This window comes from Brassica napus, chromosome C5, assembly GCF_020379485.1.
Source record: "Brassica napus cultivar Da-Ae chromosome C5, Da-Ae, whole genome shotgun sequence".
Taxonomy (NCBI): domain Eukaryota; kingdom Viridiplantae; phylum Streptophyta; class Magnoliopsida; order Brassicales; family Brassicaceae; genus Brassica; species Brassica napus.
This window is the reverse complement of record NC_063448.1, coordinates 11941367-12060846: the sequence shown is the minus strand read 5'-3', so window position 1 is coordinate 12060846 and position 119480 is coordinate 11941367. Positions and strand designations below refer to the sequence as shown.

The window sequence follows — 119480 nt, the reverse complement described above, 5'->3', positions numbered from 1 at the left end:
AAAGCGTTATGTCGTGGAGACAACGTGGAACGTATGAACATGGTGGCAGATCAAGCGTGAACCGGTGTCGGTAACTTGATTGCGTGAAGGCGTGAGACAGCGTGATGTCGTGGAGACAACGCAACATGAAAGTTCTCGCGCGACAACATGAGGAACGCGGGTATCGATTTAGGTGGTGTGGTCTCATTGTTGGCACCGCCGGGGTTTATCCTCGTTTCTTGTTGATTGCTTTTGCCTTACTGGATGTTTAAGTTAGATACTTATGCTATGTTGTGTGATGATTATTGGTGATTGATTTCGGGGCTCCTAGAGCCTCCCTCACTGAGCTTTTGTCGAAATGCTCACCCCTCCTTCTTCCCTTTTCATTTCAGGTTCGGCTCATATTGGTGGGTTTTTGTCAAAGACATCCTGGGATCCTAAAGACACATTGTTTCGGCCTTGTGGCTAGAGACAAGTGTCATGATATCGCCGACCATTTCAGCTATGCTAGGTCGGGGTGTCACATCCGTCGTCTTCAGAATCAACCTTCACCGTGACCAAGCTTCTTACATGGCGTCAAGTCTCCATCTCCGTCTCATTGCTACTCCGTTGCGGTGCTCATCTCTCCCGTCGTGGTGGCCGCCGGAATCGGCCTCCAGACCCGGCGAAGAGAGCCTCGATCCTCCCCAGTGGTGGACTATTTAGTATTTGCACAACCAATCCTTAGACCTTTGATTTCTTTTGAATTTGCCCAAACATTTCTGATTGCACATGCACCTTTTCAAATTGACCTCAGACTGTTTAAATCGCAGACTAAACCTTCCATAGTTGCACGGTCGGTCCTTGAACTTTAGGATATTTTTATAATGGTCACAAACTTTATAAAATGCAAGCATAGCCTCATTATTTCGCCCAAAACTTCTCAAATTTTCACTTTAGCCCATGTCAAGTGCAAATGAACACACAAATACAATATATACATCTAAATGCATTCTAATGGTTAAAATGAACTTATAACAAATGCTAAAACTCATCAAAATAGAAAGATATCAATTTCACAAATTCACAATGTATGCTTGTAGAAAAAAGAAAACTCTAAGGACACACAAATAGACATTGCTTTGGAAAAAAAAAACATGTCCAAAACTTGAAAGATGTTCGACACAAATTATTCAAACTTTAGCAGAGAATCAGACCAATATGACGCTTTTCTTCTTTTCCGTTTATGTAGATAATTACTGAAGCTAAATAGAAAACAATATTAATTCACTACAAGAAAACATCAACTTTACAACTGCAACAACAGTTACAAATTAGTTGCAAATATCAAAAATGTAACTATTTTGCAACTACTAAATGTAGTTAAAAATACTTCGTCGCAAAAAAAATTAGTTGTAAATTAGTTGCAAAAGAGCAACTACGGTGAAACTATTTAATCAGTGGTAAATTAGCAACTAATTTATAACTAACAGTTGTAGTTGCATAAAACTTAACACCAACTTTTTCGTTACACATTAGTCCCAAAAAGATAGTTACTAATTAGTCTCGATTCAAATTTGGTTATAAGTTAGTTGCTAATATTAGTGACTACAATATTTATATATAGTTACAAATTAGTCACAAGTATTTATGATTATATAGCAACAATATTATTTATATTTTAACAAATTAATGGTTAATAAATTATTAATTGGAATCCGTTAAATTATAAAAATTAATTATTAATTAAAAAAGTTTTAGAATCAAAATTTCATATTGATATTAAATTTAATTAAAAATTTAAATTACAACAATAAATACACAAAAACACCATCATCATCTCGTGTGCTCGGACTCCGCCACCCGCTTCTCCACCGGCTCTGGTTTCACGGCTCCACGACGACTCGGAGTGCCCCTTGAAGCGACGACTCGGAGTGCCCCCTGAAGCGACGACTTGGAGTGGTTCCATCTGAAGCAACGACTCGATCTGGTAGTGGAGCCACCGGTGTTGGTCTGATACATACAGACTCTACCGTTCCTCCGATTCGTTAGACCACCTCCATCTCCGGCGTGTCTGCTCTATTATAGCTGCTCGTTTTTCTCAGATCTGTAAACAAAACAAAAATCAATTAGATTAGCATAAGGAGATGAAGAGAAAGAAAAAAACTAAAAAAAATGAAACGGTAAAGGAAAAAGAAAGTGAAAAGGAGAGAGCAGAGAACGAGAAGAAGATGAAGAGAAAAGATAAAAGGTTTTCTGTGTGTGAAACTGACAAAGAAGAAAACAGAGAAGAGGGATAAAAATCTGATTAAATCGTGGCCGTTAGAGTTATTAATATCTACTGTGGATGAGCTACAAAAGCCAATCCTTCCCTTTGCGAACTGACCAATAGGAAGCAAGCTTTTTAATTTTATTAGACAAATTATGCTACTAAAGTGCAACTACCTTAATGCAAATGGTTGCAAAATAGTGGTTAACAATACCCTAAAACTTAATCGTTTCATTGTTTTTAAAAACTATTATATTTGAAAAATACATATGATGATTATATATTAAGTAAAGGGAGTATACAATCATTAATGTATAAAAATGTAATTGAAAAAAAATCAACCCAAATCCAAATCATTACACATGAATGTACTACATTTGGATAACATAAGTTTTGTGAATATGTGCGTATATCCAAATTATATCAATTATTCTATTTATACATGATATAACCATTTGGGTGTCTTATGTTATTTACTAATGGTTTATAGTAGTAAACTTATTTAAATAAGATCAAATCTTCAAAATAGCAACTTTCTAAGTTTATATCATAAAAATAGCACTCCAAAACTAAAATGACCAAAATAGCACATTTCTAAGTTTATCTTTTGAAAATTTTAATTTTTTTATTTTTCAAATTTTGAAATCTTATCCCCAAAACCTCATTTCTCAACTCTAAACCCTAAACCTTAAACTCTAAACCCTAAACCCTAAACCATAAACCCTAAACTATAAGCCCTAAACCCTAAACTCTAAACCCTAAACCCTAAACTCTAAACCCTAAACCCTAAACCCTAAACTCTAAACCCTAAACCCTAAACTCTAAACCCTAAACCCTAAATTCTAAACCCCACCCTTTAACTCTAAACCCTAAGTTTGTGACTTTTGATAAAACATTAAGTGCTATTTTTGTGACTTTTGACCTTGAGTGCTAGTTTGGGAACAAAAACTTGATTTAATGATATTTTTGTCTTTTTCTCTTTAAATAATGTTATATTTGGCTAATTATTAAAACAAATTTGATTGCAGTGGCAAACCAGTAACAATAATTGCTATTACTTGTGACTCATTTGCAACTTTATTTTCTTTTACAGTTTCAAATTAGTAGCTAATGATTCCCTAAACTCTACATATCATTTTTATTTTCAAAAGATATATGTAAAGGACATATGACTGTATACTAAATAAATACTACTTGGAAAATATTTAATACTCTAGTGTAACTATGATTGAAAAAATAACGGTAGTCACAAATTAGTTACAAATGTTTATAAGTAGTAAATAGTGATATTATTTGCTACTACATTGCAACTACAATACATTTAGGAGTTGCAAATAAGTTACAAAATAATTGTATATGTAAAAATGTTGACACTTTTTACTATTTATTTTTACAATTTCAAATTAGTGGCTAACAATACCTATAACCCTACATATCATTTATTTGCCTTTTAAAACTTGTTTATAAAAGAAGACATATGATTATATATCAATTTGAGAACTTTTCAGATTGTTAATGTAGAATAATCTAATTGATTTTTTAAAATTCAAATCTAAATCATTGCACATGAATGTATTACAAATGGGTAGCATGGGTCTTGCGAAGATGTGCATATGTCCAAATTTTATCCATGATACAAATTATTCAAGATATAATCATTTTTGGGTTTCTTCTGTTATCTACCTAAGATATATAGTAAAAATGTTTTTAAAAAATAAGGTATTTTAAATAACTATTTAAACAAATATGATTGCAGTGGCAAAGTAATAATAACTATTTGCGACTACTTCGTAACTTCTATCGGTTCTGCTGTCACAAATTAGTAGCTAAAGATACGCTCGACCCCTAAATGTTATTTCTTTGATTTTAAAACTTATATGTAAAAAGACATGATTGCATATTAAACAAAAATAACTTGAATCATTAGTGTAAAACAATAAAAATAAATTTAAGCCAAATAAATTTAAGCGAGTTTTAAATAGCAAAGCACTTACAAAATCAGTACACAGACAAACTTTGTGTGATATGTTTATTCATACCACTAATTAGCTACTGAATTGTTACATTTTTTATTACGGTCAAAAGTGTTAGAAAATTATTGCAACTAACTTGTCACTCCTACTGATTAGTAGTTGCAAAATAGTTACTAATTACTACACATACTACTAAAATGATATTCTTTTGATTAGAGTCACAAACGTATAAAAAATCATGGCTACTATTTTGCAACTTACGATATTTAAATTATATAAGTGACTAATTTATAACTATTCATTTAACACTAAAAATTTTAGTTAGACTAACGTTGCTCTTTTTATTACGATTTTGTGACTACATAATTTAGTTGTAAGAGAGTTACAAATGCATCCCAAATGTGCAACCGTATTACTACTGCATTTTTTACTCGCAGAATTGCAACCAACTTACAACTCATTACATATAGTCGTATAATAGTTGCAAATCCGTTAGAAGTTAGTATCACATATTTGCAACTACCAACCATAGTTGCAACTGTAGTCACAAAATTAATGTTTTCTTGTAGTGATTGAAACATCTAGTTATAAAACCACTAATTCATAGTTATATAAATTTTTGTTCATAAAAATAGTAGCATTCATAATTCTTGCCCTCAAATTAGGACTAATAAAGATATAACTTTTAAAATATTGTTGGGCGTTAAGTGCTGAATTGTTCAATCTACAATCAAAGTTACATGCGAGAGGAATAGCGATTTAGCAACTATAACATGTGAAAATCAAGATACTTAGCAATTCATTTTCATTTGCAGAGTATGCCCAAAATACTCACTAATATGAAGTTAATGGGAGAAAAAAGTGGGATAGTTCTAAAATTGTGTATAATAGTTAGTGTTATCATTAACAAGATCTTATTTGACAGTACAAACATCATCATTGACATTGTGCAAATATGATCAAATTAAATATCATTAGATTTCAGTATTGTTTTGTATAGGCTAAACACAAAACAATATTGAAATCTAATGATATTTAATTTGATCATATTTGCACAGTGTCAATGATGATGTTTGTACTATATTGAATAAGATCTTGTTAATGATAACACTAACTATTATGTACATTGTGCAAATATGATCAAATTAAATATCATTAGATTTCAAGGCAGTATACTTATTATATAATCATTTTAATTTATCTTTGTTCTTTTTGAAAAAAAAATCATTTTGTTTTAAAAGTTAGACTTGAAAGAGAAATCTCTAAACGAATTTGATACTAACATTAGCTCTTACCAGTAGAAGTAGAGGCAGAGTTAAGTAAAACAAGCCATCCTTGTTGATTCAGGACTCTCACTGAGATTCGGCCAAAAAGAAATAGAAACTAGTAGATAAATCTGCTGAAGAAATAAAACCTTGACAGAGAACTTACCACTGGAATCATCTGGTAGTTGCAAATTCAAAGGAATTCTACGGTAGGCGACCTTATTCTTCTTCATATGTTGTTTATTCGCGTGGTGTCCTATGGGAGCCACTTCAAAGAAAGTTTGGGGAAATTTTGAAACTTCGGGGAAATGATTTGATTGAGAAGAAACCTCATATTTAATTTTGTCGACAAGCTTAACGAGAGTATTTAAATCATAGTAACTGAACATCTTTATTGAGTATTTTATCCAGCTAAAATGGTTCAAGAACCATCCTCACTATCTATGTGTCCAATTTTTGAATCCCGCCAAGGAGGGAGCTGGTGTTTAACACTGTTTTTCCCCTCATTTTACTAGATATGAAATAGTTTTGTTTCTTTGAGTGGTGAACATGAGACAATTTCGGGGCCTAAGCAATTCCTTTTATAGTACAAGATATGTATTTCTTTCTTTGAGTTCCAGATATTGTTTGCCATGCTGGGTTCAGATGATATATAGTAGAATATTTGAGAGAGATATTGAGTTCCAGACTAGACAGCTTTTTTGTTTTATTATCTCCATAAATAGATAAGTAAAACGGTTCAAGGTACTAATTTCAGAAAATTACCAAACAACCAATTAAGCGAATTGTAACCCTTAATGAAAGATAAACAATGAAATGTTTAAAATAATTCGTTAATTCAAAACTTTTTTTATTCTCAAACGAATAGAATTTTTTTTTTAAATGAGAGCATGAAGGAAACATCTCGTTTTTGATACAATTGTATTCTAAAATAGTGGTCAAGTTTCAAGTAGATGACGCTACTCTCATTCATCAACCTCAAGTCAAAGTAGCATTCTTTGTCAAACCAATTGGGTGGTATTCCTTCTGTTTCAAGTTTCAACCTTGATCAAGTCATTGCTATGCAAATCATAACACAAAATGTAAAATCTAGAATGCAACTCCAATGGTGCCAAGATAATTTTGTGGTCTTGAGTCGTGCCTTTTACAATCAACTCAGTGTCGTGTACTAAATGCATATGAAAAGTTAGGCTGCAAAAAAAGACTCCTTGTCGACCATTCCTTTTTCTCAGCATCTTCCAATGCCTATAATTTTTATATTAAAATATTGTTATTAAAATTAAAAAAAATTAAATACTAAAACAAATATTTTAAATATAACTTAAATGGAAAAATTAATCGATGCACATTGCGAAGGAAAACAAGTTGTACACAGAGGCAGACCCATGACAGAGTGGGGTGTGGCACGTGCCACACCCTAATAATATATATTTCTTGTACACATATTAAACATGTTGATGTTATTAGCTCTTCTGGTTATGATACTCTCCTCAACGCCCCACGCTTCACGGGTTCAAACGTTGGTCCAAATTTTCAGTTTTTCTTTGTAATTGATCAGGACATTAATAGGCCACAGTCATGAATGTGGGCCGTAACGAACTAGAGCCCACAACCAGCACACGAGCTCGAGACGGAAACCTCGAGGTCCCGGAAATCGTGGAACGACCACGGAGATCGTGGAACGGTTATGAAGATCACAGCGTCGACCCACTATAAAGAATGAGGAACACACATGAAGAAAGACACACTGAAAACCCTAGAGAGAGCTACACCCACACTTCGACCTTGTTTTCATCGATCTTTAGATCTTTTCCCTAAACGATCTCATTGTAACGTTCAATCTTGTTTTACTCATTGTATTCGATCTCATTCATCAATAAAAGTCCATTTTTGCCTACCGGAAACTGATTACATCGTTGTGTTCTAAAGATATCGTTGCCTACATCATTTATCTTCTCCTGATTAAACTCCCGGTCACTATCAAATTTTTGGTGTAGATTTTAAGATCTACAATTAGGTTAAAAATAAATGATTGATAAATAATGTATTGTATTGCTAACTTTATTTACGAGTGATTTTCTTTTCTTTAGTATATAGTTTTTTAAAAAATAAAAAATTTGCACTTTGTTTTGTTATTTTTTGTATTAATCTAGCAATTATTAATTATAATACTTTGATAAAAATAACAATTATATTGAATAAGTGTTTATAATGAAACTATATGCGTAATATATATATTTATCTTAATAGTACTCTAAGTAAATACTTAATATTATAAAATTCTTATTTTTTAATTTATTTGAAGTACTTCATTAAATAAAATGTAAAAATTAATGAGTAATGTCATTTATTTTAAAATTATTATATATTTTATTCGTTAAATTATATTTAACATTTTGTAAATAATATAATATATATTGTGCCCCATCCTAATTTATTTTCTGGGTCCGCCCCTGGTTGTACAGTAAAAAGCAATGGAAAATACCACCTCTTATATTGGAATCATTTAAAAAAAAAATAATTTACTACACATTTTTACAAAGAAAATCAAAATGTTTGAAATGAAAATAAAATAGAAAATATTTGAAAATCAATGTTTTAAAAACTTTTTATATCTATATATTTTATAAAACGAGAAAATATCAAATTATAATAATTAAAAAAAATATTATTTAAAGAAAAACTCTGAAAATCCTTAAATCCTTGAAATTTATAAAACGAGAAAGGATAAATAATTTTAAATCTATACAATTAAATTTACATGTTTCTATCTATTAGTATATCATATCTATAAAAATAAATAACACAAATCATATGTGTTAACAAGCATATTTTAGACTAACTATAGAAAATTCATGAAAGAATATTAAGTTAGATATTTTGGTCACACCCTTTTGTCAATATATAAAAAATAACACAATGTAAATTTAAAATCTAATTAAGCCTGCGCTAGCATTCAAAATTGAAAACCCTTTCTTTTAAAAAGGTTGAGGTAGGGTTCAACCTAGGTTTTCTAGAACAAAAATTCATGCAGTACTCAACCACTGTGCCAAATCCATTTCATAGATATTTCATTTTTTTTGTCTTTTTGTCTTTCTTTCTTCCCGTGTACGTATGTCTTTATCATTCAATCAAAACCAAATAAAGTTAGCATCTCTCAAATAATTCGTTAATTCCAAACTTTTACACACTCATATGTATCCAATCCTCGTAACTCTTGCACCAGAGCACTGTAACAAGAGACTGAACGAAAGTAAAAAATTAGCATGAATTTTTTAAAAAGGAAAAAACAAGGCATAAGAGTTATTATTCATCTCTACAACAGAAACATGATGTCATCTCACCTCATCCGTAGATGTTATTAGCAATTTCACAGGGAATAATTACCCCTAAAAAGCGGTAGACAACACTGGAGAACAAAGCGAAGCAAAATCAAGTGAATAAAAAAAACAAGTGCTAAGTTTCCAAGTCGATGACACTACTCTCATTCACCAACCTCAAGTCAAAGTAGCATTCTTTGTCAAACCAACGTTGTGGTATTCCTTTGATTTCAACCTTACTCAAGCCATTGCTTTGCAAATCATAACGCAAAATGTAGAATCCAGAATGCATCTCCAAAGGTGCCAAAATAACTTTGCCGTCCTGAGTTGTGCCCTTTACAATCAAATCAATATCTTGGACTAAATGCATCTGACAAGGCTGCAAAACAAGGCTCCTCGTCGACCATTCCTTTTTCTCAGCATCTTCCAATATCCATAATACCGTCGTACCCTCAGATTTTAAGTAGGTATATTCGAAAATGGCTATTTTCCCACCATACTCTATAAGTTCTGCCCACATCTGAAGTGCGGGAATATGATATCTGACATCCACAGGTGCTATGATGGTAGTAAACTCTTCAGACCTAACGTCAAAACTCACAATCGCGTAAGTGTACATATTATGCCACGCCAAATAATATACTACTGATCCACTGATAGATATGCCTGGTACGAAAGGGGAATGAGGACGACAAATCTCATGTGGAACAACCTTTTTCCACGAACCTCCAGCTTCTAGTACGAACACCCAGTGCTCTGTCTTCAGATTAAAAAAATTTTCCGAATATATAACAACTGAACATAAGAGTTTGTGTTGATTATCAACAGGGTCGTATCCGATATGGTACCTCTTAATACACTGAATTTGACCTGGTTCGGCTATGATGTCGGGCTTAATCTTGGGTAAGGTCAAGCGTTGTCCGGTGGTGGGGTTGTATATACAAGCACTTTTACGCATTGAGAAACACATCAAGCCGTGGAGGCCGCTCAAGAGGAAGCCCCCCATCCCTGGGATGCTCAAATCTTGGTCGACCACGAAACAAGTGTTGTCTGGAGACGTTGATGACATGGACAGAAGTTCACGTTGCCCGTCTTTATCCACCAAACACATGTATAGATGTGGTTGTTGTTTCCGTTGTGTGATCGTAAGTAAACGTTCGCAAAAATACCGAGAAGAGATGAGGGATGACCACTGCTTTGAGACGCACTTGGACCTCGCCAAGTACTTTCCCGTCAGTCTGATGAGAATTTCGACCAAAAGATCGAGAGGAATCTCGGACATATATCTTCTTCTTTTTTTTGTTCTGAGAGGCAGACCCAAATAACAGCGCATGACCAACAGGTTATACGCGCGATTAGCTCTTCTTTTCTTCCGTTTAAACAATGTTGATGAGTTGTTGTCTGCTTTTGCATCCCTTATCTTCAAAGAAAACACCAGTTAAGAACAAAATCAATTGCAAACTCTATGAATTGGCTTCAAACTTTAATCATTAAATACATATACACACACAAAAAAAGTAGGGTTTTTTTTATCACCTGGGAAATACTCTGACATTGCTTAACCGTGAAATCCTGCTCGGAAGCTGCTGCTTGTTTCAGATTCCTTGTTCCTCTGTTCATCTCTTTGACCCTTAAGTTCATAGTTCTGCAGCGGCGCTGTCCGACAGAAAAAACCTGATCTGTCCGACAGAAAAGACCTAATTTTAAAAGAAAAAAGTAATATTGTCCCGAGATATTATGATGATATCAACTTACCCAATTTTTTTTATAAAAATCTATTTAAAATATAAATCTTACCAAATATATTATCGAATCGACATAATTAGTAATTATCAATTATTCTGGAAAATTGTATATTCCTTTTTACCTAAATATATTTAAAAATATCCTTATACATAAAATTAATGATTTTTTTCAAAATTATGCCTATTTTCAGAAGCCCATTTACGTTTAGGAAATTTTTAAAAAATACACTTATATGAGATTTTATTTTGAAAACTGCATCTATCATTTAAGTTTTTTTGAAAAATACACTTTTGTATACATGAATTTACGAAATTATCCAATATAAATATTAAATATTTATCATCAGAGTTTATTAAATATTTAAAAACAGTTTGAACAAGAATACAAGATTGTTTTACGAAATAAATCTTTATAATTATACACAATATCTTAAAATTATAAATCGTTTGATAAAAAGAAAACGAGCGAGATTTGTTAGTCTCCTTCCGGTCATTTTTATTCTCTCTTTTTTTGCAAATTATTCCTTTCTAGTTTCATAATTAATTTTTTCTCACATTCAACAATTTGTCAATTCTTCACACATGTTCTTAAGTGTAATTCAATTTAGCAAATTCTCAATTCTCAATCAATAATTTTTTTTCAAATTGTTTTTTGTTTTGTTTTTGTTCTTCCTCTATCTTTCTTTTTCTGTTATTTTGAATCACATATTCATTTTGGTGCAGCTTGTTATATTATATTAAAAAATATAATAATTGTTCATAAAAATATGATAAATTCAAAACAAATCATAATTTGTTTTTTTATAAATCTTTGTTAATCGAAAAAATCAGATGGTAAAATAATATATTTATCTTAAGGAAGATTTATCTTAAACATATATAATTATAATAATATTATAATTATTCTTTAATTTCGAATTTATATTTTAATTATTGAAATATTTAATTTGGATAAAATATATTTTAATATTTAATAAAGTGTAGTTTTCAAAAAATGAAAAAAAGAAGAAGAAGTCTTTCTCAAATTTTAAACTAATAATTGAGTATTTTTCAAATTATCCCTTTATTTTTTTTCACTTTAAACTGGGTTAATATAATATAAATACTGCTATTAAGTCTAACTAGAGCTTAATGCGGGTATTAATTTTTGCTTCTATATATAGATATTTGTTCGGCACAATCAGTGATTTATATTTAAATGAATATACTTTCATACTTATGAAAAATATAGCAGTTTACCCATTTATTTTATAAATTTGATGGAACGACCCGTAAAATCATGTTATAGTTATATATATGGTTTTCAAAAAATTATTTTATGAATTTTAATTATACATGATGAATATTAAATTAAAGATTATTAAAAAAGTGAGAGACATTATTAATTGTAATTAAGTTAGTTATTTCAAAAAAGAATTGTGTAAGATTTATTAAGAGGTATATATTTAAAATAGATGGTCCAACTTAAAAAACCACACATGAAAAAGGTTGTGACTTTTGTTTTAGATATAACTAAAATTAGTTACTTTATAATAAAAATTCAAACAATACAAGTAGTAACAATTAGGTACAAATTTTGAAATTACTTTAATTATATTATACCTAATTTAATTATTACTAATATATACTCTAGCCTTACATTAAGAAACTTAATAACTAATCTATCGTTTAAAAAATAATTAATTCAATTTATATTAACAATAAATTAAATAAGAAATCAATTATATTTTATTTATTAACATAAAAATAATTATATATGCCTATTAATTCGTATATACAACTGTATTTTAATCCAAATCCAAGAAACAGATTTTTCAAAATCCTCACCAAATTGATAATAATATAATTTTTTATAGATAGAGTATTAAAATTAGATATATATATATATATATATATATATATATTTGATGAAATAAATAGTAATTATTAGCTACTATTAATATTTAATAATATATGATGGAACATGTAATTATTGAACTTTTATGAATATAGTTTTACGGGTTATTCCAACAAACGTGTAAATTATTTATCAAAACATAGTTTATGTTAGGCTTGAGCGTTCATGTACCCGTTGAAATACATGTTGGGTATTTGAAATTTGGTTCTAATTTATATTTCATCATAGGTCTCATTCTGATAAATTTGTAAGTAGAGATCGGGTTCGGATATAACACATCAGTTTTGGTTCTAATTTGTATCACATCCTAAAACTCATGTAGTAATCATATATCATTTCGATTCAGGTTATATTAGTTCAGTTTTGGTATATCCAAAGTTAAATCCAAAATTTAAAAGCAAAACAGAAGAAATAAATATTTCTTTATATAAAATTTGATATTTAAGATACCTATTTAAAATTTAAACACTTATTTTTAGATATAATTTCAAAATAGATATAGACTTAAATATTTGAAGTACATATTTTTTTTGTCATCAACATAACAGACTCATGAAAACATTGCAAACCAAACTGGAAACTCCGAATTCATGCGGACGACAAACGACAGTTGTCTGTCCGCCCTTGAATTCAAGTACATATTTATGTTTAAAATATTATATTTGTGATTAATTTGGACATTTAGATCGGTTTTTGGATTTTTTTTTGTTTTCATGATTGGTTTATAACACTTCGGATTCGGATATGTATTGTACCATCCTACAAAATTTATTTTGGTATTTCTTACATTTATGACCGAGTACGGATCGGGTCTTTTGGTTTGGGTTTGGTTCAGATTTTGGGTTACAAATTTTAAGGCCTAATTTAAATAAAGAAGTAATGCGATTACATAATTTTTTTACCAAAAATTTATCCCGAGCTAGTATGTCTTTGTTATTCAATCAAAACCAAAAATATTTACAAAAAAAAAGTTAGATTTTTTTTTTAAACTCGCATGAATGATGCATTCTAATTGTTTTTAAAAGAAAAAAAAACAACGCATAAGAGTTATTATTCATCTCTACAACAGAAACATGATGTCATCTCACCTCATCCGTAGATGTTATTAGCAATTTCACAGGAATTACCCCTAAAAGGCGGGTAGAAGACACTAAAAAACAAATCGAAGCAAAATCAAGTGAGTAAAATAACAAGTGCTCAAGTTTCCAAGTAGATGACACTACTCTCATTCACCAACCTCAAGTCAAAGTAGCATTCTTTGTCAAACCAACATTCTTTGTCAAACCATCGGTGTGGTATTCCTTTGATTTCAACATTCTTGAGTCAAGTCATTGCTTTGCAAATCATAACGCAAAATGTAGAATCCAGAATGCACATCCATAGGTGCTAAGATAACTTTGCCGTCTTTTGTTGTGCCCTTTACAATCAAATCAATATCTTGGACTAAATGCATCTGACAAGGCTGCAAAACTAGGTTCCTCGTCGACCATTCCTTTTTCTCAGCATCTTCCAATACCCATAATACCGTCGTACCATCAGTTTTTAAGTAGTTATATTCGAAAATAGTTATTTTTCGACTATATTCTTTAAGTTCTGCCCTCATCTCAAATGCAGGAATAAGATATCTAACATCCACCAGAGGTGCTATGATGGTAGTAAACTCTTCAGACCTAACGTCAAAACTCACAATTGCAAGAGTGTGCATATCAAGCCACGCCAAATAATATACTACTGATCCACTGATAGATTGTCCTGGTACGAAAGGGGCATGAGGACGATAATTCTCATGCGGAACAACTTTTTTCCAAGAAGCTCCAGGTTCTAGCACGAACACCCAGTGCTCTGTCTTCAGATTAACCAAATTGTCCGAATGTATAACAATTGTGGATAATAGTTTGTGCTGATTATCAACAGGGTCGTATGGTTCTGCTTAAGACACCTAATTTGACCTGGTTCGGCTATGATGTCGGGCATAATCTTGGGTAACGTCAAGCGTTGTCCGGTGGTGGGGTTGTATATACAAGCCCTTTTTCGCATTGAGAAACACATCAAGCCGTGGAGGCCGTTCAAGAAGTAGCCTCCCATCCCTTGAATGCTCAAACCTTGGTCGACCACGAAACAAGTGTTGTCTGGAGACGTTGATGACATGGACAGAAGTTCACGACTTCACGTTGCCCGTCTTTATCTACCAAACACATGTATAGATGTGGTTGTTGTTTCCGTTGTGTGATCGTAAGTAAACGTTCGCAAAAATATCGAGAAGAGATGAGTGATGACCACTGCTTTGAGACGCACTTGAACCTCGCCAAGTACTTTCCCGGCAGTCTGATGAGAATTTCGACCAAAAGATCGAGAGGAATCTCGGACATATATGTTCTTCTTCTTTTTGTTCTTAGAGGTAGACCCAAATAACAGCCCATGACCAACAAGTTATAAGCGCGATTAGCTCTTCTTTTCTTCCGTTTAAACAATGTTGATGAGTTGTTGTCTGCTTTTGCATCCCTTAGAGCATGATTATCCCTGGATATAAGTGGGTTTTTTAAGTTGGGGATCCCACCTTTTGGGTTAAAAACGGTGACAGAAGAAACTAAATAAAAATCGACTTTGGTGCAATTCTTGCACTGTTCACGGATCCCAGTGGCGGCCCGCGATTGAATCGATTTTTTTTTTAATTATTTTTTTAAATCATCAAAAAAAAAAATTAAAAATCGACCTATGAAACCGTGCAGCGATAATCATGGTCTTATATTCAAAGAAAACAGTAGTTGACAACAAATCAAACTTTAATCATTAAATACATATACACACACACACAAGAATTTTTTATTTTTTTTATCACCTGGGAAATACTCTGACATTGCCTAAGCGTGAAATACTGCTCGGACGCTGGTTGTTTCAGATTGCTTGCTCCTATGTTCATCTCTTTGACCCGTAAGTTCATAGTTCTGCAGCGGAGCTGTCCGACAGAAAAGACCTAATCTGTGGCTATGAATGTTTTGAGCGGAACCCAAAGAACGCACCGCGGGACATACAAGCTGTTACCATTCAATTAAGTTCTTTTGCTTTTATTTTGTTTTAAAATTAAATAAACAAAAAACAGAAAGTACTGGTGCGGGAAGAGTGCGGGAAGTAATTGGTCTTGGACCACACCTTCATCTGAAAAGAAAGCAATTAGGTGTGGTTAGACATAAAAAGCTACAGATAAATTTATTTTTATAATAGAAAGAACACTATACATTCATTGATACTGTATTTATATAATATACAAAAACTGATGTTTAATGTGTATTGGTTGGGTGATTAATTAATTTTGTTAGAAAAAAATTTATTCATCAAATAAATTATAATATTTAGGAACTATAATAAAATATTATAAAAATTATTTAATTATGTTTTTAAAAAATGTATATTATTTAATTAATAAAATAAGTTATGTTAAAAAATTTCCATTATGTATTAGTTTTAAAATTTTGTTGGTAAAATATAATAAATATTTTAATTTATTTAATTTTGTTTAAACAACAACTAACACAATTATAATTTTTAAAATAAAATAAGAAATTGACTATAAAATCTCAACAATAGTATATTAAATTTAATTTCATATATATATATATATATAATTTAAAAATAAATAAATATATTAAATTAAATTAAATTAATATCACTGATTTATTAATTTTTAAAATATAAATATATTAAATATATTCCGCAGTTGTCCCGCGGTAATCCCGCAGTCACCATTCATATTTTATTTTGAACTGTTAATTTTATACAAACCGCAGTTGTTCCGCAGTACATAAAAATCGCAGTTAAACCGTACCGCTGTATCCAATCCCCTTGTCCCGCACCGCTTAATCCGCTGTTACCGACCCTGTATCTATGCAAAGGTGCGGTTTTAAATTTGGAGTAAAAGTACTATTTTATTGTCTAAAATACAATTTTTTTTTCTGACACATCAAAACTTATTTTAATGTGGGCCACGCCTTATAACCAAAATTCAAAACTTTGTTGAATTATTTGATTAATAAGAGTTAATCACCTATATAAGCATTATAACATTTTTTGTAGCCACGTGTCATCACCACAATCATTCATTTTTAGAATCTTTACAAAAATATGTTAATCTATCAAAATATATAATAAGCTTTTTAATAAACTAATCTTAAATTGATTATTAATGTTCTTCATTTGTTTCCTTAAATAAAAATAACGGAATTACTAAATGTTGCTAAAAATATATACGACAATTAATGATTTTGAATAATAAGATTTGATAAAAATTAGTCTATTCTCTATCATTTTTTTAAAGTTTAACATATTAAAATAAATTAAACAACCACATTAAATATATAGTAAAAATTTAGATTTTTCTGTATAGGTTATATTTAAAATTCTTAAAAACGAATATAAATGACTAAAGTTGTCAAAAATCTCACATTGAATTTTTTTTGATTCATGGTTTAAATTTATTGTTATAACAAGATATAAATACTTACAAAATTATATAATAAGAAGTCTCATTTAATAAATATTAATATTGTTTAAAATAAATTTTGTACCATATAAAAATACATATGTATTTTAATTTTGAAATTTGCTTTGATTTTTGAACAAATGTTGACAACTTAATATATAGTTTTAAAACTTTTCATAATGTTTTTACAATTATAAATGACTTTAAATATTAAAAATCCCACAGAAAAAAATTATTATCGGTGATTCAAATTTTGTTACAAAAAAATACAAATTATCAAAAAACAATATGCGTATAAAATATTATTTAACAGATATCAATATTAAAAATGTACTATATATCTATGTTAATATCATTAAAACTTAATTTTATATCATATAAAATAGAAAAAATGTTTGTTTGAATTAATAAAATTTATTTATGTGTTTGCACCAATTTAATCATATACGTAATATTTACTGAGTTTTTAATTATCAGTATATATATATGTATTATTTAATAATATGTAAAAGAACATATAATACGTAAAACTAATTTATATATAATATTTATTCCGTGTAAAGGTTGAATTTTAACCTAGTTAGTCATGTAAACTCGACATGCCGTAGCTTACAGCATCGGAAACTATTCCAAAAATAAAGGCATCTCTTTTGTGTTCTTTGATTGATTTCAATCTGTTGTTTACTCACATTTGGTTAACAAAATAATTTGAGTATTAAAATTTCTTTTACTCAGATTGGTCCTTTATGCAATCCTTATGAACCCTATATATCTTACGTTAAGCTTATGCAAAAGATGATGAAATCAGCTCACACGGTTCTGATGGGATACAAATCCATCAAATAAAAAATTGTTGGATCGCTTGAAGAAACTCACCAACTCGGAAAAATTTAGAGGGTTAGGATTGAGAGATAATCATATGTCATTGACATTAGTCTTCAACACACACAAGTTAAAAAATAATAATCAAACACACTGAGAATCGATGGAGACAATATATGAAGTAAAAAAGTTATGATGGTTAGCACTGAGAGATATTCATATGTCATTGACTCATTGACATTATAGTCTTCAACACACATAATCAATCTCTTTCTTTATACGAGCCATGACGTTCAAGAACTCAGGGAAATTTATCCAAAACATGGAGACAGAGATAAAGAAAAATGGACTGGTGAGATTAAAATCAAAATTTTTGATTTTATTTTAATATAATTTCGGGTTCAGATTCAAAAACAAATCAGGCTTTCGTATTTTTGTATATCCATTTGGGTTCAGAATTAATTCAAATAATATTCAATATTTGAACTACCATAAAACAAGATATGTTCAGATATTATGTCGGGTTCAGTTCGGATGGGTTAAGTTCGGATTCGGTATTGTTTTTTTGGTATGTTTGATTTGAGTTTTTTGATTTAATATGATCTTTTTTGGATGCGTTCGGTTATGATTTTTTTCCGGGTTCAGGTTACTTGCCGACTTTTACAACTGAGAATCGATGGAGATAAAGAAAGATATATTGAAGAAATGTAGTGAAAATCTTAATTTATTCTCCTTTCAGTAAGTTCAAGCCTACACACGTAGATTATTGAATTAAATTAATCTTGCTAATGGTTTTATTGACATAGTAGTTACATTTATTCTAATGCAAAAAATTAAATCAAAACAAAAATACATTGTAAAAAACCTAGTGCTCAAGTTTCCAAGTAGATGACCCTCTCACTTTCATTCATCAACCTCAAGTCAAAATAGCAATCTTTGTCAAACCAACGGTGTGGTATGCCTTGGATTCCAACCTTACTCAAGTCATTGCTTTGCAAATCATAATACAAAATGTAGAATCCAGAATGCATCTCCAAAGGTGCCAAAATAACTTTGCCGTCCTGAGTTGTGCCTTTTACAATCAACTCAATATCTTGGACTAAATGCCTCTGACAAGGCTGCAAAACAAGGCTCCTTGTCGACCATTCCTTTTTCTCAGCATCTTCCAATACCCATAGTACCGCAGTACCCTCAGTTCTTAGGTTGCTATGTTCAAAAATAGCTATTTTTCCACCATACTCTATAAGTTCTGCCCTCATCTCAAGTGCAGGAATGGACATATCATCCCTGACATCCTCAGGTACTATGATGGTAGTTAACTCTTCAGACCTAACGTCAAATCTCACAATCGCGCAAGTGTACATATCATGCCACGCCAGATAATGTACTACTGATCCGCTGATAGACTGTCCTCGTGCGAAAGCGGTATGAGGACGATAATTCTCATGCGAAACAACCTTTTTCCAGGAACCTCCAGTTTCTAGGACGAACACCCAGTGCTCTGTCTTCAGATTAAACAAACGGTCCGAGTACATAACAATTGTGCATAGTAGTTTGTGTTGACTATCAATAGGGTCGTATCCGATATAGTGCCGCTTAACATACATAGTTTGACCTTGTTCGGCTATGATGTCGGGCTTTATCTTGGGTAAGGTCAAACGCTGTCCGGTGCTGGGGTTGTATATACAAGCTTTTTTCCCCATTGAGAAACACATCAAGCCGTGGAGATCATTCAAGTAGTAGCCTCCCATTCCTGGGATGCTCAAATCTTGGTCGACCACAAAACTAGTGTTGTCTGGAGACGTTGATGCCATAGACAGCAGTGCACGATGCCCGCCTTCATCCACCAAACACATGTATAGACGTGGTTCTTGTTGTTGTTGTTTTGATCGTGTGAGACTGTCACAAAAATATCGAGAAGAGATGAGTGATGACCACTGCTTTGAGACGCACTTGAACCTTGCCAAGTACTTTCCCGGCAGTCTGATGAGAATTTCGACCAAAAGATCGAGAGGAATCTCGGACATATATCTTCTTCTTCTTTTTGTTCTTAGAGGTAGACCCAGATAACAGCCCATGACCAACAAGTTATAAGCGCGATTAGCTCTTCTTTTCTTCCGTTTAAACAATGTTGATGAGTTATCTCTTTTTGTATCCATTATCTTCAAAGAAAATAAATCAATTGTAAACTCTGTGAATTGGCTTAAAACTATAACGATGTAAAAATTCAAACATTAATAATTAAATACATACACACGAAAAAGGTTTGTTTTTAATCAAATCACCTTGGCAATATTCTGACATTGCTTAAGCCTAAAATCCTGCTCCGAAGCTGCTTGTTTCAGATTCCTTCTTCCTCTGTTCATCTCTTTTACCCTTAACTTCATAGTTTTGCAGCGACGAGGTCCGAGAAAAAAAAAACCTAATTTGTGTATGTATGAATGTATCTATGCAAAGATGCGGTTTTAATTTTAAAGTAAAAATACTATTTTATTGTCTAAAATACAATTTTTTTTGTAAAACTTGTCTTGACAAAAAGAAAATGTCACATCAACCTTATTTTAATGTGGGCCGCACCTCATATCTTCTTCCCTTTTTGTAACACTGCCGCACCCTTAGAGCATGATTATTGCAAAGACCCGTATTAGAAGTTCTTATTATTTTTTAATGCTTTTAAGTACAAAAAGTGACATAAGAGACAAATTTAAGAAACCCCAACATTTAATTGCTCCATTGCAAGGTTCTTACAACATTACTTTCACTCTTCTTGACCTGCAAATTACGAGAGCAACTTTCTTACTTGATCTTCTTTAGCCAATGTTGTTCCAATGTCAAAGACGATGAAACAGAAACAAGAAAACCTCAATAAAATGAATCAATAACCAGAACTTCAAACATGAAACAGAACAACAAAGCATATCATTCTCATTACTCAAACAGAACAAGAACATTAACATGAAACAAAGACAGAACAAGCACAACAACTTGTAGTTCCCCGTACGTCTTGTGCAGCATTGTAATTCTTCACGGAACCAGTAGTAAAAGTTATTTATTAAACCGTTCTAACAGTGGTAAACAAATATCCAGGTGCTGTGAAAAAAATCTATCAATTGAAACAACAATCTTCCTAACAGAGAGCAAGCCATCATTAGATTCGTGAAGCTAACACACACACATATATAAACAGAGCAATACTCAACTAAAACAACGCAAGCTGTTAAGGGAAACATATGAATCGTTCTAATAGAATCAGTAGTAACCATGAGAATGCAATTTGTAACCCAATCTGTAGTGTCAATTGAAAAAAAAAACATTTCCGCTGCGGTATGGAGCACTGAGTTCTCTGGAGGAACAATCTCCACATCCAAAGTAACAGTGATGAAACCAGTGCCCTCGAAATTAGGATTTCATTCAACATGAAGCAACAGACGGTGTCCTGACAAGTGATTGCGCTTTTATTCAATCTCTTTGCTTTGATTCGGTATGAAACAGAGGAAGAGAAGCTTACGCTTTGAGATGAAGCCGTAGGAGGATTGCTGCAGAAGCGAGATTGGTCGAAGAGGAGGAGAATGGTGGAAGAAGAAGACTCAGCTTTGTTGTTGTTGCAGAGATAACCGCGGCTCAGAGGCAAGGACGAAGAAGAATGCGACAGCTGTCTCATAAGAGATGTCCCTTGCGTAGCCAAATTAAGAGACGTCTTCTCCGTGTTTTGTATTTTTCATTTTTTTTAATTCACAATAACCTAAGAGACATGCTTAGGCGACTGCGATAATGGTGCTCTTATATCCAAAACTCAAAAATTCTTTGAGCTATTTGATTAATAAAATGACTTTTTGTAATAAAACTCTTCAACTAAATATGGATTATAAAACAACTCATCGACTAAAAGTTCGATGAAAGAAATCACCAGCTTTAATTTCATTAACGTATATCACAGTCCGTCTAAAATATCGTGACGAGTGATAAAAATGATTGATAACGATTTTTAAGTTGAGAGTTTATAATGTTAAAAACTTAATTGAAATTTTTTCTTTTAGTTCAAAAATATTTGAAGGGTTTTATCAATAAAAATCATTAAATAATTTTAAACTTTTACTATCACTTATGCATTGTTTAAAACTCTCATATTTATATGCCTTTAAAACTTATCCTTATGCTTTACTATATTAATTTTATAACCGATTTATAAATAATTTAAATTTCTATGTTATATTAAGTTTTAGTTAGTGTCAAGGATACTTAATTCACGAACTCAATCAAACTACTTCGAGTAGGACGTTGGCCTTCTTCTCATGTTTACACGATTTCCGGAACTCAGATTAAACTTTTCTCCTTAGTATCACGAATTAACATGCATTATACTACCCTAACAAATAGTATAAATTGTAAAAGCTTATAAAATCACTATTAAGTCTTATTAATCATTTTAAAAACTATTAAAATATTTATAAAACTTTATAAATCGGTTATAAGATTGATAAAGTAATGCACAAGGATTTATAAATAGTTTTAAAAGCGTATAAATCGATTTAAGAGTTTTAAACAATGCATAAGTGATAATAAAAGTTTGAAAGCATTTAACTATTTTTAGTAATAAAAGCCTTCAATTATTTTTAAATTGAAATAAAATCAGTTAATTAAGTTTTCAACATTATCAACCTTCAACACACAACCTATTAAGGTCTGTCACCTTCCATCACGATATTTTAGACGAAAGATAACATACATTAACATAACTAAAATTGAAGGTTACTTTTGTTGAATTTTTAGTGGAAGAGTTGTTTTATGGTCCACCTTGAGTTAAGAGTTTTTATTACTTAAAATTCTTAATAAAATTTAATATAAACTTGACAGGCTGTAGCCCATAGGCCCGGCCCAGAAACTATTCCAGATTTCATATTCGGTTAACAAAATTTCTCAAATTAAGAAATTTGAGAATTAATTTTTTTTTTTTACTCCAATTGGTCCTTTCTGCAATCCTTGTGTACCCTATGTCTTGTTTAATTTCAGCTCCTGCTAAGCTTATGAAAAATATGATACAATCAGCTCACAAGGTTATGATGGGATAAAAATCCATCGAAAAATGGACTGGTGAGATCAAAACCCGCCTGAATCAAGCAGAAATAAAATCAAATCTTTTGGATACTTTTGGATATCAATTTGGGTTCAGACTGAGTTCAAGTTATAATATTCGATATTTGAACTACCATAAAACAAGATATGTTCAAATAGTATGTTGGATTCAATTCGGATTCGGTACTGTTTTTTGGTATGTTTGATTCGAGTTTTTGAGTTCAATACCATCTTTTCTAGATGAGTTCAGTTATGATTTTCCTTTGGGTTCAGTTTCTTGCCCACTTTTACAACTGAGAATCCATAGAGATAATGGTATCAGAAGAGAAATATGGTGAAGAAATGTAGTGGAAATCTTAATTTATTCTCCTTTTAGTAAGTTCATGCGTACAAAGATATCAAGGATTATTGAATTATGTTAAACTTTCTAAAAGAGATTAAAGAGGGAAAATCACACCATTTTCTTGTATCACTGAACATCACCATCAACATCTGCTCAGCCAAAAGTGCGGAGCCATCACTCATCAGCCTATGGAGCTTTGTCAACCCCCTGAATCAGCGCATGTTTCAACTCAGGAACCAAAACTTTAGCTTTCTGGTCTTTGTCTAAGTCTTTCACTGAATCTGTGGGTCCTGACCCAGAATAGGCGCCCTTCATCATCCTAGCCATTAGGTACAAGAACCCGGTGAAGTCAATAGTACCGTTATCATCTGCACCTGCACCCACTTCGTTGATCATGACCTGAAGCTCGGCTTCGGTCTTGTCCAGGCCGTAGGCACTCATCACGGCACCAAGCTCCTTTGTAGTTATACGACCTGCAAAAATAATCAAAATGTTATTGAACAGAAACCTAAAAGAGGAAAGGGATTAAACATAACATACCATCACCATACTTGTCATATACTTTAAAGAGGTCCTTGAACTTGGGGATATGATCTTCGATGAGCTGGTCCACCATAGCTTCTCTTTTCTCTTCTCCTTTCTGAAACTTTGTTGTGTTATGAACATGGGACTTGATGCGTTTTTATATTACCCGAATTGTTTTTGAATCTCGGTTAAGCCCTTGATTGTGGACTTTAATAACATAAATACAATCAAATTGAGGTTTAAAAATTTTAAGCGCCAGCAACAGGTTGGCAACAAGAGAATTAGACATAATGGATCACACGTTTATCAATAAGCTATGTTAGTGTGCAAGAGTAGTTTGCATGGTCAAGTTTGCCCTGGCCTACTATCTCGAGATGCAACTGCTAAAACTTCTAACCATTACATCCTAATTATATAATGGCCAAAGTGGTCCAGAGGTGAATCATCAAGCTTCAAGCACACTTGGTTCGCAAGAACTGCAATCTGATGCATTTTGGGGATTAATACATTTAAGATACATCCAACAAAAGGGGGGGGGGAGGAATTACCCATTTGACTTTTGCATAAAGAGTAAGGCATGTATGTAACTCATACGACACAAGCAAGATCCACTGTAATCCACAATAACAAGTAACAAGTAATTATCCACGATCGTCGAGTATTCACTAAGTTGTATTTAGAATTGCTTTTAGATTTTATTCACATTGCAGAAGCTATATATTGCTCAAAATTTAATCAAAAGTAACTTCGATTTGCTAGTTTGATTGGTTCTGGATTTTATGTATAGATTAATCAAAACATATATATGAAAATAATGATGTTGTGTTTTTCAAGTAGATACCAAAATATTTGATTTAAATTATTTTATTTTGGACTTTAACTGGTACTTATTTAAAATTGGAATTTTTTACTCTGTGAGACACTTTATCACTTTGGAATTACATCCCAAGACACTTTCAACATGTGACAACTTTTCAAGATAGTGAATGTCATATATGCCCTCTTCTAATAGAAACCCAGAAACCAAACCAATCCATCAAACCGATCAAATACTTTTTTCGATTTTCTTTTTGAACCAAAGTCATTTTGAATCAGTTTTCCAACCCTAATTTTCATGAAAAGTAGCAGCCTCTCTCTGAACGGCGATTCTTAAAATCCCTAGATCTTTCTCACTAATTCTCAAAATCCTAGATCCTCTCTCACTAATCGTTCTTCACACTTTCCTCCTTTCGATTTTGCCTCTGTAACACACCTCCGTTCTCAGCCTTTCGAATCACATCGTCGCTGTCATACCCTAATCTAGCATAAAAGAACAAAAGACCCATTTTTCTCCTCTTCTAGCCAACCCCTCAAACAACGATGTCTAAGAACCCTAGATTTTCTGAAATCGTCCAATCTTCTAAATCCTTCGAATCTCTGAAGCACACCGACTTCATCTTCCTCCATAAATAAACCGATTTTCTCATTTCGTCTAATCCCCAAATTTTAATCCCACTCTGGTTTGTTTGATTTCAAGACATGCGAGGTTAGTTTCTTCACAACCCATACATATTCTGATTCTGGGTTTTAATTGGTTTATCCAAGTTTAGATTCTATAAGATTCGTCTTTGTTTTGTTGGTTTTTTAGTGTCGTTCTGAATTTCAAAACCCATATCTGCGAAGCTTTGATTTTAATTTTGATGGGTAAAGTGTGGACTCGGAAGGGGTGGACAGGTGGTGTGTGGATGGGCGGTGCGTGGATACTGGAGCGTGGATGGGTTGTGTGTGGACGGTTAATAAAGGGACGAATGATGTGGATGGACGAGGCTGTCGTAGTAATGGTCCGTGTGGATGCAATCTCCAGGGTCTAGTGGGGTGGTTTCTGATGATGTCTTGCTTGGTGAAGTGAGTGCAGGTGAGCCGTCCACAATTAGTAACATTGCAGTTGTTGTTGGAGTAATGAGAGCTATCTCATGGTTCTAATATAAGCTTCTCTTATCTATAAATCTGCATACGAAGACCTCTTTTGTTATCCTCCATGTAACATATTTTTGTTCCCCTTTTCTGTTGTAGAGTATGGATTATCATTTTGTAGTTGTATATCAACATAACCCAAACCTCAGTTTAATCTATTATGCAACTTGTGTTCTCATTTACTGAATTTTCTATAATATGGATATAGCTATGACCACGTCCACATTTCTCATGTCATCCACAAGTTCCATTCCAAACTACAGTCTCTCCAAATTGGCAGCTTATATCAATAAACTTAACACATTAATGCATCTTAGGAAACGAGGACCAAACCGAACCGGTTTCCCATATTGGAACACCAAACCAGCGAAATTTTCAATAGGGACATTGTTGTTCAACCATATAGAAAATGACAAAGAAAAGTGTCTCAAATGTTGAATGTGTCTCTGAGTGTAAGAAAAACTCAAAATGTGATTCTTGATGTAAACAACTCTTAAAACTGACAACAACATGCATTAGCACATACGCCATATATAGTAATAACCATGATCTCTACAAAAAACAATGCAGCTGCCTCCTCCACCACGACATATACTTAAATTACGGAAACGTTGACGATCCATCTGCTTTACTCCATAACCTATTTTATTAAATAAATATTACTAATCCAATATGTATATAATTTTCATTAAAAAGGACAAAATATATTTTGTAATTATAAAATGAAGAATAAACCAATACCTGGAATATTTGAAGTAGTCGGTCGACCATAGACGGAAGATACCATGAAGAGGACACTAAAAACAAATGCGACTACAAATTTTATGGTGAGAATTTTAAAAGGAACAAAATCTTTTATTGAAATTAAAACTCTGACAGATTGGTCAACATATTATCTTTTGTTCCTTTTACGAGGAGCAATATAAAGTAAAAACTCTATAAATTAATAATATTGAGATTTTAATATTTTCTTAATTTATAAAGTTATTAATTTATAAAAAAAATTCTTTTTTAGATTTTTCTATTTTAAGATATATATTTTATAAAATAAGAAAAAATATTTGATTGTAGTACATATACATTGATTAATTTTTTTGAAATTTGACATTTATATTAGTTTAATTATATTATTTGGTGTGTATAAAATATGATTCATATAATTTAGATATGATTTTTATATATAATTTTACTAAATCCTATCAAAATATATTACATGTTAAGAAAATATAAAGATAATTTCATTGTTAATATAAAATAAACGATATAATGTTGATTTGAACTTATATAAAATGTCTAAATTTTAATGGGACTATATATTTACATAGAATTTTTAAAAAAATATTATTTTATTATTTTATCAATTTGTGTCATATTTTGAATCAGTCTAACTTTAGACCGGAAAAATTTATTAATTTATAGAGTTTTTCCCGTATGTTAATCGAATCATATATAGGTTAAAGCCGAATGTATATATGTTAAAAGTTCAGAGTTTTAAAAGGATAATATCTTATCACTGGTCAGAGTCTAGGGCTGGGCAAAAAATCCGGATCCAAAAAACCGAACCGAACCCGATCCGAAAAAGTAGTATCGAACCCGAACCGAAATTGATTAAATATCCGAATGGGTTCAAAATTTTGGTATTTAGAGAACCGAAACCGAAACCGATCCGAACCGAAGTATTTCGGGTACCCGATTATATCCGAAATTGATTTATATATCTATATATATTAATTATTTTTAGATTTAATATATATTAAGAACATCAAAATATATAAGATACTTTTCACTTATCCAAAATACTTATAAATATATACAAATAGTCAAAAGTAACATGTCTAAAATAGCTAAAGTATACTCAAAACACCAACAATACTTATTGATTCTCAATCCAAATATTTAAACCAAACCAATTTATATGTTAATTTTAGGTACTTTGACATATGCTATTCAAATTTATATGTAATATATTGTTTTGTTTATAGATTTTGAAAAATTTAAAGTATATAATGAATTTTAAAAAATTTAAAATAATTTAAATGGGTTATCCTAAACCCGAACCGAACCCGCAAAGATCCGAACCGAACCCGAACCGAAATTTAGAAATACCCGAATGGGGCTGAAATCTTCGAACCCGAAAACCCGAAACCCGAACCGAACCCGAACGGGTACCCGAACGCCCACCCCTAGTCAGAGTTTTACAAGGAACAATATATGTCAAGTCGAATCAAGATATTTTTAAAGCCGAATCAATATATACAAAAAAATATGTTGACCAGGCTACCATTACATTCGGCTCAAGAAAGCATACCAAAAATACAAGGAATGAATTTTTGCCTGATTACGGTTGAACATTGATGATATAATCGCTAAAAACCGTTGAGGTTATAGTTACCACCACTGGGTTATGTCCTTCACTCATAAGTATACACTATATATCATAAACAACGCACGCCGAAACAGAATCATGGTTGGATTTAGGTTAAGAAAGCACAAAATGGGAACAAAAGCTCTCATCTTTACAATACTCAATTACAATAATAATAGAGAACCACTCTTGGAGATAATAATAATAATGACGAAAAGGAACAGAACAAGGTAAACACAGAATCTACTCCATTTAGAAGATCATGTACAAAAAGAACAGAACAAGGTCCAAACTACCCAAACTTGGCAAAACCCAAGGATACGTCTCATCGTGAAGCTTTCCAGTCTCGGACAGGTTAAAGCAGAGAGCACCTGAAAGAATGTTCAAAAGGAATCGAAAGTTTATACATCCCCATTAGCCTGAAGTTTCAATTTCTTTTCCGTGATCTTCTGAAAGATTCCTCTTCAATCTTCTCAACCATATCCCATAATCTAAAGGATACGGTGTCCCACATAGACTATCAACGTAGTCAGAAAACGCTTTCAAAATGGTTGAGACATCGCCTAGCTTCTGCTGAATCAATCTTTTCGACCAAGAGGTCTCTCTCCATTGAAGAGCTCCTTCAACTGAATCCAAATCAGGCAAGTCTCCAAAACAGAAATAAAGCATGTATATCAAGCTCTCTGCGTCTGATGCAGCGCAAAGCTTCCCTTCCTGGAGTGCGTAGGTCGAGGAGAAGTGAAGATTCATTGCAGGTCTATCTCTATCCTCAAGCACCGCGTGACCCCAACCTATTAGTACAAAGTAAGGTTGTCTCACACCAGAAGTGACATAGACTACGTTCTCTGGACGGATGTCTCCGTGGCGAATACCAGCTGAAGAGGAGGAAGAGAGTGCAGATAAGCAATCATGGCAACATCTAATAGCTTCTTCTGGACCAAACCTCCCTTCGTTTACCATATCAGATACTGTCTCGCCAACGGGAGTGGTCACGAGAATGGGAGTTCCGCACCAGGGATGATCACACCGTCCGCCTGAGCTTGGTTTTTGACATTGCCCTGGGTGAATAATCCGACCAGAACCGTGGAGCTGCGGCAAGTACTTGCTAGAAAGTCCTCTCTGTCTCATAATACTTAGCATTTTAGTTTGTCTTTGCACCTGATACCACAAGTTCATGTCTTCCAAAGCTGGCTCTAGCTGCGAAGGAGGAGAACCAACGTAGAGAAACACAGACTTCCCTGCTTCATCCACCGGTGATGCGATATGATAAGGAAGTGTACCGTTGGTCAACACTTGGTTAATCTGATACCCTTTTTGATAGTTTGAATCCTCCAACCACAAAACCGATCCTACTTCAAGTTTCATCAACGGTTCAGGCTCAATTTTACTTGACTCTTCTTCATGAACTTCCACGATTTCAGGAGACATGGTTCTCTGCTGGAGCCTAAACATACCGTTCTCATTAAGACCAGTGTCCCCCAACTGCCTCTCTTGTCTTCTAGAGTGAACGCGAGAGCTATGGTCAGCAGCTAGGTCTTCAATAGAGTGCCTAGGCGGCCCAAAATACTGCACTATACTATGGTAAGTGGCGAAAACCACTTGCAAAGCACCAATGTCTCTCCAGTTAGCATTCCCAAGCTTGTTCCATATCCTATCAATAGGAGACACAGAGATCTTCGAATGGTTCTTTATCCAATCCGCAGCGCAGTCATAAACATTATTAACATCAAAATCAAGCTTACTCACATCCCCTTCCACTTTCACAACTCCCCCATATTGCAAATCAACCAAAAGAACGAACACACAGTTTGCGCTCTGAGAAAAATCCAACCGGCTCACACTTCTTGAGATAAGCACACGGAGAGCATAGAAAAGAGCTTCTCCTAGTACAGGCAACGAAGGCTGACGACTTCCAACTTCAGGCCTTAGCAGAGCGAGTTCAAGAACGTGATCCCACTTCCCATGAGGATGCCTCGGATTCTTCAGCAACACACCTGTCGCAGAGAGACCATCAAGCCTCCCAAGAGCTAAAGCCTTCTCAGCCTGATAAAACTTAAGATTCTCACTAAACAAACACCCAACGGAGAAAGGAACAGGCTCCTCCTCCTGACTACTCCAAAACGCCTCCCAGAGGCTCTTAACCGCGGCGTGCAAGAAATCCTCTACCGCTAGATAAGCGTTTGCTTCCACTGAAGTGGATGTTGATGCGTAGACAGCGTTTGGCATACGAGTCAGCTGCTGGAAAGAGACTCCTTCTAGTGCGTAGTCGAACTTTTGCAGCTCAACGAGCTCGAAAGGAGGTTCAAAGACCGGTTTAATTTTATCGTTCTCTGATACTGAACCGAACCAATCTTGGAGATTCTCAGTGAAACGCTCACTGTCAGTGAACCTGGTGAGGAAGTCTCGTCGTATACGAGATCTGCTTCCCGATGATCGCTTCGTAGTTGTACCAGACCCGATTGATTCTAGGTCTGGAGATGATTTAGCTGTATTAAAGTAGGAAACTTTTTTTAAAATCGAATCAAATTGAATTGAATTCGATTCGTATTGAGTCTTATCACTAAGCTATCGATTCAATCGAGATCAGATTTAGGGATTGATTGAATCTAGGGTTTTCGAAACGGAATCTGAGAAGGGGTATGAAGAAGAAAGTAACGAACCTTCCATTGAAGAAGAGTGAGAATCACAATCTTCTTCTTCTTCTTCGTCTTTAGTCTCTGCGCTCTTTCTCTGTCTTTTCGTCGTCTTCGCGTTTTCTCTGAAGATTCTCTCTAATGAGACCTGAGTTCGATTCCTCGCTGACATGTGTTCTCTTACCTTTTTTTATTATTTTTATATTCTTTTGGGTAGTTTTGTTTGGTATATGTTTAATTATCCCCTAGACTATATTTGCGAAGTGATTTATACACATGTCGTCACTACAATCATTCTCGCTGAAAAAAAGATGACATGGCACTTATAATTGATGACATGGTTTTAAAAAATAGTGACATGGCATCATATTAATTGTGAGATGTAAAATTTCCTTATAAAAATTTAAATTTTTTTGCAGAGATTTTAAATATGGTAACAAAAATAACTCATATATCATCATTAATGTCAATTTTCCATATAAATATTTATTTATGGTAAACTATTAAATATATTAGTAATTCATATATCCCAATTAAAATAATAATCCCCTAGACTATATTTGCGAAGTGATTTATACACATGTCGTCACTACAATCATTCTCGCTGAAAAAAAGATGACATGGCACTTATAATTGATGACATGGTTTTAAAAAATAGTGACATGGCATCATATTAATTGTGAGATGTAAAATTTCCTTATAAAAATTTAAATTTTTTTGCAGAGATTTTAAATATGGTAACAAAAATAACTCATATATCATCATTAATGTCAATTTTCCATATAAATATTTATTTATGGTAAACTATTAAATATATTAGTAATTCATATATCCCAATTAAAATAATAATATATACGTATATATGTATCTCACATTAATAAAAATAAACTAAATAAAGTAACACTAATCCAAAAAAAATTGATAGTTAAATATTTAAACATTATTTAAATTTATTTGTTCATCTTCATTATTTAAATTAACAAAAAGATTTATCAGTTTAACTAAAACAAACAGAATTTAAAATTTATTAGAATTTATATTTATATGTAAATATATATATGTATATATTTAAAATTAGATGGGAATATATATATATATATATATTTAAAATAAATAATCATTAAACACACTAATATAATTAAAACTATTTTTATAAAATCTAATTTTATCTTTATTAAAATTTAAATAAAATAAAATTTAAATATTTATACCAAATCAAAAGAAATAAGATTACAAAAATATGTTTATAATTTTTTATAACTATTGAAGTTGAAATATAAATTAATAAAGTTGAAATATAAATCAAAATTTTTTTTTGAAATAAAAAATGTTATGTTAAAATTACTATTTCTGCGCATGGCGTAGGAAAACTCCTAGTTTTTAATTATAATACAGGTCAAAAGTACCAAACACTAACAATTACTAACCAATTAAATTAATAAAAATTTAGTAGGGGCCGCAGAAAGACTGCGGTCTTACTGTATATTCAAAATAAATTCTCTAAATTTAACTGTAGGGCCATTTTTAAAAACAAGATTTTAGATGAAACAAAAAAATGAAGGGACAAGCAGGGACGTTGCAGCGCCAGAGGCTTGATGCATGCATTATCAAGTGCTTGTTCCTTGAAGCAAAGTGAAGAGCTGAAACGTGAAGAGGTTAGTAGCCTCAAGTGCTCTTTGAAGTATGATTCTCAGTGTATTGGCTTTTCCTTTTAGTTAAGTTTAATATGTTTCGTGGCTAGTCTATTTCAATACACAGTGTTGTTTTGTGTGTGAAGGTTCTGTCCACAATGGAATGAGGCTTCCTGAATTGTTGGTGATACATCTAAAGAGAGTCGCGACGGCCCAAGCAAGTAAAGGGCCCTACTCCGATTTTTAAAAAATGTGCCCCTTTTCTATAGTACAAAAAATATATCTAAATTTTTTTGTTTTTTCTAAGCCTAAAATTTCACAAAACAATTTGGGCCCTAGGCCATTGTTTATTCAGCTTGTGCCATGGGCCGGGAAGAGACTCTAGTAGTCTCATACATCAGATTCATGAAACACAAGTTGGAAACACTCGTGAACTTCCCAATTCAGGACTTAGATTTGACAAGGTATGTAGCCAAACAAAATTCTCTCTGGGCCACAACTCTATAAGCTATATGCTTTGACCAACATTACGGTCGTATGGGAAGTGAACACTACACCGCATATATCAAGGTCAGTTACAAGCAGCTTTAGTTCTCCAAATGGTTGTTCGATTCTGTTTCTCTACTTCTGAATTTCTTACTTTGTTTTTTATTTTGATTTTGTCTGCAGCCTTTAGACATAGTTTGCAAAAATGCATAACTTCTATTTAGGACCGGCTCAACATTTATTTGGACCCCTAGACAAAAAAAAAAAATTTAAGATCTTAACATGATTTATGTTTGTCTAAAATTTTGATATATTTAAAAAATTTATCATTCAGTTTGTTTATAAAATTTGTGATGAAAACAAATTATGTACATGTAAAATATTTTTGGTACTTTTTCTAACCAAATTTAGTGAATATTTAAATTTTTCTATATATAAATATGCATATATATAAGAAAAATAGTTGACCCTTACATATGAAAATACCGTGGGGACCGGTTGCACCGTTTGTCCCCCACGGCTCTGTTCTAGTTTCACTAAAGACATTGTGGTAGATAGAGTAGTTGTATATATTTCTGATATATTATATATGTTGATGGCATTTTTGAAGATAGGTACATGAAGGGATCAAATGTTACGGAAGCCTTGTTGCAGATTGGACATACCAATGATGACTCATGTTGCCCCTGTGAAATGAGACATGTTAGGAGACTGAAATTCCCGCATTATTACTAAAAGTTGAAACCAAATAAAAATAACAATATGACATGGCTCTGAATCACAAGCTCAATACCAGTTTAAAGCTGATAATATATGATGGGTACACAAATAAATAAAAAGGAAAAGTGCACACAAATTGTTGGGAATAAACTTTCAGCCAAATAGTTTTGGACCATCCCAGCTCCTCTCTCATATCAAACTTATATACTCAATCTCTGGTTATAGGTATCTTTAATTTTGTTCACTAATATATGATCCTTTTCTTTAATCAGGTCTCTCGGTTATAACACAAATTGTTAGAATGTACCTAAATGTCTGTTACAGGTGTGAGGCTTAGACCTTCATGTAGGGTTTGCAATAAAGATCCTAGTGCAACTTGAGTTTCTTTGAACGTAACAGAAATAGAGATCCTACACGAACTTCAATAATCAGGTTAAATGAATAAGAATCAAAATAAAATGATCATTGGAAAACAAAATTGCTTTTCGATAAATATGTCATGTGCTGTACTTGTAATCATTTCTAGTGTCTCAATTGATCCAGAAGAGATACCCAAAACCTCAAAATTCTTATATATAAATGTGTCATGTACGTAATCAATATATGAGAATAAGTAACTGTAGGAACATCATACGAAATATTGTTTGTACATATATCTAAAATTAGAGCAATAATTTAACATATTGATACGCATGAATTGTTATCGCTTAACTACATACCGAAAAGTAATCCGACGATGAAAATGCTGGAGTTGCAAGACCAAATAAAGTTGCCCTAAGAAAAAAAAACAAGACTTGGACTACACACGTCACTGCAGTTTATAACTTATAAGAGACTCCAAGTCCAATGAGATTGCCATATTGCTCAAACGCCATTTTCATCAAGAAAAAAAAGATGCCTATAAACAAAAAACAAGAACTTTGTGTAGGCCCAAAAGTTGTGTGTGGAAATGAAGTTGCGGGAGGGTGATTAGATGACCATTTGGATTTGTTGCCCTCTCTTTTTCACATTTGTTTTTCTTTACTACCCAAAAATGCACCCACACTTTTGACCCATCCACTTTCTTTATTTTTCTTTCTCAAATTTCTAATCAAAATGCGTCTTTTCTTAAAACCCACCCCTAAAACATTTAGTATCTTGAGTATAATATTTATGTCTATACATATATAGACACACATTCTACGTAGATTTTATAGTCCAAACATTTTGATGTTTAGATAATTAACTAGATCTCTTGTATTGAAATTCTCGAATCTCCAATTTCTCTATGTTTCTAATTTGCAATGCGCACTGAGTGATCAACACCAAGCTTTGCTTCCAAGATCCAATTAAATAATTATAATAAATATGTTAACCATTACTGTTTTGAAGATTAATGATTACAGAAGTTTATGGTATAAAGTTATGAAAACAATAGTTATGCCATCACGACTTCGAGCCCCGGCCACAGCGGATTTAACATCCCTTCCGCTGGGGCGCTGGACCCCCTACGGAGGGATAGTTGGGACTGTGGCTGCCCAGATACCAGAGTTATCAAAAAAAAAAAAAAAAAAAAAAAAAAAAACAATAGAAATTAGAAGCCCTTTATCAAAAAAAAAAAAAAAAAATTGAAATTAGAAAATGAAAGTTCTCAGAAAAAAGATAGAAATTAGAAAATGATGTGGATATAGACGCCCGACATTATGCATGGTTCAGCTCGAATTTGGTAGAAGTATGTGATTCATACATAAAGCTGAAAACTATTTAAAAGCTTAAAGTTATTTAGTTATATTTACGAATTATTTTCTACGTAAAAAAAGGTGTGATACATACGCCAGCCTTTGTCAGAAGGATTTTGTGTAAGCATATAATTCCCCCAATCGCTGAGACGTAAAATATTCGATTTGGTAACTATCACGAAGACTCGAGTACGTGGAATCCACACATCCACACTCACATGACACCAAGTACACCGTTTCATTTCCAACTCATTTTCTTATAACTTGAAAGTGTTTTTTGTAGCCACATAACTTGTTGTGAACAGTAGGGGAAATCGTGTGTTTTATTACTCAACCAAAGTGTTCCCTTATATAGGGGTTATAAAAATCAGATAAAAGAAAAGTGTACAAATCATTATCCTAAAAAGAAAAGAAAAACCTCTTAAAGATAAACATGAAGAGATAAATGGAAACTATCCTAAGTCTAAGGTCGGCCACTCTCTCTCCCTTTGGGCCGCCGACTCTCTCTCTCTCTATGGGCCACGGTTTGGCCATTTGGTTACTAGCAATCCACATTGTTCATAACACTCCCCCTTGGATGCTAGAACCATATGGGCTCGTATCATGCACGATGTTGCCTCGTTAAAACCTCTCTAGGAAAACCAAAAACCCAAGGTGGGAAAAAATAGAAACCATAGACAGGAAAAAGAGTACAACGCATGACACTACTCCTGATGAAGGCATCACTGAAGATCCTTCAGCCGGCGCATACCTATCTGATGAACCAGCTTCTTGAATGTTGAGGTTGGCAGAGACTTGGTGAAAAGGTCGGCTGAGTTGTCGCTGGATCGGACTTGAACTACTTGAACCTCCTTTGCCTTCTGCAAGTCGTGGGTGAAAAAGAACTTGGGCAGGATGTGCTTTGTCCTGTCTCCTTTGATGTATCCTTCCTTGAGTTGAGCAATGCACGCTGCATTGTCCTCGTAGATGATCATTGGCTCCTCCTTCTCTTGTCTCACGGCCAGACCACTCTCTTTTAAGACATGGCTGGTCATGTTCCTCAACCAAACAAGCTCACGGCTTGCCTCATACATGGCTATGATCTCGGCGTGGTTAGATGATGTAGCAACTAAGGATTGCTTTGTAGAACGCCAGCATATTGCGGCTCCACTGTGTGTAAACACGTATCCTGTTTGAGATCTAGCCTGGTGTGGGTCAGATAAGTACCCAGCATCTGCATATCCGACCAAGTTCTCTCCTGGCCGGTTGGTGTAGAACAAATCGAGATCCTTTGTTCCTTGCAGATACCTGAACAGATGTTTCACTCCGTTCCAATGTCTTAAGGTCGGACATGAACCAAATCTAGATAGTAAGCTCACGGCAAAGCTTATGTCCGGTCTAGTATGACTAGCTAAGTACATTAAGGCCCCAATGGCACTTAAGTAAGGCACTTCCGATCCGAGTGCTTCCTCGTCCGGTTTCTTAGGTCCGAATGGATCCTTTTCTAGGTCTAAGGACCTCACGACCATAGGACACGGCAAGGGGTGTGCCTGGTCCATATTGAATTGCTTGAGTATCTTTTCTGTATAAGTTTCTTGATACACAAGGATGCCATTTGCTTTATATTCAAACTGTAATCCCAAACAGAACTTAGTTTTCCCTAAGTCTTTCATTTCGAATTCTTTCTTTAGACATTCGACGGTTTGGGAAATCTCTCCAGAGGTTCCTATTATATTCAGGTCGTCCACATAAACAGACATTATAACATAGCCCTTGCTGTCGAATTTCTTTATGAATATACATGGACTTATTGGATCATTCTTATAACCCTCTTTGGTTAGGTACTCGGACAATCGGTTGTACCACATTCCACCTGATTGCTTTAAGCCATATAAGGCTTTATTCAGCTTAATGCAATGTTGTTCTCGAGAACCTTTCTTATCTTTGAGCTCAATACCCTCTGGAACTCTCATATGTATTTCATTATCCAGTGGTCCGTATAGGTATGCAGTTACTACATCCATTAGGCGCAAATCAATATTTTCTTTCACGGCCAGACTGATTAGGTATCTCAATGTAGTTGCATCCACCACAGGGGAATAAGTTTCCTCATAGTCTATTCCTGGTCTTTGTGAGAATCCTTGTGCTACAAGCTGTGCTTTGTATCTCACTATTTCTCCTTTCTCGTTTCTCTTCCTTACAAAGACCCATTTGTATCCCACTGGTTTGACATCTCTAGGTGTCAGGATTATAGGGCCAAAAACGCCTCTCTTTCTCAATGATTCTAACTCCACGTTTATAGCTTGTTTCCATTTGATCCAATCTGATCTTAGCATGCATTCTTGTATGAACGTGGGTTCTAGATCCTCATCTTTATCCATGATCTCAAGTGCTACCTTGTATGCAAATAAATCATCAACGTTGATATCTTTTCTGTTCCATTGTTTTCCAGACATTACATGGTCTATAGAGATCTCTTGGTTGTCCGGCTCTTGTGTCCCATGAAGTCCAGCGTCCCGGACCTCACTTTGAGGAACGGCCGGATCATCGGGTGTGGTCAGTACGCTTGGCTTGACCATTCTGGTCGGCTCGACCGATCCATCTATGTCCTGGACGGTTTCTTTGATGCTCTCGGATCCAGCACCTTTCTTGGATTTTCGAGGCTGTTTGTCTTTGGAACCAATTGGTCTGCCACGTTTTAGACGTTGCTTAGACTCTGTAGCCACTTGACATTGTCCATCTTGGACGTCTAATCTTATAGGTGCATTACAAGCCGGGATGTGTGATATTGTCACTCTATTTGGGTCAGCAAATGTATCTGGCAGTCTATTAGCTAGCTCTTGAAGATGTATTATCTTTTGGACTTCTAAATCACAGTCTTTAGTCCAAGGATCTTGCCAAGATGTTGATGGTCTAAACCATTCTAACTCTTTTGTTATCAACCGGCTGTTATCTCCCCCTAAGGACGGATATGTGGATTCATCAAACTGTGAGTCTTCGTATCTGGCCTTAAACAAATCACCGGTTGTTGGCTCAAGATACTTTATAATGCTTGGGGATTCATATCCAACGTATATTCTCATCCTCCTCTGCGGTCCCATCTTTGTTCTCTGTGGTGGAGCAATTGGAACGTAGACGGCACATCCAAAAGTTTTGATGTGGGACACGTCTGGCTCATGACCCGTAAGTAATTGGGATGGTGAATATCTATGCTCACTAGATGGCCTGATGCGAATCAGTTCCGTTGCATGTAAAACTGCATGTCCCCATGCTGATACCGGAAGTTGAGACTTCATTAGCAATGGACGGGCTATCAGCTGGATACGTTTAATGAAGGATTCGGCCAAGTCGTTCTGTGTATGGACATGTGCCACAGAGTGTTCTACTTTTACCCCCATGGACATACAATATTCATTAAACGCCTGGGACGTGAATTCACCAGCATTGTCTAGACGTATAGTCTTAAGAGGAAAGTCTGGAAAGTGTGCTCTCAGTCTTATCATCTGAGCAAGCAGCCGTGCAAAGGCTAGATTCCGAGTGGATAATAGACATACATGCGACCATCTGGTCGATGCATCAATGAGGACCATGAAGTATCTAAACGTCCCACAAGGTGAGTGTATTGGTCCACATATATCTCCTTGGATCCTTTCCAGAAAGTTTAAGGTTTCTTTATTAACCTTGGCTGGTGATGGCTTAGTTATGAGTTTCCCTTGTGCACATGTGAGATTTCGTGGGATCACTCCTTTAAACGTGTGCCCTTGTGAATTCATCATCAATTTTTGCATCATTCCTGTTCCGGGATGGCCAAGCCGGTTATGCCATAAAGTGAATAGCTCGGAGGCATTTGCCTCGACCATACTGATCCTTGCATAGTATAGACCAGTAGACATTGCGGGCATGGTCTCTAGGATATTTTTATTGCCTTTGGTGATCAAAGTTATGTTAAGGAATTCTTTGTTTCCTTCTTCCCATGTTTCAAGGTGGAAACCATTCAATCTTATATCCTTGAAACTCAATAAGCTTCTTCTAGAGCTTGGGGAATACAAGGCGGTTTTGATCTCTAGGTGAGTGCCCTTGGGCATCATCACATAGGCCTGGCCGTGACCTTCAATCAGGCTGGCGTCACCAGCAATTGTTTGTACCTTTGCACTTTGCATTGTGAGATTCATAAAGTACCTTTTGTCTCTAAGGATCGTATGACTTGTGCCACTATCCACCACAAGTATACTCATCTCATCATTCATTTCTATAAATAAAATTTTCTAAACTTTAGAGACTTCATAAGGTCTTTAAAACTTTTATTATTATAAATGTCATTTCATAAAATAAAAACACCAAATCAAAGACATAAAGCAATAAGACAATGTGATTCGAAAAAATAGTCCTTTAGACAGTCGGATGTCTCAAAATCCATTTGGTCATCTTTGTTGTCCCTGTCGGATTCACTGTCAGCATCATATCCATATCCTTTGTTATCCTGACCGTTTTCTTGGATCATGTTTGCCTCCGGGTTCTTGTTCTTGAGACTCTCTTGATAGAGTTCGCACAAGTGTTTCGGAGTTCTGCAGTTCTTGGCCCAATGGTTGTCCATCCCGCATCTGTGACACAATGACTTGGACGTGTAAGATGGTTTGGATATGCCACCTCGTCCACGGCCATAACTCCCTCGGCCCCGACCGTAATTGGAACCACGACCACGGTTATTGTGGTTTCCTCTTCGGCCGGTTGAGTAGTTATCTCGACCGTTATGATTGTCACGCCTACGCCCCCTGTACCCACCACGGCCATTGCCGTATGGTTTCCTGTTGTCTTGGGTGTAGTAGGTTTCTTTGGGATCTTTCTTTTCAACCTCATGGGCTTCGGGTAATGGTGCTGTCCCGGCCGGTCTAGCTCCACTATTCTTCATAAGAAGCTCATTGTTTGCCTCGGCCAAGAGTAGACATGAGATCAGATCAGTATATGTGGCAAAACCTTTTGTTCTATATTGCTGTTGCAACACAGAATTCGACTGATTAAAAGTCGTGTAGGTCTTTTCAAGCATCATCACATCGGACACTTCTTCCCCACAAAGCCTTAGTATGGATACTATCTTGAACAAGGCTGAATTATACTCATCCACCGACTTATAGTCCATGAATCTGAGATGCATCCAGTCGTGCATTGCCTTTGGAAGCAATACCATCTTTTGGTGATCATATCTGTGCTTTAAAGCATTCCAAAGATCCAATGGATTCTCAATCGTCATGTACTGATCCTTAAGACCTTCAATGAGATGATGGCGCATAAAGCTTATGGCCCTGTATCTATTCTTTTCATTCTCATTGTTGTCCTCGATGATAGTATCACCGAGTCCCTTGGACTTTAGACTAATCCTTGTATCTAGCGCCCACTGCAAGTAATTATCTCCGGAGAGATTAAGGGCTGCGTAGTCTCTGTTTGCTATTTTCGACATCTGATTCAAATTATCATACAAGATTTCAGATTCATAATGTGATCACGTGGCCGCAGGATATAAGCAAGCTCGGCCACAACACGTCTTATGCATTTATGATGTTCAAACAATACTAATCGACCATGGTGCTATCAATCAAGAGCCACACGGCTCTATAGGTTTTCTTAATGCAATCAACCTAAGCTTGTGTGATCTATATGCTGGCCGATCTTGTTTTAACCAATTGTGAATGCAATATCATGTTCGGATTCATGTAAAACGATTTAAACATTCTTATGGTCCCTAGGGTTTTCAATCTTTAAATTCTATCAACTTATGTTTAAGGTTTCAAGGCCTTAAGTATTTGTATGTTCAACTAGATTGATTCAAGCAATCTAAACAATCCTAAACCTCAATTCAAATCAAAACAATCAAGATCAATCTAAAAAATCGGACACTAGTTTCTTTTAGGGTTTAGGGTTTTCGATTCGTTGATTAGGGTTTGCCATGTTTCAGATTTAATCAATCAACATACAATCAGGTTCTAATTGGAATCGATTTATGTTTCTAGTTTAGGAGATTGTCGATTTAAATTTTAGGGTTTCTTTTAGGGTTTCATCAAGACATTGTTTCCATAATGATGGAATTAGGGTTCTTATTGTTCTAGGTTCTCAGATTATGTTTATACCTTTGTTTCGTAGGGGATTTTGAACCGGACCACCTGAGAATGGATGAGACTTCGAGCTGAGATGATCGGACGCTTGCTGCCTCCTATCGGGTCGCGGATGGAGTCGATCGCGGGCTGGAGGCGTCTCGGCTGCGAGCTGTTCGGGGATCGGATCGTCTCGGGTCGGTCGCGGACTTCGGGTTCGATCGCGAGCTGGATTGCGGTCCTTCTGATCTGAAACGTGATCTGAGAAGCTTTGGGATTCAAGATGGATCTCCTGAGTTCTTGGATGAACTAAGAACAAGATTAGGATTAGGGTTTATGTTTTGGGTCGCCGGTTTAGGCTTTTAGGTTTCGATTTTGGTCTCAGGGTTCAGAGGCTATCGTGCTGATAACGTGCTGTGAACAATAGGAGAAATCGTGTGTTTTATTACTCAACCAAAGTGTTCCCTTATATAGGGGTTACAAGAATCAGATAAAAGGAAAGTGTACAAATCATTATCCTAAAAGGAAAAGGAAAACCTCTTAAAGATAAACACGAAGAGATAAATGGAAACTATCCTAAGTCTAAGGTCGGCCACTCTCTCTCTCTTTGGGCCGCCAACTCTCTCTCTCTCTATGGGCCACGGTTTGGCCATTTGGTTACTAGCAATCCACATTGTTCATAACATAACTATAATATTAATGTGTACAGGGATCATTATTAAATTGGTCACAATAAACTGGCAGAATTATAATCAAATTTACTTCTTAAAAATAAAACTAAAGTTTTACCTGTTACATATATATCTATCTTATAAAAATCTGAAATGAAAATTTATAATAAAATAATACCTCTACGTTCTCACCATATCTATAAATTAATGGGACCTTGTTTGATATACAGTATATCATTGAATTTATATAATTTATCTAATTAATTTCTATGTTAGATACGAATGACACATAAACCTTCCTCAACTAAGTAAAGTAGACATGATGAATACTCTATAAAAGATAATGGATGCTCAACTATATTATAAAACATAAGTGAAGGGTTTGAGACATAAACTGATAAGATATGCAATATCTAAGGATATAATAATATGAACAATACTTAGGTTCACTTTAAACCACAATGGTGAATGGTTAAATTCACCGCAATCTTCGTATTGCCATGTAGAAGTAGTTAAAAAGACAATAAAAAAATAAAAAATAAATAGCTGAAAAAAATAACACCGACATTAATTAACGCAGTCTAAAAACCTAAACTCTAAAACCATAAATCCTAAATCTGAAACACTAAACCATAAATTCCAATCTTAAAATATAAACCCTAAATCTTAAACTTTAAACCCAAACTCTAAACAATAAACCTTAAATCCTAAAATCTAAACCCTAAACCCAAAACTCTAAACCATAAACCCTAAAATCTAAACCCTAAATCTTAAATCCCAAACTCTAAACCCAAAACTTCGAATCCTAAACCTTAAACTCTAAATCCTAAACTCTGAACCCAAACCTCTAAACCGTAAACCCATCTGCCAGTTAATAAGATTAAGGTTTTCGGTTTAGAGGTTTGGGTTTAGGGTTTATGATTTAGGGTTTGGGTTTAAGATTTAAAGTTTTGGGTTTAATGTTTAGGATTTAGGATTTATGATTTAGGGTTTGGGTTTAAGATTTAAAGTTTTGGGTTTAGGGTTTAGGATTTAGGGTTTAGATTTTAGGATTTAGGGTTTATGGTTTAGAGTTTTGGATTTAGGCTTTAGGGTTTGGTTTGGGTTTAAGATTTAAAGTTTTGGGTTTAGGGTTTATGATTTAGGGTTCAGATTTTAGGATTTAGGGTTTATGGTTTAGAGTTTTGGATTTAGGCTTTAGGGTTTAGATTTTAGGATTTAGGGTTTATTGTGTAGAGTTTGGGTTTAGGGTTTAAGATTTAGGGTTTAGATTTTAGGATTGAGGTTTATGGTTTAGTGTTTTGGATTTAAGATTTATGGTTTTAGAGTTTAGGTTTTTAGAATTTAGAATTTAGAATTTTGCAGACAGCGCTAATTAATATCGGTGTTGTTTTTTTTTCAACTATTTAATTTTTTTATTTTTTTTGCTGTTTTTAACTGTTCCTACATGGCATTTTGTTTGGTTACGAAGATTGTGGTGAATTTAACCATTCACCTTATGGGTGAACCTAAGTATTGTTCTAATAATATCTATTAAAAGGAAGATAATCCATTGAGTTATTATGCTGTGGTTAGCTTTGCAAATTGACATCAACATGGTGCATATGATATATGTATGCAGACGTGCTCAAATATATCAGCACATGCACGTGCAAATACAAATGCACATTCATATATATACACAAATTCTTCAGTAGTAAGAAACGGAAACCACCAAATATAGTCTGTTTTAATTGATTTTACATCAAGTTTACCAAAAACATAGTCCAAATTGCTTATGGATATGTTATTGTTACCTGCGATACTTCAGTTTCCAAACATTCAAATCCGTAAAGTTCAGTACTACTGCTGGTCATGACATATACTAAAGTTGAGACAGACCACGTACATTGTCACTATGTCATGATTTGATCGCTTTTATTATTTCACAATTGTCATTGTACGAATTGCTAGAAAGTATAAATAACATACACGTAAAAGATTTTACTCGTCTTCTAATGGTGGTAACTAGTTGTATCTATAAAAGCGACTTCAAACGGAGGAATGGAGATGTGGAATCATGACAACCACTTGTGGTGGAGTTTGGGGGCGAAAGGTAGTTTCATAATAACAAAATAATCGTTTTCCAATAAAATATCTGCATATGATTTTTATGATATTCTAATTTTACGCTAGAATGTCTTTTTTTTTAAAGCTAGACATACATGTACGCACTACAAGGAAACATCGGTATTCTGACAGACATTCCGACGGAAAATGAAATCCTCGGAATTTCCCGAGGAATTTCTTCGGAATATACCGACGGAATTCCGAGGAAATATCAATCCGTCGGAATATTCCGAGGAAATTCCGAGGAAAAATGAGTTCCTCGGAAAAGACTGATGAATTCCGAGGAAATAGTATAGGGATTTTACAAAATTCCGAGGAAATTCCGACGAACTAGTGATCGATCGATGCGTTTTTGGACAAATACCCATCGATCGATCACATTGTTACGCTTTGGTCCATCTTAGTGATAGATCGATGCGTTTTTGGACATAAATCCATCGATCGATCCGTTTATAAAAAAACATTCGAGATTTTGAAACCCCAAACACTAGTTCCTTGGAATTTCCTCGGAATATTCCGAGGAAATTCCGAGGAACACTTGATATCCTCGATCGATCGATGGGATAATCTCATCGATCGATCACATTGTAACGCTTTGGTCCATCTTAGAGATCGATCGATGCGTTTTTGGACATAAATCCATCGATTGATCCGTTTATAAAAAAACATTTGAGATTTTGAAACCCCAAACACTAGTTCCTCGGAATTTCCTCGGAATATTCCGAGGAAATTCCGAGGAACACTTGATATCCTCGATCGATCGATGGGATAATCTCATCGATCGATCACATTGTTACGCTTTGGTCCATCTTAGTGATCGATCGATGCGTTTTTGGACATATATCCATCGATCGATCCGTTTAAAAAAAAATTGATGTTTTGAAACCCCAAACACTAGTTCCTCGGAATTTCCTCGGAATATTTTGACGGAATTCCGAGGAAGAAAACGGTTTCCTCGGAATTCCCTCGGAATATTCCGAGGAAATTCCGAGAAAATAGGGTTTTTAAACCGAAAACAACGTTTTGCGGTTTGAATAACACCTATATAACCCTTATTAAGTGTCTTACGTTCATTATGAAGTCAAAAATTTGTTTCTTACCCTATAATAAACACTTTTATGATTCTATGAATGAAATCCCCACAACATAAGAGAAACACTTATACACTTTAATGAACGGTAAAGGGAATACTTACAATTCGTTTTGAAATTTGTTATTTCATGGTTTATGCTCATCTATACAAAGAATCCTCAATGGTATGCATTACAATTGTATAAGAAATGAAATATGGCAAAAAAGAATTGATGTTTTGAAACCCCAAACACTAGTTCCTCGGTATTTCCTCGGAATATTCCGAGGAAATTCCGAGGAACAATATAAATTAATAGAAATACATGCACAAGATATTCTTTTCCTCGAATTAATGAAAATATTCCGAGGAAATTCCGACGGATATTTAAGTGGCCGTCGGAATTTCCTCGAAATATTTTCATTTAACCGGGCAAACAAGCCGCCAAATATTTCGCGAAAATTGAAATTGAAAATACTGAGGGAATTCCGACGGAAAATATCCGTCGGACCCAAGGTTTTATAAACTCGAAACGCATCTTCTTCCCCATTTCTCTCTTCTTCCTCTCCGGCGATCTCTCTCTCCTTCCGGCGTTCTCCACCTTCTCTCGCGACGACCTCTCCGGCGAATCTTTTCCATTCTCTTACAAATCATGTAAGGACCATATCTCACTCTCTTAGGTCCTATTTGTTAGGTTTTTAAGTAGATTTGATGATTTTAGAAGGTTTTTGATAGATTTTTGTTAGGGTGATTGGGTAGGATTGTGATTTGTTGTGTAATAAGTTTAGAATTGTGATTTGGTTGTGTTGAATTGATTTAGAACTTTTTTTATAAATTGTTCATTATTTTTGTATTTATAAAACGTTTTTTCTATATAAATTCGATTTTACAAAAGTTTTTTGTATATAAATTCGATTTTTGGATTTATAAAAGATGATTTCATATTTATAAAAATATTTATATTTATTAAAACTAATTTTGTATTTATAAAACATTTTTTTGATTTATAAACACTATTTTTTTTATTTTTGTATTTATAAAAACAATTTTTAAATATACAAACCGTTCTTTGTATATAAATTCTTTTTTTGGATTTATAAAAGATGATTTCATATTTTGAAATTAATTTTGTATTTATAAAATATTTTTTTTTGATTTATAAACACTATTTTTTTATTTTTTGTATTTATAAAAACTATTTTGTATTTATAAAAAGATGATTTCATATCTATAAAAATATTTATATTTATAAAACTAATTTTGTATTTATAAAACATTTTTTGATTTATAAACACTATTTTATTTTTTTTTGTATTTATAAAAACTATTTTTTATTTATAAAAAGATGATTTCATATTTATTAAAACTAATTTTGTATTTATAAAACATTTTTTTTATTTATAAAAACTATTTTATTATTTTTTGTATTTTAAATATGTTTTCTATTTCAATTTTAATTTTATATTTTCGAATTTCAATTTAAAAAAATAAATTTATAATTTTTTTAAAAAATTTTGGAAATATTCCGAGGAAGTTTATCCCTCGGAATATTCCGACGACATCTTCCTCGGAATATTCCGAGGAATTTCCGACGAACTTGTGGTCCTCGGAAATTCCGAGGAAATAGGGTTTCCTCGGAATTCCGTCGGAAATTTCCGAGGGATTTCCGAGGAAAGATGAATTTTCGAGAAGTTATTTCCGAAGACTTTTTCGGTCGGTATGTTGTCGGAATAGCGTTATTCCGACGACATACCGACGATTTTTTTCCTCAGTATGCCGCTGTTTTCTTGTAGTGACTTGTATAACATCATATATAAAAAGATTGCTTACAGAAACTTGAAAGTAAAAAACTCCACCTTCTCTCTAGGTTTTCTGGCGAAATTCCGGCCGACGGTGTAGGCTTCCACAGCCACCGTCGGTCCGGTTTTCTTCCGATTTCTTCATGCATGTCTGGTTCGCGTTGTGTTTTTCCCTTGTTTGGGTTTCTGATCGGTCTTTCTTGGTTACGGGTAATGGAGGCTTCTTCAGATCCATCGGCGCCGGCTTATGACTCCAGAGGTGGAGGCTCTTTATGCTCTGTGCTGCCGGCTTTTGTCTACAGCCATGTCATCTTTTATCCTATGAAGACGAAACTGTTTGGTGTGAATCTCCTATCTTCGATTGACGGCTTGGTTCTTCAGATGAGATCTCAACCAAAGTTGATTGATGCTCTCCGATTGAAATGGCTTAGGCGGTGAAGATAAGGGATGATTTGTGGGTTTAAACTCGTCAGTGTTGTTTGAAGGCTCGGGATGAGATATCGAAACATTTTCGATGGAATCTCTCCGTAAAAACGAGCTCAGGTGAAGAAAGGGTGTGTTTCAGGTTCCGGTGTGCTCCGACGAAACCATTTGATCGTGTTACGGCGTTGACTTGAAGCGGTGACGGTCAAGATGAGGCGGAAGGAACATGTGTCTCCTCGTTGGTGAGGATCTTAACACATGTCTGTTCCTCTCGACGTGTGGCTCTGCATGAAGTCGATCGGGTTTTGTCGGGTTGGGCTTCAGGCCCATTTCGTCTTTTCTGTACTGCCCTTTTGTTTGTGGGCTTGATGTTGTTATGTGTAATAGGGCTTCGGTCCTGTACTTTCTGGACTTCGGCCTTTTATAAATAAAGGTTGGCAAAAAAAAGTATAACATCATATATTTATTTTCTACGCATATATAACACACATTGTACTCTATATATAGATATTACTTAAGTGTATATAGAGTTTAAAATCTTTACATATGAATAAACATGGTATTTTGTATAACTTTCTAGATAGAACTGCATTGTATATGCATGGTATGATATATACATAACATGCATGCTCTAATTCACTGTGACCATGCATAAGATTTTAGTATTTATTTGCTCATATTGTAGATCTAAAACATATTGTAGATCTAAAAAAATCTTCTTTTAGGAAGAGATATAAATCGATACCAGACAAGACATCCAACAAATATGTTGTCCACCTTAATAATTTCAACAGAGGAAGGTATTTTCAGATAAAATGGTAGTTTTGAGATATGGGTCTTAAACTTACGCAGGATTGAACCCAATTGGTTGTTGCGGTAACGTGGAATTCACCTTTGTCCACTTTGTGTGTGTTATTGATTTAATCTCTTAAGAAGATTTTTTTTTTTGAACATTATCTTAAGAAGATTTGACCACAAAGAAAAAACCCTTTTAAGATCGACGATATATGACCAGGAGTGTAGAAATTAGGATATGCGCACATACGTCACAGTCCATATACTTGTATAACCCATATTACAATGAGATCTTTTCGTGGTGGTCTTGTTGGTCGATTTGTCAAATTCCTACTATAAGTTAGCCAACAAAAACTTAAACTATATAGTTACTTTAACGACGAAAACATAAAATGGAGCAGGAAAAAAAATGAAAATATCGTTTATGTAGTTCTATTTGCACTTCAAACAAAACACGAAAAAGTTTCAATCTTACAAAACTAAACACTCACCTGTTCCACATCAATCACACTAATAATCTAGACTTTAAGTAGCCACAAGTTTTATTTACTTAATATGATTGGGTTCATGAAGTCAACTAAACCGAATATTTATATGTAGAATGATCTATCCACTTACTTTAAAGATAAGTAATTCATGTATATGATGAAGTCATTATAATAAATATAAAGTTTAATAACAAATATAGAAAAGAGAAACGAATGGGAGAAAGCAGAGAACACAGAAAAATCCGAATATTGTGATATAAATACAATGAACCTCACCACTTGGTTCTTAGGAAAAAAACACATATTCTCTAAGTGTTTATCTTCTCCCTATTCCTAACTCATTTCTCTTATATACAAACACAAATCTTTGACATCTTTGTCAGCCTCAAAGATCATAAATATCCCCAAATTTTTTTTAATTTTTCTTGTCTTAAAACCTTAAAAAGCAAATTAAGATGGGATTAAGGATGTCAGAATCAGCTAAACCTTACTTTGCAATGGTTTGCCTTCAGTTCGGATACGCCGGTATGAACCTGGTCAGTAAAGCCGTCCTTGACCGCGTATGAGCCATAACGTTCTTGTTTCATATCGCAACGCTTTTGCCACTGCCGCGATTGCACCTTTTGCATTTCTCTCCGAAAGGTACATTAAAAAGTTCATATTGTCCCTTGTTTTTAAGATAACACAGTTAATTTTTTTTTTTTTTTTTTTTGAAAAACACAGTTAGTTTTTGTTTTGCGAGTTTTATGATATTTATGTGATGGTGGATTTTGTAGGAAAGTGAGGTCAAAGATAACGTCTCCAATATTCATGCACATATTTGTTCTTGCTCTTCTTGGGTTAGTCTTCTTAAACCATAACCAAAAACTTGTCTTGTTGAATGTATACAAAATTGTTACAATTATAAGGCTAACAAATATGATTTTATTCAGGCCTGTAATTGATCAAAATCTATATTACATCGGTCTGAAACTCACATCTCCGACGTTTTCATCGGCCGTCAGCAACATCGTGCCGGCAATTACCTTTATCCTCGCCACTCTTTTCAGGTACATACACATGCATGATGCATACATAGATACATAAAAGCAATATTTTATTTATATTGTCATACATGGATATGCACCAATTCATACATAGATGTATAGTACAATATGTATGTTATAATATCATAAATTGTTAAATATTAACGTGTTTTATGTGAATATTTGAATATAAAAAGGATGGAGAAAGCGGAGATGAGAAAAGTAAGATGTCAAGTGAAAGTGGTGGGGACTTTAGTAACATTGGTTGGATCCATATTGGTGATATTACAATGGTCCTTTCATCAATTTCTTCCGATCTCACCTCAGTACCACCACCTCTTCGCCGCTGGCCAGTAATTAACCGCCTTCCTCCTTGTCGCCTCCCTCTCATGGGCTTCGTTCTTTATTCTTCAGATATCATTTATTGATCCAAACTAAGAAAGTAGTTGGTGTTACAGTTTCGTGAGATTTTGGTTTACTCTTAGATTGTTTGAATTGATATATCAATAACCCTTAGTTTGGCCTATGAATACATATATTAAAAAAAAAAAATTTTATTAAAATATATTAAAATATTTTTTTTTAATTTTACATATATTAAAATATATTTTTTTTATTATTCTGAGATCTGAATTATATGTTCCAGGCTTACAGCATTTAGGTATTGATTTATTACATTGACTAATCTAAAATATTAAGCTGCAGTCTAATCAGACGAAAAAGGATTGGACTAAAACTTATCACGGTTTTTACTCTATACATTTTGTATAGGATATATAAATTTATATGGATCTAACAAATTAGGGGTTATGTGCTTTTTTATTATATTTCTGTTAGGCATCGACTTTGAAGAAATACTCAGCCCATCTCTCGCTATCAACCATGGTGTGTTTCATGGGAACGTTACAATCTTTAGCCCTTACCTTCGTAATGGAATACAATCCTTCTGCTTTGAGCATAGGTCTTGACATGAACCTTCTCGCTTCTGCCTACGCGGTCCGTTCTCTTCCTTTAAAGTTCAAGCAAATTTTTTTATATATAATGCAACGATCAATACACAAATGACTGATAATTTTTTTTTTTTTTTGGTAAAATGTTAAGCAATATTGTGATTGGTTCAATTATAGGGAATAATGTCGTCCAGCATCACTTACTATGTTCAAGGACTTATGATGCAACGAAAAGGGCCTGTCTTCGTCACTGCTTTTAACCCTCTTGTCGTTGTAATTGTCTCCGTAATGAGCTTGTTCGTTCTCGAGCAAGGAATCTACCTTGGAGGGTATGTTAACAACAACCGGTTTATTATGATATATACCTGGTTTAGTCTTGTCCTATCGTGTTAATTAATTTAAACCCGAATTTATATTTCAGGGTTCTTGGAGTTGTTGTTTTGACGGTAGGGGTCTATGCTGTGTTATGGGGAAAGCACGTAGACGATATCGGTGAGGAACTATACCGTGAAGATAACCCTGTTTTAGAAGCCGTTAAGTGTTGTAGTAGAAATTATGGTCTCACAATATTGCCGAAAATCAAAGAAGCTGATGAGGATGTTGAAACCAGGAAAGTTCAGGCAGCTGAGAAGGAATCATCGTTGGCGGTTATGGTTTTTTGTAGTGAAAATGTGAATAATTGATTCACGATGCTAACTAGATGGTTTTTGTTTGAGGCAAAATTGGGGAAAAGAGTAACTTCTTTTTGATACTTAGTTTAAATTCCTTCCCCTGCTTCAAAAGTTCTATTTATAGTTTTGACTCTCTGGAGTAACCAAGGATTAATGAACCATCCATTTTGATCATTAACTAGCTATAAGCATATATGTAAATCACTGCATTTGGTATTCATATCCAACTGCTACATACCATTATATTGTACATTTAATGAAAATACATAACAAAGATTGTATTTCCTCTATTTATGTTTTTCATAGATGTTGGTTTACAAGCTTTCACATAGAAACTAATAAATGTATTAACTATTAATTTTCATTAATTTAGAAGAATTATCAATAAGCACAAAAACAACCAAAAATAATGTGATGAACAGAAAATTGGCTATTATATCCAGTATAGTATATACATATATTAATTTTTAATTTAGTATTTTTCTTTTATTTAATTTTTTTTATATTGTAATTTATTTTAGTCTTTAAAAATAAAAATTATTCAAATTCACAACTTTGTTTGAAAAGTATAAATTATATGAAAACTAATATGTGATATTAAAGTAAAAAAAATCATCCACATATAACACAATCGTATTCAATTTTATATACAATTTTTGTAATATATTAACTCTTCAACATTAAGAAATACGATATTTTGAATTTATTTATAAGGATTTGTTTAAATGGATTAATGTTTATCGATCTAGAGTTTTGGATTTTGAATCTAAATTTAGTCATGTATAACTATAATAATTAGAAAATGTACACTAAACATGTTCTACATATGATAAAATAGTTTGTTGTTGTATACTTATATGTTTGGTAAATTTCATGAAGAACAAAATGTGATTAAATTTTGTTTGGACTTTATTTTCATATGTATATGGTTAGCCACTTGAATTTTTTTATCTGCTATATTCTTTTTTTTCTTTATTATTTGTTTATGTGAATTGTTCCGTCTATGTATCATTTATTATTGCAAAATTAGTTTCTAACCAAAAATATATTTTCAGAATATCATGAATTGGTAATAGTGAATGAAGAAACTATTGATCATGTTCAAATTTAAAAATGCAATGAAAATATTTTTGAAACCACATTAAGAAGTTACGATAGTGTGGTACAAGATATAGCTATTTAAGAAATTGAAATCATATACAGAAGGTTGATAGGTGTTGAAACTCTATTTCCAAACTTCTGTTTGTACAAGCCAAGCACTAACCAATTATCTGTAAAATGTCATTTATAGTTATGTCAAATGTTTATATACAAATCAAACAAGGTTTAATATTAACAAACCAAATAAATGTCAATATGAGAGATTCATATCTCATATGAATGAACACAATTTTCTTAGTTTTGCTATATATGTTTCACATACAACACCATTATATTTTATTCTATATAGGACATTATATTTTATATACAATTTAATATAAAATATTACTTTCAACATAAAAAATACACAACTTTAGATTTTTAGTTTATTCATTGGATTTTATTTAAAATAGTTTGATGTTTACTTTTTTATTTAAGTTTTTGAATTTTTAATCTAAAATTTAATTTGTATAATCTTAATGAATAAATCAACATATCATTTAAATAAGTTCTTAATGAAAAAACATAAAATACAACATGTTTTACATGGAATAAAATGTTTTTGATGTATATTTTTTTGTAAGTTTCATGAAGAACAAAGCACCTTTTTGGACTTTAATTTGATATTGATTATTAGTCACTTCAATTTTTTTATTCTATATGTTGTATTCTTAATTTTATCTTTTGGCTATATGAAAAAAATTCAACGAATCATTTATTATTGCAAGATTATTTTTTAATCAAGACTATACTTCAGATTATCATAAATTTGTGATGGGTAATTAAGAAACTATTTTCTGTTGAAATATTTTTAAAAGCAAATGAAAGTATTTTGAAGCCAGATTAATAAGCTAGTATAACATGGTATGAAATATTAATGTTTAAGAAAATGAAATCATCTTAATTGCAAACTTTAATTTGTACAAGCCATACACAAACCAAACTCATACTTAATTATATTATCTGGAAATAAATCATTCATAACATGTCAAAGGTTTTTTTTTTCATTTTCTTTGCCAAAAAGATATGACATACAAAAAGATGAATTTACATTCTTGGAAGCCGAAAATATGATTATCAAAAGATTGAAAATTAAAAAATTTCTATAAACATAAAAACAAATCTAACCTAATCAGCCAAACATATGATAGATGCTAAGAATCAAAGCGTTTAACCACTTTCTACAAAGTCAAACACTTGTTACCTTCATCACATCAATTTTTAAAAGCTATTTTCACCATAATCTAAAAATATTTTTAAATTTAAAATACTTAGATAAATTCATTTTCCCCTTATTTATTTGTTTATTTTGATCATTATTTTGAATTACACATAAAACATAGTTTTAATATATTATATCAAGTTCTTTTTTATTATATATTTATCTTTGTTAATTATATTTTTTAACAAAAAAATAGAGTATAAATTAATTGTGAGTGATAAAAATATGTGCTACTAAATTTTACATCAACCCATAAAAACATGGAATATAAGTGTGGGATAAAAATAAATTGTTTTTCCAAAAATTTATACTATTAAAACTTAATTAAATCCACTTGTATTTTAAGCTAGAAAAAAAAACAAAGTGAAAATGTGATCAAGTTTGCAAGTCGATCATAAACTCCAAGTCAACAAAGCAATTTCTTAACTACAAAACTGCAAATTAAACCAATACCAATTGCTATTGATGTGTCTCGGCTCAGGCCCAATAAATTTCTTCTCTTCGGTTCGAAACCTAGAGCCCACCAAATATTGAAGAAAAGTTAAAATTTGAAGATATAGAATTTCAGTCAATAATCTCTTTAAATTTGGCCATAATTCATTCTCCAAATGTTAGATTCAAAATCGGATCCAAGTACACTAACCCAACAAAGATATTTGTAGCGAAAATGCAGACTATAACTTTCAACATTAATGGTGTTAATAAATATAACTTAAGCTGACTAATTCATCAATAGAGCGACAAACCAATCATATATGTAAATTCAATAAAAGATATAGTCTGCATTTTATGGTGATTAAAGAGAAAAAAAAACTGCATGTAATATGTTTAACAAAGATTCTTCTCTTTAAACACTCACTGAATCGAGAGAAAGTAGATCTAAAGTTTGGGTCCGGCGAGCGGCCGGCGCGTGAGCGTGCGTGCCGTCGTCGGAGCCCCTCGAGATATTCTTACGATGTGGGGCTTGCGCTTCTCCTTCATCTCCTCTATTCTCCGCCTTGTCTGAGCTCTGGTTCAGATCCCCTCCGAAGCGGATCTAAAGTTGGAGTAAAGACGCGGTCGTTGTGAGGTTTGGCGCGGTGAAGCTAATTGTTTCTTAGTCAGTTGATGTTTCTTTTCTGGGAGGGGGAGGCTCCTACAGCTCCGTCGCCGCCGGCTTTGTCTCCGGGAGGTGGACGCTTCTTCAGATCCGCTGTTGTCGGTTTTGTCTCCGGGAGGTGAAGGCTCCCTCAGTCTTGCGTCGCCGGCTTTAGTTTGTCTCAGTTACTTGGATCGGTTTTGGATCCCGTTGGTGCTTTGAGTGTGTTGCTTGGTTCGTGGTTCCAAATGCTTTGTTCTGTCGGATGAGCTCTCGATTGGATCGATGAAGCTCTCCGAAGTGAAGACAAAGCGTGGAAGAGAAGAGTTGGCCTCGATGGAGGCTCTTCGGTGTTTCTGAGCTCGAGGTTTGCGGTGGTGGAGCTCCGGCGACGTCTCGAGATGGTGGTGGTCAAGTCGAGGCGGAAGAGACGCGTGTCGTGCTGATGGGGTCTTATCCTTTCACGCGTCCTGCTTCCTTGACGCGCGGGCCTATCGGCCGAGTTTGGTTTGGGCCTCAGACCCGTTAACTTATCTTAGTGGCCCATAGGATTTTGGGTTTTTTGTTTGGTTTTGTTTGGTTGGGTCTCGGACTGTGTTTTTGGGTTTAACCCCTTTATTAATATTAAAAAAAAAAACTTAGACGAAGAATAAAATAAAATATGTTTAACAAAGATTGCATGATTCATTGAACTCGCCTATAACAGTCAATATTATGAAAAAAAAAATAAAAATAAATAAACTTTACGTTTCACCAAACACACCCACCTACTCCTCTGGTCCCACCACTCAACATACAACACTGACTCTCTCAAACCTTGCTGTGTTTTCCTTTCTCTATTTTTTTTTTTTTGGTTTTGAAACAAAGGCAAATATAATTATCTCTTTTAAAACTGATTAAATCTTTATTAGACTATTATCTGAAATATAATTATCTCTTTTAAAACTGATTAAATCTTTATTTGCTGTTGTTGAAAATCCTATGGGCAAAAAAAACAAAGGTTTGTAATGAGTGAGTCTAAATCAACTATCGCAAGCAGTTATGTTTGGTCGGATCGCACACCAACCCTCTCTACTTCATCCTCACACCAACCCCAAAACTAAACCTTCCTACGCTTCCCCACTCGCTATCAAAATGCTTGTTGTAACCACCGTCTTAGAGGTGTTTAAAAAAAAAAAAAAAACCCACCGGTTTAAAGCATCTTTATCCTAAAACCCCTATTTGGGTCTCTAAAGAATTCTTTAGTACTTTTAATTAGTTAAAGTGAGATTAGAGACCTAACTAGGAAACCCGTACAATTAGCGCCTCCATTGCAAGTCTCTTATTTAGAGTTTTTAAAAAAAAGATTTTTTTTTTAAATAGATTTTATTTATGAAATTGCAAATTAGAAAATAAAACATTTTAAACATAGATTTAAATATAAAACAGCAAAATAAAGATCTATTACCGTCGTTGGACCACTAAACAATGGAATAATTTGAGAAATTAAGAATTTTAATGATGGCAACAATACTAGTTTAGTAATTATTATGGATTATACTTTTCTATTTTCGAAGAAGATAGATACTATAACAAAGCTGATTTGTATTCTACTTTCGTAAACAAATATGTTTAGAGAGAGCTAGTGCCCTAATCTTTGTTGTTCACGTGCATTTCCTCATTAAGACCTTGCTAAATGCATGTGTTTATACACTGATGCAGTAAAAAAAACATTTTGCTAGTCTACAACATTTTGCATTGTTATACATTGAAAAACAAAATTCAACCGTTGACAAATCATGTAAGATATTAGTGTAATTATTATGCCCTGAACCTTGCGATTTATTTCCATATTTTGTAGTTTGCTAAAAACAATAAATATATCCATATTTATTACTTTAAAACAAACAAAATAAATCGGTTCACCAACCCCCACCCTAATATAAACCAAAGTCTCGACCACACCCACCTAGAATTCTAGAAGTGAATTCGATTTACTTTTCATCTCTTTTCGAACAACAATACAAGTTCAACAAACCCCATGTCGTGGTTTCTTATAGCGGCGGCGATTGTCGCTGCCGTCGTCTCATACAACCTTATCCAACGTCTGAGATTCAAGCTCCCACCAGGCCCACGACCTAAGCCTATCGTCGGTAACCTCTACGACATAAAACCTGTCCGGTTCAGATGCTACTATGAGTGGGCTCAAACCTACGGACCAATCATATCGGTCTGGATCGGTTCTATCTTAAACGTGGTCGTATCAAGCGCCGAGCTAGCCAAAGAAGTCCTCAAAGAGTACGACCAGAAACTCGCCGACCGTCACCGGAACAGATCCACAGAAGCATTCAGCCGCAACGGTCAGGATCTGATATGGGCTGATTATGGTCCCCACTACGTGAAGGTTAGAAAAGTGTGCACGCTTGAGCTCTTCACACCAAAAAGACTCGAGTCTCTTAGACCTATCCGTGAAGATGAGGTTACTGCCATGGTCGAGTCCGTCTTTAGAGACTGTAACCTTCCTGGTACGTAGTCTTTTTGTAGATATGGTTTGTGTGGAAATATTGTAAGCCACGCGTTACCTTTACTCTTTAGCGGCAGAAATGATATATGTTTATGCTCTATTTTTCTTGTGATCAACGTCATATTTATTTATGTTGACTTTATTTTTGAATAGTATGATTTATATTAATAAATAATCTAGTTATGGCATTATTAATGTATACATTCTGATTTATATTAATAATCTAATTATGGCATTATTAATGTATGCACCTGATTTATATATTTATATATACTCCTTATGTAGTTATGTTCAAAAAAAGAAAACTCCTTATGTTTCAGAAAGATAAGTATTTCTAAAGTTGTTTCAGTTTTTAATTTTTAATGCATTATAGATAATAATAATTAATTGTAAACTTAAGGATTAAATGTTTTGTTCAATTTCTATTTGTTTAAAATAATGATTTTTCTATACTGAATTTATTTTCCTCAGAGAACAGAGTGAAAGGATTACAACTGAGGAAGTACTTAGGAGCGGTTGCCTTCAACAACATAACGCGGCTAGCGTTTGGGAAGCGTTTTGTGAACGCAGAAGGTGTGATGGACGAGCAAGGGCTTGAGTTCAAGGCCATTGTATCCAACGGTCTAAAGCTTGGTGCTTCACTGTCGATAGCTGAACACATCCCCTGGCTCCGGTGGATGTTTCCAGCCGATGAGAAGGCTTTTGCTAAGCACGGAGCTCGCCGTGATATCCTCACGCGAGCTATCATGGAGGAACACGCTTTGGCCCGTCAAAAGTCTAGTGGAGCTAAGCAGCATTTCGTTGACGCGTTGCTTACGTTAAAGGATCAGTATGATCTTAGTGAAGACACCATCATTGGTCTTCTATGGGTACGTTATAGTGCTTATATAAAAAAAAAATTGAAATACATTTTGAATCTTCAGGCTTGAATAGTTGCTAAAACGGTGCATATCTAACCGCTATATAGAACGGTATGGACCATTTAAACTATATTTTGAAGGATATAGGCAATTTAGTAGTAATTTTAATAATTTGGGAACGTATATTTATATAAATTATCGTTTAAATTTTGGGGTTTTGAAATAATGTTTCAATTGCATAGGACAGTGATAGGCGCTGCAACCATTTAAACCCTTTGATTAATGTAGATTACTTGTTGCTCACGTTTGGTAAATGGTATGTGTGTGTGCAGGATATGATCACAGCGGGGATGGACACAACAGCTATAACAGCAGAATGGGCCATGGCAGAGATGATCAAGAATCCAAGGGTGCAACAAAAGGTACAAGAAGAATTCGACAGAGTTGTTGGACTAGACCGGGTCTTAACCGAGCCAGACTTCTCACGCTTACCCTACCTCCAATGCGTGGTTAAAGAATCATTCAGACTCCACCCTCCAACGCCTCTAATGCTTCCTCACAGATCCAACGCACACGTCAAGATCGGAGGCTACGACATTCCCAAAGGCTCAAACGTCCATGTGAACGTTTGGGCGGTGGCTAGAGATCCGGCCGTGTGGAAAAATCCATTAGAGTTTAGACCAGAGAGGTTCTTGGAAGAAGATGTTGACATGAAAGGTCATGATTTTAGGCTGCTTCCGTTCGGAGCAGGAAGAAGGGTTTGTCCCGGTGCACAACTTGGGATTAACCTGGTGACGTCTATGATGAGTCATTTGCTTCACCATTTCGTTTGGACACCGCCTCAAGGGACTAAAGCAGATGAGATTGACATGTCTGAAAACCCTGGACTCGTTACTTACATGCGTGTTCCTGTTCAAGCCGTGGCAACGCCTCGGTTGCCTTCTGATCTGTATAAACGTGTGCCTTATGAAATGTAAATGTCTCTGTCTTCGTACTTCTGCTGTTGCTGCCAGTAATGCTTATGGTCTTGCTCTATTTCTTGTATACTTGTTTCTTTTGAGGTTTTTATCATCTAAAACTTTTGATGAGATTAGTTGTTGTCATTTGTCATTGAGTTTAATGATCTTTGTATTATTAATCAAACCCGACCCGAACATATATAAAACCCCAATGGCCTTAGGAGGCTGAATCCGAAAAACCCGATCCGAACCGAATGCCTAATGAATAAACAGACAAGCTGATGTGCCGCAGTCCATGGATCATTACATGGAACCAGCTCAGCATGGAGTTCAGGACGTTCTAAACATTTCAATCAAGGTTCATGTTTTTCACCGTACCAGACTTGACTTGGGTCATGCCAGATTTGAGAAAGATCATGCCAGACTTGACTTGGATCATGAGGTTTCACAAAATGATCGAGACTTCTCTCTTTTGGCTCGATTGCCTCATACTGCACGTACCGGCGACCGTACTGATGGACTGATCGACCCTTTTGATCAGTTCATGCACTTTGATCAGCCAAATCTCACTAAGGCAAGGATCCTTCACCTATCTGAAGACATAGGACACACTTGGTCCAGTATGGTTCATGATCTGGACATGGTGGTTCATACGGACAGTCCCACATCCGTCGTTCTCCTTACCGCGGTTCATGCTTCAGGATACAACGAATCTGGACAGAAGCCGAACAGTCACCTTGTCTAGTCTTATCTCTTTATTTTCGTATTATGACTAGATCTAGATCTAGAGCTAGATCTACTTTTTCATTTAATTCCTAGATCTACAAAACACTATAAATATGTAATACATTTCATAAAATCAGTTCAGTTTTGGTTGTTTATTTTGTTTCTTCTCTGAGTGAGAGAGAGAGTTCTTTAGCTAGTTCATTGGTGTGAACCGGCTTGTTGATTTGGTGGTCAGCCAATTCATCTTTGTGTGTTGTTTGGTGGTTAGCCAACACATTCATTCTTTTTTTGGTGGTTAGCCTTAGATCGTGGGTATATCAAGAGTCATTCCGCATCTCTTGACGATCCTTTCAATCCATCTCAGTTCCAGAAGAGCCGTTTGCCTTCTCGGATCATATCCAACACCCAGCTAAAGTGATCCTCCCTATCTTAGGGTTCTTCACAAGCCATATACATAAAGCAAATTTCACGAAAACAGAACAAGTTTTTTTTTATGACATATTTACATTAACTTCAGGTTTCTTCTTATGCACACACTGGTCTGGAACAAAGCTATCTTAGGCTTATTTATTCTAGAGAATTAACAGAAACATTTGAATTACCTTTGAAGAAGGGAACTTCAAGAGGAGGACTCCTTAAACTCTTGCAACTGCTTGAAGTTCATCTGTGGCTTCACCCAGACTTTGGCTTCGAAGTTCTTAGTCTTGCCACCTTCGTTTGCTTCTAGGGTTAAGTGGTACATCTTTCCTGCAACTACTTGTTCTCTTGCCTTAACAATCTTCTTGAACTGAAGAACCTTGTTCTGCACTTACCCGGAAACAATCAGACAAAGATTCTTGTCATAAATTTCCTTAGGATCTATAACCAAAAAACAGAGGAATCATCAAAGACCTCTTTGTTGTTATGCTCTTGTATGGCAAATCGAGCGAGACTCTCGATCACTCCACTGTTCTCGTTTCCTCGGAGATTGAACGCCTCCTAGCATCATCATCGTCTTCTCGAGGCTTTTCTCTTCTGATCTGCAAAACCCTAACTGAATTATTCCACAGAGAAGAAGGGAGAGATCATCTTAGAGCATGATTAACCCGGTTCTTACGATGGGTTCTTATCAGAAGTTAAGAAACTGTTTCATAACTTTTCTTAACTTTTTCTAAGAACTTCATTATAAGAACCCTGCTTAATCATGGTCTTAAGGAAAGAAAGTGACAAGTCACGGGATGAATGACACGCGTCGCCACCTAAACGGGTAAGGGATTTTCCTCGTTTATTGAAAAGTCAAAAAGATAAGAAAACCAACAAAAACGGCACGATTTGTCTGTGTCTTATTCACAAGAAACGGCATGCATTTTCTCAATCGATTGTCGTCATCACCACTGGATCGATCACCATTGAGCTTCGTTCTTCCGGCACCGATAAAAATGGCGATGGAAATCGTGGAACCAAACACCTGCGTTAGAGGATGCTGCACCAGTGAATCGATTCCTCTTCACCTCTCTCCTTCTTCCTTCACTCTTCTCTCCCCAATCGCTAGAGGTAACTGCTTCTTCTCTCTCACCTCTCTTTCCGTCTACCTCCGGTTCTGAATTCGATTGGTGTGGGGCATTGCTTTTTCAGGATCAGAGAGTGTGGTCTACGAAGCGACCCTCAACGGCAGAAGAGTCGCCGCGAAGAAGCCAATCTTATCTACTTCCGATGACCTAGACAAGTTCCACAAGCATTTACAGCTCTTATGGTATATCTCTTTGGACCCATTTGAAAAAGTTTCTTACTTTACCACATTTCAACACAAAGTCTGATTTTTTTTTCTTTTGATTTGGTGAAGCAATCTTGATCATCCAGGTGTGGCTAAGCTAGTGGCAGCACACGCCAAGCCTCCAAATTACTTGTTTTTCTTTGAGTTCTATGAGGCTGGGACCTTAGCTGAGAAGTTACACGTGGAGGAGTGGTCTCCTAGTGTTGATCAAGTGCTAACGATCACGCTTCAGTTGGGTATATGACTTATCTCCTTGTGATGATGGATTCTCAATCGATACATTTATGAACCGAAGTCTGTGTCATTCATGTTTCAGCTAAGGCATTGCAGTATCTCCACAAGAATGGGATTGTTCATAGGGATGTGAAACCAGCTAATGTTCTTGTAATGATGATACTCTTCTTCCATCATCTGGAGTTTTTCATATCTTGTTATACGCTTATTTCATGTGGAAGCTTTTGATTGTTGATGCAGCTTGACGAGAAGCTGTCCCCATATCTTGCTGACTTTGGTTTAGCGGAATACAAGAAGGATTTGCGAGAAGTTAATCTACACAACTGGAGATCGTCTGGGAAGCCAACCGGTGGTTTCCACAAAAAGAATATGGTTGGAACACTTATTTACATGGCCCCTGAAATTCTAAGGAAAGAGATGTATACTGAGAAATCAGATATCTATAGCTTTGGGATTTTGATCAAGTAAGAATTGTCTTTACTACAAATTGAAAATTTTCTTGCATTCATTTTTCGTTCAGATACTTAAATTTGTTTGTGGTGTGTTTAGCTTTCTTCCTAAAAGATCTTTGCTTGTGAAGTAATGTTCCATCTTTGACATTGCAGTGAGCTTTTATCTGGAGTTGTTCCATATACCGATCTTCGTGCAGAAGCTCAGGTTTAAATTTTTTCCCTCATTTCGTTTTTTAACATGACCATGCCCGTTAGAAGCTCTTGAACTGTTTTTGTATATTGCTAATGTGTAGCTCAAGTACATATAAAGGCATTACTGACACAGTGCATATATCTGGATTGCAGGCTCACACTGTTTTGGAGATGAATTACACAGAGCAGCAACTTACAGCTGCCATTGTGTCTTCTGGTCTTCGACCTGCTCTTGCTGAAACTGGATCACACGTTCCGAAGAGTTTGCTGTCTCTTATACAAAGTTGCTGGGGAGCGGATCCTTCTAAGCGGCCTTCTTCAGACGATGTGGTTTTGGAACTAGAATCACTTTGGGAGCTAGAGAGAGAAAAACAGCAAAGTCATTTCCTTGAGACGATTTCTATTTCCAGGAATGATAAAGATGAAGGTGCCATTAAAAATACAAGAGATTACGGAGACAACATTAATTGGTCCAGTCAAGGGGAGTCTTTATCCAAGAAATCGTCTCTTTCCACTGCCCCTGATCTGAAATCGTGGTCGAGTTCAACAGATGACTCTTCAAGATATGTCCCTATAGTTTCTTGTGGGTCTTTTGCAACATGTGGAAAAAGAGAATCCATGGAAGATACACACTTCCTCATGCCCCACATGTGTAATGAAGAAAACATCCACTTATTTGCTATCTTTGATGGTCACAGAGGTATACTAACAACCATTTTAAACTCAGCATGCATCAAACATCCATCATTTTACACACCTTTGTTCAAAATTCGTTAGTTATTCGTCAGATAGTGTTTATAATAGCACCCTAATGACATGCAGGTGCTGCAGCTGCTGAATTTTCTGCTAAAGCTTTGCCAGGATTAATTCAAAGCTTATCTTCCACAAGGTCAATGCTCAGCTCAAACTTTTCTGACTTACTCTTCAGCTTGTTTTGTTCAAAAACTCATTCCAATGTTTCATTTCAGCGTTGAAGAGGCACTGTCACAAGCATTTGTCAGGACTGATTTAGCTTTCAGAAACGAACTTCAGTCCCATCGTCAGTCAAACAGAGTGAGTCAGAAAGACTGCCATCCTGGTTGTACCGCTATAGCGTCTCTCCTAGTGGACAATAAGATTTTCGTTGCGAATGTTGGTGACTCTAGGGCTATTTTATGCCGTGCCGGCAGCCCTTTTGCTCTAAGTAAGGTGAGATAGGACTTATCATTACTGAAGTGTGGTAATTTATTGCCGTTTACCACTAACTCATCTCTGGCGTATGTTATCAGGCACATCTTGCAACCTGCATTGAAGAAAGAAATCGTGTGATTGGAGAAGGTGGACGTATTGAATGGCTGGTTGACACATGGAGAGTTGCTCCTGCTGGTCTTCAGGTTTGCCCCTTATGTATTTCACATATTTGCTTAAAACAATATCAACATTAAAGGAACATGAAGTTAGTCCATCGTAGGCGATTCAGTTTATCCTTCTTTGTAACAGGTTACCCGGTCCATAGGAGATGATGACCTAAAGCCAGCTGTAACGGCAGAACCAGAGATTAGTGAGACCATTCTATCACCTGACGATGAGTTCCTGGTAACATTTTGTTATGATATTTTGGGTTGTTTGCTCGTCAGTTGGGAGAAATAACAGGTAAGACTTGGTTAGGTAATGGCGAGCGACGGGCTCTGGGATGTTATGAACGATGAGGAAGTTATTGGTATAATCAGAGATACTGTAAAAGAACCTTCAATGTGTTCCAAGAGATTAGCAACCGAGGCTGCAGCACGTGGTAGTGGTGATAACATTACAGTCATTGTTGTCTTCCTGAGACCAGTTTCTACAGCTGAAAGGATTTACTAGTAGCCAGTTCTTACACAGTATTAGCTGCAACTTCCTTACGTATAAATTATTTTTCATGAAACTTGAGAACAACCAGTACAAAGTGTAATTCTTTCATTAGAGGAATATATGAACATGTAAAGCACTGGGAAACTTGAGTGCATATATTCCTGATTACATCAGTTTTATTACAATTGATTGTGTGTTTTTTATTTAGAAATTTATGGTACTTGATGTTTCAGAATAGTGTAATACAATAAGGGATGAGAAAGAAGAAAAATAAGAGTATAATGGAGTTGGACGGCTTGAGTATGCTCGTCTCAGAATCCATATGCTTTCTAAGGTATTAATAGTTAGCCTACAGCCCTGCACTATGGTCATCTTGGCAGTAATGCACACTTGTTACCTCTATAAGATTTAACCTCCTGAGATTTCATCTCTTTGGTTAGTTGTTTTCCTGTCTTTTTTTATTTATTATTGTTTTCCTAATTTTGGCACTGACCCTTTGCTCAGTGCATCTTGCAAAAGTGTCTGGAAGCTCTGCAGGAACATGTCCCATTCGACTGTTGTCATGTCCCCGAAAGACACACCTTCTGATTCAGCATGGTTCACACGCATCGGTGGGCTCCTTCTCCTCATGGTGCCTCCTCTCTTCTTTTCTTTTGCATTCACAGTAACCCGCTGGCTTTGTGAGGACAACATCGAAGCAGGTATGGAGTTTGCACGTGGCCCTTTTGGAGCCAAAGGTGGTTTAGATACATGAAAGACCTCTGTTATCTCCACTTCACATTCGAGCTCCGCGTTCACTTCATTTCCTTTGTCAACTACTACAGTTGCTTTCGCTTTGGTGCAGAGTGTCTCCAACAGACTGAAACTATCTTCACCTCTATAGAAATCCCTTGTCATCTTCTCACCTATCTCTGCAAGACAGAGCCCTGCAGCTGCTGCTTGTTTCAAGAAAACCGTGCAGACAATGAGGACCCTTATAGCAGATTCAGGCAAAGACTGTAGTTCATTTCTCAGAAGCTCCGCGTCTTTGAAAGGGTCCAGATCGGATATATACTGCAGCTCAGTGTCGGTGAATGGAACCAAAGCTTGAGGCCAGTTTAGCCACTCAAAGTAAGGATCATCTAGGCATTCAGGGAGGCAGAGACCATGATCTATAGGCACAAGCTCAGCTGTCCCAACTCGGTTATAACGCTTGTCCTGGTCACAGCTCTTCACCAGCATGTTCCCAGCATGCCTGTCAAGGTTCAAGACTCTCACATCAAGTATCCCAATCCTATGAACCGAGGTAACCGTAAAGCTTCCTGGACCTAACTCTCCAGCATCAAAATCATGACACACAAACCGCTGCAAGGAAGCAACCTTATAGGGAAACGAGGAGAAGGAGAAGGCGTCGCTGACGTGAAACGGAACATGTGAGATGCTAACCAAAGCTGTTGGTGGAACATTAGAGAAGCCTTGGTAATCAAGAAGGTAAGCAGCTAACTCTCTGATACCAGTTTCACCAACAGGGATAGAATGTTTCATTCCCGGTTGCCCTAGCATCAAACTTCCAGACTTTTTAGGATTGTTCAAGGCCAAAGGCTCCTCATCAACCGGTTTAGCCACAGCTATGTTATGACCTTTACCGGTTTGGAGAAGATAAGCACCTCCCAAGCCACTTGGTAAAAGCAAAGGCTGAGCTCCAGATACAATAGCCATTGTCACCTCAGCCACAAGAGCACGGACAGTGGGAACACTCTGTCCACCAAGAATCTCAATCCGTGGAGCACCGGTTGCTTTCTTATCTTCCTCCATATTAGCAGAGGCAGCTATGGAGAAGCAAGGAGAGGAGACGCTTCTATGGATGTTGTCATCTTGAGACATTCCATTTAAGGATTGCGCCAGGCTAGATCCGAGGAAGTTGAAGTCGAGGTTGGTTAGGGATAAGAGTCTGCATCTTTGTGAGGATCGGTTGAAGTAAGGGAACTGGTCACTGAATGGATCAATAGCCACGGCCATATCAGAGATCAATGTAGTCTTGCAGGTGATGATTAAGGTCGTAGCCAAGCAATTCATACCAAAACCTAATTTTTATATACACAACTAAAGAACTCGTTTTATACAGTCACAAGATGGTGTGTCCTTTGCTTCGCTTGAATCCATTGTGCCTATGTGTGAATCACCGCAATTTTCTGCAATATAATCACAAGGAAACCCTAAGAAAACAACAAGAAGAGAATGATTGCTTGAGGGAGAAGGTATTGTAAAATCAAACAAACCCTGATGAAGGCATTCAGTAGAGAGAACGGAGAAAGATTGAAACAACAGAAGGGAGCTTCAGAGAAGCCGACACACACTGTCACCGGAAAAAAACTTATCTCTTTTGTTTTTTCTCCTGAGACTCCCCTCTTCCGAACGATACTTTCTTTCTCCTTTTTCTTTTTTCTTTTTTTTTTCCTTTTTTGATTTTTTCTCTTTCTTCAACCCTTTGCATCTAAATCTGTTTGTGTAAATACTATAAATGTCTTTCTTGTTTGGCACGTTACAGGTTTCACCGCGTTCTTCTGAGGAAAATAAAAGAAAAGAAAACGAGAGTTTTTGCTAAAAATAGTCACTTGCCGAAAATAGTTAACAAGCTAACAGAAGATTTTATTTTGGATAGTTAACAACAAATACATAGTTTTTGTATGTCTAATGGTCCTTGTGAACAAAGGAGTTGAGAGCTTATACTATTTTGATTTTTTGAGTTAGTTAATTATTATAAATACATAGTTTGTATGCCTTATAGTTTTTTATTTGAGTCATTTAGGTGAATATACAAATTTCAATTGGTAATTGCAAATGTATGCAGAATTTGAAAGTATTTGCATATGTGGTTATTTATTATGTATGATCCGACGATATTGGCCCTAACATCATATGATAAAGCTATGTTATAATCATCATGCAATTCTGTGTATTTATTAATATAACATGATACATTTTTAAGTTTGTAGTATTCAGTTTATATATTTTCAATATTTGTCATAATACCAAAAAACATGTTAAAAGTAAAAGAAACGAATCAAATATATCATGATCCAGATATATTTTCCATAATACCAAAAAAAAAATTCCAACCAAGAACATTGGATTCTCCGCTGACAGATACCACTATAGAATCCAAATAAAAAATCCAGTTAAAAGAAAAAAAAACCGATCAAACAAATCATGATCCGGATACATTACCCCAACTATTTTCTTTGTGCTGACAGATACCACCTTCCATAGCAATATCTTTCCCAACTGCAATGATTATCGGATTATGGTGACACTACAAGAAAACATCAGGGATTCTGAGTGAAAAAATCGTCGGAATTTCGTCGGAATAACGTTATTCCGACGACATACCGACGAAACAGGCCGTCGGAAATAATTCCTCGGAATTTCTTTTTTCCTCGGAAATCCCTCGGAATTTTCCGACGGAATTCCGAGGAAATAAATTTCCGAGGAAATTCCGAGGATCTTCAGTTTGTCGGAAATGTCCTCGGAATATACCGAGGGAGAACTTCGTCGGTATAATTCCTCGGAAGTTCATCGATCGATGTGTTTTTGGACATATATACATCGATCGATAGGAGTATACCGACGGACCTTTTCCTCAGTTTATTCCGAGGAACTTTTCCCTCGGTATATTCCGAGGGAACTTGTCCCTCAGAATATACCGAGGGAACTGGTTCCTCGGAATAAACAGAGGAACCTGTCCCTCGGTATAGCCCGAACGTTTTTTAAAAAACGCATCGATCGATGCGTTTTTGTTCAAAAATGCATCGATCGATATAGTGAAAAATATAATTAAAAATATAATTTTTAAAAAATAAAATTTATGAAATTTAAATTTATGAAATTTAAATTCGAAAATATGAAATTAAAAGTAAAATTGAAATCATATTAATTAATATTCAAAGTTTCACAAATAAAAATAAAACATTCCGAGTTTGTGGAAAAAAAAAAACTACGGGTCTGGCACGTCCGGGAACACCTCGTTCGGGTACATCCTCGGCATCATCTCCATCATTTGCTGGTTCAGCCTCCTCTGTGCCTCATAGCCCGCCTGTTGAGCCGCCATCTGGGTCTCCAACAAAGATATACGATCATCTTTGTCCTTCAACTGGGCCGTAAGTACTTCTGGATCAACAAAGGGCGGTGGTGCAGAAGAAGGGGGAACCGACCGGGTGCGACGACCCAAACCGACCAAACGTCCCTTCTTCTTTGGAACCGACTGAATAGAAAAAAGCCAAATTTAGAAATTTAAACCAAGAAATAAATGAATTGAACTTTTAAAAACAAAGAACTTACGGATTCAACGATTTCGTTGATTCGAAACCGGGACAAGTTGGTCGAAGCCGTCGAAGCGTCATCCTCGGTTTGAAGCTGAGACACTTCGTCTACCACCTGAGTTTGGACCAGGTCGACCACGTCCCTCACAAGACCGTCATCAATCTGGCCGGTCTTCTTGTTGGTATACGCCCTCCTCATTAGGGCGAGATCATCAACCGGCTCGCCATCATTTTCTTCCGCCTTGAAAAAAAACATAAATTAAAGAAACATTAGAAATTAGAAGAAATGCACAATAAATTTAAATTCTGAAACTCAAATAATTGAAGAAAAAACGGTTGAACTTACCATGCGATCTCCGAGAGTGGCAATAGATTGAGCACCCAAGTTATGCTTGTAGATGCCCTTCCCTTTACGGTCGCTCCTGCGGTTGGTGGAGTTGGTGGAAGAAGTTTCTTTCGTCTCTTCCTTATCCCAATGCGCACACAACTCCTTCCAGACCGTGTCGTTCATCGACTTTGGGACCTTTTAATAAAAAAAAAAAAAAGTTTAATAAATTAAAAAATAGTTTAATAAATTAAAAAATGGTTTAATAAATTAAATCGAACTTTATTGATTTCCCACTTCTTCTTCCACTCGTGGATCTGCTTTCCATAGTTGTCCATTACTTTATGGACGAAGTGGTGATAGATAAAGAGCGTCTCATCGGAATTCCAGTTGAACTCTTGCTGAAAAAAAAACACAAGTAGTAGAAAATTTATATTAAAGATTAAAAATATAAGTAAAAAATTAGAATACTTACCGCAAACTGACGAAACCACAGAACCTGCTTGTCGGTTGGGAAGTGAGTGAAAGTCGGATGTCCACTGTCGAGAGCCGAGTACATCATACGGTTGATCCATGCGCTGATCCCGTTCCCGGATCGGTTGAACCTTATTAAAAGAACAAACAGTTAATAATGAATCCAAATTTAAAGAAAAAAAAATGTTTAATTACCATGTTTGACCCCGTCCATGTGGATACGGAGTGAGATACGGAAGATGGTCACGACCGGGCTGTTGAACCAACTCCGCAACACGCATCACTCCCGGAGGACCCGGAGGAACAGGAGCGGATGCAGCAGCGGGAGCGAGAGGAGCAGGAGCGGGTGCAGCAGAGGGAGATGTATGGTTGGAGCTGTGGGGCGAAGGGGAATCCTGAAAATGGATGGAATCCCGAGACTGGCTCCCCGTACCACCACGACCACGACGCTGTCGAGGCCGGGTCTGATCATCATGAGACCTGTAAATTTAAAAAATATATTTAATAAATACAGAAATATATAAATTAATTTTTTTTTAAAAAAAAATCCCAAATAATTTAATCACAAAAAAAGATTTATATATATTTAATTTTTTAATAAATATATAAAAAAGTTCTAATAAACAAAAAATAGTTGTAATAAATAAAAATAGTTTAATAATTACAAAAAAATAGTTTTAATAATATATATATATTAAAAATATTTTTAAATCCCAAATAATAGTTTTTAATCACAAAAAAAGTTTTATAGATATTTAAAATGTTTTGTAAAATCCAAAAAATCGAATTTATATAGAATTTTTTTTTTGTAAAGTCCAAAAAATTGAATTTATATAGAAAAATTGTTTTGTAAAATACAAAAATCGATTTTATATACAAAAATCGATTTTATAAATACAAAAAAAAAATTATAAAAAAATTCTAAATCAATTCAACAAAACAAATCATTCAACCAAATCACAATTCTAAACCTATTATACAACCAAATCACAATCCTAACCAATCACCCTAACAAAAATCTATCAAAACTACACAAAAACCTAACAAATAGAACATAAGAGAGTGGGATAGGGTCCTTACATGATTTGTGTAAGAAAAGGGGGAGATCGCCGGAGATATCGTCGGATTTCAGGGGGAAATCGCCGGAGAAAAAAGAGAGGAGTCGCGCAGAGGAAAAAGAAAGAAAAGGGGAAGAAGAAGTGGCTCGTGGTTATAAAACCTAGGGTCCGACGGACATTATCCGTCGGAATTCCGTCGGAATTCTAGTTTCAATTTTCGCGAAATATTTGCCCGGTAAAATGAAAATATTCCGAGGACATTCCGACGTATAGTAAAATATCCGTCGGAATTTCCTCGGAATATTCCAAGGAAATACCGAGGAAATACCGAGGAACTAGTGTTTGGGGTTTCAAAACATCAATTTTTTTTTGCCGTATTTCATTTCTTATACAATTGTAATGCATACCATTGAGGATTCTTTGTATAGATGAGCATAAACCATGAAATAAAAAATTTCAAAACTAACTGAAAGTATTCCCTTTACCGTTCATTAAAAGGTATAAGTGTTTGTCTTATGTTGCGAGATTTCGTTCATACAATCGGAAAAGTGTTAATTATACGGTAAGGAACAAATTTTTGACTTCATAATGAACGTAAGACACTTAATAAGGGTTATATAGGTGTTATTCAAACGGCAAAACGTTGTTTTCGGTTTAAAAACCCTATTTCCTCGGAATTTCCTCGGATTATTCCGAGGGAACTCCGAGGAAACCCTCTTCTTCCTCAGAATTTCCTCGGAATATTCTGAGGAAATTCCGAGGACCTAGTGTTTGGGGTTTCAAAACGTATTTTTTTTTAAATAAACGCATCGATCGATGCGTTTTTGAATAAAAACGAATCGATCGATCGAGAATCTCAATTGTTCCTCGGAATGTCCTCGGAAAATCTTGTATGTTTTTTTAAAAACGCATCGATCGATGCGTTTTTGGATAAAAACGAATCGATCGATTACTAAGATGGACCGGGCCGTAAGATTGTGATCGATCGATGAGACTAACCCATCGATCGATCGAGAATCTCAATTGTTCCTCGGAATGTCCTCGGAAAATCTTGTATGTTTTTTTAAAAACGCATCGATCGATGCGTTTTTGAATAAAAACGAATCGATCGATTACTAAGATGGACCGGGCCGTAAGATTGTGATCGATCGATGAGTGTAACCCATCGATCGATCGAGAATCTCAATTGTTCCTCGGAATGTCCTCGGAATGTCCTCGGAAAATCTTGTATGTTTTTTTTAAAACGCATCGATCGATGCGTTTCTGAACAAAAACGCATCGATCGATTACAAAGATGGACCGGGCCGTAAGATTGTGATCGATCGATGCGTTATAGAACAAAAACGCATCGATCGATGCGTGTTCGGAAAACAGAAATATAAGGCAAAACCCTACCTTTTCTGGATCTAAGCCTTAGAACTCTCATCTCCTCCGATTTCCCCTATAATTCGCCCCCCCTTTCTCTCTCTATAATCATCCGATTTGAACAATTTTGGGCTCCATTCCACTTGATTTTTCGAGCTCTACCTGATTCCTACACTCGTCTTCACCCTAAGACAGGTATACTCCGCGAATCTCCATATTCTGAAATCGTGTTCTTGAGCAATTTTTTGGGTTTTGTGAATTTCTTATTTCCGTGTTGATTCCTTGATCAAATATGCATGAAACAGATGTTTAAACATGGAATAGAACACAATTGTCTGTGATCAACGAGTTTGGAACAGGATTTGAGATGATTTAGGGATTGAGAATTTTTTTCAATTTGGTTTTTTTTTATCACAACTCGATTTCGGTTTTCATTTTCATGTTGCTTTGAGTTCTTAATTGATTATTACCATGTTGAGAGCAATGATTCTATTTTGTAGAGAATGAAGCGCACGAAAATGTCAGCAAAGAAGAACACACAAGAAGAGGGTTCGTCTCAGCTGGAGAAGCAAAGGCCAAAGAAGTGGGATAAGTCTGATACCACCCACTACAACAACATAAAGAAGGTAGCCGTTCCGGCTACACAACTAGCATGTCCTGAGACGATGACAATATTGGGAATCCAAGCAGACATTGAAGGACTGTTCCAGAACATGGGTCTAGGCCAACTATGCAACCTCAACGAACCCACTTATCCGGAGTTGGTACGCCAATTCATAGCATCCGCATACGTCACCCGTCCCGATGATAGCCATCAGGAAGGTTTTCTGGCATTCGTAGTGCAGAAAGTATACTATGAGGTATCTTTCACAGACCTCTGCGGACTATTTGGATTGAGTGCAGGGGAGAGGACATCTGGTCTTTATTGGACTTCAGAGCTGTTGAACTTCTGGGAAACGATTGGCACAGGGGTTTATAGATCTTCTCAGGCAAAGGAGTCACTTATCCGGAGCCCAGTACTGAGATATGCCACACGCCTCATTGGCTCATTGCTATACGGGACAACCACAGCCGCATCAGTCACGCAATGGGAGTTGTGCCTCCTGTACCAAGGTGTGAGGCATTTGCTACCGGCATTTGGAAACTCTACATTCCCACCTGCTACTGCCTTCAACATGGGAGCGGTGCTGGCCGCAAACTTAGCAGGATACAAGGGGAAAGTAACCAATTCCAAGAGCAATGCATGTGGATTTGGTGCAGTGATTACTCGGATCCTTAGACATGTGGGTGTAGACTGCAAGAACCAGCAGGTAGCACTGGACAGATCGAACAACATTGCTTGGAACTACCTGGATGTCATTTCTCTAGTAAGTAAGGAGTTCATAGCTGGTCCCCACTCGAGGATCCATCGGGATGGTCCTTACGTCTACGTATTCCAGGACCGAGCGAAGAAAACACTCTACTGCCACCTGCCTCAGATCGGTCTGACTTCTCTTCTTTCAGAGGCTGCAGTTGAGTTCCTACCCCCTGCTACCGCACTAGTAGACAAGCCATCCTTCTTCACGCCAAAATATCAGACCAAAGGCAAGGGCGTGGTTGATGAAGAAGGAGAAGATGAGGCTGCACAAGCCATTCCAGATGATTCACAACCCCATCAGCTACTCCCATCAGACTCCAGCCAGTACAAGCTGCAAGAGCTTCCACCGAACGCCACTTCGCGCCAGCAACAACATTGGAGAGATCAGAGCATAAAGACAAACAACGACATGCTACACAAGATCTGGGCTGCCATTTCACGTATCAGGCCGTGTCGTTGCCAAAAGGATGATGTAGTTCATCGGGACAACTCTCCATCCAGCTCTGGTTCGGGTTCGAGTGGTACACACAGGGTAAGAAAGAGGTCCAAGAGACCCAACGATGCAGGAACATCTGGAGCAGGAGACGAGGAGTAGGAGCTATCACCGGCTATTTTATTTTCTTTTCTATTCTAACGTTTTATGGTCTTATTTTCTGTTAATTTTGAACTGAGTTTTTTTTTGGGTTTCTTAATTATGAGTTCGTATTTCTTTTACATGGTTTCTTCGTTTTATTTGGTTGTGTTCTGAGTAGTTTTTAATTCGTATTCAGCTTTGCCTTGCTAGATAAACCAAATAACTATTATCCGAGGAAAGAGGTTATATCAAGTGTTCCTCGGAATTTCCTCGGTATTTCTTAAAAAAAAAAAATAATAAGTTCAATGGTAGTCTGTTTCCGAGTCATCATCACCAGATGAATCTGAATCTGGATCTTGGTGAAACTCTCCAATCACTGGTTCATCCTCTACGTGAACGACGGCTTCCTCTCCAAAGTCGGTTAAATCGACTACAAGGCCAACTCCAGCTAAATCTTCTGCTGCACTTAAGTTGCCGGATGTGCTTGGTTGTAGTGGGTCTTCCAGCTCAGAACTTCCCTGAACTCGGCCTCTCGGGTTGAGTCTTGTAACAGTAACCCATGGATCATCTCTGTTCCTTACCCGGGGGTACTTGATATAACAAACCTGTAACATTTAGAAAAATTATAAATTAATACACATGATGATGAATCATTCTGAATAATTAACATTTAATTACCTGATCGGCCTGAGAAGCAAGAATGAAAGGATCATAATATTGCAGCTTTCGCCTCGAATTTACTGATGTAACACCAAATGCATCTGTTCTCACACCTCGATCTGGGGTGTTGTCGTGCCAATCACAATAGAAAACAGTACAGCGCAATCCAACCATGCCCAAATACTTAATTTCCAAAATCTCATGTATGTGTCCGTAGTATACATCATCTCCTGATGCAGAACAAACGCCAGCATCATAAGTCGTACTCGAACGTCTCCTCTTCTGAGTTGTGAATGCATATCCTCGAGTACAAAATCTCGGATATGACTTCACAACAAAGTTTGGTCCAACGACCATCTCACGTATCCAATCGTCAAATGTTTCACCTCTGGCCAAACCAGCAGACACCTATTAATAGCACATATATATATATTATATCAATAAATGTGAATTAGTATAAATATGTGATAAAATATATTTTAATTTGTTTAAAGCACTCACATAAGTAAACATCCATCCACTAAATTCTCTCTGCTTCATTTCTTCTAGTTCGTCCTCTGTGGCGTATCTATACTCGAACCGCTTTTCTGCCATGAAAATCCTGTATATGATGACAATAATGTAATTAATTAAGATTTAAATTTCAACTTGTTAAAATAAAAATTTGTAAGCTCATTTATTTACCTCTCATATTGAAGAACGTCTTCGCAGTTGGTGAGCAAATATGTTTGCAAATGACTGCGCTCCTGCTCAGTAAGTCGACGGTCCTTTGGTTTTCCGCTAAGTCGTCCAACATCTGTGAAAATGTCTGGAACCGTAACATGATATGTTGCCCGTTCGCCTCTATCATCATGCCGAGCAGGTCTTCTGTTTTTGGTCTGAACTTCTGCTGGAAAGTAGTACTCGGCAAAGTTTGAAGTTTCTTCATTGATCATCTGTGCGACTATAGAACCTTCCACCCTACTTAAATTTTTCACCATCTTCTTCAAATGGAACATATACCGCTCATACAGATACATCCATCTATACTGCACAGGACCACCAAGTTCCAATTCTCTTGCCAGGTGAATAACAAGATGCTCCATAACATCAAAAAATGAGGGAGGAAATATCTTCTCAAGGTTGCACTGAATCACGGCTATGTTAGTCTTCAAATTTTCAATACCTTCAAGAGTCACTGATCTCGTGCATAAATCGCGGAAGAAACCACTTATCCCTGCAATTGCTTCATGAACATTTCGTGGTAATAGTTCCTTGAAGGCGAAAAGAAGGAGGCACTGCATCATTACATGGCAATCGTGGCTTTTCAAGCCAGTAAACTTTCCTTCCTTTCTGTCGATACAGTTACGCAAATTTGATGCGTAACCGTCTGGAAATTCCACATCGTTTGAAATCCAATCAAAGAACGCATCTTTTCCCGCTGCTTCAAGTCGGTATATGGGAAAAGGAGCCCTACCATTCTCATCAACATGAAGTTTTGAACGAGCACATATATCGACTAAATCCAGTCTTGACTTCAAATTATCCTTTGTTTTACCTTGAACATTAAGGATCGTGTTCATGAGATTGTCAAAAAAGTTCTTCTCAATATGCATGACATCTAAATTATGCCTTAGCAGATGATCCTCCCAGTATGGCAGATCCCAGAAAATACTTTTTTTGTGCCAGTTATGTAGTTCTCCAACAGCATCTACCGGAAAACGCTCATGTCCACCGACTTCTGGCGTCCTTTCTGCACCAAAATCTCTTAGTTGTATCTTCAAATCTTTCCCACAAATTTCCGGAGGTGGACTGTCAAACACCCTCTTGTTCTTCGTAAACAAATTCCTACTCCTACGATATGGATGATCAGGTGGTAGGAATCTCCTGTGACAGTCAAACCAACACGTTTTCCTTCCGTGTTTTAGTTGGAAAGCATCAGTGTTATCTTGACAATATGGACATGATAGCCTTCCATGCGTTGTCCATCCAGACAACATACCATATGCTGGAAAATCACTTATTGTCCACATTAGTACTGCCCGCATTTGAAAGTTTTCTTTACACGAAACATCGTATGTTTCAGCACCTTGAGCCCATAGTTGTTGCAACTCATATATTAGTGGCTGAAGAAACACATCAAGTGATCTCTTAGGATGCTCTGGTCCGGGAACGAGAATCGAGAGAAACAAAAACTCTCGTCGCAAGCACAAGTTTGGGGGGAGGTTGTATGGTGTAAGAATGACGGGCCATAGAGAATACTGTCTTCCACTCTTGCCAAACGGACTGAAACCATCAGTACATAATCCAAGGTAGACATTTCTTCTCTCATACGCAAAGTCGGGATACTTTGATTGGAAATGCTTCCACGCTTTTGCATCTGAAGGATGTCTGATCTCACCATCTGTTGAGTGCTCCGCATGCCATCTCATTGGTTGCGCTGTGCGTTCAGACAGATACAACCTCTGCAACCTTTCCGTCAAAGGTAAATACCACATCCTTTTATATGGCACTGGAACTCTTCCACTCGTATCTTTATAACGAGGCTTTCCACAAAATTTGCATGTAACCCGCTGTTCATCCGCCCTCCAATAAATCATGCAGTTGTCGCTGCATACATCTATTACCTGATACGATAAACCAAGACCAGCTACGAGTTTCTGAACCTCGTAGTATGAACCAGGAGCTACATTATCCTCGGGTAGAATACCTTTTACAAAATCAGCAATCGCATCCACACAGTCTTCAGCCAAATTATAATCTGTTTTAATGCCCATCAATCTTGTAGCAGATGATAAAGCTGAATGACCATCTCTGCAACCTTCGTACAATGGTTGCTTTCCAGCATCCAACATATCATAAAATCTCCTAGCTTCTGCATTGGGTAAATCTTCCCCTCTAAAATGATCATTTACCATCTGCTCAGTACCTACACCATAATCTACATCCGTTCTAATTGGTTCTTCTAATCTAACCGCTGGCTGAGGTTCGCTAGTACTACCATGTTCATAATCAGTTTCCCCATGATGATACCAAATTTTGTAACTTCGTGTAAACCCACTCAAATATAGATGAGTCCAAACATCCCACTCTTTAATAACCTTTCTATTTTTACAATTAGAGCAAGGACATCTTAACATACCTGTTTTTGCTTCCCGTTGTCGGTGAACTAACCCCATGAATTCGGTTATACCTCGTTGGTATTCTTCCGTAAGCAATCTCGTGTTCGGATCCAAATGAGGTCGATCGATCCAAGAACGAAAATAATTTGAAGAAGACATATTTTTTATGAATCAAATTCGTGTGTAAATAGAGTAAGAGGGAGGATGAAGATATGGAGTGAAAGAAGAGGAAGAGGAGTGCTTGTATTTATAGTTTAAATCATGCCGACATACCGAGGAAATTCCGACGGAATTCCGACGGAAAAGGCTAGTTCGTCGGAATTTCCTCGGAATTTTGTAAAATCCCCCAACGGCTCTCCAACGGCTATAATATTTCCTCGGAATTCGTCGGTTTTTTCCGAGGAAAACATTGTTCCTCGGAATTTCTTCGGAATATTCCGACAGACTGAGGTTTCCTCGGAATTCCGTCGGTATATTCCGAGGAACCCCAATTTTGTGTTTCCTCGGAATTTCCTTGGAAATTCCTCGGTATATTCCGAGGATTTCATTTTCCGTCGGAATGTCCGTCAGAATACCGCTGTTTTCTTGTAGTGTGATGAACCCGAAAACAACCAAACTTTCATATATTCTTGGAGTTTTAGAAGGAGAAACCGGTAATGTCTTTGTCTCAACCCAGGTCATATTCTATGTTTTTGGCTATGATTTGTTCGAAAAAGAAGAAAACTGAGTGAATATCAAAACAGAGAGAAAGAGAGATAGAGAGAGAGAGACAGCTGAGAATTGAGAAGGAATTAAAGAAAGGTACATCAATGAGTTGAATCAGGTGAGTCAATTGAGTTGGGAAGAGATCATCTTCTCTAAACTTCAATCTGGTTTTGCTTTCTGATTGAAATGGAGAGAGGCGACTAACTGTAAGACAAGGGTTACTTAAAGTTGGTTTTTTGCAGAAAATATAATTTGGATAAATATATATCACTAGTAGGGTTAAGCTTGGTATTATGAGATAATGCATAGTGCTTTTCCATATAGCTAATTTCGAAACTTGTTTAGGTTATCTACTGCAAATACTCTTTTTTTTGGTAAAATTGTATGCCTTATAGTTCTTATAACAAAAAAACATATATATAGTTTTTATGCCTTTATAGTCCTTGTGAACTCTACCCATGGATAGGTAACAACAAGATTTTAGTTTTTGATAGTTAACAACAAACCCATAGGGTTTTTATGCCTTATGGTCTTTATGAACAAATGAGTTGACAGCTTACAATGTTTTGATTAATAAGCAACATTTTGTGGAGGAATGATATAGTAACTAGATATCAGAGGACTTGTTTATTCATGGGATTTGGCTTTGTTCAACTATTGGCTGTAACTCCTAGTTTCTTGTTGTTATCATCTTAGCCAGAAGTAGGAACAGATCTTCAGCTGCTCGAAACTTAGGGTCTTGATGCTTGATTTCAATTCTGCGTCCTTCATAAGTGAGTCCAACTTGGAAACAGTATAGTCTCTTCAGAACATTTTTGCTGTATCAGAAGACCTTTAATCAGAGTAGTCTATGTAAAATCAAAGGAAAAAGAACAGACTTTTGATTTGGGAAGTATACTACCGTGATTAGGAAATGAGTTTTGAAGGTACATGTGCTCACATGATGTTACTTGTCCGAAGGAAAGTAGGAGTAACCACACAACACAAGAACCACAGAACCTAAAGTGAAAATCAACAAATCACCAACAGGATCAACACGCAAGCCACTGAAGTAAATAGAGAATCAGGGAAGAGGTTTTCTTGTATGGTTCGATCGCTCCGCGCCGTTAGTTTCTCAACACGAGTTTCTTTTATAGTAACGAAGTTACGAAGATATATTATATCAAACCCACCAAATAACATTGACATAAAGCATATAGAAAATGATGACACGGTTTTACACAGACGCAGAAAATCTACAGTAAAAGATACACTTCTCCATTATTTATGTTGACAAGAGTAAGAGATAAAAGTAGAAAGCTCAAGGGCACACAAGGCATAGAACACATAGTGAGACCAAAGTCTTTTTACTTTAGCTTCATCTTTAGTAATCAAAAGGCCACCCACCGTAACCCATATGTGACTGTTGCTGTTGATGGTAGTTATGGTTCTCATCGGTTCCATCCGCGTTACTTGCGCTGCTTCCGCGGTTGTGAGTAGAGTTTGAGGTTGAACCAGACGAACGAAATGGCCAGAAGGAAGAGAAAGGACTCCTCCTTTCATTGCTACTAATTCTGTTGTTTCTGGTGGTGGTTCTGTTTTGACTACTTGTAGCTGACGGCAGCTCTTGGCGACAGACCGGGCATGAGTTATGCTGAACCAGCCACGGGACGATGCAGTCAGAATGATAGATATGGTTACAAGGCATCTGTTTCGCCTCTGCTCCCAATTCAAATTCGTCTTTGCACACAGCACAGTTGGAGTCCGAAGACCTAAGATGCCTCTGAGCGATCTTGATGGTAGGCAATGCATCTATTGAAGATCTAGGAGCAGGTGGTGGTCCGCTGCGAGTAGTAGTCCCAGCTGAAAGCTGCTCAAAGAGCTCTTCAAGACCAGGACCGAAGAAGTAGTCACCAGTGTGGTTACCACGTGCGATGCCGATGCCAGGCGAGCCGCCGTTGAAGAGGGATTCGATTCCAGATAGTCTGTAAGGAACCTGACCACCAAAAATTAAGAGAGGAGCCAGACCGGGAAAGTTCTCAGGACCAGAGCTGATGGATCTTGCTCTGGTTTCTCGGTTCCTCATAAAGTCGGAGAAAGCATCCATGAGATCAAAAGTAGGATCACGTTCCACGACGTCCCTGTGAGATCTGAACATACCAAATGGGCTGGCTTGAGGGAGTTCAAGCAGTTCAACAAAACCTCCTCCACAATAAGAACATACAGGGTCTCGTCCGTGTAGCCGGACAGCACGCTGGCATCTATGGCACCAGTGGGTATTTCCACCGCTTGACATTTTCTCACTGTTGCTGTTTCCTTTGGTGGACTCAGACAAGAACACAACAGCTAAATACTCTTCTTGAATCCCTTAGAAGTTAGCTCGTTTGACAGATCTCAGTGATAAGCCTGCAAAAGCGAGTACAAGTTGGTTATCACTTATCCACATATTGCCAAGTAAACAGTCCAAAGACTCTTGGGAAAGTTCCAACCTTTACATCAAATTCATTGCACGTTACAAAATGTAATTATGGGTAATCCTTCAATAAATAGAGAGATCAAGATAAGTGTTTGCCTCAACACTATATTTCCAAGTTTGAATCTTTGATAAAACTCAGACTTTATAATGGTATATAAAGCATATCACTCAACCATGAACCGAACAGGCACTACAAAGTCTATCTGCTAATTAAACACACAAAAGACAGAACATAAAGTTGTAAGCTTTGTCGGAATTTGGATATAAGACTATATATATATATATATAAAAGCCAATCCAAACCGATAAATATAAAACTCGGAACGTGAAGCAAACACAAGTCAACAGATGTCAGAACGGATAAATCAAACGAGTTTCAGAACTACATAAAAATCAAGACAAGAAGCCAAGTTCTGACCACGGAGAACGCATCAGAAGAAGGACAAGTAAACTACCCGATAGGCAATCTAAGATGCGAGACAACGGATACTTTGAGTTCAATCAGAATAGAGATTACCTCGTCATCTGGAAGAGGTAAATATTGGGAGGTGGAGGATCTGGAAGACAGAGGAGAAACCCTAGCGAGAGGATTTGGGGGGGGGGGGGGGGGGAAGAAGAAGAAGAAGAAGAAGACGAAGACGAAGACGAAGACGAAGACGAAGACGTAGAGGAACGACTCTGGAAGAATCTCTCTCGTTTCTGTGTAATTAATTAACCCACTGCGAACTCACTGTATGACCCCACCTCTTCACTTGTCCACTAATATAAACTTTTTATTATATTCTATATATGCTCAAGAAAGTATGCTTTTTGCATTATAGTGCCAATGCAAAATTATTCAGATGTCGAAAGACACTTGTATGGTTTTGGAGTAACGATTCAAATTTTAATCCAAGTTTTAACAATACTAGGTGCATAGTCCCCGGAGTCGGCTACATTATAGGTGTATTGTATAGTTTTATTTACAGAATTTTATTGTTTTTTTGTCTATAATGTGATTGATGAGACTTTGGATATTACATAGGTTGATGAGTTTGATATAAGAATGAACGACGAAGTCATATGTTGATATTTTTATATCTTATATGTTCAAAGTTGAGGGTGATGGAACTTGTTAGTGTTTACTTAGGTAGTTGTTTGTATATAAATCAAATAGTGCATGGAAAAAGATAATAAATTTGGATTTAAAATGTTAGGGTTTCAAAATAACTGGGCCTTGAATCTGTGGTTTAGTCTAATACTGAAAAAATTGGTAGGACTTCAACTCCTTTTTTTTCTCTATGTCGGGAATGTGGGCACTAATTTTTCCGATTCATGTAGGTAAAATTGTTTTTTAGTTTGTGAGATTGAAAACCGTAGATTGATTTTAAGCATGATTGATGAGAGGTTTACTTGCATCAGCTTCGTCTGCCGTGTGTGTTGAGTTTCGTCGGCGTCAGATGTTAGACATGCAAGAGAGAATATCTGAATATGTTAATTTCATGTTTTGTTTTTTCTTCTCTCGTGTTTTGTGGGTTCCACTCTTTGCTCAGGCTGTACAATAGATGAAGTCTGGCTAGGCCGTCTCACTTCTCTGAAGTATTCCCTTGATTAAGCTCCCACCAACATCTATCTTCTGATTATGTCTTGAAGTCGAGGAGCTTCCAAAAAAATTAGCTTTCATCTGCTGTTCCGCTTGGAATGGAGAGTTTTGAAATGGCGCATAAAAAACATATTGGCAAATAATTTATGATTGTCAACAACTATCACTATACTAAATAGAAAATAAATCAAGGTTTTTTGTTCTGCACAAACTAAAATCTTACAACAGAGTTGTCACGGTCTTTTTTCAGGAGCAAGATTTTTTTCTTCCCAGAAGCCATAGTCAATGCAATCCTTGGGAGAGAGCTATCCATGACAGAGGCTAAAGTTGCGTAGATGAAAAAATAGATCAGAAACACAGTAGATTTTTTCAGATAAGGAAAATATGGGATAAGTTGTTGACTAATTACCAGTTTCAGTTGTTGGTATGTCATTCCACTTGAATTTGTCCGATTGTAATCTTGCTTGGAGCTGCCAAATATGCTATGTTTACCAATTTCTAGGTTTGTGTTCGCAATCACTTGGAGCACCTAGCAACCTCAAAACGATCGACTTTCACAATGGAATCTGCTTTCAAAGATGGCATGTAATGATTAGCATGTCCAACGGGAGTAAACCCATGAATCACGGAATCTGCAAATAGTATTATCCAACAAAGAATCAGGAAATAAATTAAAACTATTATGTTAAATAAGTGTGATAGATCGAAGATTAACTTACCTTTTCATCGAGGAAAAGAACCGTGATTCCCACAAACTCCCTGTCTTTCTTGAAGTTCAGGGAATCCCATAAGCGGAGGAAGCCAGAGGCTATTCTCTGACTACTAAGACCAAGACAGAGAGACTCGAAGGTTGAGTGACGGACGCCGGGACGCCGGTTTGACGAACTGGAGAGGCAGAGAGAAACATTTTCTAGAAGATGGTTAAAGCTAAGAGGAATCAATGAGTTTTGTGGAGATGCAGATTGAGTTCATCAAAGATGAGAATCATATATATGGTTTACAGAGGGGCTACAAATCAGGAACATTTATGATCAAACGATTTAAGATGGGGACATGAAGAGTTCACCGGTGAAAAAAATAGATTACAAACATATACACGGCGCAACTCTGTAACTCAGACTTGTTTGAGACAATGATGAAAAAAACTCATATTAAACTACAACAGTTTACAATATAGGAAAACCATAATTGTTGCAAACTTAAGCTTTTTTCATATAACGTGATGAATCTCATTTAAAAATGAAACCATAACACACTTGTAGGTCCGACCCTCAGAGGAAGCCGAAGAAGCAAGGGCTTCCGACCTTCATAAATATATATTAGGTTCGGCCATCAATGTACAAAGGTATCAGTTAGCTTAGTGGTATAAATGTTTGTGTTTATATCTCAATAACCCGGGTTCGAACCATGAGCTTGACACTTTTTTACACTTTTTAAAAGTGAGACCCACAAAACGATGACGTGGCGCGCTGAGGAGTGAGCAAAAACTGATCTATTATAATATAGATTATAGGGCGTTCAAGCATTAGACAATTACTGTACTAATAAAGGAATTTAATCTTAATCATTTTAAGTTGGAGAACATTTTAATATAAAATTTAATTTTTGATAAAAATAAAAACATTATCAATGGGGGTCTCCAAAAAATAATAATAAATGGATGAGTCAAAACATTTATATAAATTATCACTTGTGAATTTTTTTTTTTGTTGGAGAGTTTTTCATCAAAATATTTTTATTTTTAGCTGAATAATTTTTTAATTAATAATGACGTCAAAAAGGCTATGATGTGAGTCATCCTCGTTGTTTTTTTTTAACGCTGATTTATTATAATCTTACGATTATGATATAATAAAGATTACATAGACGATTTGACAACCGACAATACTACCTACCTTATGAAGACTTACGTCTAACTGCATTACCTGAGCCGTCCTATGAAGATCCACGTCTGGCAAGATTTACTTGCACCATGTTGAAGATCCCTTATAAACTTTTCTTCTGTAGTCTGCATAATTGTTGAATAAATTGCTCTTTCTGGAACTTGAAACCTAGATTTAGTGTAAGATTACAAACTGCAGAAAACATTAACCAGTCATTTGGGTTGTTACTCCGAAGTTTCTCATTTTCCCCTTTACTCTTTCACACTCTCAGTCCATTGTCGAAACAAAGAACTCAACCCCTAAGATTTCTAAAAAAGTTCCAAACTTTATATACCTTCTCGTAACCTCGAATCAATCAATGGGGAAAACCCTAATCGAAATCTGTTTGATATCAGCAAGAGGACTCCGCGTCGGAACCGGATTCGGATCCTCGCTGCTGAAACACCAATGGTACGCTGTCGGATGGATCGATCCAGAATCCAAGTATTGCACGACCATCGACGCTTCGAGATCAGACAACCCTCTTTGGAGAACAAAGTTCGCTGCTTTACTCGACGACGGTGATGATGATGATGATGATTCCAAGATTCAGGCCTTGCACGTTGAGGTTTATAGCAGAGAACCAATCTTCTTGAGGAAGAAGCTTCATGGCTCTGCTACTGTCTCCTTGAAGGAGTTTCTTGCTAAGTATAAGAAACAGAGTTCGGTTGTTGAGGAAACCGGAAGCTATCAGCTTAGGAAGGTGAACTCAAGTAAGGCTCAAGGGTTTGTTGATGTGTCGATTCGTGTATCTGCTGAAAGACAAGACTTTGGTGGTTTTACTGGTAAATGTCTCACTGAAACTATGTTAGTTTGGACCATGAGACAGTTAACCCTGATTGAAAGTTTGAACCTTTCTACATAGAAGCTTGCTAAAATGAACTAAGTGTAAATGGGTATGTGTCTATTGGGATCAATGTATTGAAAGACAGCAACTTTGCTGAGAACACTCATCATTGTTCTTCTTATTCTCTTGTGCAGGAGATTTTGGAGGAGTCATGCTCTCTAACAACTCCGGTTATAACAACACTTCAGGGCAAAACTACATGTCCGGTTCATCGCAGCATCCATTTGCTTCATTGAACCAGCCAAGCAATCCAAAGCCATTCTCAGTCCAGCCAGATAAGCACCACTCACCAATGCTTAATCCTCTAACGAACAACGCTTCCCCACAAATGCAGCAACCTTACTATCCTCCTCCTCCACCAATGCAGCAACCTTACTATCCTCCTCCACCACCATCAACTTCTAACGCAGGCTACATGCCTTCATACATACCGAGGTCGGAGAACGCTGTGAACATTCCATCATCATCATCATCTGGAGGGGCAGGAAGAGGGTATACAAGGCCTGGACCAGGGGGTTCTGCAGGACTGGGAGCTGGTGCAATAGTTGGAGCTGCTGCAGCTTTCTATGGCAGGGACTATCTATCAGGAGGATTCGACTTACCTACCAGCTTATCTCTCCCAAATGTCTCCATCCCAAATATCTCTCTCCCAAATGTCTCCATCCCAAATGGCTCCATTTCCATTGATCCTCCATTTTGAGCACACTCATGTGGTAACAACTTGATTTGGCATAGGTTGTGAGACTTTATATTATGTATTTGATATGATAAGAGGTCCCAATTTGGTTTCCAGGGAATTCCATCAAACTTGTTATATGGTGTTGTTTGAAAATTTACATGATGTTTATAAGCAAACTAATGGGGGATGAATCTTGATATGTAGAGCTATAGTCACGAGCAATAATAATGCAGGTCCTTCACTGGAATTGGCAAATGTGAAATGAATTATATCGTATGCAGTCTCACCAAATCTATTTCACGTAGACATTGTTATTTACAGAGCTTTGTGGAGTGGTAGGAGCATGAATCCGATAAATTCTAGCGGCCCCAAGAAAAAAAATAATGAATAAACATTGAGGAGAGATCTGAGGGTAATAATCATATATACACAATGAAGTGAAATTTTCTACAAGAAATCAGAATGGGCTTATGATAAATTCCATCCATGCTGGTGATAGCAACCGTGTACGCATGCATCATGGGCATGTATGGTTTGTACCATAGTACAGCCAAAATGTTCAACTCGAATCTCTCCAAGATGAAGAAGACCAAAGCAAAGCCAGAACAGATGTATTTGAGTGATGAGAAAGGCAACACAATCCTCTTGGTTTTGCTCGAGTTTCATTCAGATGAAACAAAACTGAAACAACAAAAGATTCTGGGACTATCCTAATAAGCACCTAGGCACAAAAGTAAAGCAAGAAAGTTTTTGAGTGAGATCAGATCAATACTCCATACAGCAAAAGTTTTACAATGTTTGTTTTGAGCCTACGTGGGCTGCAAGCTATTGGCTCTTTAACCACCAATAAGCTAGATTTTACATGTGTGCCGTTTCTTAGACTAGATATAAAACCGCTCGTCGTTTATATTTGGTGGAAGGATTCATTCCCCTGGCCGTTGGGACGAAGGCAAAATTGAGTAACGACGCACTTGATTAATCTCATCATAGCATTACTAACAAAGTAAACAGTATAGTTATTGTTTTAAGCAACCAGAATTCAAGAATGGACGTGAATATTTTCCCCTCACCTTAAGAATCATACATTTGGCTGGGTAAAAGTAAACTAAGTAAAAACCACATTTAAAATTGTACTTGCTTTGACTTTAATGCAAATGAATTTGATTAGATTTAAAATATTGATTATCAAAAATTAACTTTTCGCGTAATCAATCAGTTTAGGACACACAAGTACGTTAGTATATTTTGAGTATCTATAAACAGTTGACTTAAGTATGAAGAAAGCTTGAGGTCACAAGTTTATCATACCTAGTCATGGATTAGGATTAGATAGAATATTTAGGTGTTATCTAAATATATATTACCTAATGATAAGATTAGTAACTATCCGAACTTTCTATATAAGAAGATATCAAATTGTGATGAAAAGTATGTTAGTATATTTTGAGTCTTGACAAAAGAAAGCTTGAGTCACAAGTTTTCCTGGTATTATGAGTCATGGTTTCTATATAGGAGTCACGGATTAAGATTTGATAGAATATTTAGGAGTTATCTAGATATATATTACCTAATGATGAGATTACTACTTATCTAAACCTTCTGTATAAGAGGATATCAAGTTGTGACATCATTTCAAACTTTATACCTTCGAGTCACCTCAAATCCAAGATTTATAAAAAAAAGCTCCAAACTTTATACCTTCTCGTCACCTCAAATCCAAACCAAATGGGCGAAACCTTTATCGAAATCTGTTTGATATCAGCAAGAGGACTCCGCATCGGACCCGGATTCGGATGCTCACTACTGAAACACCAATTGCACGCCGTTGGATGGATCGATCCAAAAAACAAGTTTTGCACGACCGTCAGTGCTTCAAGATCAGACAACCCTCATTCGAGAACAAGGGTCATTACTTCACTCGACGATGATGACAATTCAATGATTCATGCCTTGTACGCTGAGGTTTATAGCAGAAAACCAATCTTCTTAACGAAGAAGTTTCATGGCTCTGTTTTTGTTCCCTTGAAAGAGTTTTTTACTAAGTATAAGAACCAGAAGAGTTCTTCTGGTTCTGTTTTTGAGGAAACCATAAGCTGTCAGCTCACGAAAGAGAACTCAAGTAAGCCTCAAGGGTCTGTTAATGTGTCTATTCGTATAGCTGCTGAAAAACAAGACTTTGAAGGTTCTGCTGGTAATGTCTACTGTCTGGACCATGAGACACTAAACCCTGATTAAAAGTTTTTTTTTTTTTCCTGATTAAAAGTTTGAACCCTTGTATCGACAAGCTCACTAGTAAAGTTTGGGTTTGTCTTAAAAGAGAATACTAATCCTTCTTGTTTTTGTTCTTCTTCTTCTTCTCTTGTGCAGGAGGAGTCATCAATCTCTACCAACTCCCGTTATAACTTTTCAGGGCAAAACGACATGGCCGGTTCATAACAGCATACATTTGCTACATTGAACCAGCCAAACAGTTCAAACTCATTCTCAGTCCCGCCAGATAACCACTACTTCCCAATGCCTAATCCAAACGCAACAACCTTACTCCTCCACTAGTGCAGCAACCTAAATTTTGTTGGGGGCGCAAAACAATTCTTCATTATACTTAAATTTTGGGTTGGGGGCATTTCTTTAAAAAGAATATTTTGAGTATAAAATAGATTCAAATATCAGTACTAATATAAAATTTATCAAATATTTTATAATCATTTCTATAAACTAAAATTTTATAAATTACAGTTTTATCTACTTTTCTAATTAATATGTATACTATTATATCAAAACTATATATACATATATATGTATATATATATATATATATATATATATATATTATTTTTTTATAAAAGGGGCTTATAAAGTGAGGGGCTCGTTCAAATGTTTCAAATAAATATGTCCAACCCGGCTCTGGTCAGGAAGATTCGACTTATCACTCCCAAATATCTCAATTTCCATTTACCCTCCATTAGTAACACATTCCTGAGTCCTGAATAATAATATAAGGCTTGTGGATTATCTGAAACTTTGTAGACTATATATGTATTTGATATGTAACACATTCCTGAGTCTTGAATAATAATATAAGGCTTGTGGATTATCTGAAACTTTGTAGACTATATATGTATTTGATATGATAAGAGGTCCCACTTGGTTTCTTAGGTAATTTGATCAAACTGTTAATTACTTTCTATATGGTGTTGTTAGAAAATTTTCAAAACATGATGTTTATAAGCAAATTGATGGGGATGAATCTTGACATATAGCTCTATGTATATAGTCCCAAGCAATAATAACGTTGGTTTTTCACTGGAAGTAGCAAATGTGCAATGAACTCAATCGGTATGCAGTTTCACTAAATCTATATCACATAGAAATTTTTATTTTACAGAGCTTTATAGAGTAGTAGGAGCATGAATCCGACTTATCTCGGTTGGTTCTGTCTTTATAAAATGGAATCCTGATTCCAGGACAGAAAAACTAACTCTGCTCCATCTTTTTCATTACGCAACCAGGGGTGCTACTGCAGGAGCCTTTACAACCATAAGCACCTGTCTGCAGGGTCCTTCAGGATTTGATACATCTGAGGTCATTTTTTTTTTTGAGTGGGGGGGGGGGGGGGGGGGGTGGGGGTGGGGGTCAGTTGGAATGCTATACCACTTTCATATCCAAAAAGCGATACAACTAAGAAAAATAAACAGAACTGAGGCATGTGATATCAAGAAACACCCAGCAGAAAAGCTTAGACCTGAAATAGATGGATGCCAAAACATAAATATATCCAAAACAAAATCAGGGCAAAGACAATGAAACAACAAAAGATTCTGGGACTATCATAATTCATAAGTAAAGCACCTAGACACAAAGTAAAACAAGAAGTTTTGAGTGAGATCAGTACTCCATACAATGTTTTACAGCAAAGGTTTTACAATGTTTGTTTTGAGCCTAAGTGGGCCGCAAGCTATCGGCTCTTTAACCACCATAAAGCTAGATTTCACATGTGTGTCGTTTCTTAAATTGGAGATAACACCGCTTGTCGTTTATATCTGGTGGAAGGATTCGCCGTGCCGTTGGACTAAGGCTAAACTGAGTAAGGAGTAAGGACGCACTTGATTAATCTCATCATAGCATTACTAAGAAAAATTGTTTTAAAATTGCACCTGCTTGACTTTAATGCAAATGAATTTGATTAGATTTAAAAATATTGATTATCAAAAATTAAATTTTCGCATACACAAGTGTATGTTTAGTATATTTTGAGTCTCTGCGAACTGTTGACTTAGTTTGAAGAAAGCTTGAATCACAAGTTTTCAAATCTTATCGAGTCATGGTTTCTATGTAGGAGTCATGGATTAGGATTAGATAGAATATTTATGAGTCATCTAAATATATGTTACCTAATGAGATTAGTAATTATCTTAACTTGTATATAAGAAAATGTCAAATTGTAATAAAACTTATGAGTTTTAGAGATTGTTTAGAGAGAATCTTAGTTTTGAGTTATTCTCTAACGTTGCAAACTTTATACCTTCTCGTCACACCAAATCCAAACCAATGGGCAAAATACTTATTGAAATCTGTTTGATATCAGCACGACAACTTCTTGTTGGATCCGGATTTGGATCCTCACTACTAAAACATCAATGGTTCGCTGTTGGATGGATCGATCCAAAAGATAAATACTGCACCACAATCGATGATTCAAGATCAGACAACCCTCTTTGGAGAACAAAGTTCATTACTTCACTCCACGATGATGATGATTCCAAGATTCATGCCTTGAACGTTGAGGTTTATAGCAGAGAGCCAATCTTCTTAACGAAGAAGCTTCATGGCTCTGCTACTGTTCCCTTGAAGGAGTTTCTAGCTAAGTATAAGAACCAGAGTTCTTCGAGTTCTGTTGTTGAAGAAACTCGAAGCTATCAGCTTAGGAAGACGAACTCAAGTAAGCCTCAAGGGTTTGTTAATGTTTCGATCCGTATATCTGCTGAAAGACAAGACTTTGCAGGTTTTACTGGTAATGTCTCTTGAGTTTATGATACTGTCATTATGTTTCTTAGGCATTTGTCTGGACCACCCTGATTAAAAGTTTAAACCTTTTTTTACCTAGAATCTCGCTAGAATCTGTAGAATGAACTGAGTGTAGATGGGTGTGTGTCTAATGGGATCAATCTACATAATGACACCAACTCTGCTGCTTCTTGGGTTTGTTTGTAAGAGAATTCTCATCATTCTTGTTGTTGTTCTTCTTCTTCTCAGGAGATTTTGGAGGAGTCATGCTCTCTAACAACTCTGGTTACATGGTCGGTTCATCACAGCATTCATTTGCTTCACTGAACCAGCCAAACAATTTAAACTCATTCTCCGTCCTGCCAGATAACCACAACCCACCAATGCCTAATCCTCTAACGAACAGTGCTTCCTCGCAAATGCAGCAATCTTACTATCCCCCTCCACCAATGCAACAATCTTACTATCCTCCTCCACAAATGCAACAACCTCCACCAATGCAGCAACCTTACTATCCTTCTGCACCAATGCAGCCACCTTCATATCCTCCTCCACCAATGCAGCCACCTTACTATCCTCCTCCACCAATGCAGCCACCACCACCACAAGCAACTTGGAACGCAGGCTACATGCCGAGGTCAGAGAACGCTGTGAACATTCCATCATCATCATCATCGGAAGGAGCAGGAAGAGGAGATGCAAGGACTGGACCAGGACTAGGAGCTGGTGCAGCTTCTTATGGTAGGGACTATATGTCAGGAGCAGAGTCGGACCAGAAGTTTTCGGAGCCCTACACAAAATGAAAAAAATACTTATGAATTATTTATTATTAATTTATAAATTTTGCAAGTTTCTCTAAACGAATGATTCAAATATCAATATAAAATTTATCTAAAATTTATGTAATATTTTATAACCATTTCCAAAACTAAAATTTTATAAATTACATTTTTATCTACTTTTCTGATTAATATTTTATACTATTATATCAAAATTTATATATATATATACATTTACATAATTTTTTTAAAATGGGGCTGTCATTCAAATGTTTCAAATAAATATGTCCAAGCCAGGCTCTGATATATCTATCCCAAATATCTCCATCCCAAATGGCTCCATTTCCATTGATCCTCCATTTGGATCACACTTCTTAGTCCTGAATAATAATAAATGTGGCAACAAGGCTTGTGGATTATCTGAAACTTTGTAGACTATATATATATATATATGTATTTGATATGATAAGAGGTCCCATTTGGTTTCTTAGGTAATTTGATCAAACTGTTAATTACTTTCTATATGGTGTTGCTAGAAAATTTTCATAACATGATGTTTATAAGCAAGCTGATGGGGATGAATCTTGACATATAGCTCTACGTTTATAGTCCCAAGCAATAACAACGCAGGTTTTTCACTGGAAGTAGCAAATGTGCAATGCATTAAGTCGTATGCAAGTCTCAACAAATCTATTTACTTAGACATTGTTATGTACAGAGTTTCTGTAGAGAGGTAGGAGCATGAATCCTACTTATCTCGGTTGTGTCAGAAGAGCTTCGTTTTCAGTGGAATGAGAATCCTCCCCAACCACTCTAACTCTAAGAGAGAGAAAAGGCAAACATCCTCTTGTCGCCGGATAGTAGTGGATACTGCCAGCCACTGCAGGTTTTGTGAAAGTGCAGTGCTATAAATATCTACTCTGTCCACTCCTCTTCTTACCCGTAAAGAAACAGCATTAAATCGCATCTAGTACGTATTGGTAATGAACATCAAAGTGGAATCTGCTTAGTAGCAAGTTTCTATCAATAAATTTCATAAGGCTTTTCAGAAAGCAGGTTTACCAGTTACAACTCATACGTCTGAACAGTATACAGTTGTCCAACATCTGATATGACAAAGTACTTGTAACGCTGGACCACGGCTAATGGGCCACCCACGCCTGCTCACTCGGTCCGTGGCTCTATCCCGTCTGACGGGATGTGCGTTAATTTTCCGGAGGCTCGAAAATCATGTTTACTGATCCTGCAATCATCACATGACATTTTTTTTTGTTTTGGTCTTACTCGCATGGTATCGCGAATCACTTCTCGAAGGTTACCCATCCTTCTACTATTTCAGCTCAAGCACACTTAACTGTGGAGTTATAAATGGATGTGCTTCCGAAAAGATAAGTGCACTTTGTAGTAACATAGTACCAAATCAATTCTCTTTAACTCTTTTCACATATACAAGAAATGGGGATGTTACAGTACTTTTGATCACAAAAGAAATGATGTAGTGCCTTTTGTACCGGAAGTTGCGAGCAATAAACCATCCAGTGTCAAGGTCATGCTTGCAATAGTAGTGTCATGGGCTTTTATGGTTAGCACCATATTAAGGTCAAAATGTCTAACTCGAATCTTTCCAAGATGAAGACTATAGCAAGCCATTAAAGATGCATCTTGGATTTGCTTGAGTTTCAATCTGATGAAGCAGTATTAGGCCCATCAAGTTTCTTTCAAAAGGTTCACAATTATATAATACGGAAACCATGACTCGTTCCAGCAACAAAACAACTGGAATCCTGATTCCAGGAAACAGAAACCAACTCGGCTTCATTATTTTCGTTGGATTCTAACTCTGGATGCACAAAAGAGCCAGAAGTGCTGATACTACGGGAGACATTACCACCATAACGATTTGAAACAGTTGAGCTCATTTTTTGGGATCAGTTGTAATGCTATACCACTACTTTCATGTCAAGAAATCGATAAAACACATGAAATATAAAGAGAACTATAGGCCTGTGATATCAAGAACCCTGGAAAACAGAATCACTTGACCTGAAAAAGAGAGAGTAAATTTTAAAGTTTGTCATTCCAAAACAAAACCAGGGCAAAGACAATGCAGGCAGCAAAAGCTTCTGGGATCATCATAAGCACCTAGCTAGCCACAAAGTAAAGCAAGAAGTTTTGAGTGAGATCAATACTTCAGAGAAGAAGGATCTACAATTGTTCAGATAGCATTTTCATTTTACGCAGTCGTCATAGTCATTATTTTATAAACATATCTAATAATCAGAACTTCAAGAAGTATCTCATGTAGTAACTATACCATGATCAAACCCACATTAGCCTGGAAATTATATTTGCAGCTCGTAACTTCTAAATAAAATTCAAAACCCATCATCAATACATTCACAAACAATATCACATACTAGTGAATCTAACACTTCATTTATTGGTCAAATGAGAAAAAAAAATCTTCCCAAGTTTCACTCTATCGTTAGAACACCTCCAATAATATTTTTTTACCATATAATTCTAAAGTTATATATTGATGTATGTATATAAGAGTATACTAAAATTTTGGAAACCCAACCAATAATATGTTAATTATATGTTATTGGTTTGGGTTTCTAAAAATTTTAGTATACTCTTATATACATACATCAATATATAACTTTAGAATTTTAAGAAACTACCATTGAGGTTGCAGTCATTTCTACACTATACTTTTAAACATGAATTGACTAACGTTCGATTTGCATGTTGTGAAAAATGGCTCTTTATACCAAAAATGGTATATCACTTTGGTGTCAAACCGATCCATATTTGGGAAAGGTGATTTTGCGGGATTTTGCTATAGAGATTAGAGAGGGAGGACCCCAATACACTCACTTTGTTCAATGCGCACCAACAGTAAAAGAAAGATAAAATAACCAATTTCCGAGAGAGGGAGGCTGGACCAAATTATCACTTCGATTCTGTTTTGAGTTAAGAGTTAAAACTAATCTCTTAAATAGTTGTGGAATATTAAAGCAAGTTGTTGTTTTTGGATGACGTGGGGTGTCCTTGGCCGAAGTCCAAATTAATTTTCAGGGGCTGGTCCGTCAGCCACAAACAAATTCAAATTTTTATGTGAGAATTAGATATCATCGCACACGGATTAAGTAATCCCTCTGTTTTATACCGAGTATTCCAACTATTTCATTATAAATGTCGTTTTAAGTTTTAACATACGGATTAAGGAAACAATTAATTTTGTACATTTCCTATAAAAAAAATACTATTACCTATACACCTAACCGTATTTCAACCAATAGAAAAATAAATTTTGCATAAAATTAATAAATTTTGCATTGAAAATCGAAAACGACACTTATTTTGTAACGAAAAAATTCTCTAAAACGACACTTAATATGAAACGGAGGGAGTATCATTTTAATATATATATTTTTGTTACAAAAGAGCGTCTTTTTAGAATTCCGAATCAACTTTCAGCTTAGTAAAAATTAAAAATGCATTAATTTTATAAATAATTTAATTTATCTAAAATACTATTAGTCGAATATGTGTAATTAATAAGAATTTAAATGTATTTCAATCATTTTTTAATATGTGTGAAAATGTCAAAGTGGCATTCTTTGTGAATGGGAGAGAATATAGAGGTAGGTTTGGAATCCACGACGCTTAGCACCTTTCAAACTTTCCGTAGCATTCGACCACAATTTCATATATAAAAAGCAAGTTGTTGTCAAACGTCGACTTTTATTTTCCTTGTATTTTCATGCTCTAGTTTCATGGTCGACATTTTCAGCAACGTCTATTACATATGAGGAAACATCATAGTCAACATAACAAAAACTAAACTGTATATTTAATATTTCATAAGCTTCATATATAGTTTTATTTAACATTTTTCTTGTTACATAAAAAGTGACATTTTCGAATTATAATACAATTCATATTTATTTTAAATTTAATATTTATTATAAAATACATTAATTTTTTAAATAATTTTATTTATCTCATATACTATTGGTTGACTATGTGTAATTAATAAAGATATAAATGCATTTCAATCATTTTCTTAACTTATGTGAAAATGTGAAAGTGGCATATTTTATGAAACGAAATGAGTATATATATACGATCTCTTAAATGTTGTATTTTTCGACAAGTACTACACTTCTCATATCTCAATGGAGGTTATAAAATGAGATGTACAGATCAAGTTAAGCAGATGAATTTATCGTTAACAAAACTACATGCATAAGTTAGAGCACTTACAACAAATGAACTTTATGTAATATCTTAGAAGTAAAAGGAAAGAAATTTTTTTAAAAAAAATATGAGAGAAACACCAAAGTATCTCAATCAGATGTTTTTAGATATCCATCCGACCTTTTCATGCCACATCTATGTTTTTTAATAGTTCAGTTTTTCTGAAAATAACAAAATTTAATTTAATATTTAATTATATTTAAATATAAATATTTTGTGCCCAGAACCCTCTTGTGAGATATGTTGTCCATGATGTTGCTCTTATTTGTGAAACAACCAAAAATAAATAAATTAGTTTTGTAGAGATAGTAGAAAGAAAAGTACTCTAGAAAAAAATACGAAGAGAAAAAAAGAAAAATGTGTAATTTTGGTTAGTTAATGAATTGTAATTTTTTTTTTGTTAGTGAATGCTCCAATTAAAATATGTACCGCCAAAAATGCTCGAGATAGAACAAGAAATACAGTATAGTAGACACTGCATGAACCACACAATCACCTTTGGAGATCACATGAGACTGAGTATCCATATATATATCCACCTGCTGCGTTTCCAAATATGTATTATTGTAGACACTAGACACTGCATGAACCACACAATCACCTTTGAAAACAATATTAAAATAACAGCTCGAGATCCTGGACGATGTATATATTTTAATTATATGCGAGTATTTGATGATATACTTTCAAACAGTTTTTAATTACACTTTTCTGGCATGACCGGTCTATAAAAGTTAGTTCAGAATATGTATTTATTTAGGTTTAATCCGACTAGGTATTCTGTGGTTGTGAGCCAATTATTGACCCAAAAAGTAAAGGTGTGAGCCAATTAAAAACAAATGTCAGATATGTAAAGCCAATTTATTTGACCAGTGCGTTCATCTTTTGATTGGACTGGCTAGCTGGATTGACCCTTCGTTTTTCTGTTCACACAGCATATTCATATAAAGCTATAATTGTACTCTAATTTGTCAAAGTCATGTTGATAATTTGACTCGCTAAAAGATACTGTTAATTACAGTTATATTCTGGCTTGAGTTTAGCTTGGAAATGCCTCTTTTTTTTAACATTATTGTTATATATGGTTTTTAAGCATGAACGGAGTAAGGTTGTGATAGTTTCAACCCCTATTCTAAAAATCGGCCGCCTAGCCGTCTAGGCGACCGTCTAGGCGCTACGCGTCACTTTTCCGCCCCGATTTATGCCAAATCGGTTTCAAAAATCGGATATCCGATTTTTTCCGCCTAGACCGCCTAAATGACCGCCAGCCGCCTAAATGACCGCCAGCCGCCTAAATGACCGCCTAGCCGCCTAGGCAGCCGCCTAATCTATTTTTTTATTTTTTTATATTTTTTTATATTTTTTTATATTTTTTTTATTTTTATTTTATTTTTTTTTTTAGTTTTAATAATATTTTTATTTGTTTATTTGATCTAACATTTTATAAATATCATTTATATTCATAATTTTGATGAAAATTACACTATATTAAGTTTATATATTCTATTTGTGTGTTTTATACAATCTTAAACATGAAAATGTATTAATGTTATACACAATTAAAGATTAACATGTTTTATAACATAGTAAACCATCTAAAAATTCCGCTCCGCATAATTTCCGATTAATCCCCGATTTTCTCTTTAGGCGCTAGGCCCAACCCGACCGCCCGACTAGCGCCTACCGCGTTCCGGAACAGGGGTTTCAACACCTCCCCCGACCTTATCCTCTCCACAGCCTCTCGTTTACTTTTTAGATCTGAGTTCAAACTCTGGCGACCGGACGGCGCGTGAGCGCGCGTTCCGGCGCCGGAAGTCTTCCTCTTCTTTTTTTTTTTAAGTTATGTCTATGCTTTTCTTTGGTCTCAGCTATTCTGTCGTCTTGCTTTCGGCACTGACATGGCGTGTATCTCCGGTTAATCATCTGCTCGTGTGGAGCGATGATTCCGGCGGTTACCTGCTTCACCTGGAGTCAAGGTACGGTGGTGTGGGCTGTTTCTTCAGGCGGAGTCGGCTTTGAAGGACCAGCCTTTGACTGCTTCGATGGGTAGTGTGAAAACGAAGCTCCTCTGTTTATTCTGTGATGTTCTGATGGTGTAGATCTGTAGCCTACCCTTGGTGTAGGCATGTGAAACGTGGAAAAAGGTCATTCCTCTGTCTTTGATGAGGTACGGCTTTTTGAAACAGTGGAGGATGGTCCTTTTCAAGCCTTGTTCCCAATTGATGCAGTCATAATTTTCTGGTTTTGGTCTCTAAGGATGGTTTTGGTGTTGGTACCAGAACTTGGTTCTGGTGTTTTTTTTTCTTTCTTATGTATGTTTATCGGATGTTAGCGTTTAGTGATCTGTTAGTTGGAGCGTGTCTCAGTCTCGGTGGTTAGAATTTGACAGTTCTGTTGCAGTTTTCTTTTCTTGGTGTGGTTGCTGCAGTGATCTCTCGTCGGTCTGTTTTGATAATGCTTGTATCCGTAAGGTGATTTGATTGACGAGGCTTAGTTGTGTGGAAGTTTATGGTGGGCTTCTATCTAGGTGCAAAGTGTGTGTGAGAGAGTACGTTCACGCCGTATCCGAAAGATGCGTTGATCGTGAAGCAATCCGGCTTGTCGGGTTGTGAAGTCTTGGTTTTTGTTTTCGTGTGTGGATGTTATCGTTCGGCAGGCCATAGGCGGCAACGATAAATCCGAGTTGAGAAGACTTGGTGTCTTGGTGTTCTATAAGTGGATGGTATCGATTGGCGGGCCGAAGGCAGCAACGATATATTCAGATTACTGTCTTCTGCTATTTAGGAGGATGCTGCAATGAATCGTCTTATGTTCTATGAATTGTCTTATGTTCTTGAGTAGATCTGTCTAAGTTTATGTGTCTTATTTGTGGTTTATAGTTTCCTGTCCTGCTTGGTATGTTCGTAAGCTACCCCGATATGGGTTTTACTCGCCTTTCCTTGGGCTCTTGTGTTTGGGATGTCCTGTTATCCGCCAGTTGATGTATCCAATGTTGTATTCTTCCATTGAATGAAAATATTATCAGATGGGAAAAAAAAAAGAAGCAAGAACGGAGTAAAAGTCTTTAAAAAGAACGATGTGAAGTTGTGAACCTCTCATGATCCATCTCCAGTCATCGGGAACATAAAAATTGCAAGTACAAAAGTTACTTATTTTACAAAATACGAATAAGGCAAGAAAACAAGCTTATCCCCATATTATGTCATTTTCAATCCCCATTTTCAATTCCCGGAAACAAGAGTACACTTGTTTAAAGAGCATCTCCGATGGTTGACTTCATTTTTATCTTCAAAAATTCACTTTCTTCAAAATGAAGAAAAAAAATGAAGCAACATTTACTTTAATGGTTTGTTTCATTTCTTTCTTGTAAAATGAATATTCCAAGTATATTATGTCTCCACTTTATTATTAATTTTTAATCAAGCCTTATACTTTTTCGTACTTACTATTTTTACCTAACTATTTTGTTTTCACAATAACCCAACACATTTATTATTTGATATAAATTAAACATTATCATAATAAGCACAAAACACTATAATTAGTAAAAAAAACACCATATATATAATTTTTTTCTATAAGTAGTTAACAACATTGTTTATATGTAAGAAATAGTCTTATATATCTTTGATTCTTTTAAATCGAGTTAAAAGTTTTTAAAAATGAATATTCATATGCTTTTCAATATAAACATTTGATTAGATGAAAGTAATAGTCAAAATTTTGAAACTAATTGGATTATATTAATGCATATAGTTTATTTTGGAAAAATATAAGAATAAATGAAAGGTAAAGATCAATTTACAATTAAATAAATTCATCTTAAAAAAATGAAGATATGCACAGCAGATCTTCAAATTTGAAGCAACATTGTTCACTGCTTCATTTTGAGGTAATAAATGAAGTGGAGTTAGAGCAAAACTTACTTCAAAATGAAGCAAAAAGTGAAAAATGAAGTGGGGTTTGAGATGGTCTAAGACAAAGGAAAAAAATCATCCTAACTGTATCTATAACTTCAGGTGTATAGATCCTTGGAAGAAAGCTTGTAAATATGACTATACCTTCCAATACAAAATACTAGCTAGTGAGTAATTGATAGATTGTTTGACATCGAAACTCTAAACCATAAGGTTATCACTCTAGAGAGGTAAGAAAATGCAAATATGTATTCAATTCAATGTCACTTTTTGCACTTGTGATAAACGTCTCTAAAATGCCAATATTTTCTGACATGTTAACATATCATGAAAAACTGAATCACATAGAAAGAGAAGGAGCTCCCTTCAGTCCAAACACAGATAAAGAGGTAAAAACTAGGCCTGGGACTTTTATCCGAGATCCGGATTCGATCCGAGATTCGATCCGGATCCGATCCGAAAATCCGGATATCCGGAGGGGCCGAATCCGGATCCGGATAGTAAAATGTTGGATCCGTCAAAGCCGGATCCGGATCCGGATATCTTAATTTTTAAGTCCGGATATCCGGATCCGTAAGTTTTATTAATAAATATTTCAAAAATAGTAATATCTATATATAAAAATTAATTTTATTTAATATATTTTCATTTTTATAATAATATATATAAATTTTATGTAAATTTTGTAATATTGTACATAGAAATAATTAAAGATGTTATATATATATATATATTTTAAATTATTGTTAATATTTTATATATATATATTAATATTATTTTTTATTTATTTTAAGGATCCAAATCCGGATCCGGATATCCGCCGGATATTACAATTTTTAGGAGGATATCCGACATCCGGATATCCGAAAACCCCGGATCCGGATAAGGATAGTAAAATTATGGATCCGCCGGATAAGGATCCGGATCCGGATACCTTAAAATTGCCCGGATATCCGATCCGTCCCAGGCCTAGTAAAAACATCTCCCACATCATTCATACAGTCACTGTGGCTTAAAATTTTATTCTTTTTTTTTTTTTTTTTATCAAATCTTAAAATTTTATTCTTTGTACCACAAATGTTTGGATGGATGAGTCGGCAGATATTTCTACTCCCTTTTTGTTCTATCCATGGTTGGGCTGAAAGAATCTCCTTCTACATCTATCTTGATATTGTTCCATACATATACACACTAGAAACACTAAGGATAAGATTTATATAAATGCAGTTTGGGTTCAATTGATTATACAGAAGAATACATAGGCATATGAGATATAGTGTCAAACACATGCACTTACATGTTTATAAGGAACCATCGACAAAAAAACATGTGACCAAGACATCTGCCTATGTATATATATTTGTACATTGAAATATTATTTACATAATTGCATGTATTTATAAATGCATCAACAGTGCATAGAATGCCAACTATAATCTAATTATATATGTATATATAATTAACTTACAAGGCTTGGATGCTAAGATTTTTGTTTGAAACTTCACAGGAAGCAGGACGCTTTACTTTACAAGAAAGACTACTGATGGGTCTTGTCAAGAAGAAGCTACCAAGAGAGGGACAGAAGACGAACTGTTCATCAGACATTGAAATCATAAAATATTATTAATGCTTTTTTTCTTTTAAAAACACATGTAAGCTATGTGTGCATATGAGCAGTTTTAATAATAACCACTTGAGTAAATATATACATAGGCAGACGACATGTCTCCAAAACATGTGCGAAAAGATTCCACCATAGTCATTGCAGAGCATAATAACATAAAACAAGAAAATATACAGAACAACTAGTTAAACAACATAATTTGTTTGACCACTTGGTAGTTACAAGCTTTGGACCAAGAGTTATTCAATTTTCTCATGAGATCCTCAGTTTCTGGAGAGTTTGTGCAAGAGATTAGAATCCAAAATCATAAAGAAGATACTATTTTCAAATAGGGTACCGTAAACAAGAAAACTCTATTGGGATTTAGAAAAAAAAATACATCAGTCATGCATAGTAGTATCTTTAGTGACAAAATCATGACATAGACAAGGTGAAAAAACCCTAAACACACAGAAGTGAAAAGAGCCTATACTTTTTTTTTTTTGCTTGTGGGCTATTAGATTAAAGAGATATTGGATCTAAAGTAAGTCGTAGATGTAGTAGAAGATCCTATACTACGACGAGGCAAAGAAAACCCTAAAACCAAAAAAAATAAGAGATCTCAAGCAAATCAGCAAAACTAATGATATATGTGTTGATAAGAAAACCCTTACAATGGATCTTGTGATTTCATGACCAGCTCCGATATTTGGAGCTGTCTCGAAACCCTAGCTATCTCTCTTTTTGAAACTTTTTTCAGGTAGTGCTGAAACTATGGTGACAGACAGTAACTTATAGAAAAGGAAAAGTAGGTGGATATAGCCACTAGTAACTAGCAAGTAGTGTTTCAAAGAAGTGCAAACAAAAGAGATGGTGTGGTATGAGGAATGATGTTGATGGTGGTGACGTTGGGCCATTGTCTCCATGGGAGTCAGGGAAGGCTTTTCATATCTCACATACATGAGATAATATATGTAATATGTTATATATAAAAAGAGATGGCGACTTGTATAATTTCGTGTTGTTGTTGTTTTTTTTTTGGCCAAACATTTCGTGTTGTTTTTCACGGTTTTTCCATAGATTTAAATTGATCTTTTGATGGGAGAGAGCTACTAAAATTCATCAGCTAGCTTTTTAAGGTTCTTTGGTTTTCTATTTGGATCACATTTAATGAGCGGTGGAGGAGCTTGAGAATTCAGATAATGTTCTTTTTAGTACTTAGTCTATTTTATTCGATCGCTTATTTATTTTAAGCTTAGATTAACGAGTGGACCAGAGATGAAACAGTAGTAGCTAGAAATCATATTATTGTACACTGGGGATGATTAGTGTATCTGTTATATAACTGGTCCCAAAAATAATACTATCGTTGTCTTTATGCATTCAAGAATCTCGCAAGCTCGTGAACACACATTTCTCCAAGTGAAACATATATAAACACCCCAAGTGTTGAATACTTTCAAATTTAGACAAAAAGTATATTAAATACTGAATATGTTTTGGAAGCATTCAAATTTCAAAAGTTTTCATTAGTGTGGAGTAATTGATTTCTTGCATATTAAACGTAAAATACTCTGATTCTTTTTTTTTGTAACTGAAAAATACTCTGATTCTTAAAAATAAAAGTTATGTGATATATATATATATATATGTAACCTTCTATTTACTATATATATATATATAATTCTAATATATATTTTTAATAAACTATATATGAAAAGAACATCTTAAGCAGAACTATATATTCTAACTTATAAATTCAAAATTTTAGAATCCCAAATATTTTACTCAGTCCTAATTATACTTGTGAAACTGCAAATTCTATTATCAAGAGCTAATCAAGTTATTTACAATATAGTCATGTTGGTTATCTGATTGATAAATATGATACAAACAAACTTTAGACAACCTTTCATAAACATATCAATCACATGGTTGTGTAAAGATTCACATATTAGTGTTATTTTATAAGATTCGTGATCATCACATATAGTTAGGCAAATAAGTAAAGCAGCATAGAAAGTTCCATGATCTCAGTGAACCAAAAAGATATAAGTGAGTGTGCGATTCATATAAGATTGATCCCAACTCAGAAAAAAAAAAGATTACGTAAGTCCTCCTACCTCTCGGAGCAGGACCACCATTGTCTAAGTTTAAACAGCCACAAAGTAATATTGCTTTGTAAACAGGATAAAAGGTCAATATCCTCTCTGACCCGCTTTCCAATGTCGAATCCTCGGGCCTCTGGCCTCCGTGCTTCCGCCTTGTTTCCGTCGTCTCTCGCCGCCGGTAAAGAGCAAAGCCACATCCCTCCCCATCCACCTGACCCTCCCGACCCTAAATCCCAACTGTCGTGCTCCAATTCCCTCCCCTTTCCCCTAAAGTTCCAACTGCTCGGACCTTAGCTGTTAGCACTAAGGCTCGTTCTACTCTCCCTGTTCCAACTGTCTCAACTGAGACTACAACTTCTACTGATATAGAGATGCTCGCTTCTGATCTCTCTAGTCAAAATCAAGGAACTGGATCTGAAATCCCTAGATCTGTTATCACTTTTGAACCAAACCCTCAAACTAAGAACTTCACTGTTCTTCCCCCCAAGATCTCCTCCCCCCTTCACACCAACAAAGCCCTTGCCCCCCCCTACTATCCCTCGCCCTAGCCTCGAAACCGACCCCATTATTGACACTGTGATGCCTTCTCCTCTGGTTGAAGAAACGCAGAACAATGCGTCCTTTCCTGCTTCAGCAAACAACCCACCTGAGCCTACTCTCATTGAGAAGATTAGAAGATTTGAGGACAAATCACTCAAGAGACTAGCTCCAGTTACCATTTCTGCTTCAGGACGTCCTTCAGTTCTGATTCCTGATGCAGTGTTCCAAAAAGGTGCAGACCTCCATAAAGACTTCATTGTTTGTTGTTTCAATGGAAGGTCTCCTCCCTATAGTCAAATACAAAGTGTGTTAAATCACATGTGGGGTAAAGGCAGGAAACTGGAGATTCACAATAATCCTGCTCAAAGGACGGTCCTGGTTAGAATTCAAAGTGACTACCTCAAGCAGAAAATATTAGAAAAAGGTTACTGGTATGTTGGAGACTCTATGTTCTACGCAATCCAATGGACGTCCCTCCATTCTTCTCAGCCTCCAACTCCGACTTCTATCCAGCTTTGGGCGCACCTAACAGGAGTCCCTCTTGATCTGCGCCATTAACAGGGATTAAGTTTGGTTGCTGGTCTCGTTGGAGAACCAAAAGAAACAGATGACTTCACAAAAAATCTAGTGAGTCTCACTATGTCTCATGTTAAAGTGGAACTGGATCTTACGAAGCCTACACCAGATATCGTGGAGTTCACAAGGGAATCAGGAGAGGTTGTGGAGGTTTTAGTGACATATCCATGGCTTCCTCCTACATGTGCACACTGCAAAGAGCTGGGCCATATTGCAAAGAACTGTCTCTTGCTACCGCTACCCCATAAAGCCCCCCCTCCTCCGACTACAAAAAAGAACCCTTCCCCCAATCCCTCTACTAAAACTTATGTACCCAAACCAATGGCTAAAACCGCCCCTCCCTCCACTCCCTCGTCTTCTATTTCCCCTTCATCAGCTAATGTTCCCTCTCCCTCACCTAGTACATCTTTGCCTGTAAACACTTCAAAACTCCTGCCCCCAACCATTCCTGAAAAAGCAGTTACTATATCAAACCACAACTCCCTCCACCTTACCTCCTCTCGACCTCCTGTTGCTTACCCTGTTGATACTGAAACTAGCCCTCCTAACCCTCGACTAAGACTGTCCCTTAAGCGCTCTCGCTATGACCCAACCTTGTCTCCTCCCACCTCTTCTCTTCTTCCTCCTCTGCCTGTTGAAAACCGACCCAACTCTACCCGCACCCCTATAGCTCCTCTCCTTTTGACCCTTCCTTTTCCTTTTGACCCCAATCCCTACTCTCTTTTGGTTACCGACTCTTCCTTTACCCAAGGAGAGTCCTCCCTTTTATCTTAAATGTATACAAAACTATTTTTTTGGAACGTCCGCGGTCTAAATGACCCGGATAAGCACACCCCTTTTTGTAATTGGCTAAAGACTCATCAACCTATTTTTGGTACTATCTTAGAATCCCATATCAAAGATCAGAATCTGGCCCAGCTCATGTCTTCTCTTTGTCGTGGCTGGAACTATGCAACAAATCATCTCTCTGATGAAGATGGAAGGATAATTGTCATCTGGAAGGACCCAGTCAAGGTACAAGTGATGCATCAGTCACCTCAACAGCTAACTTGTCAAGTACACCTCCCAGCTACTGCTCCTTTTATCTACACTGCAATTTACGCTTCTAACGAAAGAGCAAAAAGAGCGGGCTTGTGGGTTGAACTTCTTCACCTGCACCAGCTGTTGAATCTTGCGAACCTTCCATGGATCTTAGGTGGTGACTTTAATGAGATCATTCATCACTCTGAGCATTCCCTGTTTGAGGTTAACTCCATCTCTCCTCAAATGTCGGAATTCAGGAACACTCTTCATCAGATGGGAATGTTTGACCTTCGGTTTCAGGGCCCACTTCACTCTTGGTCTAACCACCGGCCGGAAAATCCCATTGCTAAAAAACTTGATCGCCTGCTCGTCAACTCGAATGTAATATCCCTCTTTCCAAACAGTGTCGCTACCTTTCTTCCCCCTGAGATGTCAGACCATTGCCCTTGTCTTCTAGACCTAGCCCACCAACTCCCCTTAGCTGGAACCAAGCCCTTTCGGTTCTTTAACTACCTTACTAAACACCCGCTCTTTCACCAGACGGTCCTTGAGGCTTGGAATCAGGCCGGAAGCATGGCATTCACTCTCACAAATCTTTGTTGGAAGCAAAAAACAGTAAAAGGAGTGTTAAAACAGTTAAATAGAGAGAACTTTTCTAATATTCAGGTGAGGGTTTTAGAAACTAACAGTTTGCTTCAAGATGTGCAGGTACAAGCTTTGACAAATCCAACTCCCCATCTCTTTGAAGAAGAACGACAGCTGCATCAGAAGTGGTTATTCCTGCGCCAAATTGAAGAATGTTATTTTCGACAAAAGTCAAGGGTAAACTGGCTGAATGAAGGGGATCAAAACACGGCTTACTTCTTCAGAATTTTCCAAACAAGGGCGAGTTACAACACTATTCGGTCCTTCATGCTGTCAACGGGTGGATTGTTCACTGACCCCCTACTCATGAGCCTTCATGCCATAACGCATTTCCGCAATCTGTTCGGCCTAGACTTGTTGCAACCGCTTCAACTTCACTCCTCTCCTGACTGGTTTACTCAGCTCTCTGGTTTCACTCCTACTCCGGCTCATGTTATTGCAATGACTATAATCCCAACTGCTGAGGAGATTCAGAAGCTTCTATTCAAAATCAATCCTAACAAAGTTCCAGGTCCTGATGGTCTCACATCTGAGTTCTACAAGTCTTCTTGGAGTTTCTTAGGAACGGAGGTACTCTCCTCGATTTCGCACATCTTCCACTACTCCTTCATGCCAGCTTCCACGAACTCTACAATACTCGCACTAGTTCCAAAGCGCCCAGGAGCTTCTGCCATTACTGATTTTCGCCCTATTAGCTGCCTTAACACTCTCTACAAAGTTGTAGCTAGACTTCTTGTCAGGAGGATAAAATCTATTTTGCCAGAGCTCATTGTTCCTAACCAGACAGCTTTCGTTAAAGGCAGGTTAATAGTGGAGAACACGGTCTTAGCAGGGGAACTTGTAAACGGTTATCATCGAAAGACAGGGCCAAAAAGGATTACCATCAAGGTGGATATAGCTAAGGCTTTCGACACTCTCTCCTGGGAATTCTTATTCAACTGCCTCGAGGGTCTGCATCTCCCGCCACTTCTGGTGGGTTGGCTTCGTGCGTGCATCTGTACACCTAACTTCACCGTCAGCTATAACGGTAGAGTGCACGGACACTTCAAGGGTAACCGGCGACTTAGGCAGGGAGACCCCCTTTCTCCCTATCTCTTTGTCATTGCTATGAATATGCTCTCCCTCATGCTGAATAAAGCCGCCGCTGACTTGAAGATCAAGTACCATCACAAGTGTAGCAAGTCCAAGCTCACCCACTTATGTTTTGCCGACGACCTGTTGATCTTCATGGATGGTTCCCTTGGCTCAGTACAGAATCTTCTCCAGGTACTGAAAGAGTTTGAACTGCGCTCTGGCCTTGCTGTAAGTGTACAGAAGTCTTCATTGTATGCCTCCGGTTTATCGCAACAGGAGATAGATGTCATTAAGGTGTCTAATGGGACTCTACCAGTGCGCTATCTTGGTGTTCCCCTCTGCACAAAGAAGTTAACAATAGCAAACTGTGAGGTTCTGATACAGCAAGTCAAATCAAAATTCACTTCATGGACTGTAAAGACACTGTCGTTTGCTGGGAGGCTACTCTTAATCAAAACAATCATTGCGGGTATTACTAACTTATGGTGCTCAACCTTCCTACTTCCTAAAGCTTGTATAAAAAGAATAAATTCCTTGTGTGGTCTATTCCTGTGGAAAGGTAGACTTGATGCGCATCACTCGGCTAAGGTATCTTGGGAAGTGGTGACTAAGGAAAAAACTTGTGGTGGACTAGGGGTAAAGGACCTATTAACTTGGAACAAGGCGTGTTGTATAAAACTGATATGGTTGCTGTTCTTTCAAGCAGGATCAATTTGGGTGGGATGGTTCAAGGCAGAAGTTCTAAAAGGCTCCCTTTCAAATTTCTGGACTATGAGACCTTCCACATCAAACTCATGGCTTGTTAATAAGCTTTTCAAGCTTAGAGATGAAGTCTATACCTGGATAAGGATGCAAGTAGGCAATGGAGAATCATGTCGCTTCTGGTCAGATAATTGGTCCCCCTTTGGGAAACTTTCACAGTTTCTGCTCTCAGACCAAACTTCAGGTATGGGTATAAGCTTGAAAACAACTGTAGCGGACCTTTTTGTTGATGGAAACTGGAGACTTCCTCCTCCGCGCTCTGAAAGTATGCTTCAACTCCACATATTCTTCACAACATTAGGTCTGACTGAGACGGAGGATCGCTATGAGTGGATAGTCAGTGATAAACCGTCATCAAGATACAGTACAAGCGAGATATATCGAAAGCTGAGGGACAGGGAAGAGACAGTACCGTGGGCATCTATTGTTTGGATTGGTAGAGGAATTCCATGCCACAACTTCCTAACTTGGTTGTTTGTACCGAATAGATGCCCAACTAGGGACCGTCTTATAGGCTGGGGACTTCAAACGGATGGGGCTTGTCTTCTCTGTAGTCAGGCTGCTGAATCAAGGGACCATTTATTCTATCTGTGTCCGTATAGTTGGGGAATTTGGGTGGAGATTTCCAGAAGATGTCACCTGCAACCGCTGAGGAATTGGGATCAAACTTTGCTTTCCATGCAGACACTACAAGGGAACAAAATGGCAAAGAAACTGACATTGTTATGTTGGCAATCGACGATATACTGGGTATGGCAGGAGAGGAACAAAAGGTTACACAAACAATCAATACCGTTCACAGGATGCGGTCATCAAACTGATCACCGATCGCATCAGCGGTTACAGGTTTGATTCTCCGATCATCTCCTCTCGCTATATGCAGCTTTGGCTTTTGACGGCATCGTAATTGAGATTAGCGAACTTGGAAGTCGATTCAGTTACTTGGGCTATTTGGGCCAAATCTGATCTTTTAAATTATGGTTTTAATGATGGGTTGTTAACTAAGGTGGGTCTATAACCATGAATATATGCATGTGCTTGTAAAACATTTGCTTTCTTTTATATATAAATATGCAAGCCTTTTGTCAAAAAAAACAGCCACAAAGAAAACGTTTAAAATGACGATTTTACCCTTGCCAACCTGTCATCTGCGACTCGACCAGAGTAGCAGTGGGCATGGAGTTTTTGAACTTTCTTATTACACACTGTGGGTCCTTCATGTTGTGCTTGTTTCTTCGTCCAAGAAGACCCGGTAAGTAAAAAGGTCCTCCACCCAACCCGGGTCTATAGGTATACAATGACTAGCGTAGGACTGAAGGTAGCAGATTAGAGCTGTTATGAGTTGGTTATATAGTTGGTGAATAGGAAGGAATAATAGGACTGGTATAAGCTTCCAAGATGTTTAGCCGCTCAGCGCCTTTTTTTGAACACCATTTAGCCACTCAGCTATTAGCCATTTAGGAGTGGTATATATATATATATCTCTAAGACTTAATGTGGCACATTAGAGCTGTTGTGACTGGATTAGTGACTACTGAATAGTTAACAAGTGGTGAGTCTCTCTCTCATTCATCAATCTTTTGGTTTGCTTCCTCTGTATGACATAAAGCTTTTGGCAGTGGACATTGCAATAGCGTCTGATCCTGAACAAGAGTTATTTTTGATTGGCCATGAAAAAGGGTGGCAAAGTCGGTGGTTGCTTAATCCCTGAGTTAATAGAAGCCATGGCAGCAACAAAGGAATTTGATAATCTTGACAGAATCGAAGAGGTAGAGAAGACTTGTAAACGTTTCATCTCATCTCCAATAAATATATCGTCAGTGGATATAATAAAACGTAACATGTGTTGGTTACATACTATAGGTTCCCTCTCTTTAGAAATATATAGCCGAGCCTTGCAAGAAGAACGTTACTATGAATGATCCAGAATCTGTGTCTGCATCACATTGCACCCCAAACGGACGGTGGAGGCATGCCATCATCACTCGAACCTATCTCACCGTCTCCCAGTGCAATGGGTATTTGAGAGCTTTCATCAGCTGGAGTTGGCTTAGCAACGCTGAAGATTTCTGGCATGCATTTTCACCATCCCCAAACTTAACATGAACTTTGATAAACAAAACTAGATGACATTCATACCACAATAAAAAAAAAAAGGAAAGAAAAACAAGCTTTTTACCATTTTAGAGACTTGAGGAGACGGCCTTGCTCAAAGAAGAGAACTTTGCAAACGATACAAGTAACTTTGCAAGCTTCCTGCAAATCAGAAACAACAATTAAGAATCCATCTCAATATGGGAATAGCCAAGCAACATTTGTGCAAGAGAAGTTACCTCGTCTGATCCACATGCCCTCATGAAACTTAGCTGGAAAAAGTGCTAATGACTTCAAACAGACCACAAAACAGCAGTTAAAGAACAAATCAATTGCAAACTCTACCTGTCCCAAGACTAAATAAAAAATACAATTCTTACTTACCTCTGTTCATCTTTTTCAACTCCTCTAACCAAAAGAAGCTAAAGGACAGATATATCGAGATTTAGGGTTTAACTGGAATTTGCATCAGTTGACTTAATGATGAAAACACACAACACAAGGGTAATGTTGTGAGTAGAGGTGTTTGAGTTTAAGAGGTGTTGTAAATAGAGCCGTAAACCAGGCTAGCCCACGTCCATTAGCCCATATCCATTTATCTATTTATTGTTTGTGGACAAAGATTGACAATGTCCATTAGGAACAATGTTCATTAAGGACCAGACCCACTAACACTCATGTTTACATGGACTGCAATAGACCATATAAGAAAAATTTAAATTTTAATCTATAAGCCTAGAAATTTTACGGTTTTGGCGGAAAACTCGATTTTGCGGTTTCGATGAAAAAATCAATTTTGCAGTTTTGTCGGAAAAACTTGGGTTTTGACGGACAAACTCGATTTTCCGGTTTTGACAAGAAAACTCGATTTTTCAATCTTGCAAAGAAAACACAATTTTCCGGTTTTGGCGGGAAACTCGATTTTCTGGTTTTGGCAGGAAAACTCGATTTAACGGTTTTGGCAGAAAAACTCGATTTTTCGGTTTTGGCAGGAAAACTTGATTTTGCGGTTTTGGCGGGAAAACTCGATTTTACGGTATTGGCGGAAAAACTCGATTTTGCAGTTTAGGCGGAAAAACTCGATTTTGCGGTTTTTGCGGAAAAACTCGATTTTGCGGTTTTTGCGGAAAAACTCGATTTTGCGGTTTTTGGCGGAAAAACTCGATTTTGCGGTTTTGGCGGGAAAACTCGATTTTCCGATTTTGGCGGAAAAACTCGATTTTCCGGTTTTGGTGGGAAAACTTGATTTTGTGGTTTTGCCCGGAAATGAGTTTCCGGTTGTGGCGGAAAAAAATGTTTTTGCGGTTTTAGCGAGAACACTTGATTTTATGGTTTTGTCGGAAAATTCGATATTAAATTTTAAAAACCCTAACTTTTGTGACCATTGGACCGCCAATGTCCACATAGTCCAAATCCATTAACGCCCATTACCATTGGTCTTGTGATTCTTATCCATTTATAATCTGCATGGACAAATGGGTGTCACCAAAATAGATCCATTTATATTTTTGGACATGGCAACCAATTGCCCACCCATTTGACAGCTATAGTTGTAGATTGATCCTGATCTGGATTGCTCGTTACGTCTATGCTTAATGTAATTAGATTTTTTGGTCAGATTAAGCTTGATCACTGACTTGTGTTGTCTTGGAGTGATATATATAACTCTGGAGTTGGTTGATTAGAAAGGGTGCCTGAAGAATAAAGCTTCGCTTCTGGGTCGGTCTTACCCATTTGGCAAAGTATAAAGTTTCTGAGCTCTTTAAGCTCAACAATCTAAATCATCATCATAACTTTTTCCTGATGATACCTCCTGATCTATATATACTTCATATGGAAATAACAACAAACAAGTAAAAATCAAAACGGGTCCTCTTTTCTGATAAGTTTGGTGAGTGAATGCTTTCTCATGTCATAACATTTAAGAGAAAGACAGAGCAGGTCTACATGAATCAACAAACAAACAAAGAACAAAAACTTTATTCAGCTGTAACAAACTTAGAAACTGGGAAAAGAAAAGAAAAAAACTCGCACTTCTTTGTCTTGAATCTTTTGGTGATCTCTCAGTTCAGTTCTCCTCAGCTGCGGGTTTATCAATAAAAGTCTTCTTTATCCAATCAAATGGCTGCGATGAAACAAAATGAGATATGATACAAGTAACAATTCTTAAAGCGTTCATGAATCACCCACCACTATTCAAGAGGAATGGGCTTACTTGTACGACCCATATGGCGCCGGCTGCGGCGGCGATACCCCATCCCGCGGCGGCTTGTATATCCACCGATTGGATCTTTGGCTTCAAGGACTTGAGCGCACCTCCTCCTCCTCCTGGCATAACTGCTTCGATCTCTATCGAATCGACTCCCCCACACAAAGATCCTTAAAATGAAATGACGAATGTTTCGCCATTAAAAGAGAACTTCTTTCGACCTAGTCAAACGCTTCTTTTCACACTGCGTACCGTCCTACGTGTAAAAACTTGAACAACGTGCCGTTTATACTGTTTTCATTCGGAGACCTTTCGTTTTCGGGCTTTATATATATTTGGGTCCAGATTCGGTTAATATTTCTTCAATTTGAGTCTGTTATAAATGTATAACTCTGTTTAACTCGAATACATTTCGAGTTTTGATGATTATACTTTAGTTTTTAGCATATTTTAAATGTCATATCAAAATAAGAGTTGAAATAGTATTTTTAAGTACTAAGTTTTATATACTTATTTTATATACTAATTCAGATTTTTGATGATCGATTAATAATTACTTCGAATTCATGTATACTTTCTACCACCTTGATCCATTAGAATGTTTGTTTTTACAGCTCGAACAGGATACAAATTCGAATTTTTGGGGTCAGTTTGGTTTGGATCTCTAGATTGTTCATTCATATTTTTGTTTTTCAAATCGGCCCCGAAGCAATCAATATATCAAAAGAAAAGCTAAACCACCTCTTATAACATTCACTTATAAGAACAACAAAAAGAGCTATCAATATCCAAACAACCAACAAAATCATCATTCTATATTGGAGAACCAAGCTTCTCATTGCTCTTTCTTGGACTTTGTGGTTTACTAGCGGGTCGACGACCCTTATCATTAGGACCACCAATCACACCCCATTTCTCAAACTACGTCTGTCGTCTAGCCTTCGCCCTTTCTTTCTCCTCTTCAGATTTCTTGGAGTAACAATAAGTGTTGAATCCTAAAACCGATAATATAGTTTAAGGATCTTAATCAAACAATAAGTAGTGTTTTAGGGGCCAAAGATTTCGTTTATTGAAGTGTTAAACTAGATGCAGGGAATGACTAACTTGTCGTCAATTGCTATTTCTCTCTCGGTTTCTCTCTCTTGGACTTGTATTTTCCGTCTTTCTCTTGCTCTCCTTTTATTGACTATTTGTGGTTTAGATTCTACCTTCTCCCATCATTGCTTCCCTGGCTTGGAATAGTGTCGGCCGAATTGTTGACAGCTACGTTCAGCGTCGTAGTAGGATGTTAGCGTATTTTCCTTTACCAACACTCGGTTGCATGTGTCAGGTCCACCTGACGAGTAAGTAAGTCGTCTGACTCTTCGTTGATTGGGCTCTTGCCGGGCTGCGCTTCTTCTTCATATCTCTATTATTTTATTGGGCCGAGTTAACTCTCGGGTCCTGATGGTGATATGGGCCCATATCCAATTGTAAAGACAAGAAACTCCATACTCATACTTTGGAGCTTCCATGTCTTCATCACTAAAGGCTGCTTGCATCCGTAGCAGAGTTTATGAGTTCCTTGAGCTAAACCATGTTCCACAGATGCACGCTTGTCGAACACAAAGTATTTCCCTTCCCAAAAACTCTCTGTTTTAGGGACTTCTTCTAGGTACTTCAGTATCCCACCTTTTAGTGATACATACACCTGATAAAGAAATAATGTTAAATACCTCTTCGAAACCAAAGCTCAATGGTTAGAGGTTGTATTTAGGTTAAACCTCTTCGAAACCTTGGCTTAGAAGTAAACTTGAAGCTTTCTCACGCCTGATTCCTCCAATGCAGTACATTGCAATCCGTGGCAGCGTCTTTGCCTAATCAGCTTTGTCTTCTTTCTCCACAATTCCTTGTGTTTCATTGCCTTGTTGCTTCAACGCAAACTGATCCCCCACCCATGATGGAATCATGGAAAGTGTCTAAACGCTGTGGTACGTGGATCAACAGCTCCTTTAAACTTCCCAATCCTAGTCTCATACGTATTGCGCACATCAATCACTACCTGAAACATCTCACCAAGAGTAAACAAAGACACAAGATCTTGACTGATCTTGCTAGCAATTACATTAGCATTTCAAACTCAAGAGGCTGCCGTACGTATAAGGGTAGTGGGGATGACTTAAGATATAAAACAGAAGTATTAGTAAATAATGATAATGCATGGCTACATAACTATGAGTTGGGTCTAGTTGAATTATTGACGAGATTATACCTTTCTATACGTTTTTATTCCTGTTGTATCTAAATATTGAAACAATATAAAATTGTTTGTCCAAAGCCAGAAGTGGCCTTTACCATCCTTTCATTTTTTTGGCTTGATGCTTAATTAATTATTCTTAATATAAAAATTATCCTATTGGGTATTTGAACGAAATAGATTCAACTTAGACATTATTAAGCTATATGTTCCATTTAATTTCATCAAGGTTCTTGACAGATCATTATCCAGATTCAAGAGTAGTCTTTAACCATGGTGTATTGCTTCTTGTTCAGAACTCACAGGTGTCTCCACTTTCCTCAAACCATTCAAACGGACATCCCTCTGTATAAATGCCAACATGGAGAACGATAGATGAAGAAGATTAGAAAAACGTCATAAGCCTAAGGGACTAAGAAATGAAATAGTATGAATGTAATACTTAAAAGATAATCCGTCAATGTTCAAACTTCAACATAAAAATTGAAACAACAATAAGTAAACTAGTTCATATCTCTGTCTGGAACAAGTGCAAGTCTATCCTCCTAAATGTGTGAACAAGTGATCAACTAGAGATATAACCGAAGGGAAGCATACACAACAGGGGACATGCTAATCTGAATGAAATTGAAATCAAAATTAAAGCTAGAGATTGTATAACCTATACAAAACATAGAACATACTAACCTCTGCTGACATCCAATTTCTAGGGCTGCCTCTATGCCTTCGTGTGAAAGAATTTGTCCCAAGCTTTGTTGAAAATTGTCTTGCAATTTTCCCACATGTTTTCAGGTCTAAGTGGGTCCTCCCTTGAAGAAAATATTTGAAAAAAATAGAAAAGTCAGTTCATATTACAAAATCGAAATTGAATGATTTAATGGAAAATAAAATGTACACTCATTGCAACAGCTTTATCAATCCCGTATGCTCTAATTGGATGGATTCTCAAATTTCCAATCTTCAATATATTGTTTAATTTCATTTATCTTGAAAATAATGAAGATGACACCAGTTCCACAAAAACACAAAATAATTAGTACAAGTTCTTATAAGAAATAAAATAAAAGACCTGATAGAGAGGAAAGAGCTTAGAGAAAAGCGTCGGTGTCCCCCGACGACCGGTGGCGCGTCCGCGCGCGTGCCGGCGTCGGTGGTTCACCTTTTTTCGGTTAAGTCAAAGTTCTCCGCTGTGGGCTTCGATCTACCGATTCTCCCGACATGCTGACGTCTCTGGGCTAGGGTTTTGCGTCAAGGAAGGATCGGCTTGTACGGTGCTCCCTACGGCGGCGATGCTGTTTTCTCTGGATCCGTGGTGAGGGGCGAAGAACGGTTAATCGAAGCAGCAGTCGGCTCGTGAGTTCAGTTGTTATTCCCGGGGAGATGGAGGCTTCCACAGATCCGTCGCCGCCGGCTTTTGTTTCCGCAAGGTGGGAGTTTTCTGGCTTCGCCTTCGTCGGCTTTAGTTCCTGGAAGGTTAAGGCTACCGTAGCTTCTCCTTGCCGGTTTAAGTCTTTAGATGTGGTCCTGGAGTTTTTTCGGGGTTTAGTTTGTGAATCGGGTGGTTTCTTGCATGTCGCTCTAGAGCTAAAGCGCTTGAAGCGCTGGCCTTGTCGGATGAGCTCTCGAAGAGCGATGATGCTCTCCGACGGATAGATAGAGTTGAAAGAACAGTTATGATTTCGGAGGAGGCTCGTCAGGTTCTGAGCTCCGACGGAAGTAAGTTGGGGTGATGTGGTTCCGGTGTTGTGCCGGGGCGGAGATGGTTAAGTCGAGGCGGTGGAGACGCGTTTGCTCTTATGGTTGAGATGCTTCCACGTATCTAGCATTGGGTCTTCTTCAAGCGCGTGTTTGGGCTCCGTTTGACCGGGTAGTTTGGTTGGGCCGTAGGCCCGTTTAAGGAGTCTCGTTGTTTTCTGGGTTGTTGGCTTTCGGCCTTCTTTTATGTATTTGGGCCTTTCGGCTTTCACTTTGGGCTTGGCCGTCCATTAATAAAAATCAACCAGTTGGGGGAAAAAAAAAAAGACACCAGTTCCACCTAAGATGCATCCAGATATCCACACTTTGTGATTTCCACATGAACAGTGTAGCTGTTTAGCTGTTTGGAAAAACAAAAAGTCAAATCAAACACTAACATCATCTATCTACTTAAAACTAGAGCACATTGTCAATAATGAATGAGAAGGGATATAAATACTTAACATATAGACTTCACAGGATATAAATACTTAACATATAAACTTCACAAAAAGTTGGAAACAAAATAAGTAAACTAGTTTATGTCTCAGTCCGAAATGATTAGCGATTCTGTCCTCTTAAAGCTGTTTCCTTTCTTGGAACTCAATTTGTGCAGTAAATAAAAACTGCACTTCAACTAAATGTGTGCATTATACTATATCATTTAATTAAATTATGTACCATTTAAAATACATAAATATGTTTATTTTGAAATTTTCATTGAAAAAGTATTGAGATCTTTTATTTTAATTTTAAATTTGCATCGAAAAATATCACATCGAAAATTTTGGGATTAATGGTTTAAATTTTTTGCTACATCAAATATACAAATGTTAATAGTCCATATGAGTATGAAATCTCAATAACTAATTTATATTAAAATATACTATATATTTATGTCAATGTCATTGAAATTAAATTATATACCATATAAAATAAATAAAATAATTTATTTATTTATTTACCATAAAATATTGTAAATAAACAAGATGTATTATTTTGATTTATGTGATTATTCTAATCTCTTATATATTAATTGAGAAACAATTGATTACTCTAACAAGTGTAAGATTTTACTAATTAATACTATTCGAAAATATTACAAGAGATCAATACAACGAAGATTTACTTAGAAGCTATTGAAATCACCTAGCGAGAACATGGACTGCACAACAAATTTGCTTTCCTAACCCTAACCCTCTTTCAATTCGTCACAACACCGACAAAGAGTATAGGAAGTGTTGATTGACAATCTGAAATGGTAACGTTTTTTACGTTCATCCCATTGTTTTCCTTAAATGGGCCTAGAACAATTTTTAATGATTAACTAAATACGCCACGTACATAGTAAAATGTGTTTTGGTTTAAAAATTGTTGCATATCCAAAATCAATATGAACCATCATCATTTTCGTTTCAAATTTTGTTACAATAAAAAAATATAGGGTTGGGCAAAAAATCCAAATCCAAAAACCGAACCAAACCCGATCCATAAAATAGTACCGAACTTTAACCAAAGTTGGTTAGATATCAGAATGGGTTCAAAATTTTGTTATCTAGAGAACAGAAATAGAACCTGATCTGAACCAAAATATTTCGGGTATCCGAAAAAATCTGAACCAGATTTATATACTTAAATATATTAATCATTTCTAAATTTAATATCTAAAAGAATATACATAATATATATGATGTTTTTAAGTTGTCCAAAATACTCAGAAATATATACAAATAGTTATAAGTACATATTTAAAATAGCTAAACGAAAGGTCTGAGCCTACGAAAATTAACCTGTGCGCCACAGGGAAACCGTTGACTCGCCGCCTTCGCGGTCGCCGCAGGCGACCGAGCACGCCATCCTCGCGACCAGCGTCGCTGAAGACCCTTAAGGAACAAACACTCGACCGGATTGATAAAGAATGGATATGAACTCCAAAGGAGAACTGGATGGGATGAATGGTGACACAAAAGGCTGCGGAAAGACCTCTTGATACTACCAGACTTCGATCGTTGCCGGATGTGACGCACCTGTCCAACAGAAGAAGGATCGAAACTTGGAGATAACCTCACCAAGAAACTAAGAGGTGTTATAAACAAAGAACAAAGAGATAAACTCATAAAAAGGAGAAAACAATCTGTTTTATTTCGTGGCTTATGAGCCATATATATAGGATATGTAGTCAAAGAAAGCCATAAACAATTATGGAAAATACAAACCTAGGAAAAGACAACATTGACTAGAAAATAATAAAGGGAGTCAAGTTGTTGAAATTGATGAAGACTGGGCAAAGTGACTTCTCCTTCTGTCCAGGTTCATTCTGGTCTTGCTGGTACTTGGTGTAAGGATCAGGACGTGATCAGGACGATCCACACGGCCTGTCGGGTGATTAACACGAATGGACTGAACTATCGGATGATCTGCTGAACCAAGTTGTGTACTGTTGTGAAACAAGTCCTTGGACAGCTCAAATATCCATGCCTTAGTGAAATATGAAAGATAAAAATCCATCATAGGGTCGGACACTGAAGCAAGAACTTCAGCACAGCCTTCGGGACACACGGGACGCACTAAAAGGGCCATAAGGGAAAATCTGTGAACATCTTTGGATTCTTCTCGTTCCAAGTGGATTCTGACTTGACGAACAGTTTTAGAATGTTGAAATGGTTGGGAAAGAAGTGATGTGGGTCGATCAATTCCATCTCTAGGTCGTGGTTCAAGACTGAGCTCCATTACGGGTGTATGTGGGTCGATGCAGTGGACAGAACGTGCGGTACAGTCGGGGTGATAGGATGGGACAGTATACTTAAAATACTAAACTACTTAAATATCTATTGATTTCCTATCCATGTATTTAAGCTAAACCAATTTTTATGTTAAGCATACATTATTCAAATTTATATGTTATATATTATTTTTATTTTTATTTTTTGAAGAATTTAAAGTATATATTAACTTTAATTTTTTTAAAAATTAAATAGGTTATCCGAACCAAAACCCAAATGAAATCCGCAAAGATTCGAACCGAACCAAACCGCAAAGATCTGAACCTAACCGAATCAAATGGTACCCGAATGCCACTTCTAATCAAATATAAAAAAAATAATTGATAACAAAATGTATATTGTTTATAATATTTAATAGAATATATTTTAAAAAATTTAACTCGCGCAGAGGGCGGATTATCATCTAGTTACTAAATATCATCAATTATTTTAACATCAAATTTATGAAAACTTTACAACATTCTATACATAATATATATTTTCATATAATATTTATATTCCGGAATTCGCGGGAAACCATCTAGAATACAAAAAG

At 36.1% G+C, this 119480-nt stretch overlaps 12 protein-coding genes, 2 long non-coding RNA genes and 3 pseudogenes across 16 annotated transcripts; 8 read left to right on the top strand and 9 right to left on the bottom strand.

Moving 5' to 3' along the window:
* Positions 1–8717: 8717 nt before the first annotated feature.
* On the bottom strand, positions 8718–10514 carry LOC106352774 (F-box protein At2g40910). Its single transcript, XM_013792404.3, has 2 exons — positions 10322–10514; positions 8718–10205 (listed from the first exon to the last, which is right to left on the bottom strand). Exons 1-2 carry the CDS (start codon positions 10424–10426, stop codon positions 8922–8924), a joined length of 1389 nt encoding a protein of 462 aa, XP_013647858.2. The 5' UTR covers positions 10427–10514; the 3' UTR covers positions 8718–8921.
* Positions 10515–13624: 3110 nt separating this feature from the next.
* Positions 13625–14927, bottom strand: LOC106352776 (annotated as a pseudogene).
* Positions 14928–18529: 3602 nt separating this feature from the next.
* LOC106352773 (F-box/LRR-repeat protein At2g40920-like) lies at positions 18530–21431 on the bottom strand. The gene is made up of 4 exons (XM_048756739.1): positions 21235–21431; positions 21039–21162; positions 20012–20498; positions 18530–19888 (listed from the first exon to the last, which is right to left on the bottom strand). The coding sequence occupies exons 3-4, from the start codon at positions 20111–20113 to the stop codon at positions 18599–18601; spliced, it is 1392 nt and encodes a 463-aa protein (XP_048612696.1). The 5' UTR covers positions 20114–20498; positions 21039–21162; positions 21235–21431; the 3' UTR covers positions 18530–18598.
* Positions 21432–23328: 1897 nt separating this feature from the next.
* On the bottom strand, positions 23329–23758 carry LOC106352781 (calmodulin-like). Its single transcript, XM_013792409.3, has 2 exons — positions 23683–23758; positions 23329–23615 (listed from the first exon to the last, which is right to left on the bottom strand). Exons 1-2 carry the CDS (start codon positions 23756–23758, stop codon positions 23329–23331), a joined length of 363 nt encoding a protein of 120 aa, XP_013647863.2.
* A 4316-nt stretch (positions 23759–28074) lies between these two features.
* On the bottom strand, positions 28075–30794 carry LOC106352771. The gene is made up of 2 exons (XM_013792400.3): positions 30646–30794; positions 28075–30471 (listed from the first exon to the last, which is right to left on the bottom strand). Exons 1-2 carry the CDS (start codon positions 30788–30790, stop codon positions 28400–28402), a joined length of 2217 nt encoding a protein of 738 aa, XP_013647854.2. The 5' UTR covers positions 30791–30794; the 3' UTR covers positions 28075–28399.
* An 18083-nt stretch (positions 30795–48877) lies between these two features.
* Positions 48878–51456, top strand: LOC106356699 (annotated as a pseudogene).
* A 5043-nt stretch (positions 51457–56499) lies between these two features.
* LOC106352767 (cytochrome P450 98A3-like) lies at positions 56500–59179 on the top strand. The gene is made up of 3 exons (XM_013792397.3): positions 56500–57182; positions 57653–58050; positions 58374–59179. Exons 1-3 carry the CDS (start codon positions 56699–56701, stop codon positions 59016–59018), a joined length of 1527 nt encoding a protein of 508 aa, XP_013647851.2. The 5' UTR covers positions 56500–56698; the 3' UTR covers positions 59019–59179.
* Positions 59180–60175: 996 nt separating this feature from the next.
* On the bottom strand, positions 60176–60889 carry LOC125587086 (annotated as a pseudogene).
* A 141-nt stretch (positions 60890–61030) lies between these two features.
* Positions 61031–64372, top strand: LOC106352765 (protein kinase and PP2C-like domain-containing protein). Of its 2 annotated transcripts, XM_013792395.3 has the most exons (12): positions 61031–61259; positions 61341–61458; positions 61549–61715; positions 61796–61863; positions 61954–62177; positions 62319–62370; positions 62511–63057; positions 63180–63246; positions 63326–63545; positions 63626–63730; positions 63837–63932; positions 64005–64372. In XM_013792395.3, the coding sequence occupies exons 1-12, from the start codon at positions 61067–61069 to the stop codon at positions 64197–64199; spliced, it is 2052 nt and encodes a 683-aa protein (XP_013647849.2). In that variant the 5' UTR covers positions 61031–61066; the 3' UTR covers positions 64200–64372. The 2 variants fall into 2 exon arrangements, with proteins under 2 accessions (XP_013647849.2, XP_048612695.1); XM_048756738.1 differs by lacking the exons at positions 63837–63932; positions 64005–64372 and having other exon boundaries at positions 63326–63540; positions 63626–63699.
* Positions 64373–64652: 280 nt separating this feature from the next.
* Positions 64653–67020, bottom strand: LOC106352766 (phosphatidylinositol 4-kinase gamma 1-like). The gene is made up of 2 exons (XM_013792396.3): positions 66446–67020; positions 64653–66358 (listed from the first exon to the last, which is right to left on the bottom strand). Exon 2 carries the CDS (start codon positions 66240–66242, stop codon positions 64653–64655), a length of 1590 nt encoding a protein of 529 aa, XP_013647850.2. The 5' UTR covers positions 66243–66358; positions 66446–67020.
* A 10977-nt stretch (positions 67021–77997) lies between these two features.
* On the top strand, positions 77998–79327 carry LOC125586896. The gene is made up of 2 exons (XR_007323431.1): positions 77998–78222; positions 78801–79327. It is a non-coding gene; the product is annotated as an uncharacterized LOC125586896 (long non-coding RNA).
* On the bottom strand, positions 79247–81164 carry LOC106352770 (probable E3 ubiquitin-protein ligase RHC1A). 2 transcript variants are annotated; one of them, XM_013792399.3, is made up of 2 exons: positions 81077–81164; positions 79247–80489 (listed from the first exon to the last, which is right to left on the bottom strand). In XM_013792399.3, exon 2 carries the CDS (start codon positions 80377–80379, stop codon positions 79468–79470), a length of 912 nt encoding a protein of 303 aa, XP_013647853.2. In that variant the 5' UTR covers positions 80380–80489; positions 81077–81164; the 3' UTR covers positions 79247–79467. The 2 variants fall into 2 exon arrangements, with proteins under 2 accessions (XP_013647853.2, XP_022554848.2); XM_022699127.2 differs by lacking the exon at positions 81077–81164 and adding an exon at positions 81015–81033.
* A 3096-nt stretch (positions 81165–84260) lies between these two features.
* LOC106352769 (protein SRC2 homolog) lies at positions 84261–85792 on the top strand. Its single transcript, XM_013792398.3, has 2 exons — positions 84261–84848; positions 85045–85792. Exons 1-2 carry the CDS (start codon positions 84383–84385, stop codon positions 85608–85610), a joined length of 1032 nt encoding a protein of 343 aa, XP_013647852.2. The 5' UTR covers positions 84261–84382; the 3' UTR covers positions 85611–85792.
* Positions 85793–86869: 1077 nt separating this feature from the next.
* Positions 86870–88203, top strand: LOC106355499. Its single transcript, XM_022697517.2, has 2 exons — positions 86870–87780; positions 87957–88203. Exons 1-2 carry the CDS (start codon positions 87315–87317, stop codon positions 87989–87991), a joined length of 501 nt encoding a protein of 166 aa, XP_022553238.2. The 5' UTR covers positions 86870–87314; the 3' UTR covers positions 87992–88203.
* Positions 88204–89550: 1347 nt separating this feature from the next.
* On the top strand, positions 89551–91958 carry LOC106355498 (probable inactive serine/threonine-protein kinase slob2). The gene is made up of 2 exons (XM_013795437.3): positions 89551–90600; positions 90843–91958. Exons 1-2 carry the CDS (start codon positions 90138–90140, stop codon positions 91394–91396), a joined length of 1017 nt encoding a protein of 338 aa, XP_013650891.2. The 5' UTR covers positions 89551–90137; the 3' UTR covers positions 91397–91958.
* Positions 91959–104448: 12490 nt separating this feature from the next.
* LOC125587085 (extensin-like) lies at positions 104449–105159 on the top strand. The gene has a single exon (XM_048757223.1). The coding sequence runs from the start codon at positions 104449–104451 to the stop codon at positions 105157–105159; it is 711 nt and encodes a 236-aa protein (XP_048613180.1).
* A 6887-nt stretch (positions 105160–112046) lies between these two features.
* Positions 112047–112381, bottom strand: LOC125586895. Its single transcript, XR_007323430.1, has 2 exons — positions 112199–112381; positions 112047–112108 (listed from the first exon to the last, which is right to left on the bottom strand). It is a non-coding gene; the product is annotated as an uncharacterized LOC125586895 (long non-coding RNA).
* Positions 112382–119480: the final 7099 nt, after the last annotated feature.

Coding starts and splice junctions, on each gene's coding strand:
- LOC106352774 (XM_013792404.3), bottom strand. CDS start 10,426: ATGAACTTAAGGGTCAAAGAGATGAACAGAGGAACAAGGAATCTGAAA. Junction 10,206..10,321: donor AATGTCAGAGTATTTCCCAG/GTGATAAAAAAA, acceptor TTTTCTTTGAAG/ATAAGGGATGCAAAAGCAGA.
- LOC106352773 (XM_048756739.1), bottom strand. CDS start 20,113: ATGAAGTTAAGGGTAAAAGAGATGAACAGAGGAAGAAGGAATCTGAAA. Junction 19,889..20,011: donor AATGTCAGAATATTGCCAAG/GTGATTTGATTA, acceptor TTTTCTTTGAAG/ATAATGGATACAAAAAGAGA.
- LOC106352781 (XM_013792409.3), bottom strand. CDS start 23,758: ATGGTGGACCAGCTCATCGAAGATCATATCCCCAAGTTCAAGGACCTC. Junction 23,616..23,682: donor ATATGACAAGTATGGTGATG/GTATGTTATGTT, acceptor TTATTTTTGCAG/GTCGTATAACTACAAAGGAG.
- LOC106352771 (XM_013792400.3), bottom strand. CDS start 30,790: ATGTCAGCGAGGAATCGAACTCAGGTCTCATTAGAGAGAATCTTCAGA. Junction 30,472..30,645: donor TCACTCTTCTTCAATGGAAG/GTTCGTTACTTT, acceptor ACTTTAATACAG/CTAAATCATCTCCAGACCTA.
- LOC106352767 (XM_013792397.3), top strand. CDS start 56,699: ATGTCGTGGTTTCTTATAGCGGCGGCGATTGTCGCTGCCGTCGTCTCA. Junction 57,183..57,652: donor TAGAGACTGTAACCTTCCTG/GTACGTAGTCTT, acceptor TATTTTCCTCAG/AGAACAGAGTGAAAGGATTA. Junction 58,051..58,373: donor CCATCATTGGTCTTCTATGG/GTACGTTATAGT, acceptor GTGTGTGTGCAG/GATATGATCACAGCGGGGAT.
- LOC106352765 (XM_013792395.3), top strand. CDS start 61,067: ATGCATTTTCTCAATCGATTGTCGTCATCACCACTGGATCGATCACCA. Junction 61,716..61,795: donor AACGATCACGCTTCAGTTGG/GTATATGACTTA, acceptor TTCATGTTTCAG/CTAAGGCATTGCAGTATCTC. Junction 63,247..63,325: donor CAAAGCTTATCTTCCACAAG/GTCAATGCTCAG, acceptor GTTTCATTTCAG/CGTTGAAGAGGCACTGTCAC.
- LOC106352766 (XM_013792396.3), bottom strand. CDS start 66,242: ATGAATTGCTTGGCTACGACCTTAATCATCACCTGCAAGACTACATTG.
- LOC106352770 (XM_013792399.3), bottom strand. CDS start 80,379: ATGTCAAGCGGTGGAAATACCCACTGGTGCCATAGATGCCAGCGTGCT.
- LOC106352769 (XM_013792398.3), top strand. CDS start 84,383: ATGGGGAAAACCCTAATCGAAATCTGTTTGATATCAGCAAGAGGACTC. Junction 84,849..85,044: donor AGACTTTGGTGGTTTTACTG/GTAAATGTCTCA, acceptor TCTCTTGTGCAG/GAGATTTTGGAGGAGTCATG.
- LOC106355499 (XM_022697517.2), top strand. CDS start 87,315: ATGGGCGAAACCTTTATCGAAATCTGTTTGATATCAGCAAGAGGACTC. Junction 87,781..87,956: donor AGACTTTGAAGGTTCTGCTG/GTAATGTCTACT, acceptor TCTCTTGTGCAG/GAGGAGTCATCAATCTCTAC.
- LOC106355498 (XM_013795437.3), top strand. CDS start 90,138: ATGGGCAAAATACTTATTGAAATCTGTTTGATATCAGCACGACAACTT. Junction 90,601..90,842: donor AGACTTTGCAGGTTTTACTG/GTAATGTCTCTT, acceptor TCTTCTTCTCAG/GAGATTTTGGAGGAGTCATG.
- LOC125587085 (XM_048757223.1), top strand. CDS start 104,449: ATGTCTCATGTTAAAGTGGAACTGGATCTTACGAAGCCTACACCAGAT.